Source organism: Pseudomyrmex gracilis, unplaced genomic scaffold (assembly GCF_002006095.1).
Source record: "Pseudomyrmex gracilis isolate BER0280 unplaced genomic scaffold, ASM200609v1 scaffold_117, whole genome shotgun sequence".
Taxonomy (NCBI): domain Eukaryota; kingdom Metazoa; phylum Arthropoda; class Insecta; order Hymenoptera; family Formicidae; genus Pseudomyrmex; species Pseudomyrmex gracilis.
The window spans coordinates 2,344-131,966 of NW_018020701.1; the positions used below are offsets into that span (position 1 = coordinate 2,344).

At 40.9% G+C, this 129,623-nt stretch overlaps 14 protein-coding genes across 37 annotated transcripts; 7 read left to right on the top strand and 7 right to left on the bottom strand.

Moving 5' to 3' along the window:
- Positions 1-3,434: 3,434 nt before the first annotated feature.
- Positions 3,435-6,157, bottom strand: LOC109856398 (presenilin-2). The gene is made up of 7 exons (XM_020431641.1): positions 5,738-6,157; positions 5,346-5,590; positions 5,053-5,262; positions 4,740-4,960; positions 4,390-4,662; positions 3,963-4,204; positions 3,435-3,875 (listed from the first exon to the last, which is right to left on the bottom strand). Exons 1-7 carry the CDS (start codon positions 5,873-5,875, stop codon positions 3,720-3,722), a joined length of 1,485 nt encoding a protein of 494 aa, XP_020287230.1. The 5' UTR covers positions 5,876-6,157; the 3' UTR covers positions 3,435-3,719.
- Positions 6,158-6,448: 291 nt separating this feature from the next.
- On the top strand, positions 6,449-8,548 carry LOC109856413 (ubiquitin-conjugating enzyme E2 W). Of its 2 annotated transcripts, none has more exons than XM_020431675.1 (4): positions 6,449-7,129; positions 7,705-8,055; positions 8,137-8,212; positions 8,480-8,548. In XM_020431675.1, exons 1-4 carry the CDS (start codon positions 7,106-7,108, stop codon positions 8,491-8,493), a joined length of 465 nt encoding a protein of 154 aa, XP_020287264.1. In that variant the 5' UTR covers positions 6,449-7,105; the 3' UTR covers positions 8,494-8,548. The 2 variants fall into 2 exon arrangements, with proteins under 2 accessions (XP_020287264.1, XP_020287265.1); XM_020431676.1 differs by lacking the exon at positions 6,449-7,129 and adding an exon at positions 7,136-7,316.
- A 1,883-nt stretch (positions 8,549-10,431) lies between these two features.
- Positions 10,432-16,098, top strand: LOC109856388 (peptidoglycan-recognition protein LA-like). 2 transcript variants are annotated; one of them, XM_020431627.1, is made up of 4 exons: positions 10,432-11,248; positions 13,418-13,985; positions 14,162-14,326; positions 14,715-16,098. In XM_020431627.1, exons 2-4 carry the CDS (start codon positions 13,427-13,429, stop codon positions 15,233-15,235), a joined length of 1,245 nt encoding a protein of 414 aa, XP_020287216.1. In that variant the 5' UTR covers positions 10,432-11,248; positions 13,418-13,426; the 3' UTR covers positions 15,236-16,098. The 2 variants fall into 2 exon arrangements, with proteins under 2 accessions (XP_020287216.1, XP_020287215.1); XM_020431626.1 differs by having other exon boundaries at positions 10,435-11,237.
- A 21,899-nt stretch (positions 16,099-37,997) lies between these two features.
- LOC109856392 (mediator of RNA polymerase II transcription subunit 15) lies at positions 37,998-51,183 on the bottom strand. Its single transcript, XM_020431632.1, has 6 exons — positions 50,920-51,183; positions 49,863-50,208; positions 39,873-39,992; positions 39,483-39,763; positions 38,842-39,139; positions 37,998-38,329 (listed from the first exon to the last, which is right to left on the bottom strand). The coding sequence occupies exons 1-6, from the start codon at positions 51,181-51,183 to the stop codon at positions 37,998-38,000; spliced, it is 1,641 nt and encodes a 546-aa protein (XP_020287221.1).
- On the bottom strand, positions 39,656-57,368 carry LOC109856411 (thioredoxin domain-containing protein 12-like). 5 transcript variants are annotated; one of them, XR_002250388.1, is made up of 5 exons: positions 57,029-57,368; positions 56,610-56,932; positions 56,220-56,481; positions 39,873-39,992; positions 39,656-39,763 (listed from the first exon to the last, which is right to left on the bottom strand). XR_002250388.1 is itself a non-coding variant. In XM_020431674.1 (3 exons), the coding sequence occupies exons 1-2, from the start codon at positions 57,304-57,306 to the stop codon at positions 56,638-56,640; spliced, it is 573 nt and encodes a 190-aa protein (XP_020287263.1). In that variant the 5' UTR covers positions 57,307-57,368; the 3' UTR covers positions 56,035-56,481; positions 56,610-56,637. The 5 variants fall into 5 exon arrangements, 1 of the variants encoding a protein (XP_020287263.1); XR_002250389.1 differs by lacking the exons at positions 39,656-39,763; positions 39,873-39,992 and adding an exon at positions 50,150-50,208; XR_002250390.1 differs by lacking the exons at positions 39,656-39,763; positions 39,873-39,992 and adding an exon at positions 53,715-55,875 and having other exon boundaries at positions 56,220-56,443.
- A 202-nt stretch (positions 57,369-57,570) lies between these two features.
- LOC109856395 (GPI ethanolamine phosphate transferase 3) lies at positions 57,571-61,647 on the top strand. The gene is made up of 4 exons (XM_020431636.1): positions 57,571-60,598; positions 60,688-60,858; positions 60,963-61,180; positions 61,277-61,647. Exons 1-4 carry the CDS (start codon positions 58,012-58,014, stop codon positions 61,469-61,471), a joined length of 3,171 nt encoding a protein of 1,056 aa, XP_020287225.1. The 5' UTR covers positions 57,571-58,011; the 3' UTR covers positions 61,472-61,647.
- A 743-nt stretch (positions 61,648-62,390) lies between these two features.
- On the bottom strand, positions 62,391-65,150 carry LOC109856396. Of its 2 annotated transcripts, XM_020431638.1 has the most exons (4): positions 65,014-65,150; positions 63,250-64,895; positions 62,769-62,809; positions 62,391-62,688 (listed from the first exon to the last, which is right to left on the bottom strand). In XM_020431638.1, the coding sequence occupies exons 1-4, from the start codon at positions 65,120-65,122 to the stop codon at positions 62,670-62,672; spliced, it is 1,815 nt and encodes a 604-aa protein (XP_020287227.1). In that variant the 5' UTR covers positions 65,123-65,150; the 3' UTR covers positions 62,391-62,669. The 2 variants fall into 2 exon arrangements, with proteins under 2 accessions (XP_020287227.1, XP_020287226.1); XM_020431637.1 differs by lacking the exon at positions 62,769-62,809 and having other exon boundaries at positions 65,014-65,149.
- An 825-nt stretch (positions 65,151-65,975) lies between these two features.
- Positions 65,976-71,362, top strand: LOC109856385. 8 transcript variants are annotated; one of them, XM_020431616.1, is made up of 9 exons: positions 65,976-66,156; positions 66,326-66,544; positions 66,654-66,908; positions 66,995-67,082; positions 67,200-67,587; positions 67,664-67,806; positions 67,950-68,182; positions 68,264-68,292; positions 68,418-71,362. In XM_020431616.1, the coding sequence occupies exons 1-9, from the start codon at positions 65,977-65,979 to the stop codon at positions 68,422-68,424; spliced, it is 1,542 nt and encodes a 513-aa protein (XP_020287205.1). In that variant the 5' UTR covers position 65,976; the 3' UTR covers positions 68,425-71,362. The 8 variants fall into 8 exon arrangements, with proteins under 8 accessions (XP_020287205.1, XP_020287202.1, XP_020287204.1 ...); XM_020431613.1 differs by having other exon boundaries at positions 67,950-68,292; XM_020431615.1 differs by having other exon boundaries at positions 68,264-71,362.
- On the bottom strand, positions 67,202-75,493 carry LOC109856384. Of its 5 annotated transcripts, none has more exons than XM_020431607.1 (7): positions 75,343-75,493; positions 74,381-74,724; positions 73,891-74,132; positions 73,580-73,774; positions 73,166-73,444; positions 72,291-73,091; positions 67,202-67,283 (listed from the first exon to the last, which is right to left on the bottom strand). In XM_020431607.1, the coding sequence occupies exons 2-6, from the start codon at positions 74,529-74,531 to the stop codon at positions 72,318-72,320; spliced, it is 1,641 nt and encodes a 546-aa protein (XP_020287196.1). In that variant the 5' UTR covers positions 74,532-74,724; positions 75,343-75,493; the 3' UTR covers positions 67,202-67,283; positions 72,291-72,317. The 5 variants fall into 5 exon arrangements, with proteins under 5 accessions (XP_020287196.1, XP_020287195.1, XP_020287197.1 ...); XM_020431606.1 differs by lacking the exon at positions 67,202-67,283 and adding an exon at positions 71,464-71,819; XM_020431610.1 differs by lacking the exon at positions 67,202-67,283 and having other exon boundaries at positions 72,405-72,519; positions 72,620-73,091.
- A 91-nt stretch (positions 75,494-75,584) lies between these two features.
- LOC109856383 (actin-binding protein IPP-like) lies at positions 75,585-79,516 on the top strand. Of its 2 annotated transcripts, XM_020431605.1 has the most exons (8): positions 75,585-75,952; positions 76,234-76,756; positions 76,842-77,007; positions 77,197-77,540; positions 77,663-78,009; positions 78,067-78,287; positions 78,395-78,670; positions 78,925-79,515. In XM_020431605.1, exons 1-7 carry the CDS (start codon positions 75,883-75,885, stop codon positions 78,629-78,631), a joined length of 1,908 nt encoding a protein of 635 aa, XP_020287194.1. In that variant the 5' UTR covers positions 75,585-75,882; the 3' UTR covers positions 78,632-78,670; positions 78,925-79,515. The 2 variants fall into 2 exon arrangements, with proteins under 2 accessions (XP_020287194.1, XP_020287193.1); XM_020431604.1 differs by having other exon boundaries at positions 78,395-79,516.
- A 2,899-nt stretch (positions 79,517-82,415) lies between these two features.
- LOC109856397 (SAP30-binding protein) lies at positions 82,416-85,495 on the top strand. Of its 2 annotated transcripts, XR_002250386.1 has the most exons (3): positions 82,416-82,557; positions 83,259-83,385; positions 83,460-83,552. XR_002250386.1 is itself a non-coding variant. In XM_020431640.1 (2 exons), the coding sequence occupies exon 2, from the start codon at positions 83,446-83,448 to the stop codon at positions 84,598-84,600; it is 1,155 nt and encodes a 384-aa protein (XP_020287229.1). In that variant the 5' UTR covers positions 82,416-82,557; positions 83,259-83,445; the 3' UTR covers positions 84,601-85,495. The 2 variants fall into 2 exon arrangements, 1 of the variants encoding a protein (XP_020287229.1); XM_020431640.1 differs by having other exon boundaries at positions 83,259-85,495.
- Positions 85,496-87,927: 2,432 nt separating this feature from the next.
- LOC109856414 lies at positions 87,928-95,213 on the bottom strand. Its single transcript, XM_020431678.1, has 10 exons — positions 95,087-95,213; positions 92,216-92,507; positions 91,898-92,075; positions 91,046-91,817; positions 90,647-90,903; positions 89,843-90,024; positions 89,470-89,701; positions 89,238-89,400; positions 88,743-88,971; positions 87,928-88,479 (listed from the first exon to the last, which is right to left on the bottom strand). Exons 1-10 carry the CDS (start codon positions 95,211-95,213, stop codon positions 88,215-88,217), a joined length of 2,697 nt encoding a protein of 898 aa, XP_020287267.1. The 3' UTR covers positions 87,928-88,214.
- Positions 95,214-95,388: 175 nt separating this feature from the next.
- LOC109856394 (fatty acid synthase-like) lies at positions 95,389-106,421 on the bottom strand. The gene is made up of 19 exons (XM_020431635.1): positions 106,084-106,421; positions 105,630-105,877; positions 105,315-105,549; positions 104,506-104,924; positions 104,017-104,310; positions 103,716-103,920; positions 103,470-103,633; positions 102,991-103,308; positions 102,411-102,892; positions 101,961-102,262; positions 101,479-101,883; positions 100,324-101,360; positions 99,960-100,204; positions 99,069-99,762; positions 98,171-99,005; positions 97,606-98,075; positions 97,180-97,434; positions 96,820-97,077; positions 95,389-96,729 (listed from the first exon to the last, which is right to left on the bottom strand). The coding sequence occupies exons 1-19, from the start codon at positions 106,223-106,225 to the stop codon at positions 96,547-96,549; spliced, it is 7,191 nt and encodes a 2,396-aa protein (XP_020287224.1). The 5' UTR covers positions 106,226-106,421; the 3' UTR covers positions 95,389-96,546.
- A 5,223-nt stretch (positions 106,422-111,644) lies between these two features.
- Positions 111,645-127,508, top strand: LOC109856399. 4 transcript variants are annotated; one of them, XM_020431645.1, is made up of 9 exons: positions 111,645-111,881; positions 112,066-112,503; positions 113,873-114,040; positions 116,033-116,217; positions 117,441-117,679; positions 118,038-118,316; positions 123,922-124,264; positions 124,916-125,195; positions 125,339-127,508. In XM_020431645.1, the coding sequence occupies exons 3-9, from the start codon at positions 113,879-113,881 to the stop codon at positions 125,558-125,560; spliced, it is 1,710 nt and encodes a 569-aa protein (XP_020287234.1). In that variant the 5' UTR covers positions 111,645-111,881; positions 112,066-112,503; positions 113,873-113,878; the 3' UTR covers positions 125,561-127,508. The 4 variants fall into 4 exon arrangements, with proteins under 4 accessions (XP_020287234.1, XP_020287233.1, XP_020287232.1 ...); XM_020431644.1 differs by having other exon boundaries at positions 112,066-112,303; XM_020431643.1 differs by lacking the exons at positions 111,645-111,881; positions 112,066-112,503 and adding an exon at positions 112,515-112,725.
- Positions 127,509-129,623: the final 2,115 nt, after the last annotated feature.

The window sequence follows — 129,623 nt, forward strand, 5'->3', positions numbered from 1 at the left end:
ATATATCGCTTTATGTATTAGAATAATTATTTTAAAAAATAAAGAAATTACGAAGCGGAAGACTAATAATTTATATACGCGAAATATTTAATCGCGATATACGCGGTAGATTTCCAATAACAGAATTATATAATTAATTTACGAAGAAATTCACTTATGTATGAAATTGCGTACGAACTTGTTATAATGAAAAGAAAAAATTTTTAATCGCGCACAACCCGACAACACGTCAGTTACACTTGACAGATCGACGAGATCTGAGGCTACGCGCTGCGCTGTGAATAGAGCGCACGCATGCCCCACTATGCGCAAAAACACTCGCCGGTCGGAAAAACACCTCAGTCGTTGAACATAACACGTTTATTTTTCACATTCTCTTTCGTATTAAAATTTAACATTTATTACATTTCTTAGTTCTCTTTAAAGGAAGAGAACATTTATTACATTTCTTAATTCTCTCTCTTTAAAGGAAGAGAACATTACATTTCTTAATTCTCTTTAAAGGAAGAGAACATTACATTTCTTAGTTTTCTTTAAAGGAAGAGAACATTTATTACATTTCTTAATTCTCTTTAAAGGAAGAGAACATTTATTACATGTCTTAATTCTCTTTAAATGAAGAGAATTAAGTCATGTAATAAAAGTTCTAATTCTTAAATCTCTTTAAATTCTTAATTCTCTTTAAAGGAAAAGAATAAGAAATGTAATAAATGTTCTCTTCCTTTAAAGAGAATTATAAGACATGTATTTCTTAATTCTCTTCCTTTAAAGAGAATTAAGACATGTAATAAATGTTCTCTTCCTTTAAAGAGAATTAAGAAATGTAATAAATGTTCTCTTCCTTTAAAGAGGATTAAGAAATGTAATAAATGTTAAATTTTAATACAAAAGAATGTGAAAAATAAACGTGTGGCGGATAATGAAGAGCGCATACACGAAAATGAATTTGTGGCGTTATCTGTTTACGTTTTACGTGTATCAACTACACGCGACCACCAACTCAGTAAGTAAAAATGCCATCTGTTTGATCAATTTCTGGTTCTGGTCCGTGCTATGTGCGCGTCGATTCGATATTTCGAGAATCGCAATATCGCGCGCTTCGATACATTTCGTGGGCAACATTCGTGGCGGACGCGCGACGCGGAGCAAACCTATCTGCAAATTATCCCGTGTTTGTCTGTAATTATTGTCGTCTCACGCGCAAATATCGATATTTACGTGCGTGTCGCAAAGTGTGTCGGACGTTCGCAATAACGTGTAATTAGCATCGCGCACTCGCTGGTAATGCTAATACTTTGCAATTTACAAAGAATCATTTCTGTTTTGAAACTTACACGTATTATATATATAAATTAGAACTTATTTAAAAATTTAGTAATTTCTTTCAGTCAATTTTCTATTAATTTGTTTTCTGTCTATTTGTTGGTTCAGATACGGACTTGTTTACGCAGTGAAGGGGAGCTTGCAGTGTCGAAAGAGCCGGTTCGGACGATAGAGTGCTGGCACGAAGGTATGTTGTTTTCACACAGTTATTGTTTACGCATAACTTATAACCGTCAGATATATATTCTTATAGAAACTTTCGTAAAATTGAAAAACATTTCTTATATCTAACAATAAGGAGAAAATTTTATTTTTGTTACAGAGTGTACAACAGATGGTGGCCAGCGCTCGGTGAGTAAGTTTTAGAATTATAGGAATGGTTCGAAATCAGTGCGAATCGCGTGATAGATCTTTGGTTTTATCAATTTTGAAACACATCGAGCACGGAATTTGAATATATTTTCTACTAACATATATGCAATTATTTGTTATTTTTATAAATTATTTGTTCTCGATGTTTCAATCTTCATTCAAAGCGAAAGTTTTGTTGCGTTAAAATCGACGTTTGAATTATGCCTTTTAGAATTTAAAACAAACTGCAAAGTCTTTTAGAATAGAATCGCGATTATTCCGCGGAAAATAGATTCACGGTGTTTATTATATTATTTCCGCATTTACTTTTTTCCGCGACTTCTATGGTTATATTATGTCTATATAGTTTATAAAGTTAGAGAAAGCAGAAGAAATATATCTTTAAAGATGATCCCTTTCTTTTTCATTAAAATTTTATTGTTATTTTTACGAAATTAAATTTTATCAATCACGCGAGTATATTCGAGTTTTTTCATATTTTTTTTCCGATTCGTATTCGCGATATTTTGAAGTTACACACGTATTGTACATTCGCGAACGTTTTTATTATACGATTTGCAATAATATACTATCACGTTTCGCTCGAACAAAAGACGCAATAATTTTTGCAAAACTGAATTGCGAGAAAGTCTTCGCAGTGATACACTGCGGGGCCAAATCGAGCTTTGCGTAACAATATTACGCAAATAAAAAAATCACACATCGAAATAAACCGAAACACTCGTTCCGTCATAAAACTATTTTTTATATTCGACTCTTAAATATATAAACTTTGTGATTATTAAATTAATAAAGAACAAGAAGAAGATTTCTTCGGGCTCTGAAGTCTTTTAAACTAATAAATGAAATATTTGTGATTATTATCAGAGTTTTGACAAGTTTTCATATGTCGCATTATTTTAGTAAATATTCGCGGTACTCAATTTCACATATTCGTAAATATATATTTTTATGCGAAATCAAAAAAGTTATTTTCCGGATTTACTTGTTCGAGTTTCGAGAAATTCGGTAGTTATCAAAGTGTGGACTTTACAAAAAAGTGAAAATAGACTATAGAACAATTTGAATTTCACGTGTGTGTGTACTTATATACTTATATATTTCGCGTCTTCCGCGTCGCGAGTGAAAAAAATCAAAGTGCTACGAAGTGAATTACGTGGAACAACGCAAAGGCCACTGGACCATTTCGGAGAGGGATTGTGTTGCAGAGGAAGATACTTCGATGGACGACGAAGGGACCGCATAAATATGAGTCACAAAATCACATTTTCACTTGTTCCTTTTAGCTGTAACTTTTTTAAAATTTTGATTACATATTTCATGCATATTAATATTTTATATAAATTATTAGGAGTTAAATTTATAAGAGATTTTTAAACCTATTTTGTTTCCACTTTATTTTTTTGAGAGTTTATTAATTTTATGAATATAAAAAAAATTTATGTGAAAAAAAACTTTACACGTATATTCAATACAACTGAAAGGAACAATTTTTTACATTGCACGCATAGTAGTCCGTATAAATTAATCGCACTGATTTCCGATGGCGCAAATAAAGACAATCATATGCATCGTGATATGATTTTCTTTAATCGCTGTCTTTTGTACGAACGTGGTATATGATGGAATATAAATCTTAAAAAGATCTGTTTAAAAAAATTTGTTTTATTTATAATTATAGAAATATTTTTTACATTTAAATATACAATACGTATATGTACATATATATTATACATGTGTGTGATAATATGTATTTGATATTTATACTGAGTGTGTGTAATATCACACATATTACTTGTTTGTATAATATATACGTATATATAAGAAACACATGATACAACACTCGGCAAACATGGGAGTAAAAACAAAAATGTATGTTAGCTTCCGAATCTTTGAATTTCAAAATTGCTACAGCTGAAGGGAGATGAAAATGTAAAGTAAATGGGTATTGTTTCTCTAGAATCTTTTCCGTAAATGAATTGCACTAAATCAAGAGATGAAATAATATTTGTTATAATTAAGTTTTAAATAAATACTTGTTCGCTCGCTAAACTATCCGCGAATGGCGCCACAATCACTCTTGTGGCAAAATAAAACGTTAAACCAAATGTAATGGAAATCGGTAAAGCGGGTAATGCTTTCTTGAATATAGCCAGCAACAACAACGTCAAACACAAACCCTGTAACACAAGAGAAAACAGTTTATTAGAAGATATATTCATTAATGTTCATTGTTAGTGATTGATTGATTGATTTGCAATACGCACAATGAGAATGGCAACGAAACAAGCCAGTGTAGTGTTCCAATCTCCATAACTCGACGCTTTTCCAACGAGTACGCTGTAAAATATAAAATCACCGAGACCTAATTTGACTCCTCGCTCCTCTTCGGCAACTTGTCCTTGTGCATCTCGCGGGCGATTATCTTGTCTCGCGTTGCCGCGTTGCCTCACCGTGGAAGTAGAGGTGTTTTCTTGTATTTCTTGAGAACGCCTTGCACTTCTTTCACCTGAGAATTAGAAAGTAAGAAAATAGAACAGTGCATAAAAGAACGAACCGCTCTTCTCTTCATTATCAATGCAAATCGATGCTCATTACTTGTACAACTTACATTACTTCGATTTTTTTATATTTTTATATTTTTTTTATCTCAATATGTTTCTATCAAAAATCGTGTCAATCTTTAATCCGTACCATGTGTCTCCACCCATTCAGGAGTAAAACCTCCTTCCTCAGCGTCACCGGACGCACTGCTATTTTGATTATCCACTTGACCTTGCGTAGGAGATGCCACGGTATCTCCAGAGGCCATTGTAGCAGCCTGTACATATCCGGCGTAAGTTACAGTGAACGAATATAAAATGGTGGATGAATAAATTAAAGCGGGAAAAATCGATTCGTTTCGTTCCTGAGCCGTTTCGACGAGTATTCTCAACGGACCTTTTGGCGTTAAAACCGCGATCAAATCTAAAAGTACAAATATGAAGAGTGAGTGAATTTGAGATTTTCTTGACGAGAATTCATTTTCATTGTCAAACTCTTACCCCAAATACTTATAACTCCGAGAACGACCCATGCTGTCCACTCTGGTAAATATTTAATAAACACCAGTGCCATCAAAGCGGAAATAAAAATCAAATAAGCCTGTTGAAGTTGCAATGGTCCTTGCCAATGAATACAAATCATGCCGACTACACCAAAATTCCACAAGCCTATACCTAACGTGAACACATCCATTGGAATGTTATATGCCTTCAACACTTGCCTGTAAATAGAGAAAGAAACCCACAATAGAGATATACTTGTCGCTGTAATAATTCTAATATAGTTTACACACAAAATATTTTTTATACTTACTCGCAAAACAGAAGAGAAAACATTGAAAGCAATAATAGAGAGCTTATGATCAACCAGCCGTGTATGACTTTGTAGAATCTGTATTTATAAAGAATGATAAGTATCACAGTCATAAATACAATAACACTCATAAGAATCAGCGAATTGGCAAATGCCTGCCAAACTTTGGTACTTGTATCATTGCTGTCCTCATGGAATGGGGTATAAACTCTAAAAAAGAATTATTTCAATATATATATATATATAAAAAAAAAAAAAAACACAAGATGTGTCACTGCAATAGCAAAACTTACAAGTACATTCCCTTGGTTGTGTAGAAATGTACTGAGCTAATGGTAGCTACCACAACCAGCATGCACAATGAAACAGGGACAAAGAGTTTGATCACATGTGCAGCACCATATTTCAATTCTTCTTCCTCCTCGTCGATCACACTGAGTCTGTTTTGACTGTTGTTACTAGATGTACCACGTCTGTTCCAACGACTGACACTGGTACTTGATGTTTCAACATGCATCTCAGGCATTCCATTTTCCAACTGAAACAATATATACGTTTAGTGATTCAATCAAGAAGTGACAATTTTTCTCAAGTGTCTTAAACAATGCTTTTAAGCAAGAGTCTGCTCAATATCAACAGAAGAAAAAGGATCAATAAAAAAAGAAAAATTGGTTGACAAAGTTACTTCTTCATTAGTGTTCCTGGAACGGTTCTTTCGACGATCATGATTGCCCAAAATCAAATCTTCCGTGCGCGATTCCGCAACGTGACCGTCCATCAGACTTGTGTATTCGTTTGCTGAATCGTATTCACTCTCAGACATCAAAGTTCGTATCTCCGAACAAGAGGATACAAAACTCAGATCTGGCGACTCCTTCTCAAGCAAGTCGGTGGGGTTACTCCCTACCAGTGTTTCAACGTTTCCGTGACAGATCTCACAGTTTATCTTCTCAGCGCGCGTCTTTCCCACATTTATATATTAGAAAAAAATAGCGTGGAAGCTGTCACTTAACTGTAAAATTCACATTTAACTCAAAACAACTTTTTAACATCTCGTGTAATAAAGATGAAACGAGACAGAAGATTCGATGCTATCATCGGATGAGGCATCTCATTTTGCGCGTGCGCGTATCATTTTCAACTTTCCTAAATTCAACCGATCGTCCAACACGATTGCACGATTCCAACGGAATAAACCTGTGTCCAGATCGGAATTTGTCCAATCGGAGCGAAAAGTTTCATTAAAAAGCGAGATTGGCTCGCTTTGTTCCGATTGGTCACATTCCTATTTTCATCGCTAGTTCGAATATGAATTTGAAACGTCGAAACGGTTCTTACCGACACACGTGATCGATGCCTCGCGCGTGCGCACGTAGTTCGAGATAATTTCGAGAGAGACCGTTTTGTTTGTGGTTTTGTCCCTCGAGTTACCAAACACTGTTTACATGTGCATTGTTACATGAGCGTGAAAAATCAGCTGATTCTGTGATATTGCATAACTTCAACTTTACAAATTAATTTTCTCTCCGTTTTACGTTGTTTAATTTTATCTCGTTTTGAAATTACAAGACACTCGTGCGTCAGAACGATCACAAATGACAATTGAAATCACTCTCTGATATCTCCTCTTTCTGTCTTTTTCTCGTGTATTGTAAAAAACGAAAGATTTCGCGCGCGCGCGCACACACACACATACGCACCCACCCACGTACTACGTACTCTTTATGTGTGGGTTTGTGTAAACGACAATTGTGTGCGTTGCGCTTCGTGACTGCTCGCCATCATTGCGCGAATACAGCTGTCAACGCTGTCAGATTTGGAACCGACCGCGGAACGTCATCGCCATTGATGTCTCTCTAAATTTGTTTCCTTTTCTTGCTCGTGCTAAGAAATCGCGAACAGAGTCGAGAGAAACATGTAAAACGCGCGTTTCGCGAAATCGAAATTTTGTTTCCGAATAAATAACACACGGCCAGACAAGTGAATAACGAGCGTCCGATGAGACGCTGATATGTTTTTTCGATGGAGAGCGGTTTAACTCGGTTTAACGACAATGGCGGCAACGACCCCGTCGAAGGTACGTTCGTTTCTGTATTCCATTGATATCCCGTGCGATTCGTAGGACGCGCGAGACGACGAGGAAACGTGACGTGTTCTACGGCATACGGTGTCTTTGAAAAGAGAACATATAATTCCGACGCAAAGTACTTCACAAACGGCTGAGAGCACGAGTCGTGTGCTTACACGCGCTGAAGATGTCAAATGTATGTGATTCGTATATGTTAAAAACGTTAAAATCGTGCGCGTGTTCTTCTGTGTATCGAGAATTTTATGTTTTGTTAGTGAACAACCACAAATTGCGCCTCTCTTTGGCGAGGTGACTAGAAAGTGCGGTGTAGTTGACAAAAGAATTAATTTTGTTAGTCATATATATTTTTTTTTTCAAAAAGAAAAATACACGCACAGAAACTTGAACGATTTTCTAACTTGTGTGAGAAATTTTTTTTTCATTTATATTTTCAATTAATTAGTAACATTTCGAGAGAAAACAAATTTGTTTTTGAGAAATTTTGTTGTGGATTTGGATTATCTCTTGCTACAGAATTCTTTCAAGTATTAAATGCACATATGTATGTTTCTCTAATATTTTAGAGAAGACTTCAGAAGGAGTTGATGTCCTTGATACGCGAGCCTCCACCTGGTGTACATGTAGATGGAGAACTGGCGGAACAAAATTTGACACAATGGATCGTTCATATGGAGGGTGCCAAAGGCACGCTATATGAAGGAGAGCAATTTCAGCTTCAGTTTAAATTTAGTTCCAAATATCCTTTTGACTCGCCCGAAGTTACTTTTATTGGTGGAAATATTCCAATACATCCACATGTTTATAGCAATGGTCACATATGTTTGTCAATACTAACGGAAGATTGGTCTCCTGCACTCAGTGTACAAACCATCTGTCTGAGTATTGTTTCCATGTTAAGCAGTTGTAAAGAGAAGGTATGACTTGAGCTATTTAATATATATTATTAATTTAGTCAAGAAATGTATACATCAATAATACAAATATTTTCTACACAGAAGAGGCCACCTGACAATACATTCTATGTGAAAACTTGCAATAAGAATCCAAAAAAAACAAAATGGTGGTATCACGGTAAGGGAAATCATTTTATAAATCATTTTATATTGCAATATAAGTTTCTTTTATTTTACGTGTACAATCTGTGCAATATATCCTTTGTTTTATTAAAAAAATTTTGTAATTACGTAGTTTAATAAGAATTAAATAAAAGATTTATAATTATGGAGATTTTTTATGAAATACAACTGTATGTATAACGCATATCGAATATGCTTGTAAGATAAGCACAGTTGTTTTCAAGAAGAAAATAAAACATGACACATATTTTTCTTCCACTAGATGACAGTGTCTAACAATTGAGGAATATACAAAGATCGTATCAACTTGTCAAGTGATTGTTGGATTAAGTAAAATATTATTTAAACCAGAAATCTGTTGCATATATTAAATAGAGGATTCTACATATATTATAGCAATTCTCTTTGATCCGGCAAGAAATTTAGATGAGCAACATTATGAAACAAAAAAATACAAGGCTACAACCTACTTAGCAGTACTAAAAAAATTATAGAGTTAATGTGACTTGTGTGAGTTGTTTACTTATAAATTATTGAATATATAATTATATATATATATATATAGGATATAATTAAAATAAGCAACCAAACTATATAAGAGCATATTTATCCTGAAGATGATCCAACACACACAGTCACAAAAGTTTGGCCTCTTATTTTAATTGCATTCTCTCTATATTATACTTAAATAGATTTAATCTATACTGCGTCAATAAATGTTTATATTAAAAAGCGAGAAGAAGAGGAATAGAATAGTGTGATCACATCAAGATATATTTTTCTTTTAATCTGTTGCGGTCGGAACTGTCTGTCAAAATGTATCACCCGTTGATCAGAACTTCGATTATACGCAGCAAATGCGTATATGTTCAGTTGGTTTCGGCTGTAAAAAATCTTCAAAAATACAAATCTCAAGCATTCGACAGATTTTCTTACTTAAGATTTAAATTTTGTCGGAATTTTGAAACCATATGGAATCAACACACTATCTTGATTAATATTGCAAAATGTAGCAAAAATGTGTATATCAAGTAGTAAAATGACAAAAAAGCAATAAGTGAATAATAATCTCAAAATTACAACTTTCGCTACAAAAAATGCTTACCAGACTGCGTTTGGTAGAAACATGACGCATATTTTAAGATAAAAACAAACTGACAAAGAAATTCTGTTTATTCTGTGTAATTTAAAATTTTTTTAAATGAAAGATCGATTGAAATATGCTGTACATACAGATAATTGAATCTTATGCCAGGTGTCTGCTGACAATCGATCGAAAAATTTCGTTTTTGCTGGATGTCGCCTACCTTACGACCGCAAGTAGTTTAAGATATTAATACTACTTGATCTGTTTGTTCTTAAAAAGTTGTTTAATATATTTAGAAATAAAAAAGGTGATGTGTGTTTGTTTGTGTGTATGCGCGCGCGCGTGTAGATATAACGCACATATCTATTATATTGTATTAACTGACATTGCACACATTTGCTATACATTCTGTGCTAAGATATATTTTTAGTACCTATATTGTTTTTTCACGAGAAATGTATTGTGTGATAACGTAGTTTAGTCAAAGCTCAACAATGATGATTTATTTGAATTTATACATTAGATTTTGACACACACAACACACACGATACACACTTTCTGATATATTAGTGCAATGATAACATTTGTGTTAACAACATTAAAAGAATTAGAAGCAGGAGAGACTTGTTGCGACATTGTCTTCTTTTTGAGCGAACGTTATTGCTTTGTCTCACAAGCTAGTTTTCAATGTGATATATGTAACTGCATTTACTTGTGTTTGATAGTAAATTGCTTGGAAAAAGAAAAACTACAATTAATTAGAAAATCACTTTGAAAATAATTTGATGAAAATGGAGTGAAAGAGAAGAGAGAGAGAGAGAGAGAAAGAGAGAGAGCTGAAATGATGGATGAGATATATATAAATATATAATTGTTATTATATTATTAATATATATTTTATACATTATATTATCCTGTACTCTAGATCGTTTATATAACGATGTTTATTAAGTATGTAATATTTGATTGAACGACTCGTAAGAAACGTTTGGTTATTGAAATCTCGGTGATCTGCATAATCTTAATTCTGCGGCGAAATCCCAGAATGACGGAAAACGGCTTTTTTTTTTTTTTTTTTTTTATATCGCGCACACATGCAAACCCAATCCTGTATCATTAAAAGTCACGGTCGAGAGAGAAAGAGAGTGGGGCCGATGTGATTTTCAGGCGTACTCGACAACGCAATCAACAATCCGTTCAGTCTGCCGTACGATCGGATCGAACGGAGATAATGTTGCCATTGCGTACATTCTACGGTTCATCGTATCGTTCAAAGTGAACGTTAACGTCAAGTTGCGAAAACTTTTTCTTTCGATAAAAGCGAACGTTGTGCGCGTACACGACAGAATACGTGTAAAACACAAAATTTACATGCAATCTTGTCGTTTTTTTTTTTTTTTTTCATTATAGTGACCTCCATGCAGTACACGTGACAGTGACGTGTGGTTTACGCGCAATATGGTGATCGCGGTGTAGATATTGACGGCCGTCGAAATTAACGAGAAATCATATTGCGCGAGAAGATTCTCGGTCTGTCATATCTGTGTAAAATTTTCCTCCTTTTACTTTATCCCCTCGGAAACGCACGTCCACAATTCCACCTCCAAAGGCGTCTTCGTCCTTCAGTGGCGTCATCGTTGACGCCAGTATCCGACAGTGTCATAGGATCAACGAAGATAGCAGCTTACGAGTTGAGATTTTCTGCTCGTTCTCGCGACCGCATTTTCGTCCCGCTTCGTTTCCCGCTACAATAGATGATCGAGAAACGACGCCGCTGCGAAAACTCAAGATCGATTCGGATAAAAAAAAAAAATAATAATTCTTCTCATCTCGTGCGAAGCTTTCGGCCGCGCCATGTCGTCGTAGATCGACGGTGGGTCTTGGGTGTCGGCAAAGTGATCGCCGCCTGAGCACGAGCGATGATTTGCGAAAGGTAATTTCAAGGTGTGAGTCAGGCAATTCTAATAAATTTAGCGTTACGACGAACTGTCTCTGACGACAATCGAGCCGGTCTGAAACGAGAAATCGCGAGTGGCGCGTTGTTTGGGTTGTGTGAAGCCTTGTTTGTTCTCTTTGTGTTTCGAGACAACTCCGAATGAAAATAAAGTATTGAATACACATATTTTTCTTAAATAATTTGCTGTTTGCTGAACTTCGTTTTTTACAGTTGATATTTATTATAGAAATACAGAGGAATTTGTGTTCACGTTTACGAAAAATCGCGAAAAAACTTGGATGTGTTTACATCATGATGACTCAATATAGAAATTGTTCCTCGCGATATAGATAAGCAGAACGCGTCGTTGATTAACACGCTTTTAAACGCAACTTAGTTCAAAATAATTTCAGTGTATCGCGTTGTTCGATTCCTTTAATTAACATGCGGCATATATCGATTAATTCAATCGATCGATCAATTCTGACAATTGCAAAAAGCAAATTTACGAAACTCGTCGTCGTTCTTTTAAATCAATCTTGCTGTACGTTCACGTGTTGTATATAAAAAAAAATAGGTGTCTAGACGTCCCAAAAGTTTTTATAATCTTCGATTATGACTTAATTGTCCAATTATTTTATTGGAATTCATCAATCACGTGACTGACGCTTTGATCCGACGATTAACGTAATCGAAGAGAATAAAATCTTTACAAAATCTTATTATTAAAAAAAAAAAAAAAATCAAAATTTTTCGCTGTATGAAAAATAAATCAATTGAGGGATAACGAATTTAGTTTTTTGTTGATAGGCAATTTGTATGCAAATTGATCGACCGATTGAATCGAAGTTAATCGAACTCAATCATGCATCAATTTAATAGCAAATAATATGAATGTGACTTGTATCTCTTGAAAAAGGTCAGCTCCAGAGAAATAACAAATTCAATCGCGTAACGATAGAAAACTACGCTTAAGTGTTTTTAAATTATTTTTCATGTTAGAAAAAAATACATAAATGACAGGACTGGATTTATTTTAGCGTGGAAACGCTTAATGCAACACAGATCTCTCAGTGACCGATACTACCGACAGTTGAATATCTTTTATCGACGTTTACTAACACGTGATTAATTGAAAAAATTTATTTGTTAAATTTACCTTCTCCCTACTGTCTTCATCGTTAATCATATCTAAGGAAATTTTTTGTTTGCATATAACTTTTATTAATATAACTTGTTTTTAGTAATTTATCTCGCGATTTAAGAAATAATGTTTTAATTATGTAATTTTTTTATTTGGTCTATCTGATAGAATATTTTTTTTTTTTATAGATTACTTCCAAAACTATTTTCTGTTGTAACATTTTTGCAATTTAAATTTGTATTTCTGAATACATAACGAAATCTAACTTTCATCAGCCAAATCTGATTTTAGCACGCATCATTCAATTTTCACGACTTTTTGTTTGTCAAACCTTTGTTTGACCTTTTGTTTACAATAATATTTTTGCTCATATTGCGATAAATAGCCACTTTGTTATTATTTGCAATCGCGTTGCAAGTAAATGACATTGCGGAAACGTCAGAATAATGTAGTTTGTGTTGTGGCAGGCAGCGGCAAGGACGAGAGAAAAGAGTGAGGGTATCAAATATGTGCTGCCGCGCCTAGAAGTATCTTCTAATTACATATGTGTATGAAAACAAAGTTAAAAATGCTTAAAAATAACGTACAATAATATTTAATTAATAATATTATCCATATTTATCCTTATGGTGATTATCCTTTAATAATCAATATTTGACACCAAGAGTAGGTCTTCTTTCGTTTTTCTTTTTTTTTCTTTAAATATGCCTTTCCTCTACATTCAACATAAATTCCTATACACACTGTACAAACGAAGTTCACAAATAAAAAATATTTAAAGTTACATTTCTTTCGTGATACTTATTAGATTTGTTTCTATAATTATTATCTAAATAAAACCACAAAGAACATGTATTCTTTATGTCAGTAATCATTTAATTAATTCAGTAATTATTTAATTTTTTTCTTATTAAATTTTAGTAATAAAATTTATCACGAAGGCTGCGCTCAGAGCTTGACCACTCCATAATACAAGTAGCAGCGTATTTTAAGCTATATCCGATGCAAAAATCTTTCCATTTTCCACATACAGTGCCTGGGTATGGTAACACTGATACAGCAGCAACAGCAGCAGCGGCAGACGTCCGATAGCAGCCAGAAGGAGCAAGATCAGAACGGAGCGTGTGTCGTGCCTATCGAGGGTCAATACGCGGTCAACAGGTTACAAGATACCGAGGTTGCTTGCACCACAGCGAGGGAAACCGTCGTTCCGACAAATGGCAGCGTTGCGAGTTTCTCTACGCAGTGCAGTGACATAGAGGACGACGACAATGACGAAGAAACGGACGTCGAAGAGGGCTGGATCGAGAATCTGCCGGTGCAATCGGGCATCGTCCAGCAGCAAACGGTCGCGACCACAAACGGCGATCTCGTTCTACCGAACGCCGATCCGTCGAGCTTCGGCGACGTGTGCGTGAAGAACTCGACAAACGTGCATCTGGGTAACAAGACTTTCTACAAGGGTCCGGTCACTATAAAGCAGTTCGTTTACACGAATCCCGCTCTGGTGCAAGAGCTCTCGAGCGTCAATTTGTCGACGAACAAAAGCAACGGCATCACTGACGTACCTGGTTTTCCTCAAAATCCAGAATTAGATAAAGGTAAATAATTTGATCGCAAATGCCGTACACGCGACCTCCCAGCGTTCGTCACGGATTTTTATCAATGCGATTACGTTGAATAGTTGTTTACGCAAGAATTTCAGATGCAGTTACATAGACACGTAACGTGGAAACCAATCGTTTTAACGCGGCTTTTATATAATTGTTGTTTTCAGTGACGCAGTGGCTATGGACGTGGAGATGCGCGGCTTTGCTGTGCGCTCTGGTCGTAATATTACTGGCCACGGTAGTCATCACCATTCTGTATTTAACTCGTAACACAGACTCGTCAGCCAGTTTTACGCAGCCGATCCCGGACATTCCGGACTCATCTATCACGGGTAAATTATTTAGCGAGATGTTTTTTGTGTGTGTACATATGTTGTAGCGTGAGATAAAAATGCTATCGCATCATACTCTTGAAAATTATTCCCATTTGTCTCTTATCTCTTCCGCACGCGCACACACACGCACGCACTTTGTGCATTTATTATGAGCATGTATATTAATTTGTACTATATGCATTTTTGCATCGACAGAGAAGACCGCGAGAGTTTTAAATATTTAAAAAAATTTTATAAATAAGATCGAAATGTATATTGCTACGCTTTGAACCAACAAAGTAAATTTTGAAATAGTAAGTTAAATTAACAAAGTTTCTTAGTTAGTATTTAAATGATACATGTTGAATAATTTTTTGTGTATGTTGTAAAATGTCCTGAATTTCAGGTGTAAACATAAGCTCGGTACGATTTGTCGAGCGAAACGAATGGGGCGCGCAACCGCCTTCAGGATCTATGTCGTTGTTGAAGCTGCCAGTACCTTATGTAATCATCAGCCACACCGCTACGGATTTCTGTAACACACAATCGGAGTGCACCTTTCGCGTGAGATTCGCTCAGACCTTTCACATCGAGTCAAGAAACTGGTCGGACATTGCTTACAATTTCCTTGTCGGCGGTGACGGTCTCGCGTACGTCGGTAGAAGTTGGGACTACGTCGGTGCCCATTCGTTCGGTTTTAACGACAAGAGCATCGGTATCTCTTTCATCGGTACATTCAACACCGTTTCGCCAAAACCAGAACAATTACATGCCGCGATGAAAATTATAGAAATTGGTGTCAAGACCAATAAAATTAGCCCCGACTATAAGCTGTTGGGCCATCGACAGGTTTCGAAAACTTTAAGTCCCGGAGAAGCTCTTTATGGAATAATTAAGAAGTGGCCGCACTGGTCGCCTACTCCTTAATGTGATAATGTGAATTCATAAAAAAAAAAAAAAAAAAAAATGACGGAAATATGATCCTGAAAAATTGTTGAATATATTTTTTCATTATATATGTTTGCTGTCTGTATTACTTTGGACAGACAATTTTATAATTCGATCTTATATATTTTTTTAAAACAAATTATTTTTTTAATGCAAATTATTTTTTTAATACAAATCAAACGCGCTAAGGACTGATAAAGTATTTAAAAAGAAGCCATGTAAATAAGTTCTCTATCATATAAGTAAGTTTTCTTTAGACAAGTAGCGTATGAACGCATACAGGCACCAATTAATTTAGTGCAATATCTGGCTAGTTACGTAAAATTTTTACTTTGCGAATAAAATACCAAATGGAACAATCGGTATCAAAATAGAGAGGAAAAAAGACAGAAAGAGAGAGAGACAGAGAGAGAGAGAGAGAGAGAGAAAGTAAGAAAGAAACAGCTCAACAGGAAGAAAAAATGGTAGGTTGCGGAGAATCGTAAAGGAAAAGAGAAATAAACAGAAGCGAAAGAAGTCTGGGTGGTTTCCCGAGTGCGTTTCAGTTACCTCGCGTTCGAGGGCGGTTTTCCTGTCCGCGCGACTTATTCTCCGCACTTGTTAACAGTGTGCGCGAGCCTGCTAAAGTGGTCCCGCTGCTAATTACCTGCGTTATTTTTTTACAACTCTCTCGCGTTTCCATCCATTGCCCCTTCCTCTTTCTCTCTCTCTCTCTCTCTCTCTCTCTCTCTTTTTTTCCGAGTCTTCGTTCTTCTCTTCAGCGATGGAGTTCAATATTTTCTCGTGGGTGCCGCGGTTTTATTTATCCGTGAGCTTTATGCCACGACGAAGAAAGAGAGAAAGAGAGAGAGAGAGGGGGGGAAAGAGAGATACGACTTATTCGCGAAACTCGATGATATGTGAAAATACAGCGAATTTATTAGTACACGCGTATTGACAAACTTTATTACACATGAGTTAAAAATCTGAATGTAATCTTAAATTAAGATATAGAGGTCAAACAATGCACAATAGAAGTAAGTGTATATATATATATTCACGTACTTATAAGACGATTGACAGTATATATATATATACATATATACTGTCAGTACATATATATACTGTATATATATAAGATTCCGCAACCAAAAATCTCTGAGATTACACTATTTTGTGTAATTAAAACTTCAATACAAATCTGTTATTATATTCTTTTGAAAATCCCTTCTTCCCTTGTAAAAAGTTATGTTAACATCTCATCAAATTATAAAATCGAATTAAATAATTGATAATCTCTAACAAGATTAAATATCTCAACTTAATTTTTTTTAGAGCGCGAGCGCGATAACGGCAACGCCCGATTCGGTTCGAACGACCTGATGATAGTTCGCGAGCATCGATAAAACCTTAATATCGCCGTGTCGAATCCGCGAGATCGGCGGCTGCGGCGGCGTAAGATGGAGAGACGACGACGACGGTATAGAGGTATCTCTCTGCGCCAGTGCAGACGCGGCGGCACCCCCTTCTTTTCTCCGCCACGAAAAGGCACTTGAAATAAATTGAAAATGGCTGGTATCGCTCTGGCCCCCGGATAAGTGATACCTACATCATCTACACGCACACCATCCCCCTTCGGCTTCTCTTCACCCCCGACCTGCCGTTCTTTCATGAATTCGAAACGCGACGTTCGAGTCGGATCGGAATCCGGTCGAATCGCTTCAATTAATTCAATCGGCGGTAAGACGGGGGGCAGGGGGAGGCCAGAGGAGAGAGAATAAATAGCACGTGTTACGGTCTTGGTTGAAGTTTCCGTGCGAACATCAAAAAGATATTGCAACCACCGCCGACGCGAGTGTTGCGTTGCAAAATACATGTGTATAATAATATAATTTCTGTGACACGTTACAATATTATTTAAATATTGAAATTTTTTCAAATTGTATTTACATAATTTGACACAATTTTCTCTCAATTGTACGAAATATTTTTCTTTGTCAAAAAGCGCGCACGTAAGTCACATCGCGGTTTTCTTCGCGTTTTGTATAATTGTCCTCATATTTGTTGTTTTTCTAAAAAGAAAAAAACCAAAAAAACAAAAAAATGAAATCTCACTCTCAAGTTTTCACACGAGTTTCACCGCGCTCGGGAAAACAACGTGAAATTTATTATTTCCACCCTTTTTCGTCGCAAGGAAAGAATGTCGCGACGCGGCAGCGAGTGTTCCGTGTTGCGCTCGAAAACTCGCTAGGGTTTTGCCCGGTTTTCCGCGTGTGTTGATGCGAAAACGCATAACGAGGGCGCGACACACATACTAGCGTGTATATATACACACACACACACACATATATATATATGTATATATAGTGGTGGAAAGCCAAGGCACATACGAGCGACAAGGTGTATTGAATCGACGAGTATCATGCAGCTGACAGCTAGAGCTAATTGAATCTTGACTCTATCTATCTGTCGACCCGAGACTCGCCACCAACGCCGCCGCCGCCGCCACGGATTGCATTTCCCGTTCGGCGGTATCGCTCATCCTCCCCCTAAAGAATCCTTCCTACACTTTGCTTTTTTCTTTCTTCTTTTCTTCCTTCCTTCTTTCCTTCCTTGCCTGCCTCCCTTTTCTTCGCTTCTCTTTCGTTACTTTTCCGTTCGTTGAACAAATCTCTAAATCAGTTTTACACACCGAGACACAATACGTCAAATAAACAAGAAACTACGTTTTATGTTTTCTTTGTAAAAATTTCAAATGTATTTACAACTAGTTTCTACGTGAAGTTTATAAATAAAAAAAATGTTCCCATATCCGTCACAAGTGTGTGATTCTCGTGAAAAAGAAAAACGCAGGTGAATTGTCGATTGGGTTTTGTCATCGTCTCGTTAAACAAACGTGTGGGGAGAGAAAGAAAACAATTGCATACTGCGGAATCGTTCGCACGCGTAAGGGATTACAAGATGCGCGAACTAACGCGGTTTCGTTCGGTACAGACCGCAGGTCTCTTTGCATCGTGCGGGTGGGAGGGTTACGTCTTCTTGCGTATGTACGTCGCACACATAGATACACACACACGTAAGATGTGTGAGGTGGTATAAGAGGAAAAGAGTGACGGGAGGAGAGAAGGGAGGGAGAGAAGCGCGGCCGATAGAGAGAGAATCCAATATAAGTGCACACACGTTTATAGGGTCGATGGGAATATATTGGAGCGGATATTGAAATACTTGTTGGTAGTTTGAGTTGAAGGCGAGAGATGCCTTTCTCGATGCCATCTTGATTGCGCAATCGAGGCACCGATGCGGCCCCCGCTACAGAATTTGACGATAAAGATCGCACTCAGATTATGGAAGCCCGCGGTAGAGAGGTGGTTTTACCGCTTCCTCTCCCTTCGCCTCTTTTAAACGATAATGGCGATTACTTCGCTATCTGTGCCGCGACCTCATCTCTTCTCGCGCGGATGTCTTCATAGTATTTCTCATAATTATTCGCATTCCAATTGTTGGGATCATGAGAATCAAAAAAAAAAAATCGCCGTCGGAAGTAACGTAATCTTGAGTAATAAACGTGATTTCTCAACTGACACCTCGATCCATTCCGCGTTCGTGCGTTTGAAGAAGCCGAAACAACGTGTGTGACAACACGTGTCGAGATCATTCGTGCTGCTGCTTTTGAGAGTTCTTGGAAATTTAACAAAATTACACTCTAAAAAAAAAAAAAAAAATAGTACACGAGCTCGTTCCAATTGTTAATGCTCATGGGAACGACTCGTGGAAGGATCGGTAACGGCTCCGGCGCATCGCAACGGGGCACGGACGATCGCAGATAAACATCCGTGAGCGCGCCGATTATGCGATATATCGAGACTCAACGAGCGCGCGGTATAAGATATGAAATAATTTATTGAAGCGCGATGCGAAGAGAGAGAGAGAGAGTCCCATTGCCCACCTGGGCACACATTAAAAACCGAGGGTTAAACCACAAATCCCCCTCCCCCCTCGCTCTCCACTCCAGTCTCTTTACGCTCGTTCTTTGTTGCTCGACAATCGAGACATAGACGCGGCATAATTTGGGTATAATGTAGGTCGCGACGTTTACGCATCGCGGTAGTGCATCATCGTCCGTCATCCGGAAATCGTCAAACGGTTTTTCTGGGTACGATTCTAATTCGGTCGGTCCGGAAGAAAGGTGAGGTGATATCAACGCGATTACTCGGGAAGAGTGCAAGAACTCTCATTCGTTCGCGCGTATCTGCGATTAATCTTTCCGTGCGTTTGATCGGCCTCTTCAAAACGCGAGAGAACAAGTTTTTAGATCGGGATAAAGTGATTATTTCTGCCGATTATATGCGGTCTCTTTTTATAAAAACTGTCCGGCTGTGTTGATTCAGCGATATAAATCGGATTCGGTCGAAATACTTTGAAATGAAGTATTGATCATTTTTTTCTAAGAAAACACAATGCCAGTCTTCACGTTTGATTCTCGTTAGCGAGAAGATAATGAATTTTATTTCCTCGTATTTTAACGTTCATCGTTTTACGCGATTGTAATGCTCATGTAATTAATTTATGTATTTTAATTAAAATTTTAAGCAGAAACTTCGTGGAAATAGAAGAATGAGAAGATTTGTTGTCTTATATGTTTCCTTATCCAAGTTAATGTTCGGTACTGTGACCGATTTTTTGATAATCCTTCGTAAAAGTTTGTAAAAGAAAATTCAATTGTTGTTTCCAAGAAGTACAACGTATGTATGTTATATATATAGAAAAAATTTGACACAATTTTTCTCATGCGTTCCTTGAAGAATTTAGCTAGAAAAAATTTAGAAATTCAGATAGAGAAAAATTAAAGACGAGAAAAAAATGCTATACACATAATTCTTTAAGATTTTATGTAAACAAAAGTATTTGTATCCTTTGCGTTGACTATTCTGATTCGACACCGGAACTTCATCGGTCGACAATAATCGACCGATCACGCCACACGTCTACGAAGATTGAGGGGGTGAGGAGGCGGTTATTTATTTTTAACTGCGACGCGCGCAAGATTGACGTGAGTGGTTTCCGAGGAAAGAGGTGGAATGCTCTTTGGCGACGGGGATTGTCATCCCGCGTCCTTCCAAACAATAACGTGAGGACAATGACTAGTTCGGAATTCGCGGACAAAGCGGGCACGACCAAATGGCACTTATATAGAGAAGGGCACCCCCGCGTGTGTATACCTGTGTGTATCCTCGCGTCTCACCCTATCTATCTCCTCACGAAAATATCCTACGCGATCGCGAAATCCTTTCACCGAGATCAATGATATCGGGCCGATGTTTGCGCCCCCACAAAATAATGTACACGTTGAAAGATCACGCAAAGCTACACTTCGGGCAATTTTTCAAAATAAAGTTTCGAGCACCCTCTCATTCGATGCTGCTTCTTCGAGGATTAGCCTCGACGAATTCGTTCCCGCGTCTTTGATACCGCGATAGTTCGCACGGTGATTTTCAAAGGGGGACCTTATCTTCAAACAGACACACAACAAAAAATATAAAAGAAGTTTAGATTGTAAACGCGACTTTAAGAAAAGTAGATCGTAATCGAGACTTGAATATTGCGAATCGAACGACGTAACTTGTGTAACAAAAAAAAAAAAAAGAGCAGTAGGAGTCGCGGTCGAAGGGGGACAGTCGTGTAGCAAGCGAGCGTGTAGACAAATCGGATAAAAAAAAATAAAGCTTTATTCATCTGTACCAAAAATCTTGTCTCTTTCTTTGTCTTGGCTTACAAAAAAGTGATTAAAAAACTTTAAGAATGGATATTAATTAACTCGTCAAATTTCGTTGAATAAATAAAAATTTCACAGTTAAACATCTTGTTTCCTGCTGCGCGTATTTCGTGCAAAATGAACGAACAATGAGTTACAGTGTTTTTTTTGCGCGCGCAAAAACCGCAGAATCCGATCTGTGTCAAAACGATGACAGCTAACGCCGGAAGTACGCGCGCAAGGAAGAAGAAAAAGAAAAGAGGAACGAACGTAACACTCAAACCAAAGAATCCCCGTCCGGGAGTATATTACTCGGAATTGGTGTATTAACGTTTATATCCATCGAGAGGTTGCCGTTTCTCGAATGTGCAAGACTGACGTGAGGCCGGGCGTCTCTTTTGTGCCCTTTTATACCCGTTTCTCCGTATCCTTTCTCTGTCAATCAGCGGATATTACAATGGCGGACGCGACACATTGTGTAATTCAGAATGAATGCGGAGGCCCTCCGGATAATTATTACGCGACCGCGGACAGTTCTTGTGCGTTGTGTTTTACACACACACACGCGCGCGTGCGACGTTTACACGCATATATGTGTATCAACGTATAAACACACACACATAGAGATCTACTGAGAAGAGCGGACCGTGCTCAATGGGGGGGGTCAGCGTCGTCGTCGTCGTCGTCGTCGTCGTGTGTGCCATTGGCATTCGGAAACCGCGCGATATCTCGTTACACCGTAATCGTGGTGTAATCGATCGATCGCGAAGTTTGTAGCGCAAGGCAAATTGATGGGCGTGGTGAGAACGGCGACCGGGTGGAAACTCGAGAGCCGAGAAAGACAACGGCGCGCGGCCGCACGGAACACAACGACCACCTTCGAAGGAAATCCGAGATTTTTCTTCCTTTCTCGAGATCGTCCCGTTTATTTCTCCCTGTGTCTTCGTTTATCTCTCTCTCTCTCTCTCTCTCTCTCTCTCTCTCTCTCTTTTTCTTTCTTTCGCGAACGACGCGCGCGGCTTCATCCCAGAGATTGCATTTGTCTCTCTGGTCGACTGTTGCGCTCGTCGAGAATGGATGCTGGGAACTTAATAGGGCGAAACTTACCGCGCTTCTTATGTATCTCGTCGCGAGTAACGACAGTCGGGCGAAAAAAAATATACAATATTTTGGACACGTCGTCGATTCAAAAGAAAAAATAGAAAATCGAAAAATATCGAGAACAATGGAGGAAACCAAAAATCTCGCAATTGTGTATCGCGCGGAATTCTCACGAGAAATTGACGAGCTCTTTTCTTTCTCTCTCGGACAATTTTTAATCTTCCACAATTAGTAAAAAAAAAAAAAAAAAAACGATATTTCTTCCGTGAGATAAATATCAAGGATAGAAAGAGAGGGAATGTTCCAACGAAAGGCATATCGTATTGTATTATAGCAACAATGGTTTTTAAATCTATCGGACGAACAAAAAGTTGAAAGGTCGTCTGTTTATATACCGCGGCGGTTTTATTTTATTATCACTTGTGCGATTCATTGTCGAGAGTTATTAGTAAATATATGACCGTTCGAGCGGCCATCATATAAAATCTCTTGTTATATAAACTGACACGGCCTGACGGATTATTCTAATAAATGGAGTTGTACTGTTTCCTACCTCTATCGCTGTTTTTCTCCCTCTCTTTCCCTTCTTCTCCCTCACCCTTCGTCGTTATTTCCCTCCCGATTCATGCACTCGCCTCCTCTCTTCTCTCTCCCTTCTCTCCCTTCTCTCCCTCCCTCCCTCCCTCTCCCCCTCGCCGCCGTATCTCTTTCCTTCTCGCAACAAGAGCCGGTCCTCGATCATCCTCCATATCTCGTCAATGCGTGCCCGGGGACTTTCGCGATTTCTGAATAGAAATCTCCAATGGCGGCTGACAATGCCGCGGACAATTGCATAGTCTAATGGATCCGCCTCACATCACCGTAACTTATACGTACGTGTCGTTCGTGAAAAGTGAATATCGACAACGTCCATTCTACGTGTCTTCCTACGGTCCGCGGCTAAAACGAGAGATCGACGTCCTCTATTTTGCGTGTCTTCCCGTACGTGTCATCGGACGCTCCACCGCTCCACCCTCCCTTTCTTCTTCCTTCTTGCCTCGCGTAATTCGCGTGACGTTTAACATCCCCCTTTTATACCGTGTGTACACCTGCCAGGGTGTTAAAAAAAAAAAAAAAAAAAAAAAAAAAAAAACAAAACAAAAAAAAGAAATCGACGTCAGTGCGTCGACAACAAGTCGGAGACTACCATCGCCGGTATAACTGGATTGCTCAGATAAAAGAAATTGCATGTCTTGTCGAGAGAGAGAGAAAGATTATTCGATGACGCTTGTGTAAATGACAGACTGACATCCGTTTTGTTTATTTTAATTAAATAGAAATTTGTTTCGCGAGATTTTTACTTTATTTGTTTTCGCGCAAATATATGCGCGGCTTTTGAAATGATCTCTGTTTGCGCGTTAAAACTTTTCTACTAGCAAAGAGTTTGTCTTCTTTACGGAAAGAGAGAGACAGAGAGAGAGAGAAAGAGTGACGGATGAAGGAAGAATCGCGCGTGCGGTCCCGTTGGTGTATTTCGTTGCGTTGCGCTCACCCTCGTCGTCGCTTCAACAAAAGACCGCAAGTCTCTCAACAATTTTGCGTTCTCGCGCGCACTTTACGGTTCGCGTTTTCTTGCATCGCACTCGAAGGAAAGATGGAAGAATTGTACGACACGGAGAGAAGGCGCGCAAGAAAAGAGAGAAAGAGAGAGAGAGAGAGAGAGAAAGGGTTAGAGAGATCTTAACCTTTTGGAGGTTGGGGAAGAGGAACACCAGAAGGAAGGAGGCCACGAGAGAGGAGAGATGGTCCGGGCAGTTACGGCATTATATACCTAACAGGAAGAGAGACAAAGCGAACAAAACACTGTCGGGGCGTCGCTCCGCAAACAGAACCCCCTTGGCGAGAAGAGGCGAGGCCGGTGGTGGCGAGAGGTGGTGGAAGACAGGAGACAGAGAGAGAGAGAGAACTAAAACTTGGAACAAAAGTCCTCACTTTTGTTCTCTCCAAAGTTTTTCGAATTATGGTCGTAGCGCGGCGAAAGAGAGTACCGCGTGCAAGGGGACGAAGGGGGATGGCGCGGGCGATGGCGCGAGGAAGACCTTTCTGTGATTTATATCTCGCGAAGGTTTCGGAATTATTAAACTTCCTGGCACCGAAGAGAAGAAGAAAGAGGCAAGGTGGAGGAGACGGCACGGGTGCGAAAGAAGGAGGAGGAGGGGGAAGAGCTTGTACTGTAATTAAGTCGTTTTCTAATGAAGATTGATCGGTCAATTAGCACCGGCCGCCCACCGCGTGTTTGTTCCTTTATTTAGTGCCGCCGCGTTAAGCGCGCGCGCGCGCAAGACGCAATACATTTCTCGCGATCGAGTGAGTTGACGTCTTCCTCAACTCAAGAAACACACGTTTGGCGACACACCGTGATTTGTAATTTTCTATTCTCCTTGGAGATAAATGTAAGATAAATTTCTTTCTTTTGCGCATTTTACTACGTACTACTATATTGTCACTGATTGTCGTTATAAAAATTAATCGAGATATTATTAATCAACAAAATGTCTCACATCGATGAAGAAGATGAAGTGCAAAAGTATACAGAACGCGACATGTTGTAACTTGTATTTTCTTCAGTAGACAAACGAGATTTGTCGCGAGGCGTTCGAATCGCATCCTCGAACATCTCGTTCGCTACGGTCATCGATGTATTAGGCAACGAAACACACTTGGATTGTCCATTAACAAGCAATTAAACCGCTGGTAACGAGGCACAATTCAACGGGCCGAGCCGTTGGTTATCCGTGGAAGAGATTAAAAGCTGCCACTTGTGAGTCTGGTGGAAAACCCACCCTTCTGCCCGCCGCGCGTCTCCTTTTCCCGCTCTCGCGAGGGGCTCCCTCTACTCCCCCGTCCCACTCGAAGCTTCCAGCGGCCACAATAGAGAGTGGGAAGCCTCTTTCTGAATCGCACAATGGATATAGTATATCAAACAAATTCGACCCCGCGGAATTATTTGCCGGGTTAATCCCACGTTACTGGCCGGATGGGTTTCTCCATCGACGCCAGCACGTGACCCGTCGACGGGGGGGTCGAAAGCTCAGCCGTGAAACACGTCGTGAGGACGACGATTCCGACGATTCAACCCTAACCGCAATTAATAACGTTTCGATGGCCGGACGGATTCTCCACAATTCAATTTCTCGAGCGACTCCAATCGAACGCTCGAATTCGATTCATGAATCTTGCATGAGTGTGTGTCTTTGTGTGTCAATATTATTATTCCTTTTACATAATGAATGACAAAACACATTTACAAAAATAATAAAACTAAATAAATTGTTAAATAAGCGAATGAGAGAAAAAGAGATTTGTGTTAGGTTTAAAAATGTTTTGTAATCAATTTTTTTAAACATTATTTTAACATTTCTTGCGAATAACATTTCCGTGCGAAATCTGTACGCACAAACGGACGCGAGAGAGAAAGAGAGAGAGAAAGAAAAGAAAAAAACTTAATTCGGGAATTTCCTGCATCTGTCCGGGAGATCCGCGAATTCAAATGTGATGATTACGCGCGAGCGTCGATTACGATTGATTTATTCCGCGGTTCGAAATGCGGTTACGGGCGCAATAAAGATTTCTGATGGCAAGTCCGCATGCGACACGTCCTTCATTCTGACAGGATCGAAAGCCGTAAAAATCCTTGTCGGACGAAAGGGTAGCCAGATCTAGGTACGCATGCGTTTGACAGAAGAGATATATTTCGATCATGGGATTTTGGATAGCCGGCAAGGAATTAGGGGGTACACCCTATTCGTCGTGTTTGTTGGAAACAATGGGCTTATTCGACTGATTGGACTTGGCCGGCGATGTAATGCGAAGATACAACCCTCTCGTAGAAATAGAATATATGTGTACAGTTTTTTTGTTATATCTTATTATTTATTCGGAGGTTTTCAAACAAAATCTTCGTCGTTTAAAACAAGCGCGAGGCAAAAACGAATTTTCAAAAACCCGTTTGCCTCTCAAAAACGTCAGAATTTTCGCGAGCGTCACATCGCGTTTTGTATAAAACAGGGAGAGGGATTTGATATGCTTAGATTTTTTTTTTTTTTTTTTTAAATCTAGTCCAGTTTAAGGCTTTAATTCAAAGTAGCCCGACGTGAATCTCGTGAATAAGGAGCAGCCGCGAGATAGGCGGCAAGTAGTGGGCGTAGCTGACGATAATTTGCATGGAAATTTTTATCGGCCTCGGCCGAAGAGGCAATATCCGGCAGACGCATTTAAAGATCTCGCTGGTGATAATAACAGCCGCAGAAACGGCGGCGGGGGTGGCGTAATGCGCCGCGTACCGAGATGACACGAGTATATCTAAAGACCGTGCCGTGGTTCTCCTCTATACGTACAGAAGACGCGCACATACACAAGGTTCTCGCATGTCTGTCACATCTTTTACGTTAGCTTCCACATTAGGTAATGCGCGTCGGTGGTGTGTGGCGCGAAGGGGGGTGACAGCCATGCCCACCCATATCGTGCTCGCCGCACCGAGGAGGGGAAAAAAAAATGACACCGCGCCCCCTCGCCACTAGATTATATAGATTCTTTCTTTTGCCACTCCGTTCTCGCCTTTCTTTATCGCCGTCTTATGATAATATTATTACATCCCGCGCGACACGCGCCGCCCGATCTTGTACGATTTTTTTTTCTCAAGACGGTATTTGTGACGATTTGTCAGCGTAGAAATGAGAATCCGCTCCGAACCATTAAGTCCTTGTGGCTCCCCTTCCCTCCCGTCCTCGCAATTGAGATCCGGTCTCCTCGCGAGAGTTTATGAAAAAAAAAAAAAAAAAAAAAATTGTCTGCGCTATTATTTTTCCCCCCTCGAAAAATAATAATCGATATCGAAAAGAATACCGTAAGAACGAGCGGGGCGATCGAAGAATCATAGCGATCGCGTCTTCAACCACAAATTGAAGTCTCGACTCACGAAGATCGACGAACTCTCACGGAGAGGGAGGATCCAGAAAAAAAAAATGGACGTTGTGTACGCGAGAGAGTGCGCAACTCGACGATTGTTAGTACCCTAACGGAGGAGCGAGCGATACGTCGCTCCGGCTTCTTGGCCGATCGGCCGGAAAGCCAGCGGAATGCCGCCAAGTGCCGTCTTATGAGCGACCTACCTAGGAGAAGGTCCAGGCCCGGTAAGTGCTCCGCCACTCGTGCACGGATGGTGAGCACGCAGGCACCATATTACTGTGACCGAGTACACGTATCCAGCTCTCAACTGGCTTCTGGGGAATTCCCGCTGAGTTTCTTTCTCTCCTCCCGCCATGAAAGAGTATTTAAGAGACTTTCGCGGAAATAAAAAAAAAAAAAAAAAAAAAACGAAAGAGAAACGAGGGCAGAGAAAGAGAGAAAGAGAGAGAAAGAGATGAGGAAAGAGGGAAACGCGGAGAGGGGGACACGTGTGCGTGCGCCCCGTGGCGGGCACCCCGTCGATACTTCTCGTCGTTTTCGACGAGACCCATCGAAAACAATCGGGTCACAATAGCTTCTCGAGCGTTCTTATTTATTATACTTATAATACGTGGCGCGCAGCATAAAACGCGGCGCGGTCGGATAAACGGTTTTAGAGCGCGCGGTTTCAAAGTAGAGACGTGCGAGAGCGCGTGTGCATTTTGCGCGCGGCCTCAAAAAGCGTGCGTGAAAGAACGCGCGCTTCTGTGTGAAGGGAGAGGCCCCCGAGAGAAGAGTGGTGTCTCTTGTTTTCTCTCTCTTTCTTTCTCTCAGCGCGGCCAATTGACGCGCGTTTGTTGTTGTGTACACCGAAAAATGCCACGCAAACGATATTTTACGTTTAACCATTTGTTCGTTCTATTTACTTGCGAAAACAAAAGTTTTATCTTATTTTTTTACTTCCGACAATTGATTTAGGAATTTTTCTGGCAGTAAATATAAAAAAAAAATACAATTTTTAACAATTGTATATACATTTTTTTTATAGGTTCTCTTTTTTTCTGTAGTAACACTTTCAAGCTTAATTTGAACAACTAGCAGATAGTTTAAGTTCAACACAAGCCAATGTACTGAACGTTGCAAACATAATTTTAAACGTGTAAATTAATACACTTGGAAATTCGAATTAATTTCAACTCGGAAAATTCACCTAAGATGTTTAATTTGCATCTTCGTTGTTATAAATTACTCATTTTATCTCCCAAATAATTTTTACTTGAACATTTTCGAAAAAGTGTGCACACGTCTATTTATCGAAGAGATAATAAGTTTTGATTTTAATCGAATCAGATCTCAATGTTGGCGATCTATTTTAGCGTGTTCGCGCGCGCGAGCGAAGAAATCGGTTGGACAATACATTGCAGTTCATATAACGTATGCAATGTTTTTGTCCCAACTATTCTGGGATTATTGTACGTGCTACCGATGTCGTGAAAACCGCGCTGGTGTGTACATAGAAACTCACGACGTGTATACACGCATTTCTAATGCCTCTTATGCGGGTCTTATTGTGCAACGATCTTTCTCTCTCTCTCTCTCTCTTGTTATCCGCAGCAGAATCGTTACGAGCGAAGATCCACCCTCGACTGCATGAATGCAGTCTACCTGTCGCGGTCGACTACATCACAAAACGTATTAATTCCTTGATTTTTGATCGCGCATTAAGAGTGCAGAAGCAAGCAAAAAAAAAAAACAAAAAAAGAAAGAAAAGCAATGCTCGTAATTGAGAGAAGAAAGACCCAGGCTTTTACAACAATACAATGTTAAGCCACAAAAAAAATATTTTTTCTCACAACTTTTGCAAATTTTATTCCGCGTTTTATTTCGATTCAATCGAAAGCAATTGCCGAAGTAAATGTTACTAATAAAAAAAAAAAACAAAAAAAGGCACTTTAAAACACACAAATCGTAGTTTATCGCGACGAAAATTTCCGGGGAAATTTCACATCGTCATTAATTTAACGATCAGGGGTACTTAAGACCAAAACAAAAATCTACAAAGACTAATTAACATCAATCAAAGTGATTTTGCATATAACCGCCGCTTGTGAATTAGAAAAAGGAAACGAGCGAGGCAATTTACAAACGCATTTACCCGATAATTATTACGACCGGATATATAATTCCGGAATAAAGCAAAACGGCCAGCCTGAAAAAGTAGGAAACTTCTATCGCTCTCTATCGGTGACATTATGACATCGGCTCTGAAATGAACGGTGCGAAATAATTTGTGCGCGCGTATGTACATGGTCCCCATGCTTGTACAGTATTCGAGCGCGTGTGTGTGCGTGCGTGTGTGGTTTGCTGGCCGCACGAGTGGCCGCGGAGCCGCGAGGATCGCGCTAGCCCGTTGTAATGGACGAGTCGCCGCGGGTATAATCGATGTATATCGCCGAAGTACTTATGGCAGCGCGCGTTTATGGCATACGCAACGCTCGCCGCGGCGCAGCGCGTATACCGCGCCCCCGGGGCACACAAAGCCTGGGCAGCGGCCGACATGAAATCCAGTCGAGCACCCTCGATCCACGTCACGTCTGCCACTGATTAACATTAACTTCGTTGGAAAAATTGTACCAAATAGCAGCCGCGCGCGAATTCGGCGCCGACTGACTGACCGGACGCGTGTCACTGTCGTTCCTTTTGTTTTGGATTTTTTTCTTTTTCGTCATTTCGTCAGAAACGCGCGATTGAGGAGCGCTATAACCCAGTTTCCGCTATTTGCATCGGCGCGAGATTAATCGTTGACCGTTGCTTTTATATGTACGTATATATATATAATACGTAATATATATAAAAGCGTTTATATAGTATATATATATATTGCGAGCATTTTATACTTTCGATGGCTGTTATAAAACACGCGAAGAGCACGCGGGGATGAAGTGTGTGTTAAAAATCACAATCAACCCGTCGTCGGGCGCGCATTGGCAACCCGCGCGCCACTGTCATCCCCGAATATCGAGGGCCGCTCCTCGAAAAGCGCGAAGCGCAGGGGTGCAGTTAATTCTAAAGCGATTAGACGCACGCGACGGGGCAAAGGTGTCGACCTGCAATTGACAACGACTCGAGGGTCACGAAGCCTTCGGAAGAAGAGTGAGAGAAGATCGGGGCGTGCGAGACGGCGCGTACGAAGGGGGCGAAAAATTAAATTAAATTGCCCGATCCGTGAATTGACATACTTCGTCGCATGGTCGGAGCACAATACGGGATTAATACGTATGTACACGGTGGGCACGTATAGATTCACGTGTTCACAAACCACCCGTGTTCGGTGTTTCATTGTTCGTGACAGAAAAGAAAGTAACATTTTTTTTTTAATTTTGCTTTTAAAAGATTTTTAATTTTAGTTTTCTTCCTCTTTTAGCAAAACTGCCCGTTCGACAAAGAAAAAGGATTAAAATCGGATCGAAATCGGATATTAGGGATGAACAAATAAACAAGTATAAATTTATTTTTTGTCCAAATCCACGATAAGTTTCACACGCGCAAATTTAATTTTTTACAAAATGCGAATTTATAGGGTTGAAGATCGTAGGTAGGTTCGAATCGTGACACCTGAGCGATACAGCTCTGTATACTGTGAATCAAGCTTTAAAGATGTGACTGCGAATTATTCAAGTCACTACCGTCGGCCGCCACCCTCGATTATGGAAAACAATTTTAATATCGTCGAATAATAGGGAACGGTAGAGGGTAGGTAGCAAGAGAGAGTGAGTTCTGAAAACTCGGATGGCATAAGGTCACGGCGGTGGATAAAGGCGCGGGGATCTATCACCCGATCCCGCGAGCTGGCTACGTGGCGAGCATGTGAAACGGTATTCAATATCTAATTCTTTGATACCGAGAAAAAGCGAAAGGAACAGAAGAGAGAAGAGAAAGAAAAAAAATGGCGAAGAGAAGAAATTTTTACTGTTATCGCGAAATTATTACAGACAATTTCGAGATGTCGTGCAGTTTGTAAAAGGAACAACGAAATCGACAATCTTCTTCTTTTTGCACGTTCCATCACGCGCGACATATCGACGTGACATATTGATTTATTTTCTTGCAATTTTTTCGCACGCATTGTGTTTGCACAATCGCGCGCATTCGTTCGGAAGTAAAAGAAATTGACGCGCGCTACAACATTGTGTCTCGCGCTTGTGTTGTTTGACTCTCGCGAGGAGATATCTCGCGGACTCGCGAGTGAAAAAATGCCGAAAAGCATTTTTCTCCGTCTCCGAGGCAGCACTTGAAGGCAAAGATGAAGACACCCGATGGACACACGTTGCGCCAAGAGGAATAAGGTCAACATCGCGTATACAATACACGTACGCGCGCGCACACATCGCGAGATATCCACCGCGAGGACTGTTGCAAGTACCGACGGATGAAAGAGGCGTGGGAGGCATAGAAAGAAGCTGATGGAGTGGACGCTCCTTGTTATTGTAGCCATAATGGATGGGCAAACATAGCGCGCGACACACGGTGGAAGCCGCTCGGCACGCAGGTATAAAACTCCGCGTGGCTCCGGGGCCCCACACGTGTACCTGCACCGAGTCTGATTACTCGGCAAATATTACGCATTATTTCGTTCCGCTGTTTTGTGGAACGTTACTCAACTTGTCGTGACGTGAAAAATAAGTTCTGCGCCATCGTCGCGGGCGCGCGCGCGCGGGGTGGCTTTGCAGTTCACCGTCCACTTTGTCCGACCTGTGAATAACGTGTAAATAATTAATCTTCTTCGTTGGCACGACAGAAACGACGACCCCTTGTCGCGGCCGATTTCGTGCAAATATTTATTTCATAAATTTCAATGGACGTGCGTCCGCGGGAATGAGGCTCTCTTCTTCATCGGGGTGGACATGTGACAGTAGCAACTGGCAGTCAGACGTGATACGTTTAACGTTGATACATTGATATGTATACAAGCCGGTGGTCGGAGGAGAGCACGAGAAAAGAAACTCGCGACGAGAGAAACCGATCGCAACACGAAAAACCGGTCGCAATCGCGCACACTGACTCGCTCGAAACGCGCGATATGTGATGTAATCATTTTTATCGATTGCGATTCTTTTTTAGAAGATCGTGTATTTTTCGAAACACAGCTTTTTTGCGTTCTTCTATTATTTGAACTCGCAATTTCGTGTTTATCACATTTCTGAAATCTGTTAACACTTTTACTCGCAAAGCTCGTGTTAAAACAAAAGCACAGATTTTCTCCTCCTCCTTCCTTCCCCTCCCTCCCTCCCCATTTCTCGGCGACTGTCTTTGTGATATATATCGAAATAAAGATACGTACATCTGTGAAGAGAAAGAACGGGAAAATGAATTTCGCGGGAGCTGCGTTTGAGAGTTTTCGCCATTGGAGAGTCGCGAGATTCTTCGTCAAACTTGGGTCGACTTTGGCGACTCGGTACCAACAATTGCAGGGTGCGCGTTGTATTCCGCTTACAATGCGAAACGTATTTCAATGAGCGGGCGGCGATGGAATCCGTTTGGAATTAGGGGGCGGTGACTACAGCGCGGGATCCGAGGTGGCGGTGTTCGCTGCGGAACCGCCACCGGGTATGAGGACAGGGCGAGACGATCATTGAAATGGAAATGCCATTGACGCAAAGTGAAAGTAATTAATGGAATATGTCCGAGCGATAGAGTGAATTCGATGCCTGGTGCCATTGTCGCCGTGGAGCGAGATACACGCATACTGCGCGAAACGGTGACTGCCGGAGAGGAAACGAGAGGCAACTGCTATTTTCTAGAGAACGCTGGGAAGAGAGGATGGGAACGGTGGGAAACGAAATCGCGAGAGAAAGAGAAAGAGAGAGAGAGAGAGAGAGAGAAGAAAAGCGTGGAAGAGAATGTAGTAACGATATGAAAAAAATAATAATTTATATACTTTTACTTAACACACAAAAGAGAAAATTTTTTTTTTTCAAATTATTAATATAATAATTGTTGCAAAAGTACAAATAATAACGCTAAATTAATAAAAGAAATAAATAAATAAATTTGCAAATAATTTGATTGATACACTGCAAGGTGTAAGTAATATTTATGTCATATGTGTTTTGGATAAATAAAGCAGATGAGTTTTTCAAAAGAAGGTATAATGAAGGACGGGAGAGTTATATATAAGGAGACCGAATATAATGTACGGGAAAGGATTGCTCGTTGGAGACCAGTTGCCGGCCGTCCCGTGAAAGACAGAGAAAGAGACAGAGAGAGGCGGCGAATTTTCCTAGATTTAATTAATATTTCATTTGCATGCTATTTCTCGCCTTGAGCAGCTTCGTATTGCGGCACGGAACTGTGATCCCCGCGTCTCGCGCCGCGAAGAATCACCACCCAGACGCGAGGGGAGGAGTACAGCCGCTACGTGATCTGTACTCTCCACGTGCACCTCCACGACCGACACGCGCGCGCGCATACACATGCACACACACACACACACACACACACACATACACCAAGCCAGCGCGGACGTTTATAACGGCACGGGGAGAATGCGGGGCTGTATGCGAATGTCTCGTGAAACCGCGCGCTCTGCTCGCTCTCTGTATTTCAATTTAGTACGTCCATTGTTAGATACTAATATTATTCAGTTGGGAATTGTTTCGCGACGCCTCTACCGGAGGAAAGAGGGAAATCTTGATTTTGCGCGACCTCCCCGTCTATTACTCGGTTCCACCCTCATCGTCCTTCTGAATATTTCCGCCCCGTGAAAAAGATATAGATAATAACGAATATAAGATCCGTCGTTTCTCTCGGCACGTCAGTGCCGAAAGAGAATCGGGAAGGGATTTTTTATGCGACAAAAAATTTAAAAAATTACAAAAAATTCATATGAAACAATTCGCACGCGTCATAGTCTGATTATTCGTTCTGGACTAAAGAAAAGCACGTGTCAAATGGAATATTTTATTGCGCAAAGTGAAGTTCGGCGACAAAGAAGCTTCAGCCGATCTCGCCCATGTGTCATTTCATTTTTTTTTCGTACATATTAAATCATACATCGTCCACGCGTATGTGCACACATACATACACACACACACAGGTCTGTGTGCGCACAATTCAGGTTGATGGTACCACCGGATTGCTTCCCGGGGCGAGCAAACATCGGCGCCATGTTTGCCGACGTTCGGCAACACTTTATTCTCTTCCGATCCGAGAGGAGAAGGTTAAAAAAAGATTTCACTTCGATTGGCTTCCACGCACTCATACGTTTGTATATTTAAGCGAACCGATGTGTAACCATAAAAACACGTGCGTGGATACGCGTGTGGATACGTGGAGGAGGGTGGAGAGGGAGTAAGAGAACTCGACTCGGTTCCCATGCGCGCACAGAGAAGACGAAAAGAAATAGCGAGCGAGGAAGCAAATATTGATGGAAGTCGAAAAAATGTTAAAAGCCATCCGACTAGTTATTCGGTCAGCTATATATTCGTCGAGGACGAAAAATTCGTTGTTCCGAAAAAAAAAAAAAAAAAAAAAAAAAAAAAAAAAAAAAAAGAAAAAAGTACGAGCGGTCGGACAACTAAAAATCCTCCTCGGTATTATATAACGTTATCCAATTAGGTATGTCCCGGAATATTATATGCGCAATAGCGTTTCAATGTCACGGAAAAAATAAATATTTCCATCTGACGTGTTTTCACAAGGTACTCTCGTTACTTTGGGCGAACATTCTCGAATATTGTACGCGCACTTAATTCCATCTTAAATTCACAAAAGAAACTTTCAACGCGTTTGTGATTAAAGCAAAGAAATGTAGCATTTCCGTTGTAACACGTTGCGAAAAAGTCGTGATCAAGCAGTAATTAACATTATACGAGTTAATAAAATCCGTAATTGATCTTTAGTTCTGCGACAAATTGACAAATACATTTAAAAAGTAATGACAATAATAATATAACAACAATCGGTGAAAATCGAGTGGAACACAAGGGTTTTTCAGAGCCGATCATCGACACGAACATAATTCGATGAACAATTCCGGCACCTCGATCTCTTTCGCGGGAGAGAATCTTAAATTATTCGGCTTCTATCATCCAACGCGCTCTCTCCCTTTTCTCTCCAACAACCGGATCGGTTTCCAACTCTAACAACCCCTTTCTCCACCCGATGGCTTAAATTCCTGAGTGCGCGAGAGACGCGAGTATAGAAAGAGGGGTGGTTGTTGCACTCTCTGTGACTGCGGATTAAATCCGGTTGGCGGAGGCAAGGGTCGAGGAGGGAGAAGGGGAGGAGGATGGCTATTATGCTCCATTATGAATGGTAACCAGTAGCCAAAGGAAGTAACTCCGCAGGGTGTCGATATATTGCCACCCCTGGAAAACCGGGCGACTACGCCTCGTAAATAATAACCGGGAGCATTATAATGCCGCGCCGGGCACAAATTGCTAGGTATATAACGTCGGGCGCGTGTTCAGGCATCGACCTATTGGATATGCGCCTTGTAGAGGCCAGTCGATTATAGGTATTCCATCGATATCGTGTACACCTAAGCCAGCTAATACACACCACTGGCGTAATCGTTCAGATATCGTGAAGATTTTCCTCCGTCAATCTCGTCTTTCAAAAAAACACTAATTCAATAAAAAAAAAAAAAAAAAAGAAAAAAAAGTCGCTCGCGTCGCGTCGAATGCAGAGTTTTTGATTATTTTCGGTTTCTCTTAAATACTTCAATAAGGTATAGAAAAGGAAGAGATTCAAATATATTAAAATTGAAATATTATTTACTCTCTTTTATACGCGTAAAAAATAATAAATAAAAAATTTATACATAGAGAATTTATGAAAATTTATATCATAATATAAAATTTCTATTATTTCACCAACATATTTAATTTAAACGAACAAGTTTTCACAAAGAGATATAAAAATATTTTTCAACAAAAGTAAACTGTTTTCTTAGAATATTTATCTCTAAAAACTTACTTGCGCGTGACACAACGAAGGGTTTCACTATAGGAACATGTGCGCGTTATTGTGTGGGAAATTTCGTGATGCACCTTCTGCGACTGTATATACGTAAATTGAGCGGCAGAATTGACTAGTCATCGCATTGAGATTGATTTATTGAGAGCGGGCAGTGCGATTTGAGATCGATCGACCATGAAACGAATTCAACGGCGTCACGTATCCCATTTCTTCATCTGCGAACGCGGCGCTCGTCATCCGATACCTTTTCCTTTTGGTCGCTCGAGGATCGCTGAGAGAAATTTTCGTTCAGCCGGAAGAGAAGGCCCAAAAGATCTCTCCGTTGTGTGTTCACGAAATCAGTCCTTTATCTCTCACATCTGGAGAGACTACGTGTCTTCCGGTTTTCTTTTGCCACAATCAATTACATTTATGTTGCGGACGAAACGCAACGTGTAAAGTAAAAATTGATAAAACGTTGCTGTGTGATAATTTACTTTATGCAATAAATAATATATTTATTAATATATTCGTGTAAAATGTAAATTATTGGAAAAACGCGAAATACGTACACACGAAAAATGTGAAAACTCAACATCCATCAAATTAACTGCGGGCCAAAATTATTCTATCTCGCGCGCGCGCGTGTGTGTGTGTGATAAAATTTAAAAAAAAAACTAAAATTATATTTACAGATAAAATTACATATCCATATATAGACGATTATATTTATAAGAGAGATAAGTTATATATAATTATTATAATTATTCGTAGTTGTAATTATAGGGTTTATCAGAGACGAATAGATCAACATGCGGATATGGAGTATCAATATCTCTTATTTATTGGATGTATTTCTTCGGTCTATACATTTTTTTGTCGAGTAACATGGTAACTACACGGTAAAATGATGATTTCAGTCGCTAGCGGCCAGTCTAGATATTTTGTTAGGCGTTAGTTTTTTACTTACAGGCAAACATTTATGTATATTACGTGCGGACGCAATTTCGGCACGCGGTTTTGAATATTATTTTCGGGCAAATCTCGAGATTAATGCAAGATAAAATCACTTATAGCGGATTGTATTTACAGACTCACCTCCCTCTTCTCGGCTTGAGAGTATAATACTCGTCGAACTTGTTACCTACACACATTTATTTGTTCTATATAGTTCATTATCTACACATGTATAAAGTATATTCTGGAGACGAGTCGGCCGTGAATCCGTGAATTTCAAACTTTCGCCGCCGCGTTTCCTCTCTTTCACACGGCGCGTTTACGCGTTTCACACAGCGCGATATTCATTTCAATTTTGCGAATTTTATCGTCGGCGCTTTATCCAACACAGAGATCCTGATTAACCCGAGCGTCTTTTTCCCCTTCGGTCTGAGAAATGTTTAACTATATAGATATACTGAAAAAAAAAACAGATCGTCAGATACTCATCGGGATAATCTCCCGTTGACTCTTCAACGGGGTCGCTTCCAGCGTCTTCTTCTTACGGAAGCGACGTTATATTTGTTATTTTTCCTTTATTGTCTATTCGAACAGCTTTGCGACGTTATTTGGTATTATATGTATATTGTCCCAGTTAGTGATGAGCAAACTCGAGCCTCCGATGGAATCTTGTCTCTGGAGACAATACTTCGTCGTTTCGAGTTGATGATTTTCTCCTCGTGACATAGTTCAGCAGTCATTCGTACAGTTACATTCGTGTGTAACACATATACCGAGCTCGATGTTGAATATTTGCAATATTCGTTGTAAGAAAAAAAAAAAAAAGAAACAAAGCCAAACTTTTCTATCTTGAGAAAGATATAATTTTTGGGACATTCTCAGATTCGCAAACTGTTATTTTTCTCACGCTCGTGATATGTCACACGTCGAGAGAAAATAATCGCGGCACAGTTTCTTTTCGCGTATTTCCCAAACGTGAAAATACGGGGCGATCGTCGTCGTCGTCGTCGTTTGTTGATGAGACTATTAGTGGGGATACGACCAAAAGACGTGACCTCCGTCAGGTCACTCGGAATAGCTGGTCTTGTCGCTGGCGTCGTCGGGACTGGTCTCCCGGTAAGCGTCGCCGGTTCCGTTGGCGTGCAGGCTCTGGTTGGGCGGTTTGATCACGGTGGGCAGGTAACCGGTGCCGGTGTACGGCGCGGCCAGGAAACGATGCCGCGTCGACGGTATTGGCGTGGTGCAGTACGCGGCGCGACTCGCGTAAGCCGCGGCCGAGACCGACGCGGCGGACGCCGCGGCGGCCGACGCCAGGGCGCCCGCCAGCGGCGAAAACGCCGACTTGCGTTGCAGACTCTCCTCGCAGACCAGCACCTCGATGGCGGACACCACGTCGCCTGCGACACAAATGCTCTTTCTTCGACTTCCTTCGCCAACACGTTTTCTTTACGAAAAAAACGCGCGCGCGCGCGCGTCAATCCGAATAGATATAGCGCGTCAAGTCGCCGGTAATAAAGCAATAATACGTCGAGGAAAAAATAAGCGAAAGTGTCTTTGAACAGGAGAAAGAACTTGTATCGGTCAAGAAAGTGCAATTTTTTTAAAATAAAAATTGAGAACGAGATTGTAAATGAGTGATAATTGAGACGAGCAACAAGAAACTTATGTAACGAGATTTAAAATGAGTTTTTTTTTTTCAATAAAAAAGCAGACTTTTTACAGTTCGGTCTTAAAACACGTGCGCAACAGTTTTAAGTAATTGAGAGCAATAACATGTTTCATGCAACGCGCGAGAAAAGAATCTCTTCCTTTATCAAACGAACAGATTTTAATCAAACATTTTTGTAGATACATTATAAAATCTGATAAAAAAAAAAGAAATTGTTTGAAATTGTGACGACAATCCTACCTTTGTAACGATGCAAAAGCGCTTCGACGTCGGCGCGGCGTCTTCCGGGAAACACGCGCAGCAGAAGATCCACCGAGCGTTGCTGCTGCTGTTGCTGTTGTTGTTGCTGCTGCTGTTGCTGCTGTTGAAGCTGCAACCCGCAAGTCTGCTGAATGTTTTGCATCTGCATCTGCATCTGAATCTCCCGCTGTTCGGGGATGTGATGGTGATGCTGATACAACGCCGGCGAGCAATACGCCAGCGAGGTCGCCGTCGGTCCGTAAAGCGGCGCGTAGGGAGGAAAGTGCACCGCGGTCGCCTGCGAACGAGCGATTTTCTCGGTCTTTGTACGTACGATCTGTCGCCGCAAATGCGTGATTTTACTAACTTCATTTTACGTCTGCGACTTCTTTTTTTTTAAAAAAAAGAAAAAAAATATATTTTCTAAAGAAACATTTTATTTACGCCAATTTATACAAGAAGAAATCAGATTGTAGTATACAAACTTCCGTCATGTCAATTTAGTTGAACTTTTTTAATTGAACTTTTGGTTGCAATGTAAGAAATGCAGTTTGATGAGAACTTATGTCGCCGATCTGACGAAGCAAAGATTTTTTTTACCGGGCAACGTTTAAAATCTAATAGACTGAGACGTGACTCACAGCTAGCGGGGGTAGCGGGGGACTAGGTCTAGGCTGTACCAGATCCACCGGTTGCAGGGTCTGCTGCGTCTGCGGGGGACTGCCGCTTTTGCGCAGGCTGAGGTTCTCCGGCGCCGGAGTGTCCTCTCGCTGCGGTGTCAAGGCCGGCGTCAGCGGTGGCGTGTGCGTCGGACTCTGCGAGCCCGGCTCGGGACTACCCTCCTCGGAGTCGTTCAGACTGCTGGTGCGCTTTCTCGTTGTCGTCGTCTCGGATTCCGGTATCCCCGACGACGTCGACACCACTGTAACGTATCCGTCGCTCTTGACGAGAGAGTTTCGCGAGTAAGATCGAAAAAAAAAAAAAAAAAAAAAAAAAGACGCGCAATCGAATCTGAGGAGGGACGATCTTACCCAACGAGCGATCTCGCAACTCGCCACCGGAATCGGAATCGCGATCCTCCTCGTTGGCGGTATCGCTGGTCGACAGGATCGTCGCCGTCGTGTTCTCAGACAGTCTAGATCGCTTCGATCCTGAGAAAAAAATTCCGCGATTATATCGAGCGATTAATTAAAACACTTGATTCGTCGTATCGAAAGAAAAAAAAAAATCTACTTTGGTTCCTATTTGTCGTGTTCAATAAATAATTAAATCAGCACCAACACACAGGAAGAGAAACGCGTGTTCGCTTTTGTACGACAATCTTTCAATACTTGTAGCCAAATAACCGACTTATGTACTAGCAAACTTTGCGATTCGAGATTCAATAATCTGTACACTGCTGCTTAATAACATCCGAGGCTCTTGACAGCGTCGTTATGGCACGCGCGTGGGCGTGTGCGCGGAGCACATGCACAGCAATTGAGCCGTCGGCAATGCGTGAAAGAATCCTTACTTGGGCGAGTGGTTGGTTACGATTAGGTGGTAGAAGTCTGACCGCTCGTTAAAAAGTTTAACCGTCCGTTTATTAGTAAGGGAGAGAGAGATTGATAGGTCGAGGGAAAGTATGTAGCTAGAAACGAATACGCGGATTTCTGTGTTTTCACCCTTCTTCTCTCTCTCTCTCTCTCTCCCCCTCTTATCAACCCGCCCTCTTGTGCGCGTGCACGTGCGCCCCTTCGCGTGCCGTTTAAGCACGGAAGTCTTTAATGTGCGCTTAACCACGGATTTCTCCATTCGTTGAATTACGTTCTTTGACGGCGTGAGTCGGTAAACGTAATAATTTATCGATTGTACGCGGGAAGAAAAAAAAAAAAAAAGTTTCGCTATTGTATGACCGGCGAGAAAAATTTGCCTATTGAATTTTTTTTGTGTGTGTTTCGCCAACAAAATGTTTCGCTCGCGAAACAAAAAAAAAACAATAACACAATCTTGAGAAAAAATTCTCAAAACAAATTTTTTTCCGCCAGGCAATTAATTCAATTCTTTCTTACGCGATTTTTCGAATCTTTCTAGCGTTCTAGGTATCTTCTTTTTTTCTCATGTTCATCTTTTGTTATGTATAAAATTCTCACTCTAATCGTCTCTTAATTAAATCGCAATCAATTCCACGTTAATTTGATTTTTCTGTTCTTCCGCAAAGTAATAATATCGCAACACCCTTTCAAGATGGGAGGGCGAATGACGGGAATTGTTTGCGGATTATCGAGAGGGAGAAGAAAATTTCTCGCCATAAGGATACAGCTATCTGCGTGCAGCCTTTGGTATCTAGATAATAACATTAATAATTGACATCTCCGGCCGACGTCAAAAGAAAGGAATGCAATATCGAGAGCCGCGGTGTTAATGTAGCTGCCGCACCGGAGAGAGGATTCTTTAACTCCCCTCTCTCCCTCCCGACGCGCATTCCGGAGCGTTTGTGTAAGTGTTGCACACACCGACGCCGTGTATTCACGGCTGCATGTAGGTAATCGCCGGTAGATATTACCGGCGAAGACCGTTATTAAAATATCATTCTCTCTCTCTCGCACAAGAACCCCTCTTTTTCTCTTTCTTTCTCTCTCGCGGCATCAACCCCTCCAGGCTTTCATCGTGTGTGCCACTCACGACCGCGCGCACGACGTTGAAATTCATATCCCCATGTAACCTTCATAAAGTCCCGTGGCAGCGTAACGAAGTGCACATATCTCGCCGTGTTCTTGAGGGTGTCGAGTATGTCAAACACGTACGTAGCTCTCTCTCTCTCTCTCTCTTTCTGCGCAGGCGGACTGTTCAAACACACCGTCACGATTCCGTCACGGTTTGTAACAATAGAAAAAGTTCAATTTCACGCTAAGTTCGTGTCTTCGCGCTCGACGTGCGCACTCGGAGATGTCGTGTACGGAGTTTAAGATGATCGAAGGATATTTCACATCGGACGAAAAACTTATCACATCAGTCAGTCTTGAAATGTGCGTCTTATAAAGTATATATATATATATATATATATACACCGTGCACCTTAGCGCGGTGTCCTGATCCTGGAAAGTGTCTAATCAAAGGCGGGAAAGAAAACCGAGACCATTGTGTAACGTCGCGCAACTCTCCTTTGAGCCGAGACGCAGCAACGCGGGCACAATAGGGAACACAGTATCGCAAACAGGAATCTTTTCTCCCCTCTTTTCCTCAACTTCTCTCTCGTCGGGTACTTGTCTTGTATTTCGAGAAGGGTGCGTGTGCAATTTATTGTAATCTCTCCTGTCCCGGGCACACACGAATGAGAGATCTAACTTCTCTCTCTTGGATGTCCTTCTGAAGCGGAGCCAACGCGTACACACACACATACATATACATAAGCTCGGCGTGTATTTTGAGACCCGCCTCTTCGGTGAAGTTAATAAAATTCAGTTGTGTGTTGGAGAAGAAAAGTGCCGGGAGGTACTTCGGATCGTGTCGAAACGTGCGGAATATAACGCGCAGCGGATAACGCACATACATACGTGCACATATCCTTTGCGCGACGCAAAAATAATTATCTAATCTCTTGCAAGTGTAATCGCGACGATCATATCGATCATCAACACCCGTCACAGACAAGTTCCGCCCGCCGCGTTCTTATACAACGTGTGATTCGAGCGGGACGAGAACGATGGAACGGAGAGGTGTGGCAAAGATTAATTAGACGTGTTCGGCGATGTACATTACGAGTGGAGCTCGCACAAACCGGACCTCTCTTGACCAACGATGACAAGACGCACTCGAAGCAGATACACACAATCGGCGGCGGCGGCGGCGACGGCGGCAGCGGCGGCGGTGGTGGCGGATGTTGTTGTAGGTCTACGCCCTAACCTGCGGCGGCGTGGCGTATCAGCGCACGGTGGAGACAGACGCGGACAATGGAATCATGCGAGGACAATACCGAATAATTTAGAATGGCACATAGATATCAGGAGAGGCTCCCGGCCTACGGCGGCGGCGCATAATAGAGAATAGGAGTAATAGGACACAGCCTGCGGGGCAACTGTGGAGGACACGAAACATCCCTATAAATTAGGCTTAGGCAAAACGAGCCCTAACCGCGCGTGTGCGCGTCTCCCCCGCACGCGAATACTTCTCTCGTCTGTCTTCTTATCTCGAAGACAGAAGCGGGTACGTATTTGCATTTTTTTGAAGTTCTAACGCGCGAAAGAAGGCAAACGCTTCGTTTCGATCTGATTGTCGAGAAAAAAATTCAAAAAACAACTTTCCAATTTCTTTGGAAATTGTGTATTCTTGTCTAAAAAAAAAAAAAAAAAAATCATCTCGATCGAATTGTGCCGATGTCGCGCAATTTTTACCGCGCGATACTACCTAGCGCGTGTTACTTTATTTTGCTCACACTTTTATGTGAGACGTCGCGAAAATTTCAAGTTTGCCGATTCCGTGCTTGGAAGTTTGTCGCGAGGGAGCGTCGACGGGAGAAAGAGAGAGAGAGAGAGATAGAGTATGAATTATCAGTACCTATTGTTCGAAAGATCATAAAGTAACTGGAGTGTGGTACGCGCGGCGGGACTCGGAAACGCTTTCTCTTTCTTCGGGGCCGCGCATGGCGATTGATAAACGGCCTTTGTACATGATATTAATTCCGGCGGAACTTCAATTCAATTACAGCTGGAAGTAATTTACGCCGAAAGTTTCTACCCGATATAAATCAAAATCTTACCTGTTTGTGACTTCGTGATATTAATAAATACTTACACGTACTCACAATATGTGTCTGTGTGTGTGTGTTGTGTTCTCTCTTATTTTTGGTATCTTATTATCGACGAAACGATATCTCGAACGGTATTTCGACGCGAACCATACGCGTTCCACAGAAAACACGGTGGAAACCAAGTAAAAAATTCCAAGCTCTGGAAATGATTATACCTAAAATCGATAGAACAATCGTGTCTCGTGTACGAAGCGGTCTCGCACGGTATCAATTAAATTCTATGAAAGAACGCGACTCCGGAGAGGAGGAGGAGAGGAGGAACTCTCGCGCGACTTCAACCCAGTCAGAATACGCGCGCCATACACGTTCTCTCGCTTGCAGCAGAGCTTTTAGGCTCGAGCCCGGAAACGAGATCTGAGCAACGAAGAAAAGACTCCCATTATTACGTATCGATACGCTCGGAAAATAGCAGCGCCCGATCTGCCGCGCAGAAATGACGCAGTCGATTCAAGAGTCGCGGTGCGAAAGCTCGAAGAAAAAGCAAATTCCTTGCCGGGCAACAAAGAGAGAAAGAGAGAGAGAGAGAGAGAGAGAGCGCGAGAGCGCGAGGGAGAGAGAGAAAGAGAGAAGCAGGAATGAGACAGAAGAGGAAGGAAGGGTCCTTCAGCCAGCAGCGACAGCAACAGCGAGCAACAGCCCGATCAGTCATTAAATCGTCGCGATTCCCTTTTATTTCCGCTGGTCTGTGTGTATTACACACGGTATACGTGTATACACACATACACGTGTGCGTGTATATATATATATATATATATATATATATATATCTATATATATATATCTATATACATATATATATATATATGCTGCGCGCGTGGGAGCGTTTTACAACGTCCATGTGTTTTTCGCGCTGTATGTCGCGATGAAAGGGGTGAATATAGGGCCGCGGGATGGTTGTGTGTACATACCCCGGGGATGTATGATGGATGGAGGGGGTGAGAGAAAGTCAAGAGAGAGAGAGAACGACAGAGAAGTAAAAAAAGTGAAGGGAGAGAGAGAGAGAGAGAGAGAGAGAGAGAGAGAGAGAGAAGGGAGAAAAGCGAGGACAGGGAGAGGAGAGAATGCTGGAGAGCGATCAGGCGTAACGTTTTTAATTGTTTCGCGCCCAGCCGCCTTTTGTTTTGGCGTTTATACCTCCTAAACGTTTGCCAAGCTCGCTCTTCGACGGTGGTGTACTTTCCCGGTGGGAGAGAGGGACGGACGAAGGGAACGTGATATTCGTACCTCCCTTACCATCCCCTCGGTCGTTTTCATTCCCTTCCATTCCTCCCCCCCCCCCTCACCCAACCACGAGGGTTTCTTCGAGAGTCCTTTCGCTTCGTGTCTTGCTTCTTTTTTTTTCCCGAGGAATATAACGTGATCGTTAGTTTTTTCTTTCTAACTTCCGCCCTCCCCCGCGCGCCAGTTGGTACAGCGATGGCTTTCACGCTCGGCTGGATGCTCGCCAATGCGTTACGTTCGCGAGGTTGGGCCGCCATGTTGTCGCGTGTCGGAAAAGGAAAGGTTTGTCCGCGTCCTCTCTCCCTCACGGCTCCGCTCGGCTACATAACCAGTTTGTGGCTTATTCAATTAAGCCTCCCCCTCATTACTTTTTGATTCTTTTGTCGCGTCTTTTTCTTTGAAAGTAATTAAAAATATATATTTAAGTTTTTCTACGGAGAGCGATCAGAGAAAATATTTATCTACAACTATCCGAAAAAAAGATATTCTTAATGTTTTCTCCCGTCTCGTCATCGAGTGCATTCGATACTCTTCCCGCTGAAATGTTATTAATTCATCTGGATGAGAGAGAGAGAGAGATAGTCTTTTCATGATCGTGGCGGAAACCTCCGAAGTCTCTGCCACAAAAGCAATAAAGTGTCCGATTTCCATTTCTTTTCTGTTGTCTTCGCGAAAATAACCGACACACGGCTTCCGAAAATCAGTTTCGGTCCTCGTCCCAAAACTAGGCCGTGTCTCCCGCGTGTAAAACGCGTATGAGGTGCGAAACTCGCTTCGAAGAAAAATAAAGAATTATAAACGCACGTTTAGAAAAGAATTTAGCTCGGTTCGTTCGAAATTGTCTTCTCAAAAGATTGCAATAACATAAAAAAAACAAAACAAATACAATCGCGCGTGTACTTATTTTACGCGTGTACTTATTAGACCGTGAGTTTAGTATCGAGCTATTCAAAAAAAAAAAAAAAAAAAAATCGCAAATACTGCCTGCCCGTAGACTGTATTTGTGATGGCGATGTCTTGAGAGCGCTTTTCCAGGCATTTCCATGATTTTCAAATATTTTGAAGCGCCGAATAACAACTTGACGGCTGCCCGTAGTACACTTCCATATAATTCTTTGTGCGTTGAGAGGATTCCCGCTTCTTTTACTTGCTTTACATTCACACCGAGTTACCGGCATGAAATCACGTACGTGAAGTGGTATTTAGCGACATTCCCGTGGATCTCGGGATCGATCAACAAGAGATCGGAGCTGCCAAGGTTCCCGTCATCCCGCCGTACGTATCCCCGTGCGAATCCGACGAAGCGAGGAGAAACGTACGAGAGTCAGAAACGCACGAGTTTTGTTCAAACACTCTTAGCGGACGTGCTCCTTCGGCGGCGTTGCACACGTGTATATGCATTCGATCCCGAGAGCGGGTACACCTATGCAAATAGGTAAGGTCGGTCTCGGGGTCTTACCTATCATCTGTCCGCGTTTGCGTGTTCTCCGAAGTCCCGCTGACTCTTTGCAAACAATGTTGCGAGGCACGTCGTAAGAGCGATAAGTAGCCGCGTGTCGCGATCATCCCGGACTTATCCGAATCTGATTACTCAAATTCTATTTGCGCCTTGCCGAGTTCCTGAGTCATGCGTGTGCACATGTACGTGCGTGTGCTCGTCTCCTTCGTCGAGTTTTTTTTAAAACTCGTACTCGAGTTTTACGAGTGAAACTGTTTTTGAAACATTACCAATTATTTTTTGTGTTACAACAAAATATATTCTGTATACATATCTACAGATATATATATATATATATATATATATATATATATAGACTGTGATTTCATGTCTCTTTCAGAAAGCTGTAGTTTTGACATTTTTATTTGCGGGCGTTTATGGACGACAGCGCGGTTGAGGGAACCTTTCGACAAGAGGTTCGCCATATGATCGGAATCTTTCTTGATGCCGCTTGCTTCCGCATCGAGGACACGTACGCCGCGTGAATTCACACGAGCGCAATCTAAGAGGAGCGCGCAGGGGAGCGTATTACAGCGGGGGCGAAATAATTTCCTGATGTCCTCCGCAGTCACGAAGGACGAAGAACGGAAGCGAACTGGTCTTTCACAAAGTTTCTTGGACACTTGAAGAAGCTTCTCTCTCCTGCGAGAAACTGCCGGATAATGGTCCCCCGGTAAACGGAGCGACCGGAGTGATCCTTACGGGGATAAAGGGTGTGTCGCACACGTATGAAAGACGCCCTGTACGCGTGCATGTGTGCACCACACACACACACACACCGACTCCTACAAAGCATACGTATCCCTCTCTCGCTGCTGGCTTCGCCAGCGGAGAATTTCAGCGGAAAGACCAAATCTCCACATCCTCCTTTTCGAGACGTAATGACTGTGCCCCGCGCGCGGCAGTTTCGCCCTTTGCTACCGCGAAGCACCCACCTTCGTGCACTTCAATCGCTCGTAAATGTCAGTTAGCGTGACTCAACTGCAGGCGATTTTATGACAATATTTTACGTGTACGCTATTTAAATTCTCGTTTACACGCGCATAAAAATACATACGTAGTGTTAAATTTAAGAACATTCTCTGATTAGAAAATTAATAAATCACTGAGATTTCCTCTTGGATATATTAAAAAAATTGAACATTAATTCCCGAACGTGTAAGATAAATATATTTTGCATTTTTTTTAGCGATGAAAAATTAATCTGCGTGCAAAATAGTTTCGAGCAAAATTTTTGTCATATATATACATATATGTATATGTATATATGTATATCTGAAAATGACCGAAACGTAGAATACGCGACAACGTTGTGAAAAGATCGGAATAAAAAGAACTCGAATTTTTTAGTTGAAATTTTCTTCCGCGCGTTCGAAGAAAGAGATCTCATCTTTCTGCTTTCGCAAAGTCGTGAGTGTCCATTCCCTTAGCATTAAAGAGGTGGATATCTCTTTCCCCGTTCGCGATATAATAGGGACTCGTCGAGTTTCTCTCCGCCACCAAGAGGGCACCCACCCACTTGGCAGCACAAGCAACCTCGCGATCTCACTAACTTACTCGGAAAGAGGGAGAGAGAGAAAGACAGATTTTGTGTGTGTGTATGTATGTGTGTGTGTGTATCACCGACCAACCTAGAATCCCCCGCGGTCGAAGGCACTGGCCCGAGAAATTCAATTACTGCTAAACTTCTCGACCGGAGACTCTCCCCGGTTCATCTATATACTACTGTAAGCATTCTGTTTCGAAGATCGGCCAGAGAGACATCTTACATCTCTCCCTTGTCTCGCAGGTACGCCGCGGTACATTTCGGACCGTAATTGAAACCAGGTGCGCTCGAAGGGTTTCCTCATCACGGCGAGATAGTAGTTTGTTTTTTTTTTTTCGTTCTTCTTCGCAGTTTACTTTTTTTTTTCTTTTCATTTACTGTTTCGGTGACGTCGAAGAATATCTTTGAAAAAAGAAAAAATTTCTCTAAAATTACGCGTTTTAAAAGTGAGTTTTCACGGCATTATATACGAGAAATAAAATACAAATGTTGAGGAGTTGCGAAACGGATCGCAACTTGCGCACTCTTCTGTTCCGCAAGTGGAAAACGAACGCGCGTGCAACGAAATGTGTCAGAATGTACACACACACGCCGAGTTTTATTATTTACAGCCGCGCGCGCACCAACTTTATACTCGCGACGCAACAAAATGCAATGCACCTCTTTCGAACGCGTCACTGTCAGATGATGTGTAACGATAAAATGCAACGATAGAAAAGCGCTACACACGGAGTGCGCTCGTAACAAACACACCGATAATCGAGTGCGACCGCATTGTTGCGTAAAGTGTATTTATCGGCCGGAAAAAGTTGATTTTCGTGTGACGTACAATCATAATATAATAAATGTCAGAGCGAATCTTAATACCGTGACGTTATCGAAGATTTATTTCGGTCAATGTGAGCCAACGTGCAATACGTATATATTTTTGTATTTATTTAAACGCGTAAATTAATACACAATAATTTCAACCAAATTCGAAACTCTTTATCTAGAGATGCTCAGTTTGCATCACGGGGATGAAAAATAATTTATCCCTCTATGGAAATTAAAAACAAAAAAAAAAAAAGAAAGACTTCGGCCAAGAGTCGAACTCGGACTTTTCGCGTTCCGCGTGTGACGTTATCTCATTGTTTTTTTTTTATTTTTATTTTTGATATCGTCGCACTCAAAGGGAAGATACACGAGAACAAAAATTCGGGTGTCAAATGTCGCGGCTGGACGAGCTGGCGAGTTTTAATTTTTATTGATATAGTGGAGAGGCGCGCGGTTTTCTCAGAAGAGCGCACTTGGGCTTATGTGCCAAGTCGCGTGTTTGCTCCACTTATAACATATATATATATTTTATATATATATATACGGGGTGAGAATATAAGGAAAAGAAATTCTCTACGAAAGAGGCGAGCGCGAAAGGGTCGAGGTGAGCGGGAGAGCGAACGGGAGAGAATTAAAGGCCGCCGTACTAACGAGTACGACTTTTGATTCGAGTGGTATAATAAGGGTCCGCGAGTCTACATGACTATTATTTACTTAACAATATTATAGCCCGCGGCCACTTGTCCTACTTAAAGGCGTGGTGTACGCACGTTCCTAATGGGCACTCGTCCGCAAGTCATGCGTGCACCGAACGCGCCCCCATTTCTTGTGGTCGCGTGCCGTCGATTATATTACGGACTGCGTGCATATACTATACCGCGCGCGCTTTCGCTAAATAGCGATACGCTTACTTATATTCTATCTATATTTGCCGCGCAATCGTCTTCAAACAAAATATATTGGCACCGCATTCACGCGAGGCGAAAGTTACCAACACGCAATGAACCGAAGATGAAATCCTCGAAGAAAGATGTGTTTTTGTTGCGGTTTTTTGCACATACATGGGACAATTTCTAATGCCTCTGACGGGGGGAGAGATTGCGAAAAGAAAGATCTGCGGGAGAAACTACAAGTGGCGGTGTTTCACTCACCGGCGACGACCGCGGCGTCGCTCTTCTCGATCTTCGGCTGCCGATACTCGTCCTGGGTAGACCTTTTTCGCGGCAATAGACCACATTCCGCGGGTTGTTGCTGTTGAAGCTGCGTCTGGATGTGTGCGGCAGCGGCGGCGGCGGCTGCCGCGGCCGCCGCGGGTATCGCGAGACCCGCCGGACTCGCTACGTGCGCCGGATGCGGGGGCGGACTACCGGCTGGTGTCGTACCGGCGGTTGTCGGCAGAACCGGAGCGGTGGTGCAACTGCCGGCGTTATATTGCAATTGCAGGCCCAATTCGCGCGCCTCGCTCTCCTCCTGGGCCTGTTGCCGTCTCAGCGCGACCTGACAGAACAGTTTTTTAGATCGTCGCGTTTGAAAAGAATAAACGCGTGTAAAACAGTTTACTCGAATGAAAAACACATGGTCTCTTTAACGTAAGCAATTCTGAAATGATGTAATCAATATCACAATTGCCTGAGAATATTTTATTCGCATTACATTTATATATCGCGCGCGATCAGATTTTTCTTTTCGTTACAATTTGGCGCTCGGATCAAGAGTGTATTGATTAAATAGAGAGCGCGGAAATACAAGACACACGTGAATGAGATCTCGAGTGAAACTAAACCGGGCCCATTGGATTCACAAGCTCATCACACACATGTCGATGTTTAGAACGAAATCTTAGATGTGCCTATATAGCATTACGGTCCTGAAATGTTACATGAGCTGGTAACTCTATCCGTGATTTGGCTGTTATACCGACGATCCAAATGTAAGCCCACCGAAATCGTATCGATTCCACACTCTCTGCATTCGATATATACGTACATATCCGACAAGTTCTTTAAGTAGAATCTAGCCGATGATAGAAGAGAGTTTATTTCTTTTTATAATTTTACACGCGAAAACATAAAAAAAAAAGATTCATTTTGTAAGAAATATATATTCCTCTCTACCGAGAGGACACACGCGATTCAAAAGAGTCTGTAAATGACAAATCAGCGACACGTGATTAAGCATATCGGCGACCTCGAAGAATATATATCTCACCTGAGCAGCCATAACGCGTTGCCTCTCGGCGATGAGGGTGCACTTAGCACACACGCAATCCCGCCACCGGCAATAGCGTTTGTGCCCTTTGAGCGCGGACACGACTCCATGATTACGGCATCGTGCGCACTTGGGGGTACGTTGGTATCTTTCGTTGGCGCGCAGAAAAAACGCGGCCGGCAGCACGTGATGTTGCTGCTGCTGCTGGTGCTGCATCAGTTGGCCCACGTCGACGCCGAGATCGACACCGCGGGGTAGCGACATGATGTTCGCTGTGTTTCGGCGATTGATAGCACTTGCCGACGACGATAACGACGATGACGATCAGCAGCAGCGCGATCACCGCGCGCCGCGGAAAATTCGTACCGGGCGCGAAACCGCATACTCGATTACGCTCACCCCCATGCCGGAGACGATCCTGAGAATCCCCCGGTGGTGATTTGCTTTGGTGGTGGCTGTGGTGTGGTGATGGCGATGGGCCACACAGCGGCCTTGTCACAGCCAAAACGACACGGAAGTGCGCTTCTCTCAATGCGCTCGCACTGTACGACGCGTGACACAGGATCTGACGGTACCTACGTGCACCATTCTGAAGGACGTGTTCGATCGAAAAACGTTTTTACAATGATTCGCAACAAATACGATGTGGCAATTATCTTCTCATAATTGTGAACGCGCACTTCCGTATTAAATTCCGTATAACGTGGGCCGCTATCTGTCACACGACACCCGTTTCGTTCGGCTGTCGGGGGCCGAAATGCGGAATCGCGCCCCACGACACACACTCTCTCACCCCCCCCCTTCCCTCCTCTCACTCCTTCTCGCTCGCCGACATTGTCAACAATTGCAGCATCCCGGGTGAGTCGATTCAGGTAGCGCGCGCGGATAGACGGAGAGGCGGTAGCGCGGTGCCGGTGGTGGCAGCAAAGTGGGAGCTTAAAGGGGCCGCGGCAGCAGCGACCGTTCTCTCTCTATCTCTCTCTCCCTCCCTCCCTCTTTCTCTCTCTCTCTCTTTATCGACGACAGAGGGAGGACATAGGAAAAGGAGAGAAATAGAGTGAGAATAAAGGACAGGAGATCGGGGAGGGATAGGGCAGAAACTAACGGTCCCCTCCACACTCCGCAAGCGCGAAATAAAACACTGTGCCACAGTGTTCCACCCCGGGGCCTCGGCCAAACGCGTGGCCGCGGCGCGCTGCGGCCACGCCCCCGCCCGTCGCCGATTGGCAAGTTCGCGCTGTACCAAACTGGAGATGTTAAGAGTTTATATCTGCCGCGGAATGAAAGGGGGACATACCTAGTCGCGTACCCACCTACCTATATACCTTTGCTACCCGCTCACCCCGAAGGGTGTAAGTATATGCGTCGATTGTGTGTATCTTCCATACGGCGGCGATGATGGTAGTAACGGAGATGGTAGTAACGGTGGTGGTGTTGGCGGCGGCGGCGGCGGCGGCGGTGGTGGTGGTGGTGGTGGTGGCAACGGACAAACACATTACTCTTTTATTTAAAACCCGTTCCCGCATAAAATACAATGCGGAGCGATGCTCAGACGTTTCTCCATGCTCCGCCTTTTGTTTCGACCGACTGTTCTTAACTACGCACGCCTTTCTCGTTTCTCTCTCTTGGCTCGAGGAACGTGTCCTTTCTTCCTTTTTCTCTTCTTTTTTTTTTTCCCTTCCTTCTTCGTGTCACGGGTCCTCTCTCGCTGCTCGCTACACTCCCCTACCCATTCCACCCCCTTTCCCCTCTTCTTCTTCGCTCTCTTTTCGCTGGATACGGTCTATAAACCGCAACCAACACCGTCATCGCGACGAGCCTTCTTTGAATCATATTGTACAATGAGATTTGAATGGTGTGGGGTGTGGAGAGAGAGACGGAGAGCCAGGAGCCCTATTGTCGTTTCACCAATGGCGGCCGATTTTATAGTGATCTAATGTACAGATGTTATTTACCCCGCAATGAGAATAGAATAAAAGCATTGTGCGCATTATATGATTTGGATCGCGTATCTCTCCACGTTTCTACCTACTTACCTGCCCTCTCCCCCTCTCTTTTACTTTCAATCTAAAACTAGCCCTAATAAAATCTACTTTAACTTGTACCTAAACGCCCGACGTATAGGTACGGCAATATGGATGAAAAAAAAAAAAAAACCGTTTTCTTCCAAGTAACAATTATCATTCATGCGCGTCTCATAAAAGAGTGACACTTTAAAGGGGACAGGTTTACATAAAACGAGACATATAATCCGTAAAACTGGTTCTGTCTCCCTTCCTCTCCCTCTCTCTCTCTCTCTCTCTCTCTCTCTTCGGGAATAAAGCTGATAGAGAATGTAAAACACAATCGTATTCAATTAACATCGCGCATTTTCCATATGCCTTTTTTCCGGCGAGCTGCTGCTGCTGCTATTATTATTATTATTATTATTATTATATAAATGGATAAGTACTTGATTTATGTCGCGAGTCATTGAGCGTCAAGCGCAACACACTTTGGCTAAATTATCCACATTGTAATTTAGCAATCGACAGAATTAAAATACACACACACATATATATATATACATATATACACACACGAAATGGAAAATCTGTCATCGAGAGTGTCACACAAGGGTGCGCAATAAATACAGGTAACAGCGAATGGAGAAAATCACTGTTTTCGATGACGTCCCCGCGTAGGCATTTTTCATTTGACGGGGGCGAGGCAAATTTGGAGCAATAATAAAAGTATTTCGATGGTAGTATTTGTCGCCAATATATATACATATATATATATATATATATGCCTATAGCACGGACCTTTTTTTTACTCCTCGGTCACTCAAAGCGAATGTATGCACTGATGGGGAAATCAATAAACCAATAGGTACGCCAATACATGCCCGCTTTTATAAAGTATCGCGTAATTTTTTTGCACACGATATCAAAAAACACGAAATTGAAAAAGTTTTGAAGCAGATGGAAATATCCATCACGCAATTACAGAGATTCGATAGCACTTTCTTTTTCGGGTTTAGATCGTACACGATCGAATCAATCTCTCTTCGCGAAAGTTGATGAAAACGTGACTTTTTACGTTTGTTTTTTACACATTTCATAAATTTTTCTCTCCCGTGCTACTTGAAGAGAGTACGTGTGCAAAAAATCGATCGATCTCTCTTTATCTCGCGGGTTTTCATAATTCTTGCGCTCGTGAAATGTTTCCAAAAGTATCCGATTTATCTTTGATGTCGAGTGGCTCGACGACGCCCATTGTTCGCCCACGCACTCGAGATCTCTCCCTCGAGCTGTGCGTTGTAATCTCCCTCGAGGTAAATAGAGCGATCGAGATCGCGGCAATATATCGAATTACGATGTTTGCAAACGTCGAGTTGACCCCGGAGTTGGCACCGCACACGGGCCGATTGAATTGAATCGTGTCGCGATCGGATAAGCGAGATTAGATTATAGTCGCCACGTCAAAGCCGCACAAAGAAATCACAGGTAAAGTAGGTGCTTGCACCTAACGCGGTTCCCATAGCTTTTCTTCTTCCTGCAACATCGAAGAACTCGTAGTGTAACCTGTTTGTTCAATGGCAATACAATAATCGCTCGATTGGAAGAGATTATCTCACGTAAAATCTCTCTCCCAATAGTGTTACGTGAAAATATACTTGCCTGTTGCGCGTTGCGAGATAAAATACAATGCTGTTTTACTTTGTGTTTAACACAAAGTGTATGTAAACCCCCTCATGTGGGGGTTTCTCTCTCACAATTCGAGATACGAAATTTGCTCGAGTAACTTGGGTGATCAACGGAAGGTTGTAAAATGTAAATTTTTTTGAACTACGGGAAGAAGAGAGATTGTGTTGCATGTAAAAATTACATATATAAAATATCCAAGACGATGACGATTGTCCGTTAATCTCGCACATCCTTAGATGACACTGGCACATGTCGGTGCACACACTCATGTGAATCCATATATCGCTCTACTCCATTCAAGCCCGCTTCCAGTGGGGGGAAAGGTCGGGCGCGGGGGGGAGGGAGTTGCGTTGAAGCTCGCGCGATATCTCGTCGCGATCTACCGCGCCGGTGAAATACCGTATGACTTTTTGACGTGCTTTTAACAGATTGAATTGAAAATGGCTCCCTGGCTTTTCCGATATATCTACCCGCCTAGCATATCCGAGCCGAAACGACCGACCGAACGAACGGACGAGGGAGAGACATGAGAGAGATATATAATTCTTCTTCTCTTCCTTCCTTCTCTCTCTCCCACTCTCGGCGATCTCTCGATCTCTCGACACCCCTCGTTACACCTCCCCCCTGGCGAGTCCTCTCTCTTCATTTTTGCACATTCGCTGATGCGGCACATTGCAAGCTGCGCCGGCGGAAACGACGTTGGGTGGAAACGACGGGAGGTAGAGAGGGAGAGAGTGAGAGAGAGAGAGAGAGAAAGAGATAGCGGGCGACTGGATCGGTCAGTCTGTGCCAGGAGAGTTGCGAGGAGGGGGCGAGGGCAGAAATAATGTCCCCGGCGCATTTTTTAAAGCCTGCGAATCCTGGGGTGGTGGTCAGGACTCTGCGGGGAAAAAAAAAAGTGACGGACGCGCGCGGAGATATAGATATGTGCGCGGAGAGCTGGTGCGATATTACGGGCCGCAATAGCCCCGGTCCGGTCGGTCGGTCTACGGCCGGATGTGAAACGGTCAAAGCTAAAAAGCACTCTCCGCCGAAACGGGCTATATATTATCCGCAACCCTTCAAACACAGAACCGCGTCCGCGGAGAGAGAGAGATCCATACATAACGTATAACGTGTGCGTAAGCTCTCTCCCGCTTGTCCTGCGAAATCGCTAGCGTAAAGTTATTCGCCGCCGCCGCCGCCACCGCCATCGTCGTCGTCGTTGTCGTTTCGATGCTCTTGGACCGTTAGGTGCTCGGATCGGTTTTACTTTTCGTTCAATTTTCTTTTAAGTAAAAGATATCAATATTTTTATCAATTGGTTTTAACAATGTTCTAGTTCTAAGAAATATGTCAAATTTAAAAAACAAAATTTATATATTTATTTAGAGTAACCACGTATCTTTTTATCTTTCTACCTAGGAAATTTTGTAGCATTGAAACAATTAAAATCAGCACTTAGTTAAAAGACGAAAAAGACAGATTTCTGGTCTGTCGAGATTAGAAATGCAAAACTCTTTTGCGCTACTTGATTTTACTCGCAACAGCAAGTTTTTTTTTCTTTGGCTTTTTCATTGTTTTTAGTTGTTTAAAAAAATAATGTCGATATATATAATCTCGAATACGTACATGTTGCGTATGAAGGATAATAGTCGCATGTTCCATGAACGGGAGGAACGAAATGGGCGTGGTTACGAGGGGGTTGGTTACGACGAGTTCCTCTCTGTTGCGATCTCGTCGGCCAATGCGAATCCGGTTTGCCATCTGGCAACTGTTGCAAACGCAAGCGCTGTCTAGCTTACATCTCTGCGAGCTCGCTTATAGGTCCCTGCATATTGGACGTAGCGCCGAATCTGATAATATATATCGTACATCAGCGCAGACTCAAATGCTAAGAGAAGGAAAGAGAGAGAGAGAGTGAAAGAAAGAGAAAAAGAGAGACATCTATAGTTCTGTGTGTGTCTACTCGATCGTTTTTAATTTCATATCTTAATCAAAGATATCTTGATCCCAACTTACCAAGGTTCAATTCTGTTGGTATCTGTTTTTATTCGATAAGTCGATTATCCTTTCCGGACTTTGTCAGTTTTTTCGGTTTATACAGTCCTTTGGACTCCTTGAGACGTTCCAAAGCCAAAATCATGCTATCTATTATTTGACTCGTGCTGCTGTAGAAGTACTTGTATTCATTGTCGGCTTTCGGATGACGATTGTAAACGTCCTCCATAAACTCGCCGTCCGGAGTGAAGAAGAGAATTCGCGGAACGTAAGTTCCGTCCGGTTGAAATCTCGCTTCATCTTCCGCGAGATCTTCACCTTTTCTCACATCCACCATAACGAAGCTATTCGCGCGTCAATCAAATAAATAAATGATTCTCGAGTTTGCAGAAAAGGTAGCGGAAAAAAATTGTGTGTATGTGTGTGCAAAAATTACTTACTGTTGGCTGAGATCGAGAATTCGGACGGAATTCGTGAATTTGGGCTTCAATTGCTCGCACGTGGGACAGCCCGGTCTGTGAACCAGAAGAAATATCGGCTTTCGGCTGATTTTAGCTTCTTCGAAGCCTTCTCGCGCGTTTCTCCATTTGTACAAGTGCCCGAAGCTGTGATTCGAATCGTTGACGTCGGCCGCGATTACGTTTCCGAATAAGTAACATGTCAAAGCGGCGAAGCTCCGAAATTTGGTGAACGAACTGAGACATTTGGCGTAACGCATAATTTGTAAATTTTCACGTATCGAGAATGACACTTGGTTGTACTACATGTTTAATGTCCAAATTTGAGTCTTGATAAGCGAAATATAATAATAAGCGATGCGATTTAATCTTCCGCGACTAACTTCGCGCTCTGTTTTCAAAACAAGAGCGTCATCTGTGATTTAAATCCTTGGTTAAAGAGACGCAACTTATCGGATGGAGATTTAAATGCCGCGGTTCTGAGTTTGGCTAAGATGGTTCGAATCTTCGCTAACACGTTCGGTTCTGATTCGCTCTAACTTCGGTTGAGAGAGTTTTTCTAACTTCGCTGCGAAACGCATCTTGTTTTTTTTCCGCACGCTTTACAAAAAAAATAATGTGGAAAAATGAAGAAGGACGAGAAAATATAATGCGATAAGGAGGAGCATTGAGAAGAACACGCGAGGATTCGATTGCGCGCAATATAGGACCGCGATGAGCAACCGAGAGCGATTTGAGGTTAAATCCCGTTCAAATTGCATCATGTGAGTTATATCGATTAAAATGTTCGTTCGGCATGATCAAAATACACAACACTGCATGAGCGCGTGTTTGATACGCAAATTTAACAATGGCGAGGAACAAATTGACGCGCCGTAGGTTAAGATCTCGTCGGGGTCTCTTCAACAACCTCCTCGTCAGGAAATAAATAAAATAAAATTGAGAAAACAATTTAATCGACGAAGATGAACTGGAATTACTTGGTTTTTCAAGCGTGGATGTCCTATTTGATGGCAGCTGGATTATTAGTTTTCACAAGTGGCTTCCTTCTTAATCGCGTCTCCAGACCGGAACGAGCTGAATGTGTGCGATGCACGGCGATCGACTGCGACACATCGAACATCTTCCGTGACACCGGACACGCCGCCAAATTGTGTCTTGAGCGCAAAGCACGTGTCGTGCTCTTGATCGTTGACGCTCTGAAGTACGAATTTGCGGAGTGGCACGAGGACGACGCCTCGATGTCATCATCGTATCATCGCAACAAATTGCCCGTGATACGCGAATTATTGCAGAAACATCCGTTGAATTCGCGTCTGCACAAATTCATAGCCGATCCGCCAACCACAACCATGCAACGTCTGAAGGGTCTTATGACAGGTTCGTTGCCCACTTTCGTCGAGATGGGATCGAATTTCGCATCGGATTACATACAAGAAGACAATATCATTGATCAGAATGCTGCTGGGGGTATTGTTTTCATGGGAGATGACACTTGGACCAATCTGTTTCCGCATAAATTTCTGAGACAGTTTCCGTCGCCGTCCTTCAACGTCTGGGATTTGGACAGCGTGGACAAGGATGTCAGATATCGAATTTTCTTTGAGATGAAGAAGAAAGACTGGTCGTTGCTGATAGCGCACACACTCGGAGTTGATCACTGCGGACACAAGCACGGCATGTACCATCCGGAAATGACGAGAAAACTGAACGATACGAATACGCTTATAAAGGAGATCGTGGCGTCTCTTGAAAAAGACATGATCCTCTTTGTCGTTGGGGATCACGGAATGACCGAGACCGGAGATCACGGCGGCGATAGCGCGAATGAAGTCGAAGCCGCTATGTTTGTCTACTCGACAATTCCTCTGTTGAAAAGATTTGCAATTAACAGCGACAATACCGTGAATCAAATTGATCTTGTTCCTACTCTGGCGTCGATTCTCGGCACATCGATTCCTTTTTCCAATCTTGGATCTGTAATACTCGACTGTTTGCCCGGACGAGATAACGGCGATCAGTTGTTGTATCCGTTACAGTCTCTGTGGCGAAACATTGCTCAAACAAAACAGTACGTGGAAACATATTCCGCGGACACATACTTGTTCTCGAAAGAAGAACTTCAGAATTTAGATTCTATATACAACAGTCTTTCCAAACAAGTGAAACACGTTGATAGCTTAGAAAAATTTGAAGCGTTTCTTCGGGATAGCAAAAATTATTTCAATCTATTGAAGTACGCGTGTTCCAAGGTATGGGTCCAATTTGATTCCAATCTAATGTTCCAGGGTTTACTCCTAACAAGTTGTTCCCTGTTGTTTTTTTACATCTTCATTATCGGCATCCCCGTGAGTCGTATGTGTGATATATTCAAGTCTTCGTTTCTGCAAGTTGCCATAGCGGCTAATGTGATCACAGCCGTGATCATTGAGTGTTTGTTCTTGTTGAATGTTTTGAAGGAGAAGAAAAATACCATTTTTATCGCCACCGGCGCAGTCTCGACTGGTCTGCTGGTCGTAACGATTGCTCAAAATTCGGACATCGTGTGCTGGTTCACGTCAATATGTCGATATTATCGTAGAGTTAAGCTATTGACACTTGTAGCTGTAATAGTACTTTTGTTAATAATAGGCGGGCTCTTCTCCAATAGTTACATAGTTGAGGAAGACAAGGTCCTGTCTTTCCTGATCGTCACGCTTGTTTGTTTGCTCGTATTCGATCTGAGAAAGAACGACCCTGAGAACATCACCGAGAGAAGAACGAGATTTACGCCGAAACCGTCGAAACCGAACTTCAAAACGATCGTATCGGTCATTGGACTGTTGGCGTGCGTCTCAGTGAGATTGTCTCATTACTTCTGGCGCTGCAGGGAGGAGCACATGCAACGGGAATGCTCCATGTTCATCACCGGCAAAGACACCTGGTCCACGATGCCGAACAATTGGGAGCGCGCCCTACTGACCGTCTTGTTCGCCCTGGTCGTTCTGGCGTCGTACGTGATAACGATCAGAATGTGGCTGCAAAGTTGCGGAAATCTCACGGGCTTCGCTCCCAGCGTGATGGCGGGCCAATACTGTCCGGTCATCGCGAGCGTTTTCATGGGTTGCTATTGGATTCTGCAGAAGCTTCCGAACTTTATCAAGCCGAAGTTCATATTATCGTGGCAGATCAACATGCTGTCCGGCGTGGTTTACTTCTTCTGCCTGCTCGGGATTCTCGTTCTCTACTGTTGTCCGCTCAGCATATACCTGCTGCCGAAGAAGAGGGAGACCATCGACGTTTATCAAGACGAGAACATAGTACCTCGATTGTTCGAAAAGATAAAAGACTCGATGTCACGCAAACAAGCGGACGATCCGCCGCCGCCGGTTATTTACGGTTTCGGAACTGCCTACAGCGCTGCGTTTATTTCGTTAAGCGTGTTCCTCACACTTTTGTACTCGTTGTTGCTGGGAGAATCTCTCTCGCCGAGTACCGTTTTGATATTCGTCACGTGCGTCTGCGTGCTGGGATTGTCCGCGATAGAGAGATACAAAAATGCCAATAATGTTTGTGAGTACCGTTTATTTGCAACATTTCTTTCTGTATACACACAAGTTTTCTCAATTTTTCTCTTACGTGTTTTGCATCTTCTCTCACAGCTGAACTTCTCAACGTGTCGATGCCCGTGCTACTCTGTTGGTTTCTGCTGGCTGAATATTTTTTCTACGGAACCGGTCATCAGGCGTCATTTCCCACCATTCACTGGCATGCCGCCTTCGTAGGAACCGGCGGCCATTTTTATGGAAACTTCGTTTCGACAATTCTAATCGGTAGAGATACAGACAATCTCTCTTTCTCCTGCCTTCCCCCCCCCCCCACAGCCCTCAGTTAAAATTTCTCTCTAAGTGTAAAACTGATCAAAAATGTGTTGCAGGTTTCAATACATTCGGATCGCACATTATACTTGGCGCGACATTACCGCTGTTGGTGATCGTGCCGTTTGCGTTGCATCGATTGTTTCCCAAGTTTCTCAAAGCGAAGTTTTTCGATGACATAAAGAGAGGTGAACTCCTGTTGTTCGAGCAAGATTCTGCTTTTCACGCTGCTATTTTCTCAGTTGCGGGAAAATATACGTTGCTTCACGGAATCCGAGTATGGCATTTAGTTTAACAAGATTAATATCGAAACACACACACACACACATACAACAAACCGTGTGTTTCTTAACGCAAATTGTCTCTTTTCTAGACTTTCGGCATCATGCTCGCGGCAACTATACACTGTCGACATTTGATGGTCTGGAAGATATTCGCACCTAAACTAATATTCGAAGGATTGGGATTTCTGGTAACATTAGGTAGCGTGTTAGCATCGTTTTACATGGTGTTTCGCATCGACCAACAAATGGAACATCTTATTAACAGAGTCACGAAAGACAGATGATACATGCAAGTCTAAAAGACGTCTGAAAAAACGTCCTTATTTTAGATGTCTTTTAGACTTCGTTAAAAGACGTCTTTGAAATGAAGGATTGTCTTTTAATGCTAATTTGCAAGACGTTTTTTTTTTTTTTAAAACACCAAAACGGAGATCATTTATAGTTGACTCGTCCTTATATATAAGACTGTGTATAGTACAACCGATAGCAAAATACTAAAGTTGTAAGAACTATTTTCACTTTGGAGATGAATTCGAAAGTGATTCGCACTTATTATGCAATACGAAACGAGCAACGCAAAACCTCTTATCACGATACTGCCAATATATATACATACAAATGTTTCCATAATTTTGTATAAAAATAGTAACTATATATATATATAAAGAGAAGGTAAAATGAAGTGAAATACATCTGGCGAGTGTTACAAAAGGCATGTTTGTATCAAACAAATACAAAAAAACTTGTGTCTCTTCCCAACCTCCTCGAGTTATAGTTAGATCGAAAGTTCGCCTCCTATGGGACGCTTTACTACGTCCCGTAACCGAACTGTGATGCTTCCTAACACACTAACGCTACCCTGCGTGCAATGCATTGCTGATTGATGACGAACAAAGCAACGCACTTGATGCAGGATTGCGTCCGTGTGCCGCGGTCTGTCTGCGCGACTGATGGACACAGCGTGTGAGTCATCGCGGAGTGTGATTTATAAAAAAAAGCAAGATTAAATAGCAATAGCTAAAATATATATCCTTTCAGAAAATCCGTTCAGAAAAAAATATCGTGTATATTTCTCGCGATTGAGATGATATAACAATAAACTCGACATTTCAACGACATGATTCTTCATGTGCCAATTTTTTTTTTTTTTCATTATCGCAGACATTAGCAGATGATTCCGTAACACACATTAACATTTTTACCTTCTTTTTTAGCGAATATATTTTTTATTGGAGAAACAAAACGATTATAATCGTACACGTTTATATGGTTTCGGATAACAACATTCTTCTTTCAAGAGTTTTTTCGTTAAAAAATAATCGTGCAAATGTATATATGTAATTTGTGTGACGAGAAAGAAATACTCCTGCTGGCTGAGAGAGAGAGAGAGAGAGGGAGAGAGAGTGGCCTAATGGTGATTATGATGATGCCTGTGATCTTGATAGTCGTTCTTGTGATACTGCACCCAGTCGGCCCACTTGTTTAAGTCTCCGTTAGGTCCCTGCGACAGATGTCCGCGATATTTCATTATTTTTCAGACATTGCACGTATTTATTATAAGTGTAAATTAATTACTCTTACAAGCCCGGTGCTTGAGAGTTAGGCAATTTAGGCATTTGAATCTGAAAACAGATGAGGTTATCACATTTTGTAGCATTTCGTTGTGAACGTCTCAAAAGATGCTGGATTTTTTATTAGACAAAATGTCGAGCGATAACATTCCGGTTTTTGTTTGCGAGATTTTCAAAAAATTTTATATATGTTGTATGTATTGGCTTTCCGGAGGTGTTGTAGCACGTTGTTTTACGAGAGCACAAAAATTTTATGTATGCGCACATTTGTCTTTCATTAAAACTTTATTGTCGAATAATTAATTTAATGTTGTTATAATTCGTTAAGAAAAATAATATACATATATATATATATATACACATATATTTAAAAAATCGTTTCTGATATACAAACATTTGTTCTTTTTTACCAGCGTTTAAAGAGAGATTGTTTTAGTTTTTACTAAAACACATCGTAGATTAGAAGAAAATAATGAAAATCACATTCATACCAATAATTTGATTCCGCCTCCTTGATGACCCGGAGTGGAACCTCCTCCAGCTTGCACGGACTCCACCGATCCCGCGGGCAGACTCTGATATCCCTGATGCATCTGCATTTTCACGCCTCTCGTATACGGTCTGTGGTCGCGCTGACGATCGTCGTTCTCGTATCCCAGAAACGGCAGCAAGTCCGCTTGTCGCTTCGCACGGGACAATGGATTCTCCGGATAAGACACCCAAATGGACGTCGGCTCCTTCGACAGAGCTCTACTTGCAATCGGATTCTCTTTGATGAAATCGGACGGGTAAGAAGCAGAAGTTGCGGTATCGATGGCAGATAATTTCTTCAAAATGGCGCTCAAGAGAGTGTTGTTTATCGATGAAGCACCAGCCAATGGAGCGTTCGGCAATTCCGGATTATTTGAAGCGTCGACGTTGTTACTCGTCGCGCTCTTCGCGGCCGTGGTGATGTTCTTCTGCAGGTCCGTCAGCATGTCGAATACTTGACTGAGCACGGTCATTCTCTGTTTGAAGGGCAACGTCGGATCCAAAGTTGGTTTCGCAAAAGGAAACCCGGAGAAGGGAGAAGGTTTGAAGGGTTTCTTCGACGCAGCTGCGGCGACCGCCGAGGCCTTCTCGTACGCGATCAGGTCGTTTAGGGTCGCGATCATGTCGCCCTTCAGATCACCGAGCTCTGACATTATCGCGTCGACAATCGCATCCTTAGCGGCCACGACGGATGACGCATCGTCCAGTGATCTCTTGTCTACTGAAAGTTCTTCGGGTTTCAAAGACCTCATAAATTTGGCGCCGTCGCTTGCGTCCGAAGTTGCGTTCAACTTCAAACTGTCAAACAATTTGTCCAAGAAGTCCGACACTTTCGACGTGTACTCGCCTGGACCCGGGATCACGGAGGACGGTAACCAGAAACTGGCTGGCACGATGGTGCTCATCGGCTCTTCCGTCGTTGTCGCCGGAGTGCTAGTGGCGAGATTCTTGAAGAGCGAATCCAAAAATGTCGACTTCTTTCCTATGAACATGCTCGGATCCACCGCCGGCCCGAAAGGTCCGCCGAACGGACCGCCCGGTCCGAACATCCCCGGTAAATATTCCTTCGGCGCGCTGTCTGCTTTCGTCGCCGACATACTTTCTATCACGTGCGGACCCGAGACGGAATTGTCGTCCGTGGAGAAAAGCGATTCTACGCTTCTTTTCTTGCGAAAGTACGGTGTCTGTATGGCATCCGGCGACGAGAACGGTGAGAATGACGAGGAGAACGGCGACGTAGGTCCGAATTTCGGTCCCATCGGACCGAACTTGGGGAACGGACCTAACATACCGCGTTTGGACACACCGCTACTGTCGATCGCTTCACCGCTCGCTGGTGGTGCGTCTCTTTTGGTGCTGTATAACAGATTTGCCGTCTCAGCGCTGTCCAAGGATGATCCGCTCGAGCCATACGGTACGATCGGCTTGGTGTCTGTCACGGTAGTCTGGACCGGTCCTAAACCGCCGAACAAGTTGCTCAGCATGTCCGTTTTCTTAGAAATGAACATCTTCGGATCGACGAACTTCGGAAAGAACGGCGATTTCGGCACATAGGGCACGGATATCGTGTCTATTCCCGATGGAGGTCCGAGAGCCCTCGAATAAACTACAAATGTTTCGTTACGGTAATTAAAATAACGCTCTCTTTCTATATTTCTCCGTATACATTTTGTTCAATTGATTTGGTGAAATAATATAACGGAGAGAAAAAAAATTTATATTACCAGGTGAGGAACTCGAAGACCATGTTGCTCCGGGTGGAAGCGCCAGAGTCAGACTGGCGGTGCACGCCAGCAGGCAGGTTGAGAGTAAAAGTCCTTTCTGTCGGAGCATGTTGCTCTAAGTGATGCGGTTCATACCGCGTGAGCGTGTTTTTATAATAATCATCGATTGATAATCCTTTGCAAAGTCTCCCGGGATTAGACGCAAAACTCGGGAATGCTACATCTCCGAGTTCTGCCGGAGCCTCATTAAAATTAATCCAGCAAACGCATATGCGCGAGGATAGCTCGCAGTTGCGTACTTTAATTAACCAACGCGTCGGAGGGAAAAAGAGAGAGAAAGAGACAGAGAGAGAGAGAGAGAGTATTTAGAGAAATGCAATTTCCTTCTTAATAGCGCATTGACGTGTGTGCGTACGTGGGTGTGAGTCCATCATCTATTTTTAACAGAGCGAAAATACGATTGTAACGCAATTTTTTTTTGTCATCGCGTATGTTGTTTTCACGGCGTTTTTGCGATCGGATTTTAATTGCACCTTTAAAAACAAACGAGCCACCTGTATTACGCTCGTCGACTGTTTCCAATAATGCGAAAAAAATGCGAGCTACTTCAATTATTTCACAGATACCTTACTTTTTTTTTCCTGACTCGGCGAGAATTTGAGATATCCAGGAGATCGTTTGGTGTCCAATATCTGGTCTCTTCTCAATCTCGAAGCTCGTTACACGAGGCAGGGACGATTTTCTGAGCAACGTAAGTAAGGCAACTATAGTTGTTTAGCTCGCGCAAAAAAAAAAAAAAAAATGAGAACATTAATGACCACGTCTTGAAGAAATTTCTTCGCACAATTACAGATTTGATCAAACTTGATCTCCGAAAAAAGTAAATTTCTTCTTTTTTCTTATACATCGAATTACTCGTGTAATTAATCGTGTTTTGATCGCTGTTTAAATTTTAGCAGCAATATGTACCAAAATATATACTACATCAAAAATACGAACGGAACGACGACGAACAGTGGTGTTTCGCCATCGCAGCAATGTTTCTTGTACGATAAGAATGCGCCGAGTTTTAAATCGTCCCTTTCGGAAGGTTTTCCTTTCCGCGGTTTTCCCGAAAGCGAAACCTCCACGCTTCAATGTCAAGTAAAAATGCATAAACGCACAATGTTTCCGTGTAGAGAAATCAAAGAGGAAACATATAAATAGAAAATAGAAATAAAAAATTAATTACATCACAGTAGACATGTATAAGATATAGAATACGATTTGTTTTCGTTCAACAAAAATTCCAGTCGATGTTCAAAAATTCTAGCTGTGCAATCCAAATTCTGTATCGTATATTAACCTTCAGCAGCGGCAGTTCGATTTCTCGAATCGCCAATTAGGCAACAACTCACAAAAGTGGCTAGATAATTACAACAGCGGCCAAATGTCTCATCGGCAGTATATGCTTAATAAGAAATGTGCACCTGTGCGAATCAATACCGATAATGAATCACATCTTTGTTATTCGTCTCGAACAGTGTATCAGGTTCGTAACGTTCAAGAAAACGCAAGTAAAAGAATTAAATAGATAATGTAACAATAATTTCAAAAAATCCATCAATCCTGTTTAAATTACACGATCGATCGATTTGCAGGATACGTGCAACCGTACCGATACGTCAACCAATTTGTGGGACAATAAGATTTTCTCACTGTTGAACAACACCGTTAAAGAGAATTGTAAAGAAATATATCTCGACGACACGAATGTTATTTCTGATAAAAATAAAAAATTTGACATTTTGCGAACGATACTCGATAATCGTCAAAATGCGACAGTTAAACAAATTAGCGACGACATACGTAAGATGGACGTGTGCGGGGACGGTGATCAAGATGTTGTTGTGGATGTACTGTGAAGATGTTAGATGTTCGTTTAAATTGACAATATATATGTGTGTATTTGATTAAAATTTGTTTTTATAACATTCTGCAGGCGGACGATCTCTTGGCGACGGCAGATGACAAGCTCAAAACGAGCTTGAAGAACTTTTTGAAACGGGCCCAAGAGGGTATATCCATTGGTAACGCCGCACAATTTTCATTACATGTCTATTTATTTATCATATATTAATCACAGATACATACAAAATTAGAAAAGGTAAATTTTTTTTTTTTTTTCATGTGTTACACATGTACAGAACAGCCGGCCTTTCCCCGTACCAAGATGTATCCGCAAGCGGGTTCCTTGAATCTGATATATTTTACATCGAAAGACCGGAAACCTGAAATTGCGAAACGCGAGGTGATTTTAGACAGAGATCTCACATCTGATGCGTCGCGCGGCGAAGCTGCGAATTCGATGAGATCGCGAAACATTATCTCAGAAATGAAGCGAAGAATATCGAACGAAAGAACGAAACAAGAAGCGTACGCTCGCGCCAACAAGTTGCAAACAAAATGCGATTCGCAAAAATTCAGTCGAACGAATGAATTACAGCGAAATATCGTAGATTACGTTACGGGCAACGAAGCGGTTGAAAATAAACTGGAGCGTAAAGGAAGTAACGCGGAAGAATCAATGCACAGGTATTGCGAATCGTTTCACAAGTGAATAACGCGAGATATGTGAATGTGTTAATATGTATCTAATATAACAAAACAGTTTCTCGTTCAGATACAAAATAATGGGATCGAGTTTGAACAACGTGATAAATCCAGAGAACACCTTTCAAGCTCTGTCCACGTCTCAGTTAGTCGCGTACAAGAAACAATACTACGACACACTGAACGTTCAACGGGCTAAAGGTTTATTAAAATTATTGATTTTTTTTTTTTTTTTTTTGTGTTGCGTACAATTTTTACCGAGTAATCCTTCAGATATGGTTCGCTGATACCTCGTGTGGAACATAAATGTGAATTACTTTCATTGCTTAAAAATTCTGTCACAGTCGCAGTAACGAATTCCCTAGCGTCTTCGGACAATCTGACGGTTTGCGACAACGCGTATTGCTCGAATTACAAGTGTCGACGGCAACATCTGCTTCATCAGCAGCGTCGCTTCGCGACGAGACCTCCGTATCCGACGTCGCTATCTGGATTGTCGGATCTGCGCAGCAATCAGTACAGTTGGGCGAGATCTGACTGTAAATATTTATTACTGAAGCAATTGCGACTTCAACAGGTGAGAAGAGCAAATAATTTTACTTTTTTTTTTGTAGATCATACTTATTTTTACTCACCCCGTATAATGTAATCGTTACAGACTTCGCCGTTATATTCCCGAAATCGAAGGTACGTTTTTCATCTCAACTGAGAGCTAAATATTACGATCCTCTTTTTTTAACACACTTGATTCTCTCGAATCAAGTATTCGTGATCATCACCGTGACATTATTTTGGTTTCTTTGGTTTTCAAGCGACTAGATTTGTCGCTGCGTCAAATCCGCACAATATTTCCGGTTCTTTCATACCAAACAGAAGATGTCAAACGACGCACTGGTCGTGTGAGTTTAGAAGACACAATCGAAAAACTGAAGAAATGCAGCAGTTTGTTGTTTCGCACTGGTTCGTTCAGAGAAGTTCCGTTGAACGGCAATTGAGAATTTAGTGTGCACGCGTGAATATTATATATACAATAGTTCCTTTTGTAATTTCTGTCTGACATTTGTTTGGATATCGAGATGAAGAGGACTGCGACTTAATGCAACGATAATACATTTTGATCACCAAAAAAGCGATAACCGGCTGTCCTTGCGTTAAGTCACAGAGTTAATACAACAGTAACTGTAGGAAAAACTCATATCATATGTATTGATAAAATATTTGGATAAACACACACATGATGTGTATATATATTTACACACATACTTATATATATATATATATATGTTTATATATATAAGCTCGACGTGAATCTCATTATAAAATGTTCACATTTCTCATCGCATTGAAAATAGTGTTGCTTATCGACTTGAAAAAACATTATACCGTGTCCTAGCTATTTGTGTTAGATTTCTCGTTAAGCGTTCTAATATTACGTGAGATATGATTCTTGTGAAATTCAACGCCCAACGGTTTTTGTTTTACTTATGATTGTGTTTACGTTTGCGTGACAACAGCTCTCCAATGACGTATATATATATATATATATATGGAACAACATATTGCAATTATCGTATTTAACACCATTTACAAACTGTTTCTTCTGTCCAAGTGAAGTTACACACAAGATTCACTCTAGTGACTAGATGTAATTCGTGTGATATTTTGTCGTTAATAACACAATTAGACGGTCACACACATACGCAAAAATCCACACGATCAACATATATATATATAATACTCGTCGTTCATTTATTCCTAAATGTACAAAATGAAGAGATTACGGGAGAACACTCACACTTGGGTGTTACATGACTCACATCGATCATTTATTGTCCGGATCGTCGTTCGATCGCTATCAGCACGACAGATTACCAAGATGTTCTGTCGACAGATAAATTGCTTAGTAATCCGTTCGGCTCGGTCTACTATTCATTCGTATTTACTTCAGCGAACACATTCAGTTGGCCGAATTTACCTAAAAGACTTTGTCTGTTTATAAATAACGTGTCGCTACAATTTGATGTCCACTCTAAGTATTGGCATCACATCACACTGTTCACTCACATGTAACTAAATATATGACGCTCTATCTCAATGTCCAAAATACATCCATAAATATCCAATAAAACACATTCAAAAAACACTCGAACAAGACGAACACTCTTACTTGTCTATTATTCAGCGAATGAAAATTTAGGCCAATTGAATCATCCCGTCGGGAGAGACGCACAAGTTGACAGGAATTTACACAAATTCTGCAAACTTCAATTTCTCAATTTTTTTTGAAACCTTTGTAAAGAACGCGTTTCATACAAATTTAGCACAAACTGATGTTAGACACTGGCGTCTGATTTCCTGTCAATTTGTTTGTCGGTTCGCTCGAGATTTCGAGAGGATATATCAGATCATGTACAGGCTTGGATTGTCAGGTCATAAAAATTGGATAACATCATTAACATTACAGGTCACTTGATCGAGTTAAGTATGTAAAGAAAACTTTACCACTTCTATTTAATACAGTAATTAAAATTTATTGCCTGAATATAATAAATATTTATTTTCATACAAACTCTACTAGCAAAAACAGTGCTTCAAATATATATCACAAACCATACAACTATTTTATTAACTTCGTTGAAGCAAATAATTTTTGTAAATGTTAAAGTGAAACACGTGGCAGCTTACGTTTTTAATTGCAGCAACAATTAATGATTTCAATCAAGTTAATTCGATTTTTTACACGATGGTATTTGACATGACATATCAATATAAACTACAATGAGCTATATTGTTTTTTTTTTTCTGGCAGTGTCTGTACATTTATTTTTAATTTTAATCCAAACTAATTTATATCTCTTACCCATAACGCATTTTATTCACGATTAATTGCTCTAAAATATTTATTTTGAAACACTTTCAAATTTTCCAGCGTGCTATAATGATGAGCGATATATATATATAAAACAAAAAATTACGTCACATTTCTGATATTACACATCCAGTAGAACAAGTTTATGACACTATTAATATTTGCCACAACGAAGCTGCATTTATACGTTGGTATTGTTCCTTACGACTCTGTACGTGAACACACACATTATTCTTACATTAATTTAATTTACTTAAAATCGACACATCAACTTTCGATAAATGTGTTTCCCGTGTGCCTGTTCGCGAGATTTGTGTTTGTTTACATTATTCGCGCTTTGTTGTATAAAAAAGATCTGAGTTGCTTTTTTTTTTTTTTTTTGGTATCGTGGTCGTGGAACATTGAACAATGGAGAAACGAGGTATCAGAGAAATTCATTCCGAGGATTGATATGATGCCATTGCATCATCAGAGAAAGAGCTTGAAACGATCGATCAAGAGAAACAAGCTCTCAACAATTGTTCTAGAATAAATTGTACTTCTAATGTATATATAATAATATACGCGATATGTATAATACTAAAAAATATCTTGTTCTTTAATATTAAGGAGACATATACTTGTACAAAAAAGACTAGAGTTTAACGGAACATTTGCATTGAACTATTAAGTTAACGATGGAATGTGTAAGTTCTATCATCTTTTCTTAAACAATATTATAATGAAGAAAACAAACAGAGTTGAAAAAAAAGCAAAAAATTGTTTTTGTGTGTTTCATAGGAATTTGTTGTTACACATATGCAAATTTGAAAATAAATAGATGAGGTATGATTGCGCGGGCAGCAGTTAGAATCGCCATTTTTAAAAGATCGGTCTAGCTACTGCGTGAGTGTACGTGTGCATTTATACCTTTAAATTTTTCTAAATGGACTTCAATATTCACACGTTTGTTTTGTTGCATCTCTCAAACGATACTTGTGATTTCTCTACACGTGTGAAAAATTTCTTTTTTTTTTTTTGTTTTTTCACGTATGCTTCAAAATACGTTGGCATCAAAATACAATAGAAATGACTAGTTAAACATATATACACATACCGATGTGCTATATAGTGATCTTATGTACTTACAAACTCTCGTTTCAAAACTTACTTAAAATTATTTGGTACATGATTGGAATAAAATGGCGTTGTTATTTGCTTATCAAAGTTGGGCAGTCTTGGTTTTGTATGATGCAAAACGTCAGGACCCCGACTAAAGAAAATCTATCTTCTTGGCAGCGAAATGTACAAGGCAGCAATAACTTTATACAGGATCTTAAATCTTTGGATAGTATTTTGTTTTGTCCTGCAAAATTTGATAAGGACAAAAATTTGATAAATCTCATAACAATTCGACTATGATCTTTTTTTTTTGTTCATCTCTGTTTGATGTTATATGAGGTGCTAACAGAATATATTATATGTATATATATATATATATTTACAGTTTTTTTAAATCACATCTGGTTTCACGCACGGTTGAAAACAGATGCAAAATGTAAAACCGAAATACAGTTTTTCTATTGATCGCTGTGCAATGTGTAACACAAAATGTGTTCGAAATCAAAATTTGTACATGCACAAACAGAAAAAAAAAAAAAAAGATTTGCAATTATATGATATAAGTGTCAGAGAGTAATACTTTAATTATAATTGTAGTTTAATAGAAAAAATTGTTTACTAAATATATATATGGATATACTTGATTTATAAAAAATTTATTACGTTACTGTTACGCGAAAACAGTTGAACAAGTTTGTTTCTTTTTAGTTTTTACCTAACGTGTGTGCTTCTTATTTCAAGATCAGGCAAAGCTATAAGGATCGATGGTTTTGCTAGAGCAAGGTTGAACATCATCTGGTGGTGGGTGCCACTGTCCGGCTGGTTTTGCGAACATGGTATTACGAACTGCCACGTTCACGTCAGCAGCCTCTTCTACGCCGTTGCTAGACGTACATTCTGTCTCCCAGTTTCGAAGACCATTTCGAGTCACTCGATTGACCGATCTAGTCTCGTTTACAATCACAACATTTACATCACAACAGTTCTGTGCGTCATTGTTTTGTATTACTGACATTTGCTTAGTTTTATTACTAATTTGCGTACTATTATTTCTATTTTCGGCGTCGGACCACGATTGAGGTTGCGCCATTGTGGATTGTTGTAAAGGTAATTTTCGGGGTACCCGCCTAGTTTTAGTCTCATCCACACTACCGCGACTAGCGTCAATCTTACTGCTACTCAGCGTATTTCCATCAACGGTTGAACTACTGTCACCCTCTTTTCTCCGTTTTCTTCGTCTCCTCTCGATCTCACTGTCATTGGGTCTCCTTGTTAATCGCATCTCGTCCTCCTGTTGGGACTCCTCATTATTCGTATGTGTGTCTAAAATATGCTGTTTGGCCGTAGCCCAGTGGTCCTTTCTGTTGGCGCCCTGCTTGAATCTTTCATGATTACTACCGCGATGGCCGCCGTTACTCGTATTCGTATCACTGTCCGTATTACGTTTTTTCGATTGTTGCTGGTTCTTTACAGCCCACGAGGCAGGTCTCTTGGGACTGCGTTCCTTCAAAGTGACCTGCGTTTTAGATCGCAATTTACGCTCTCAACTAAAAAGCGATATTTGCGCTATGAAACACTCTGGTTACTTACCCCAGAGGAAGAAGAATCAACAGGCTTGTAAAGCTGCGTCGGTGTGTTACTACGAGAATCCTGATCCTTACTGGAACTGTTGCGACATTGTATCCAAGAAAGTAAAAATGCGAAGAGAGCACATGAAAGTCCTAACCCTGCCGCAGCAGACAATTGCAAACGTGTGCTTTTCGGTACCTCTTGGTGCCAGCCACCGCTGTGATATTCCCATACTGTACATGCTAGTAATGCGCTACTCGCGGTAAACGACAAGCCTATACCAGTGAATACTATAGCGTTCTATAAGAAGCAATAAATTCTATGTACATCAACAGTATCAACCACAGATTGAGTGTATGCGTATGTGCTGTAATATATCTAGTAATACAAATAATTATCATATTTCTGAGTCGTCCAATAGCCAGTATCACTTACCAGCTTAGCCCAATTCAAAGGAAGGATGTAAATAACGTGCGAAATATCAAGGAAGAGTAGAACTGCAGTGATCAACAAACAGAAAACAGCTACAAAGATCATGACCCGTAAACGGCCTGCTAAAGGCAGCATGAAAAGGCTGACCTTGGTGGTGCCAGAAGTGCATAAAGTTGCCAAACAAGCTGCAGAGGATATCTACGAAATATACTCATTAATTTATTCAATGAAAAAAAAAACATCTTACTCACTTAAGCATATAATTTATATTACTTCACAAAAATGGACTTTCTTTTATATATGTGTACACTTACAAGTAACAAAAGTCTAACAACTCCCGTAGCTGTCTTAAGATGCCCCCGTATGTCACAGTAAATAACCACATGAGCGCGGGACCAAGGCAGAGCATTGGATGAAGAGCCAGGCCTGTGATCACTATTACCATAGTGACCATGATAGTTAGCATGTGAGTCCCAAGAATGGACAGTTGAATGGACCCCCGGCGAATCCAGCTCCGATGATTGGGAGCTGATTCGCCCCCCTGTCCTACTGCCTGCTATTGATACAATATCCAAACCATGTACACATTCTTATGTGCGTAAAATTACATAGGGTAATCTAATTGTTAAATAAAGTGAACAAGACAGGCAGTTAGTCAGAGATTGTGTTCGCAATTACATATTATCTTGAGATGAGCAGTTCCAGAAGAGCAACCATAAAGTAATTATCAACTCAGTCCAAAACGTTACGAACGAAACTGTGCACCTAGATTTACGCAAACATTAATTAAACTGCAGTGATTACCAATCTCGAAGTCTTGAATGTCTTCGGGTTTAGAATATATGGCGGGTGGTGGTTCCAGGTCGCGTATCTCTTCTAACAGAAGCACCTCTATCTCGTCGGCTGCGTATAAGTCCGAGACCGAGCGAATAGGATAATGCCGAGTCTCGCTCATTACTTAGGTGCGCTCGCTCATTTACTCCTTCCTGCCTCCTGTCGTATCTGTCTGTTTGACCTGTTAGTGACCACCATTCATTGTTTAGTCGATTGGATAACAGGTCCATCCGTACATAAGCCATCGCCTGCACATACTGCACGTCATTTCTTTCTTTGCAGGCAACAGTATTTCTCCTGCCTTCTGGCCACACCTGTTGAAAAGAAATTAGTTATACAACAAAACTGTTCATAAAGTTAAATATATACTGGATACATATTGCGGCTATGACATTTACACATATGCTTCTTTTTATTAATTACATTTTTTTTATTTTGCATATATAAATTTGCGGTCAAAAGTTTCTTTTTGGTTTTGTTCAAAATATTATATATTTTTTTTTTTTTGTTAGAAACGTAAATGTCAGATTTTTACAGGTACGTTACCGCGACGAGAGAGAGAGAGAGAGAGAAAGCACATAACACTCGTTTAAAACAAACACAGAACGTGTTCTCATCGTGTGTCAATAAGTGCCGTATGTATATATAGGAGATTAAAAGTGCAAATGAGCAATGGCAGTTTCTTAGATCGTCATGCGATTGAAAAATTACATGACTTGACGCGCACGATGCGAGGGTTCAGCGGCAATGTGAGATGTTTTTTTTTTTCAGGCTGTTTGTAACAAATCATGTTTTTCTATAATTGAATTATTTCCGTCGCTGCGAGATCCACATGTGGTTGCCAAAGTGCATTTTCATCGCGGAATCCCATGCGCGCAGCCGTCCCGGAAAGATCCGCGCTACGTCAACGAGGGAGAATTCGCGAAACATACCTCGGATTTACGTTCCTCGATTGCGATTAGATCACATTTTTCTGAAATTTTTCACGATGAGCTTACTGACTATCCAACGGGTAGTCGCCATTGCCTTTTTATTGTTTTTGCCCATGATCCGCGTTCGTCACGATAATCTAAAAATAATAGATGGTATTTTCCGATGGTTACGACCAGCAGAGAGAAAGCCTGAGAGCGGTCATAGTCGCGAATTTGACGATCTTCCCGTTCACGAGCGCCTCGATGTCCACGTTCCGTGCACACGAACTACGTCAATAACAAGCCAAACCGTTTTGACCACTCTCACATTCTTCTCCCTGCCAGCCGTTTTTTTCTTATGTCAAATCGCAGCTACTTTCACGCATATATGTATACATAGGTTATTTGACGTGTTGTGTCACACACAACTTGTGAAAAATTTATTTAATTTGAGTGAAAGGAAGCCTAACGCAGCACACATTATCTTAAGGAAGGATCTGTCTGCGTGCGAGTTAAGGGTGTTTAAAACGATTGGAATTGGCCGAAAATGTGGTGCTAGTGATGCGTCTCAAAGGAAAAAATAACACAAAGTCATTTAACAGAGTTTACAGGGTGTTTTCTCGTTTATGCCGTGAGTATTTCCCGAAGCAATGTTTTGCTAATTGAATCGCAAGTGAAATTGATAAAAAGTGTATTCTATCGGTACAATTATAGCATAAAATGCTATATAAGAGTAAAGCATAAAATTTGTTATTTTGTTTTTACATTCTATAAAATTCTGAAAAAATATGTCACAAATATATTTTCAACAAATTTAAATGTTCAAAAGTTATAAAAATATAAAGCACATAGTATTAAATGTATTAAGTATATATTAGTGAACTGGTACAAATTTGGTGGATTTTTCCACAGGATCTGTTGATAAATCACAACTAGATGGTTTGATGGCGGATAGTGTGGCACCAACACTGAAGAATGGCCACAACTCAAATATGGGTTTCAGTCAGTCGGTGAAACAACCCTCGGACATGTCCAGTGTTGTTTATGCTGTGGGTCATTATCCACCAAAGCTTTTACACAATCTCAATGCACAGAGGCTAAAGGATAAATTTAGTGATGTGGGATTGGTGGCTGGTGGCAGAGTCATCAGAGCTCATAGATCAGTTCTGGCTGCTGGTAGTGCCTACTTCAATGCCATGTTTACAGTCGGCCTGGTTGAGGAACAACAAGAGCTTGTGGAGATCCATTCAATCTCTCCTCACATTCTCTCACAGCTGGTGGATTTTATCTACAGTGGCAACGTGGACATCACTCAGGATAATGTACAGGAGCTATTTGCTGCCGCAGACATGCTGGAATTAGATGATGTAGTAGCAGGATGTATTGATTATCTCAAACAGCAGCTGCATTATTCTAATGCTCTTGGAATTTACAGGTGAGATTTAAATTATTTAGAAGATATTTATATTAATAACAGGATGTGTGTGAAAGTGTACAATGTAAAAATTTTATTGTTGCAGATTTGCAGAAGCTCATAACAGAGTGGATCTTTTGGAAACTGCCCTACGTTTTATAGAAGTCAATTTTCCTCAAGTCTGTCAGGAAGAAGAATTTCTGGATCTGCCCAAAGAATATCTCGTTCAGTTTCTCAGTAGTGATTACATTCACATTGACACTGAATGTCAGGTATATTTTAAATGTCAATTTTAAACACAATCCTGCATTAATACAAATTTTTCAGATTTAAAAATACAAAACAATTATATATAAAAAAAAATCAGAAGAGAAAGATGTACAAAAAACATGTACATAATTTACATATATATATAAAACAACAAAAACAAAATATAACAATTTTTTAAAACTTTCACTTAGGTCTTCCAAGCTGCGTATAATTGGATTGTTCATGACATCCCCGCGCGTAGATGTTACGTATTTGAGATTCTTAGCTACATACGCTTGCGATTGTGTTCATTAGCAAGGCTAGAGCGCATTATCTTGGAATGCAAAGATGCGAGTCTCATTGTTGCACTGCGCTCGATACAGAAAGATTTAGTCTCAAATAAAGGTTGTCTAGTGCCTCTACATGCTCAACCTCGTGTTTGCGCCAGAAAGAACATCCTGGTGATCGGTGGATCTAAACGAGAGCAATCCAATAGCTGGGGCAGAACTTTTGAGAGCACTTACGAAACTATTGAGAAATACGACATATTCACTAGGTAGGACAACAATATTTTATTTCTCTCGCCAAACAGCTTTTGATTACTAGATAGAATCGTGACATAAAAGGTACCTCACACATAAGGCTTCTTTTTAGTGTAATTAATCAATATTTCTCTAGAGAGTGGAGCGAAGTGGCTCCAATTAGTATAGGACGCATTTTACCTGGAGTGGCTCTGTTAGACGGCAAGGTTTACGTTGTCGGCGGTGAACTAGAATCTTGCATAATCGCCAACTGCGAATGTTACGATCCCCGTGACAACGTATGGACTCCGATAGCGTGCATGGAAGAGCCTAGATGCGATTTCGGTCTTTGTGCTTTGGACAACTGCTTATACGCATTTGGTGGATGGGTAGGCGAGGACATAGGTGGCTCTATTGAGATATATGATCCAATCACTAATACTTGGACTCTCGACGGTTATCTCCCAGAACCACGGTTTAGCATGGGTGTTGTTGCATATGAAGGTAGTAATTGTTGGCATATAAATCCGTTAAAGAAAGTTACGCCGAAAATTTTTACAGGATTAATTTACATCGTGGGTGGCTGTACTCATAACAGTCGACATCGTCAGGATGTGATGAGCTATAACCCTGTGACGAGGGAATGGAATTATTTAGCTCCGATGCTCACACCGCGTTCACAAATGGGAATCACGATTCTCGACGGGTACATGTATGTCGTCGGCGGCACTAGTAAAAATCAGGAAGTCTTGACGTCTGTTGAAAGATACTCTTTCGAGAAGGTAATTTATTTCTTGTTTTTAAAATAAATAAAATCGTGCTTTTATTGGTTTTTTTGTTTCTGTGTATTTTTTTTATATACGTATATTTTGCAACATTTGTATTTTAGAATAAATGGAATGCCGTCGCTTCTATGAGTATGGGTAGATTTTATCCGGCTGTTGCGGCAGCCGACAGTCGGCTCTACGTCATAGGCGGTGACCAATCACAGGAAATAAATTTTTACCGCACGCAGATCACTATTTCCACTGTCGAATGTTACGATCCACACACGAACAAATGGCATGAATGCGCCTCCTTGCCATCGAGCAGAGGCGAGGCGACGGCGATTGTTGCACCTTTCTGATCGATATTTTGCAACGTCTCGTTCCGTTCATCATACCAGGTTATCTCCTCTCATTTTTTCAACTTACTAAAATTTTCCTTTTTTTAGTTTCTTTTCCATATTATCTGAGAGCATTGTATCTATTTGTTAGATAGATTCTTGTGAACACGCTAAGAATTGTAGTTCTGTTCAGTAATATTTTAGATTTTAAATACTTAAAAAATTTATATACACGAACGTCAACAAAAATTTTTCTGTATTGTTTATTCATTTAATTGGAAAGTTTAGTACTCAAACAATACTTCTGATTTCAGATCATATCTGTAACACTATATATCTCGTTGCAAAATATAAAGTCTGAGAAAGCATGTACTACGCATATGCGCAGAAAGACGATAACATTCAAAGACACATTTAACATTCGATTTAACACTCGAATAAAAACAGAAACTATTTTTCTCTTTTAAAAGTGTTTCGTTCCTCTTACACGTGGGAAAGGAACTACAATTCGATCGGCATTCGAGAAGTATACAATATAATTCGATAAAAACAATCCCAAAGAAAGTAAAATTTATTGGAATTTTTGAAGAGTTACATAAAAAGTTACGAACTCTGTCTTAATACATTAATTTAATCTTATGAGCACATGTAACAAGTGAATTAAACAAAATGATTGTAATTAGAAATTGTATAGCAGAATTATTGTACGTTTTGTTTTGCTATTTATGTTACATAGATCGGATTTTAAAACGTGCGAATGGATTTGAAAACAACAAATATGATTGTAATAATACCATATACAGTTTACACAAGTACTCAATACTTTTATTAATTAACGATAAGTATTAATCACGTGCGTTAGAAAGGACTGAGCCTCTTTATATATAATATAATAATAATAATTATATATATATATATATATACATTATATATATACATATACATAATGTCACAAATAAATATTGATATATAATTAATTATATATATATATATATATAACCAAAGTTATAATATTTTTAATTCCTTACAAGTTAACAAATTTTCATTAAACATAATATGTATGTGTGTAAAACTGATATAAGATGATTCCAAAGATGCAATATTTATATAATTCCGAAACTTATAATGTGGTCTAAAAAACATAAGACACATACAAAAAGAACAGTTTAAGCATTTAACGGAAAAAAACCAAATCAGATTTGAATCCAAGAGTTAAAATCCGTAAAATAATTAGACTAAAATTGAAAAGTTCTAGTGTCTTTTAAATGTAAAAATTCACATAAGTTCTTTTAAAACTTTGAACTTAAAAGAAAGAAAATTAATTTATTTCAGCAACTATAGAAACATTACGTAAACATTAATCTAAGAATCATAAGGTACATATTTACATTGAGAAAAAGTTGATTGAAAATTTTTACGATCTTTAACTCTTGATATCTGGTGTTTTCAGATCGAAGAATTCAAAATTTTCAGAACATACTGTAATAAAATATAATGGCGGTTCTTATATATAATTAAAGTATGAAATGTTGCGCACTCTGTGAATGTTTTGTAATATTTAAAAACACTTATACATTTTGTAAAATTGTTCCAAAAATATCTCTTTCTCTCTTAAAGAAAATCGATTGTTCATCTCGGTAATCTAAATTCAAGTATTATAATTAGTATATTATCTATAGAACAGATAGTCGATTAGATTCTTCATTGTTTTGTCATACATAGAAAGAGTACGAGAGAGGAAGAGGCAGAGGGGTAAATATGACTGAGATGATCTTGTTGGACAATTGATCTACGAGTGTTCTCCGCGATTTAAGATTAGGTTTTTTCGACTTATCGTCTCAACAATTTGCTTATTGTAGGATAAAATGAGATACAAATGCGATTACAAATTAGTCTATGAGATTATATTAGTCTTTCGTTATATGTGTGGTTCTAATTTATAAAACATAATATATATTAAATAAATATTAAAAGCTAATTGTGAGAGTATACATGAAACTAATGTAGAGAATATACATGAAAAACTTGTGATGTAAATCCTTAGATTGAGCTGAATCAATCATCTCTGCGAAGCCACGGGAAAACGTGCAAAAAAAAAACTTGAAGCAATGAGATTTAAGGAATTCAATCAGGAATTGTGGACGTTTTTGAACGTATATTTACATTTGAAAGAATGATGATCTGTAATTGATTGATGTGCAATTGATTTGCTTAAAATTGCAAGTTTCTGGCTTGTTAGAAAGATCGAACAATGAAATTAAAAAAAAAAAAAAAAAAAAAACCAACAATCTATGGATTTATACGTATTTACGAATACAACGATATATATATGTGTATATGCAAATATATAAAGCTAAGTTTTTAAATTAATTTTTATAATTGTTAAAAACTCTCTGATCTTCAAAAACTGCTAAGATTTATAAGACAATTGAGAAACCACAGGCATCTAGCATGTTTATCCTTCTTACAAAAAATAAATTATTAACACAGGTTTAGAGAAATCACGAGATGATAAATATATACAACAATACGTATATGTGTATATTTGTGATCAATTAATAAAAAAAAAACACTTCTAATACATATCGAAGTAATTCACATCTGCTATTATATACATGTTTTGAAGAATATATATTCGTTATTAGATGTGTAAATCAATTTGGTGCCTTTTCTGACAAAATTCAAACTTGATTTATGGATCACGTAGTACATACATTAATTGTCAAATTTAGTGATCAAAATAACGCTTCTTTTATCCGCCAATTAAGGTTGCTTTTCAGCAAAGAAACAAATAGGTACGTGCGGCTGTATGTATACGGCATAAGACCGTCCCGACCAATGAGCATTTAGAACAGCTTTAGGTTTTGATCTGAAAAGTGGCAACTGCATTCAGCAGAACAAACCGCTCTGTATCAATTGAATGTGAATTGGCTCTTGCTTTTAGAACCAATTGATCAACGTCGAGTGTTGACAAGACGACAACTCGGCAAGTGTTCTGCTGAACGCGCGCATCATGTTACATAGATGCTCATTGGCCAAGTCGATGCACATCAGCAGCAGGTTGGATTGCATCAGCCGTATCGGTTGGGTGTGCGTAGTTACGCTGTGGATATTTTTGGACAATTGTCGGTGTTTTACATCACATTTTCGGTGTTTTACACCATTTACTTTATTATTATCTGTTAATTTAAACGAATATACAACTCCCCGTGGCTTGGCGTCAGGAACCCAATCCACGGTTTTAAACTCATCATCAAAAATACGTAGAATGGCGTATGGACTAGGCTGTGTTCAGTTAAGCAAGATGGAACAAACTAATGCAGGAAATGAAGGAAATACAGGAATTCATTAGTTCCAATTCCTGTATTTCCTGCATTTCCTCCATTAGTTCGTTCCATCTTGCTTAACTGAACACAGCCCTAGCTTTATAGGTCCACTGAGCCAAGAGCACCAAACCAAATCGCACATCAGCCAGCGCGGTCTGGGTGGAAGGTGGAGGGACTGCGAGACATGGAAGTCCCGAGTTTGAATCCGCTCAACATCCTAGGATTTTTTTCCGGGCCGGTTCCTTTCAATCGAGTTTATCGTTTGAAAAAGCGAACTAAATCGAGCTTCCAAGCACTCACATGTACGAATCGGAGAAAAATATAGACTTAGAATAACTTACTGCACACACAAATCAGAAAAAATATAAGACTTAGAATGGCGTATGGACTAGCTCTTAAAAAGTCCCTTGAGCCATAAATGCACCAAACCAAAAAAACTAGCACATCAGCAGCACATGTAGCTGTGTATGCCATTTTGTGTACAACTGCCACAGTGCTGTGGCGGATTACACATTCTGCGGATTCTCTTATAGCTCTGGGCTGTCTCAGTCTTTTCTATATTATACGTCTATGTGATAAATTGAGACCGAACGCGGTGTTCGTGGATGTTGAAAGACTGAGGTTAGTGACGTTTAAGTTTTATTGTTAATCAAATTTGTTATCCCCAGTTTGAATCCTAACCTTACATGTCGGTTGTCAGCTTGACCTCGTGGAAAGAAATTAATTTTCATGTATCTTTAAATGCTATTTTTCATTCTTTTTTTTTAACGATATCGCTACTTATCAAGTTTACGAGCTCTTGATTGTAACCTGGACGATTTTATAAATAACAAAAGTAGTTTGAAGCAACTTTTATTGACCTTTAGAGAGAGAGAGAGAGAAGGAGAAGGAGAAGGAGAAAGAGCTTAAATTAACTCTAATGTGTCTATTGGAAAATATAAAACATAAAGAATTTATAAATAAAACATCTTTTAATAAGATGTTACAATGGCAGTGTGGGCTTTTTATGTAATAATGTAAATATTTAATTTCAGAATTTTATGAGATAAAAAGCATGATCAATAAAAATTACTGTAAGAATTATTGTCAATTTTAATCAAGTTGAGTTGTTTATTTAGTGATATTGATGATAAATACTAACTTAGATTATTAATTTAAAATATAGACAGGAATTGTTGCCAATACAAATAATCTTTATTTTATATCTTTCTTTTTTTTTCTTGCATAGAACAGCAAGATTCAAAGCCAGCATTGACACTGAGCTGCACTTTACTCATATTAATAAATATAAAATGTTTAATAAGAAAACTTTATATTTTTAGGTTCGTACTAAAAGCAAGCAAAACTCAACACGCCCATCAGGCCTATTAAATCTCCCTGTCCCTGCGCCTAAAGCCCTGACGTGGCTCACGAGCTGGGCGCTGGGCCAGGCTACACAACGCCAGACTGGTGAGTTCCCACACACAATATCGCTTGGTAGCACGGAGGACACTCAAAATTCAACTAACAATGTCTGTACAAAGTGTTGCTCTGGCCTCTCTCACGGCAACGTATACCGACTCGGAGGGCGAGGACGGGGTAGAAGACGAACGCCCACAGGAGGAGAAATCGACCCCACAGGGGGCTGCCCCGCATAATGCCCAAGTCGGTCGTCAATCCCAGGCCCGATTTGGCACCAGTCCCATATCTGGAGGCCGTTCAGCCTCGCATAGTCCCGCTGTCAGCAAGTTCGCGTCCGGTACTAGCGACTTGCCTGATACGACCACAAAGGTGCAGCGATTGGTCTCTTATTTTGATGATTCGGTAGTCTCCGATGACGAGGGGGCGGTCGTTATTGCGCCAACGGCGTCTTCGCTGTCGTCGTCGTCGTTGACGACGGCAAGTGCAGTAAATGCTTCGACGGTCGTGGAACTTCCCGAGGAAAATGGTATCTTACCCACGGCCACCACTGGCGCTGTTACTGCTACCACTGCCGCTGCCGCCGTCGTCACCGCCGACGGCGTTGAGCGCCGATCGCCCTCCTCGCGTCTTGGAGATTTGCTTTCAGATAATAGCGGCGAGGCGGATCCTAACGATGTGACAATACCGCCGGAGCCGCCGGGTCAATGTCCTGCCGAGTTACAAGACAAAATTACGAGGCTATATCGCAGGATGGAGAGTGGAGGACTGGATATGAATATGTTAATTCAGCAACGCAAGGAATTTCGAAATCCTTCGATTTACGAGAAACTCATTCAGTTTTGTAATATCAACGAGCTGGGTACAAACTATCCGCCAGACAGGTTTGATCCGTTCAAATGGGGTAAGGACTCGTACTACGAGCAGCTAGCTATGGTACAAAAAACTGAAATGGACAAACTCGAGAAAGCTCGCAAAGAAAAGACGAAAATCGAGATCGTATCGGGAACTGCGAAACGACCCAACAATTCCTCCGGTGGTGTCGAGGATGTCGATGCCAAAAAACGAAAAAGTAAGTGGGATCAGGTGGCAACCGGCGGTGTTGCTGCTGCTGCTGCAGTTGCAGCCGCCGCTGCTGCCGCCGCGACAGCGAAACCCACGGTACTTCTTACGCAACCAACGTTGACGACCCTCGCGTCGTCCACCACCGGCGCCAAACCTACCGTTATATCAGCTTTCGGCTCACTGCCGAAAAAGAGATTGTAACATATCTGTAATAAATGCGTGCTCTGTAAATAATGTCGATTGTTGAGGAAATGATGTTTTCTTCGTTAGACAATTACGAGACTACGAAAAGAAACGCGATTCTGTTTCTAAGGATTTAGATCTTGATTTAGATGATTTTAGATTTGTTGCAATTACTATTTATGTTTGAGCAATATTTTTGATATTTTGTGATGTTGAAGTTAAATATTTATAATGTAATTAAAACGCAAACTTAAACACAAAGATGCAAAAGTAAAAATTACATAAAAATTTTAGTGTTGTTAAAAAGTTAAGCATTTAAACTAGATAAAATTTCTAGATTCTTGATTCTATTTCTTGATTCTTGATTCTGAGATCTAGATTCTTGCGCACACTTTTCAATTGTAAAAAAATTCGACATTTGTGTTTGTACATTTATTTAGATCCTTAGATTCGCATACAAGCTCTTGAACTGTAAGATACATACAACGTTTTTTATCGAATACGTATGAAAATAACATTGTTCACCGACACGAAGCAAGCGATCTTCTGGAACGATTTATAAATCCGAGAATGTGCAAGAATCTAAGAATCGTAGAATCGTAGCTCGTATATCTAACTATAGAAGACCCCAGTAATCGTAGATTAAAACTAAATGTATTGTAAATAATGTCACAGTTTATATAATATAACTTAGGAATTCAAATGATTACAATATTCATTAATCGAAAAAATTCGAAGATATAAATAATTCCAAAGACTCAATATGATCAAAGAAGAGAGAATTTAGAAAAACGATGTAAGAAAAGAGGCGTACGGAGACGTTGATGTAAATTAAAGACACATTTTAATAAATTGTGCGCACTTCTACATATATATTTATACAAAAAAACGTATACGTACGAAGTATATACATACATATAAACATACACACACATACATACACCTACATAAAAATATATATATGTATACATATATGTATATTTAATTTATACAAATATACATATATGAAAAATAAAGTCTAAACAAATGGGAAATGTTTCCGGAACAACTGCCGCTCGAATCTCAATAACAGAAATCATTACCATTTTTTATCTTGGTTACTTGACTTTTGTATACTTTGAAATAATATATTGCATAATGACATATATATTTTGTACATTCGATATATATTATTATAGTACATGTAGGAATAGTGCATTTTTAAAAGCGCACACTTTGCCAAATCAATGTCGAGAGAAATATGTTACGTAAAAATTCTAACTATCAACCACCGGGTTTTTATATCTTGTTTAGACTTCTCTCTCTCTGCGGATTTCTGTGTGTGTGTATGTGTGTGCGCACGCGCGCTTCACAAGACTCTTAAATTATTTTTTTTTTTTTTCATTTACGATAATTTGTTATTCTATTTTTTATTATACAAACGAAACATCACACGCAACATGAAGGCCAAATTATTAATCAATCTTTCGATTCAATATTTATGTGTGCGTTAGATGCAAAAAAGAAAATATCTTGAGTGTTGCCACACTTAATCTGTTTTCTTTTTTCTTTCTCGGTGATTAAGATGTAATTGCTTTTTATATGAGATTAAAAAAAAAAAACTTTAACATTATTAAGGCTCCTCAATACTCGTTGCAACTGCATATTAAAATTGTGACAAAATGAAAAATTTATATGAATTTTTGTCCCGCAGTTTGTACAAAACTGAACTGATAGTTCTAAATATGCCGTCGCCGATATTCGAAAGCGTAAATTGGTGAAATCTGCCAAAAAAAAAAAAAAACAATCTACTCTTTTTTGTGTGAGTACGATTCAATCTGTAGCGTATAAATTTTTCAACCAAAATTACGCTTTCGAGTATCGTGTATAAAAATAAGTTTATTTCGAAGTTTAATGCGACAAAACTTTGTATAATTTCTCATCTCCAACGGCATAATTCAATACAATCGGAACGAGTATTCCGGAACAACAAATTTTACAGTGATGTAATAAAAAATTGATTTTGTTTTACGCAACTCTTCCATCGCTGAAACAGAAAAAACGATTGGACAAACTTTTTGATGAATTCAATATATGCGTACTTATTACATGTACATACGTGTGCGCTAGAAACAATAATATCAAATTCAACGCGTTATATATGTGTATGTATAATTGATTTTTTCACGCAGGACCACATTCTACAGCAGACTCATTGATGTAACAAATAAAATTATCAAATCTCAACGTTTGAGATAGACAAAATAAAGAATTTATGTATGTGTTAAAAAAGAAACAGAACACACACAAAAAAAAACTCAATGTAAGACGCAATGTAAGTTTAAGAAGAATTCATTTTTTTATATGAGGAAGCAATGAAATTCTCTTTCACAAAAGACTTTGTATATACACGCTCATGTCACATAGAGTATGGAATATACAATATACAACTCAGTAACTGAATACTTTTTTTTGTTATTGATTAATAACAAATGTATGATGTAATGTTTTTTCCCTGTCATATCCGAAGTTGCCGCTGTTGATACCGGCGCGCGGTGTTGAGCGTAACTATTGTACCAATAATTTTGATAGATAACAAAAAAAACGACCAATATCTGAATTACTTTTTTTTTCATTTTCATCGCAGCGACCACTTTGGATCTTCCCAAACTAGTCACACGAGATCGTCCTTGACAGTGGAGTGTAGTACGGATTTGTTCGATAACGTAGTACTGCGCGTGCGTATAGCGAATTTTTAGTCGTAGACATTTGATTTCTCGTCAAAGATAGCGAAAAACAAAAATTTTCAACAAGACCATAAACATTAAAAAGTAACTATTCGAACGCAAACGTGTCAAAGGTATGTTTTATTGCATTCTGTACGTGTGTGTTTTATAATGTAATGATACATGTACACAATGTGATGACCGATAAGGGTGTCGTTTTTATTGTGGCACATTTTGATTTTTTTTTTTAACAACAAACTTATATAGAATTTTAATCAAAGTAACAATATATGGCAAATAAATAATATGCAATGATATAAGCGCGCGATATTAATTTTCAAGGATATAAATTACACAAGTGTGATAATTCAAATTAAATTTAATTTAAAAAAAATCTCATATCTCGGCTTGTATTGTTATTATTTTACAATTTGCAGATACATAAAGATCCTCGAGAGTTGATTTTTTTTACATGCATAATGTCAGTGTTAGGAAAGAGAGCAACTATAATTTATACAAACCTGTAAATTAAAAGTAAAAATTTTCAAATCTATAATATTATTATTATCTATAATATTATAATATTATTATATTACTAATTAATATTTACAAAAATAATATACAACGTAGTGTCTCTTATTTTCCTTTCTCTCTTTCCATGAAAAAAAATTTGTGATTTGTTTTTTTTTTATAAATTATAAATTTGTGTTTCCGCGTGAGATATGCGTGAAAAAAACGTTCTAGGCGTATGTTTCGCTACATCGGTTATTTACTTTCGTCAGAAGTTCGACGTACAAAATTTTGTGGAAAAGTTATAGCGCGTAGTATATTTACACTGTTCCGCGTATTTTTTTATGGCTAGTACATCATTTTGCAAGAGAGTAAATTTACATTAATATTGCATCTTATTATTTGTTTATTCCTATTTTATGAGAACTTTTCGAGTTCTTTCTTGATCGACGCGATCAAAGGCACCGCGGGATCATCCGGAGGAAGTTTGCCCTCCGTCAATATACGCCTGGTGTCCACTTCCGGTCTGTGGAACGGACCTGCGCTGAGCGGCCTCGAACCCCAGGCACCGCGAGGATGAAGTCCAGCCTGGCCTGTTTCCGGAATATCCTCTCTGAGAGCTCCGTGTGGTAATGATGTGCGGGGTCGTGTACTTATTTCCATCGTAGACTTCGTTATCGGGCTGTAATGTTATTACAAATAAAAATGTTAAAACGTTATATATATAATGTACATCTTTCATAAGCTCTCCTTCGTTATATATATATATATATATCATTTTCTCTTCTTTCTCCTCTTTTTTCTTTCATAGGAACTATATTCTAAATAATAAAAAAGTAACACTTGTATTTTTTCATTAGTAACAATCTAGCAAATTAGAATAAACTTCAATTACCTGTCAGAAGAGGAAGAAGAAGAAGAAGAAGAAGAAGCATAAGTATGTACCTGACGTGAGCGGATTTGCCTCTGATCTCCGAAAGTGGTGCCGTACGTGTGACGGAAGTCGACGGTTGCGACGTTGTTTGTGGCGATTCTTTGATCCTGATGTGATCTCTGCTACCGAAGAGGCTGAAGGAGTCCTCGAGGAGCTCGTGAAGCCTTCGTCTGGCACGACCCACGGGTCTCGATGGTAAATGATACATTCCACCGACGTCCGTTTCGGACGTATCGTTACCTTCAGACAAGTCGAGTCTTTCGAGAGATTGTGTGAAGACACAAATGTACTTAATAAATAAATAAATGACTGCGAACGAATAAGCGAACGTTTTGAAATTCTTGAAATAAAATTATTTAGAAACAAAACAAAATATATACATATATTGTACACTTACACATATATTTATTCGTTCGTAATCGAGGTGAGATAAACAAAGATTGTCAATTTAAAATAATTAATTAATATTAATATTGTGAACTCTTGAACACACGCGATATATTTACCTTCCGTGGAAAACATTTGTTTGTTGAGATTCCAAACGATCGGTCCGATCGTTCCGGGATCCTTCGAGACACTCGATGACCTCGCGAGGAACAGCGTGTCGTCGCCATTGTCGTCTTTATCGTGACGCATCAGTTCTGGAGAATCCATGTCCAAGTGCTTGACCTGAGAAACATCTTACCGTCATCTTGCGAACGCGATCGGATCGAACGTAATGTTTTTGAAATAAATTACCATGACGGGTTCCAACACTCTTGACAATGGTTCCACGCTACGCATACTGGGAAACTGCTTGCACGAGAGCATCGACAAGTAAGATCGCGGCGAAGCGGTCGATTCTTCCCGTTTCACGTAACTGTTCTCCAACGATTCCAGTGTCTCCGTACGATCGATTGCCGAGTCCATCGAGTCCGGCGTTCTTAGTTGGTCTCGCGCGGTCGTTCTCGCCATTCTTACATGCGACGTTCTGTATTCCGTCACAAGTGTGTTATAATTATTTGTATATATTTTAGTTTATTTTTATTATTTTTGTTCAAACTTTAAACCAGAACCATTAACTCGTCTCTTGGTTTAACTCTGTATCAAAGTTGATTACTTCGTTAATTACTTTGTTCTTTTAGTTGGATGCTCCTGAATACTCCAGGATGGAGATCCACGTGTCTTCTTTAGTTCCTCGTCGTTGTCACTGGAAATTTCGTGAACATCCAATTCCATGCTGTCGGGCGTGTCCGGGGTGATGGGGGTTCTGGATAAAGTTCGCGGAGTTTGTCGCTGACTGGTACCATCGGTCTGCGAACGTGGAAAAGTTGCGTAAGAAGGGAAGATTCACGAAGGAAAGAGAAAGAGGGGGAGAGAGAAAGAGAGAGAGAGAGAGAGAGAGAGAGAGAGAGAGAGAGATGCAAATAGCAACAATTTGCCTACCGAAATAAAGGACTAATATTTGTTAGAATCGATATCTCGTTCTGACATCAAGTAGAATCTCCCCTCGTAATTTTTGACATTGTAAGTTGATCGTTCGCGTGTCGCGATGTATACGACGATTCGAGCTTGTGCTTTCTTATGGTACCCCGTAATCTTTATCACGCAAGAAGGAAGCTTTAAAAATTATAAAACTCTTTGTTGATTTATGAGATATAAGCATGTATATCTATCACACAAGATTTTGTGTGTTTGTGTGTGTGTGTGTGTGTGTGCAACAATTTAGCAATTTATTTTATTCGATTATTGTACAAATTAGTTTTTGCTCAAAAATTAATATGAATTACTCTGTTTAAAGGTAAACATATCGTTTATACTTGTTAAATATACGTAAAAAAAGAGTTACTCGAAATGAAATTTTGTTGTATTATTTTTTTTACAACATATACAATTTGCCAAATTTGTTATAATATTATGTTATAATATCACATACCTTGATCTCGGTTTCAGATGTTGAAAAGGCAGCGTTGTCGAAGCCAGGTGTCGCAGTTGCAAATTCACGTTCCTTTTTCAGAATACTTTTGTTCGGTGGCGCGACGATAGCGCTGTGTGCCCTCTTCCTCTTGGCAACCAGAAGCAATCCAGCTAGTATCAGGATCAGGAGAACGATACCCGCGCTCGCCGCGCTGATCAACAGCCATATGTCCCTTTTTCTCGACAAGGCCAATGGTCGACTCTCCTTTAGATAAGCTGGAAGATGGAGAGATAAAATTTTCTCTCTTCAATATTTTATAAAACTTTCTTCTTAATAAAAAAAAATTAATAATACGATTATTTGAATCGAAAAAGAGAACATGTACCGCGCGCGCGCGCGCGCACGCGAATTACTCACGTTCGCTCTGAATAATCACCGGTGCCCCGAGTTCAAGAGCGACTTCCTGGGGCGAAAGAAGCGCCATGTCTCTCGCGGCAGTTTCCGCGGGAACGGGTTTGTCATCGAGATGAACCGAGTAGATCAGCCTCGTCGCGCCACTCTCGATGACACTTGTGTTCTGCATCCTGACCTTCACCACCCCCGGAATCGCGTTGTCCGCTAAACGTAACTTCGAGCGCACATCTTCGTTGTTGCTCGATCGATTTTTGAAAACTACATCATCGCTCGGCTTCGATTCGGACGAATCCAGTAATTTTGACGTCAATTCACTCTTCGGAAGTTGCTCGTTCGAATCGGTCACTGTGTTGAGATCATAACGCGACGTTGTAGACTGAGAATCGACTTTGATCGTAGATCCATCGACGATTTCTTTCTCCGAAGACACGTGTTTCGTATCATCTTTCAACTTTTTTATAATCTTTTGTGTCAGAGTTTCCTTCGTAGGTTTCTCGTGACCGATCGTTGTGTCGAGATCAAACGTCGGAAGCATCTTCGGTCTGGGAATTTCAATCATACTCATCGATGACTTGATTGGCGAAACGTTCGAGAAGTACGATTTGTCGTCGTGTAAATTTGAAACGCTAGCTTCGGTTTCCGCTCGCGAAGAAGAAGACCTTTCTGTGGTGTCATCGGGCGAATCTGGCGATTCAACTGTGGTTCTACTCGCGGCAGTCTCTTCTCGAGGTGCGACGTTCTCCTGGGACGAAGTTCCGAAACGTTTTGGTACGCTCTACGCATGTTAAGAAAAGAAGAAAACAAAAATGACAACATCATATCTGTATTTCTCTTTTTGAAACGTATATATTTTACCTTCCGGCCGATTAAAGCACGCGACAACGCATTTCTTCGAGATCGCAGATCCGTCGACAACAGGCCGAGATGCCGTTGTTGCTGTCTGGAGAACGCGGTCCGATACAGACGAGCCAAACGGAGCTCGATTTTGGGCGGCACGGCTTCACCTGGCCGTAGAACCGTCAACAACCAGTATCTGTTAACGTACGATTTGATTTGTTTCACATACACTAGTTATTTTTCACGGTTTCCCATGGCCTTGCTATTTTTTTTTTCACATCCACACTTTTTAATTTTAAACTCATTCGTCTTCTACCGTAAATCAATTAGGATTACCTTGGACCTGGATCCTCTCCGATGAGGACGCCGATGCTCTGATCGTCATCGTCGTCTAATCTAGGAGTCGGTTGTATACATGTGACGCATTCCGGGTGGTAATTGTCCGACGGTTCCTGTTCGCCAGGCGGACTGTAAACTGTGACTGTGTGAACAACCGTTTTCGTCTCGTGAATAGTCAAACCCTGATTGGGATCCACCCATGGTGGCGCATCTTCCAGACCGGTCCAGAAGAAATCCTGAAGATGAACTCGTCGTCCTGGCAGATGCTCGATCAGAATGATTTCGTCTTCTGCGTGAGAAAAAATAAAAATTTGATTTTCTGTTGTTTTCTTCTTTTTTTCAATTTTCGAGCGTGATAAAAATTGCGAGATGCGCGCGTAACAAATTATCTTCTCAATTTATGCGCGCGTAACAAATTTATCTTCCCAATACGATAAATAAATAAAATAAACTACGTGACGTATTGCTGAGATTTTTAATAAAAGAACGCGAGATTTTTCAATAAAAAACTATAACAAAAAGGAAGTTCTAATAATAAAACAAATTTGCTGCTTTGTAAACTTTGAAGTTTCAGCACTTCGCGTTTTGTTGATAAAAAGTTATATACATATATATATATAGCGAAGAGAAAAAAGGGAGATAGACAAGAGCAGTAGTACAGAAGCGCCGAGTTTTCCTACGGATACTCTTCATCGATGGGGCCAACGACCGACCGTCATGCGAGTTATTGGCGACGTCACGATATCGCTGAGAACAAACCGATCGTAATAAATGTGAGAATAAAGAGACAGAGGACAAACAGAAGAAAATTTCTTATCACGCGATCACGTGACGGTGGCTCGTAAAAGTTGTGGAATTCATTCATGCGTGAGCAAGACTATTTTGGACGAGAGAATATAATCGCTGCTGTTCGTTATGTCATTCCACAAGCAGTTTGGTAATTAGAGAGTATTGCCCTCTCGAGCTTTTAACGTTAATTGCTCTCTGTGGTATCGCGAAATGTGCAAAAGTACAAACCACGTTACGTTCGAAACGAACAGTACGTACGAAACAGTTTCAAAGAAAGAGAGAGAGAGAGAGCAAAGCTGACTGCACAGATGCAGCACTTGATTAGATAAATCCGCGCAATTATAGCGGCGCATCGCTCGAACTGTCGATCGATTATGACACTAACACGTGGAACACGTTCGCGATCTATTCTTCTCAAACGCGTTTTTTTTTTTCACGTTGTTGTTACGACGACCTAGTTTCACGGTTCGCTTGACTTTCCGGTGCGTAGAAATATTTGCGCATTCGTTTGTGTTTTTGTAGGTTTTTTAAATTTTCCGCGTCCAGAAAGTGAATTGATCTTCCTGCCCTCACACAGATTTAACTTCAGTAATTGAGTAGCAATCAATCACGAAATTTATGTGTTATCTCATGTTCTCTCTCTCCCTCTCTCTCTCCCTCTCTTTCTCTCTCTTTCTCTATATATAAAGATATTCTTTCTTCGTCTCATTCGGCAGATTCTGTACTTACGTACAGTTTATAGTCACGCAGCATGTATCTCAGATATTTTTAGTACGCGATGGTAGTGTTAAATCGATAGAAAACCGAGTTCCTATGGTGAGAATGAGCTGATGTGCGATCGCTATTAAAATCCCCCGTGCAAATCAACGTTGCACATTCCGTCACATTATTCTCTCGTTGACGTTCTCGTAAATTTAACGAACGTTGCGCCGACGATATACTTCACGCTATGTTGTATCGCAATACAAATTGCTTGTTGTGTTCGCGAAACAGTTTTTTTTAAAGAAAACTTTTCTCGCTTTTAATAATAAAAAAATAGATTAATTATTGATAATATATGAAGAAAGCTCTCGATTATAAATTTGTAATTCCATTCGCACACGTGCGTGTGCCGTCTTAATTCGCAATAGCGGCAACGTGTTTGCACGTATACTAACATGCCAATAATAATATCGATTACCTGGCGCACACCTGCATGAGAGCGCTGAATTACTTAAGCTATGTCGTACGAGACTGGCGCCTACGGTTCTTCTCAATTTCAACTTGGACGCTAACACAGACGACAATATAAAGGTCACGGAAGAACGCATCTTTTGCGGAAATGAGATCACGGAACGCGATCACGACAGCACCGCTGTCTGTATATTTTTCACGTGCACGTGTATCACGATGTGTGGAAAGAGAATCGATCGAGCACGTGGAGCCACGTATGCGCGACCCGCCGTTGAGAAAACTTATTCGCTCCGTGCGTAAAAAAAAATGTTACGCGAGAAATGTCAAAATGACATGAATCAATAAAAAACGACACACAACGCGATATAAGAGAGAGCTTTTTTGCTCGTGTAATATAATAATTTTGAGCAAGTGCAAAAGAACGATTAGAAAAAGTCAGATTGAGTTTTTTTTTGTAAAGTAACAACTTCGATGATGAGAGATAAGACAAGAGATTTGTGACGTGATATTTTCTGATAATATCGCAAAGAAGAGAGTTTAAGGTGTATGTTAGTGTTAGCGAAAGAGCTTGATTTTATAACTTGAATTAAAAAAAACAAAAAAAGATCTCACTTTCAACTGAAAGTGAGAAGATCTCGAACTAAAAGCACTGGGTCACACATCAGTTTTTGTAAATACATAATTGAAAGAAAGAATGATCATTATCATTTTTTGGACGCAGTTCTGCGTCTGTGTTTTATATCTGAAATATTTAAGAAGCGTATTGTACTATCGCTGAAAAAAGATGTATCTCCTGTGTATCGAGAAACACATTTGTCACTCTTTTAATATAAAAATTATAATTCGCGCGTGTAATATCTACGATAATATTATGTAAATATTTAAAAATTGCACCAAGTCACTAACCGGCTCCCGGTGGCATCGAAGCGATCACTCTCGAGATGTTGGAATTCTGCAATAAAAAGATCGCAATTTGCACGACAGTGCCGAGAGAGGCGGACAACGCTACGCGTAGTATACTGCATAGTACCATCGCGTAAAACGCGCTCTGATGTACTGAATCACCAAGGGGTGTTCTACATGGATGGATGGATACAACAGAGTGTTCGGAGTAGGGTGGAGAGTCTGCGCACAGGTTGAACAAAAAACGAAGTAGACGTGGGAATAACACATTTCTACGAAAAAAAAAAAAAAAAAAACATTGACAATTATTTATTGTATCAAGTATATTTCTCTTCTGCATTCTTTATTTGTTAGTTTAGCGATGTTACATGTAACTAATGTGTTATTGATTTCGACGAGGTCGTGTGAGTTTATGTATAGATTTTAAATGCGATTCTCGTCGTCGTCGGTTCTCTTTTCATCTATTGATGTCCCACGTATGACGCACGTGAATAGGATCTTGCACGTGTGCGTGTAACATCAGCAGGTAAAAAGGGAATTCTTGTGCAAAGACATATATTGGTACGTTTAGTTACATGGAGTTCTATAGACTATTTTTTTTTTTTTTTAATACATAATAATGCATCGTACGGTATAGTTTTAGGCAAAATATTTTAAATAAAATAAAAAAATTTATTAACTGCTCTTTTAGAAAGCTTAATGTCGTAATTAAATATGTTCATCTTAACACAAACATATAAATAAGTGTATTAAGCTTTCTAAAAAGAGCAGTAAAAAATAAATTTTTTATTTTATTTAAAATATTTTGCCTAAAACTATACCGTACGATGCATTATTATGTATTAAAAAAAAAAAAAATAGTTTATATTGTAGAACTCCATATAACTAAACGTACTAATATATTGTTATAAGTCACGTATTGTATTTATATTATGTGTTATGTATTATGGTATTATGTAATATATACTAATTAATGATAGAGTATCGTTTAAAGTGGGTTTTAAGTTACTAGGTGTAGTTGTGTTAAAAGGAAAACTGGAATCAAGGACGCACCGATCGAAGGTCGCACATGCAGCCGAAAAGATGCAATGGTCTGCATTGCACTTTTCGAGAACCGGATGTCGTCTGATTTTCCTCGGTCAATCACAAAGTGATTAGCTCGAGAATAAGACCCGGTGTCCGGGCAGGTGCGGGCAGAATCGTTCAGAATAGTGTCGCGGCCGGAGAGGCTCTGCCCGTCAGAGCATCGCTCGTAGAACTTGAAATATCGCGAGTGAGTGAGAATTTATTCTTAACTGTGGTTTTTATATTCTCACTCACTCGCGATTCTGTTCGCACCTGCCCGGACCCCGGGTCTTATTCTCGAGCTAATCACTTTGTGATTGGCCGAGGAAAATCAGACGACATCCGGTTCTCGAAAAGTTTGTATTTTATTGAAAAAAAAAAAAAAAAAAAAATCGCTCTTAAGATCTAGTTCGATCATCTTGAACAGATAACATTTCATTATCGCTTATTATATCTGTCCGCAAGAATCTTTTGATATTTTCGATGTGTTCCCCGTTAATCGCCGCTATTACGTTGTCACTATCTAATATTGTTAGATGATTTCCATCAACGTAGTGTATGTCTATGTCTCCTTCAGTAATCTGAAAGCCGATTTCAATCAAATAAATCTAACAATAAGTCACAGTAGATATTTTTTTATACATATATAAACACGTCACGTGTGCAAATACCTTTTGCAAGCCGTAATCTTCCTCATCAATTGCCGCAGATGCTAATGTGGGCTTCAAGAGTATTACAGGCGATTTTATTTTTGGTGTTTGCGTCAAATCGTAATCGTAAAGAGCAAACATACGATTGTAGAACGTTGAACACAAGGCCTCTTGATATTCAATCGAATACGATTCTTTTTCTTTTTTTTCAGGAATTGACGTGATAAAAGCGGTCAGTTTTTCGTCCCAGTTCTTGCATTTATTCAGTTCCAACAAGAGCTATGAGGATCAAGTTACTTGAATAATTTTTATCCAGAAATGCGCGCACCCCTCAACAATATACAATATACACATAAACTTATCCTACTAATGACCGCTCACCTTGCCACTAAGTGTCGGCTGTAAAGAATCCATTATGGCCAGAAGAACATTATTTTGAAATTCATCCATTGTTGTGAATGGAAGATGATGATTTCCCAATATTTTCATGTGTTTGGGTGCACCGTCAATTAGTACGATTCGGCCATCAAAATTTGCTTTCTCGAATCTGTGAGCTAGTTCAATCGCGATAATCGATCCGTACGAATAACCAACAAGTACGAAATTTGATCTCACTTTATCTTTGCTCAAAAGTTCCTGAAAATAAAACACACAAAAACATATATAAATTTATATACATATATAATTTTACGATATATCGATGTTATTTTCAACTTGTACGCAAAAAATAGATTAATTAATTAATTAATTAATTTTTTCCACGGTTTTTACTCAAGCACAATCATCGTAATAATAATCAATTCATACTTCAAAGAGACAGTCGGCGATATCACTTATTGGGCGATACTTCGCGCCTATGTTAAAGTCGCTGTACTGCAAGATTGTTGCTGAACCTTCGATTTTCGATATCAGTGGATCGAACACGCTCGCTTTACCTTCCACGCCCGGTAACAAAAATATGTGACCTTTCTTCGTCTTACTTTCCTTCGTTAAAAGATTTACGCAGATATCGGGGTGCAGAGTTTTGGTGCCTATCATGCGGACGAGCATTTTCAAACCTATCAAATCGTCCTTGTCGATCGTGTTAGCGGCTGTTTGCTCTTTTACGTTAAATATATCGAAGAGTTTGGCAAATGTCATATTGCGCATATCCTGCGCGGAAAGCAAAATGTCGTATTCTCTTTCCAGCGTTTGCCTCATTTCAACCGCCATCATCGAGTCCATCCCGAGCTCGGACAACGGTGTGTGACGCGCCACAGTTTTCAAATCCTTTAAATCTATCGATTATATATATATATATATATCTCTCTTTTTTATTCAAACATTCTCTAAAAAAAATAAATTATTTATAATAAAATTGACATAAACTCACTCATAATATTAGCCACGGTCTCGATGATGTTAGTTCCTCCTAAAACGTTCGAGCGTTTCTCGGCCACAACCATGCTCGCCACAACGGGATGCTCTTGCAACATAAATTTCTCAAGATTTTCGATACACGATAAGATTCTTTGTTGCAACGTACCGCCGATCACCATTTCCTTGTCGTTGTCCTGCATGTCGGCTACCAGACCGACGTCGCCCACCGCGCCCCACTGGATCGCCAATCCGTGCAATCCTTCTCGCCTTCGTCTCTCGCAGATTCTTTCCATGATTGAGTTTGCCATACCGTAGTTACTCTGTCCGGGATTGCCTCTGCCGCAAGAGACCGAAGAAAAGACAACGAAGTGTCGAAGCCGAGGACATAACTTTCTCGACAGTTGATCCAGATGCTTCGTCGCCCAAGCTTTTCCTCTGAACGGCTCTTGGAACGTCTGCACGTTGTGATTCGGGAATAGCTTGTCGTTTAGCGCTACAGCGAGATTGAATATAGCGTCTACCGGCGCCAAATTTTCCGCTGTTCTCAATATGGACTCGCAATCGTCGACGTTCGACGCGTCGAGGTTCGACACAATGGACACTTTTGTTTTGTAAGATTTCCACAGCTCGACCTTCATTTGCTGATAACCGTTTTTGATTCCGGCGCGCGAGACCAACACGAGATTTTGCGCTCCCCGCATCACCAACCAATCGGCCAATTCAAGTCCGAAACCGCCAAGACCGCCTAAAATGATGTACGACCTGTCCGCCCGGCAGTAGTAACGCGGAAGCGCGAGCATAGGTTGGTTGGGCACAAATGGGTCATCCTCCTGGACTTTAATAATTACCTGAAATCGTAATAATAAACTTCGTTTGCGCCTTCTCTTCGATCGATCACGCGGTCTACTTACTTTTCCCATGTGCTTGCCAGCCGCCATGTATCTAAACGCATTCTCCACGTCGTCTTTCGAAAAAACTTTCCTGCTGATCGGCTTGACGACTCTGTTCTCTATTTCGTTACTTATTTTCGACCATATTACGCTTTTTTCTTTTTTCGACATTCTAAATACATTGTCCAACATAATACTATGAAAATGAATTCCTTTCTCCAAGATCGACATGTTCAGTGTGCTGTTGGCCAAAAAGTCGAATTTTCCGATTTCTAAAAACCGTCCGTTTCTCGCGAGACATCGGATCGAAGCTTGAAGCTTCTCCTCGGCCAGTGAATTCAGCACGACGTCTACACCGCGGCCTTTGGTTTGTTCGAATATCATCTGCTCGAAACTGGTGTCGCGTGAATTTCCGATGTGGTCGTCCGGGATGTTCGGGAAGGTGTCTCTTATGAACTTCCGTTTGTCCGGAGTTCCGACAGTAACGAATATTTCGCATCCGGAGTGAAGCGCGACGTTAATCGCCGCTTGTCCCACGGCGCCGGTACCCGAATGAATCAGAATCTTTTCTCCAAACTTCAGATTTCCACTGACCAGCAACGCGTAGTAAACTGTGGCGTAAGCGCACGGAATCGTCGCGGCCTCCTCCAGAGTCAAATGGTCGGGAATGTACAAGCACGTTTCTCTTTCGATTACGCGCAAATTTGTGAAACATCTAAAACGATTTTTTAAATCAAAGATATAATAAAAATAAAATTTTTTAATAAATTACTAAGAGAAGTAAAATAAAATATAACTGATTATTTTATTTTAGAAACTTTTTTGCTTTTAAGAAAACTCTTCTATGAGTTTTATTTATTTATTATCATTTGTTTATCCTATATAAGCAACTTGGAAAAGTGCGCGACGTACCTATTTTCAGAAATTCCCATAATTCGGCGCCCGGTGTTGTGCTCGATTCCTGCGTATTCCAAACCGATGTAACAGTCCTCGAGTCGTCCGCGCGAAGCCATAAAGTCCAGAATAATTTTTCCTGTGGTTAACATGACATCCTTAAAGTTGATTGGCGCGTAAATCACATGAACTAAATCTTTGTCATGGCAATCCGGAGTAAGTTCATCCTCTAACCAGGCAAATGAATTCAGATCACCGCGAACCTAAGAGATAAATAAAACACTTTTCACACTGACATTGAAGAAAACTAAAAGAAGACATGTTTTTCTGTGTCTATATTCGAATATTGGTGACGTATATGTAATATAGTTCCAGTACATACCATTTGATTGAGGAAAGCGTTGTGTACCAGCTTCGGCACGAGAGGCGCCAAAGGAAGATGGCGATACGATCCCCATATTTTTCCCGGATAAAGAATGTTAATGGGAAGATCGAGTTTGAGTTGATCCGCGTACAGCGGATCGTGCAGAGAGAACTTCGGCGCGTTTTTGTCCTCAATGAACACTCCCTTAAACGCCTCACCTCCCGGTTCTCTTCTCAAACAGTTCAACAGACCTAACAAACCGCTTTCCGAATCCGCTTGTGCAACTAGAATGATTTGAGCGACGTTAATCGATCGGGTCTGCGCGTTCATAATCAACTGGAGTCTTTCAATCCACGAGAGCTCGTAATTGTCCACGTAAACAACTTCCGTTTTTCTCGTTGATTTTATTTGCTTCCTCAAGAGCGTAATGTGCTCTTTCGACGTGCGTTTTTCAAGAATCACTTTCAAACCGAGCGTCTCGGCCTTTGTGACGTCGTTTTTCGTGAGGGATTTTCCTCGTGTCATCAAAAATCCACCGTCTTTCAATGCCGACAATATTTCATTCAACGTTGCGTTCTTGTTTTCACTCAACAAATCAAATCCCGCGATTATTATCGCGTTGTCTTCCTTCGTCAACGTTTTCGATTCCGACACCGCGATGGCCGGAGGAAGGGTGTTGATATTGTTGAAACGGTCGCATCTGGATACGAACGTGATGTTGGGTTGAATCAACGGCAGGTTGCCCAACGTTTCTAAGAACATCGGCGACAGTAATTCCTCCGCCGTTACCTCGTCACCGTCCTCAACCAATTCCGTAATTGTTATTTTTGTCATTGGAAGACACTCGAGAGCGATGTGCGTCGATAAAATCACAGCATTTTGCAAGGAAATCTCGGCACGGTCGCTATAAGCAACGAATCTGTACTCTTCGAGGACGGGAATCGCCGTTGATTTTCGACGAAATATAGCGTTTGCCGTGATGCCGCGAATCTCTACACCACCGGCTACCACCGCGTCTAGGTAATCGTACACGCGGACGGGAAACACAGAGTAAACTACGGAAATATTTGAAATTGACAATTTTTGCAGTTCATTTCGTTATTTTTTATTTATTTATTTTTTTTATCGTAACACGTTTATCTCTAAAATAAGTTTACAAATGTTAGTACTTACCTTTGTCTACGGTTTCCGGATTCTCGCGTATCATTTGCATGTGAAGCTGCGGATCGATGACCAGTTTGTCAATTCGCGTAGGAACGTAAAGACTTCTCGAGTCGATTGTGAGAATTTTCATCTGTAACATGCAATCCATGAAAGTCACCCAATTTGCCTGCCAATTGATGTGACCACGTTTTCCGTCAGTGGACGCGGATTTTATTCCTCGGAACAAACCCGAGTATTGATAGCCGCGTAATCTGAGCTCTTTGTAGATGTCCTTCGATGTCATCACCTCCTTCTTATCGTCGTCGTCTCGCAGAAAACGCTTTTGCAGTTTTTCCTTCTCAATATCTTGCGTTATATTAACTACCCCGGTAACGACGATGTTATTCCCTTCAAGAATTTCAAATTTTCCGCTACCTGTAATATTTTATCTCATTTATTTCGCAAGTGCAATAACATTTATGTAATTTTAGCTTTCCGCAAGTATCCATCACCTTTCTGCAACATTACTGTGAGTTCCACGTCTTGTTTCGCAAGTTGCGTCGCCCGAACAAATTTAACGTCTTTGAACACAATTGGCATCTCGATAAGCACGCGACCCGTTAACATGCCGATTGTTTCCCAAACAAGTAAAATGTAACTCGTGGCCGGAACCAAGGTTCTCCCGTCGATCACGTGACCCTTTGTGTATTCGTAATCTTCGTCGGTCAATACAATATCGACAATTCTCTCTCCCAAATTTAACTTCTTCTGAGTTTGAAAATTCGTGACGTACCAGTCGTCGGAATGATCCCACCTTTGAAAAATTCGTCAGATCAACAAAGGAAAAAAAAAAAGGAAAAAAAAAATCAAAGGAAAGAAATATTTGTGTACCTAACTCGGCGAGAGATAAAATAAGTACGCGCGCGTCAAATTTCAGTTCAGCTCTGTTCCGTTCAACTTACTTGATTAAGGAGGATATCATCGGCGTACCGCGACTAACAGGAAATTGCACCGCCGGATACAAGTTGGCTAGTTGCGGCTGCGAGCCGCAGTTGTATAACTGTCCGATTCCTCGCAGAAACACTTTGATATTGTCCTCGTGATTTTGCTGAAGTAACGCGACGCTTGTATCGAATCGTTCCGCTGTGACGTCCCGAAGAATCCCATCGGGCGCGATTTCGAGAGCCACGGCGTTCTCGGGAATCGATCGCGCGATTTCGTTAAAGAGCACGGGCGTTAACAAATTGTGAGTAAAATATTCGGCGCAGGATGTTTGCATCAATGTCGCGTGGTAAACCGAATTTCGCCAAATCTCATTCGGCGTTACTGTTTCGGGAATTATTCGTTTCAAGTACGTCAGAATCGCGGATTTCGCGGGAGCGAGATGACGAGTGTGAAATGGAATGTTACTGCAGTTAATTTCCTTAGCAGAGACGTTGTTAACCTGCTGACATATATATATATATATATATAAATAATTAACATATTTCAATCTTCATAATAAACAAAAAAATATTTTTAATCAAGAAAAATGATCAAGACCTGTAACTTCGTTACAAATGCTTTCACTGATTCTTTCGGTCCGCTTATGGAGCAACTATTCCGACTGTTGCTGCCGATTATTTCGACATCCGGAGGACATATGTTCCTCACGTTTTCACAATCGAGACCGATTTCCGCCATGGCGCCGTTAACAATTTTCGTTTCGCTCAGCGCCAGTCCTATGTAATACGCCGATAAAATCACTTGTTCAATTGTGAAGTTACCGGTCACGTAGCCGCAACAAAGTTCGCCGATTGAATAACCAATTACGTAATCCGGCTTGATATTTATAGACATTAAGAGATCGACTAGTCCAATCTGAAAGAGAATGACAACTCTTGTACAAGCTCCCTTCAATGTTGTTTCAAAAACTTGCGCACTCAAATAACTTGATAAAGAAAATAAATTAGTGCAAAATAAGCAAAATGTACAAAAAAAAAAAAAAAAATCAAAACTACTGTAATTATTTAATGCATCACCTGCATCACAGTAATGCCCACGAGCGAGTTCAATATATTGTCGAAGACAGCTTCGTCCATTTTACTTATCAATATGTCAGTGACGCTTATTCCGTGTGTTCTCAAAATCGTGTCGCACTTTTCCACGGTTTTACGAAACACGGGAAATTCCAGCAGAGCCTGACCTATATAATAAATCTTCAATTTCATAAACGAGTCGTCATTTTGTTTTCTAATGCGCAACAAACAAAAACAAAAACAACATACCCATCCCGAGCCATTGCGATCCGACTCCGGAAAAAACGAAACAAATTGGTTTTGTGTCCGAATAATATTTTATTTCCTGTATCGTCTCGTTCGACATCTCCGATTCGATAATCACGTATCCTCTATAGGGATGATTCCTCATGGCGCTAGCGTAAAGATCGTGCAACAGCCGAACGAATTCAACATCGATCGGTCGGTTCTTGATCTAAAAAAAAAAAAAAAAGAACACACGCAAGTACAATTTATACATTTTGTATGACACCGTTTTGATTATCTCCGATATACAAGAAGTTTCAAATACCTCATCTAGAAACGACGCAACAGCTTCTTCGGTACGACCGGATATGGCAACGAGTCTGGGCAATTTGTCACTTGGTGCGCCTCCGTTGACCTTACATTTTGTGTGAGGTCGTAGCAAGATGTGACAATTCGCGCCGCCGAAACCAAACGAATTTATGCCAACTAATCCTGGATTCCACGGTGTTACCTCATTCACCACTCTTATTTTCTTTTCCGCGAAAGCCTTGATGTCTTTTCGTGGCCGTTTGAAGTTCGAGTTTGGCAGAAGCGTGCCGGTTTCCATCATTATTATCACCTTGTGAATAAAGAAGAATAATGTATAATGTGTAATAAGTTAAGAATTTTGTCTTTTTTATATTATTGTCAATTAACAAAATCAATAATAGAATGTATGAAAAGAGACATGCAATTTGTAATATAAAATTAAACAGATTTATAGTCGACGATAGCAAATGTTTACGTGTTAACTCTTAACAGAATTGCACATTACTTTGCCAATTTGACACATGCTGCTGCTGGGTTCGGAGTGACCCAGGTTCGATTTAACGGAGCCAATGAGTAGCGGTTTGCTTCGGTTCTTACAAAACACATGCTCAATCGCACTGACTTCTTCCGGATCGCCGACTTTGGTCCCAGTTCCATGAGCTTCTACATACTTCACGCTTGTCGGCGATATACCGCATTCCTGGTAAAACTCTTTAAACAAGTTTGCCTGCATCTCGGCTGACGGATAAGTGATACCTTGTTCTTTGTAGCCGTCGCAATTTACTTTTGCATAAATAAACGTTGAGTAAATTCTCTTGGCGACCTTTGCTTTTTGCAAAAACGCAACCGCGATTGTCTCACTACGCATATATCCTTTCGTATCCTCATCGAAGGGCGCACAACTTCCGTCGGGCGAGAGAACTCCTAAAATTTTGAGAGTCTTGTATATATTGTACATGATAAGTTGCCTTCTCTAAGGCGCTTTTAAACCTTAACTTACAATTAGACCATAGGATAACGACGCGTTGGAAACTCTATGTTTGTTAATAAAGAATGCTCGTCTTATATTTTTTCTATCATACCGCAAAAAATCCGCATTTATTTCATCTTTTATACATATATATATACATATATATATAACTATATAATATATATTATAATATAATATAATATATATTATACGGATATACATATATATATANATATATATATATATATATATATATATATATATATAAATTTCTAATATTTTCTAAATATAAATATACTATACCCTATACTATTTAAATTCTTGAGTTTGAGCTAAATATCTACCGAGCCTGGCAAATTGCAGAGTCATGAAATGATGCAAACAAAGATTGGCGCCGGCGACGAAAGCGGAGTCGCATTCTCCTGATTTGATGCTCTTATAAGCTAATGCCATGGTAAACAAGCTGGAAGAACAAGCCGAGTCTATTGTATAAGACTGTCCTTTTAAATTGTAAAAGTTCGAAACGACATTGGCTAATCCGGATCGGCTACAACCAATAAGCCCGTAACCATCGTCTATCTGGAGAAGTGTGTGATAAGAGATTTAGATACGCTATTTTTAAGCGCAAAATGTATTTATTTTTATCTAATATTTTCTACTTTTCTTTCGTTGATCCAAGTATTTTCAGATTCGGAATAGCATGTGGTAGCAAACACTCCGGTTTTCGTTCCGTCTAAATCCTTTGGATTAACTCCAGCGTCGACAATAGCTTCGTAAACATGCTCCAAAAGCGAGCGCAACATAGGATCATACTGATGCGCCTGATTGGCGGGAACGTCAAAATAATTCGCATCGAATTTACTTAAATTTTTAGTTCTCCCAATGCGTTGCGGTACATCTGGATAATCTGCATTGATTACACATGAAATATTTTATTCTTGTTTAAAACACACAATACTTCTCACTCCTTTCATGAGGAAATAATTATGTCAACATACATGTATACATGGATTTTAATATCAATTGCACAAGTTAGAGATATAATCTCATAATAGAGAAAAAAAGATAAAATTATACGTAACTTTTTTATGAATAAAATTATATGTACATTACCGTGAATCCATTCTCGTTTGTCAACCGTTCCAAGATCTGCTTTAGTAAACAAAGCTTTCTCAAGATCTCTAATATTTTCACACGCCGGAAATCTACCGGCGAAACCTGAAATAACGATATCATCTTCGGACTCGACGAACATAGTTTTCTCGTCACAATTCGAAATTTTAATGACAACGAATTTCCCGCGAAACTGCTACTCTTTCTTTTCACTTCGCGTTCTCGACCTTGTCGCGCGATATCTCGAGCTTGTAAGATCACACTGTTTAATGCGCGATTTTGCAACAAGTATATCGTGACGTTCTGATCGCGGACAGAGGATTATCGCTTGTACGAGACTTACTTTTATATGCCGAGCATTTTCTCGTTATTATGACCATAGACATTCTTGGATGTGTGTGTTACACGAATTTATTTATAAAATCAATTTACATATGCCGTGTGCAACACGCACACGGTCTGCAATTTATCGAAACAATTTAAATAAAAGAGGTGAACAACTTTCAAAATATTACACAGTATGCGCGGGCATTGGCGTAATTTACACGTGAGGTTGACCCTTTCGTTGGTTATTCGCGAGGCATTACCGACGCAATTTCTTTTGATGTAAAAACATTTGCGCCACTGTCTGTCATGTATGACATGTAAATTGAAAACTTTGAAGTTTGTAATTAAATTACTGATGATTCGTTAACAGTATAACGAATGGATTTCTCTTATTAAAAGAAAGACAATAGACTTTCACACTCACGTATGCCGTATTTCATCAATAAACATTTAATTACAATACACAAAGTGTTCAAAGTTTCAACGAGCATAAAAAATAAATTCTCGATGCTATCTGCATTTTCAAATATTACATGTTCTTGTCGATAGATATGCGATTGTGTCAAGATGTTACATTTATTATCACATTTATTATCGGATTTTGATCTCTCTTAGCAAATGTGACATTTAAGCTTTTACTTGTTTCTTACATTACGTGTATTATATGTACTATATATGATGCACAGTATGATATGTACTTCTCGTTTCATGAGCATTTTGTTCAAGTAAACAAAAACAAAAAAAAAATCAAAGTAAGATTTAGATTTTGGAATCTAAAAAATTTATTCTCTTCGATTTTCTCATTTTTAAGACTAATTTTCGCGCAACCGCTTATCGGTTTCGAATATTTTATATTTTTGGAAAATATTTACATGCTTATATTATTTATATTATTTATATATTTTTTAAATAAAACTCTTTTTTGTTTATATCTATGTCATATACGCACAAATATATTTTGAAGTTTTTCTCTTCTTCTTATAGAATACATTGACATAGTTTGACCTTTACTTGAAACATTGTATAACTTAATACATTTTACATGTGATATATTTGACATTCGTCTTTTGTTAAATAATGTAATCAATGATCTATAGGATTAAGAATCACGAGTAGCCAATAGGTCGCGGTACCTAATTGTTAGTCACGATTATATTTGCGTAATTTCGAAGGTGACATAGCAACTTAAAAAAAATCGCACTTCTGACACCAGCAATAACTCAATTTCTGACAAGTTTTAAAGATCGATTTGCGACCTTTAAACACTTTTTTTTCGACTTTGAAATGTTGAAGCTGGCACAGCAGTTTCAAAAAATCACATTTCTCGCACCAGCTCTGTGCACACGTGCACATGCAGGTATATTAAAATTATTATTCAGAAAAGAAAGATGTTTTTTGGTAAACAAAAGAAAACGGCAGAGTAAAGAAAGAAAAAGAAAGAGAGAAAAAATTTTTTTTTAAATTTTTTTATTGAAAGTAAAGTGCAGCCTTTAAGAAGAAGACACAATTAAACGGCTACGACAATCGGTCTTAAAACTAAAGAAGCTTAACAATTATTAGGGAGAGAGAAAATTTTTTTTTTTTTTTTTTTTTTTATTGACATAAAAGGCGGCCTTTAAGAGCAGAGCTTAAATGGCCCTGGAGAGAGAAAATGACATGTATTTGTACAGTGGTGCAATCTGTCACTGAACCGTCGAATCTATTTGAAAAGCAACTTTGTACACATCTTTATTTCGTATGATAACATTCGTTTATTTCATAAAGTAACAGTCGATGCACGATAATGAAGTTTACTCGAGAATTTCGAGAACAAGTATTTTTCCAATCCTATAGAAAAAAAAGGGCATTTGGACCGAGAAGTGCGCGTTTTGGAGCCGAATGTATCGCATCTATTGTTGCCTCTTTTCCGCGTTGCCGATTGGTTGGTTGGTTGATCGAGTCGAATCGAATCGGTAAGATCGAGAGAGTAAATAATAAAAGCGATTTTGAGACAGTTTTTTCGTCGTATATGTAGAGAAAATTAAAAACGTAACTAAAATCACGTGACAGGAAAGAGTAGAAAAACAACACGTAAAAATAACGTGACTGTAATTTATATTATATATAACATTAAATAATACATATTATATATATAAATTATTATATATTTATAATATTATACTTTATATTGTATTATATGTATTATATACATACTACAGAGTAATGTCACTGACCTCGACCGCGCGGCCTTGACGGGGTCATTGACCTCAGCCGCGCGGCCTTGGCGGGGTCACTGACCTCGGCCGCGCGGCCTTGGTGAGGGAGGGTCACTGACCGCGGGCGCGCGGCCTTGGCGAAGGGGGGTCACTGACCTCGGTCGCGCGACCGCGGCGGGGTCAATGACCTCGGTCGCGCGACTGCGGTGAAGTCACTGACCTCAGCCGCGCGACCGCGGCGGTGTTACTGACTTTGGTCATGTGATTACGGTATATATATATATATATATACACATATATGCGTATGTGTGTGTATTATATATAGATATAAAATATTACATATAATATATATAATAGTCTCTTTTTTACCCTTTTCCCTGACTTTAGTCACGTGTTGTTTTTCCACTTCTCTCTCTCACTATTTTTTGAGTTTGATTTTCATGCGTTATTTTTGACATTTCTCATATGTGTATTATATATATGGTTTATAAGACGTATATACTATCTGTCATCGCGGTGACAGGTTGTGTTCACTGACAACACGTTAAATAAAAATAACAATAGCGTGCGCGTAGCGCGCGACTGTGTTGTGCTTGTAGACAGAAATTATGTGCGTTTGTAATACACCAAACAATCATGTTTCTTTTTTATTATTTCAGTGCTTAGCCAAAATGTCAGCATCTTCGCTCGCGTTTCTGATTTCTTTTCAAATCTATTTTTGTTTTTTTTTTAACACTGCGGAATACAATTATATCTAATCTAGTTTTTTTGTAACGGCTATTACATACTAAGGGAAAGTAAAATAAGAAATTTATGTCGTAGGTGTGTTAACAGGAATAATGCAAAGTCAAACTGGTGATCTCGCACGAGCGGCAAAATGTCAGGGCTGAGGGTGAGTCTTAATGTTACTTATGCGACATTACTTTCTTGAGTTTGCAATTCAATAGCAAACCTGTCACAGGTATTCTACCAGATTCCACATGCGTTTGACAAACGCGCGCGCGCATATTATTTATAACATTTTTACAAAATAATTCTACAAATTGATATTTTGATTTTGAGCATCGTGCTCCAGAATTGTGTTGCTAATTCGTGTTCTACTTAAAAACAGAGCCAAAATATTATTTCGGAATAATATATATATATAAAAAAAACAACGTTACCTTGTATCCTCAATACATCTCGCTAATGGTATTCAATAATTTTGCATTACGTCACAACGCAACTTTCTATACGCGGTGCTCGGTTCGTCGCGACGCGATAGAAAAATTTCAATCCACATTTAATCACGCAGGAGGAATTCTCAAGGTTTATAATTCAGGCTTGACTAATACCACTCCCCACTATTATCCGCGCTGCGTAAGATCGAAAATTGAGTTCCGCTCTGCACGCAAATCGCAGTGAAACAACATCGACATCGGTAATTTTATTGTTTGACAGTGACGTATTATTTCCGTTATTCCCACAAAAAAGCAGCTCTGTATTCTCTCTCTACAAGAGATATAATACGCAACGAGCGCATTATAGTCGCGTTATTGCAATTTGTTTTTCTGCAATAGTCAGTCATAAGCTCGTTCGACGAATCTTTAAACGCATATAGTGATTTTTTGTGAGAACAACGTTTGACTTTCAATTAGAACTCACTTCCAAAAAGAAATCGTGTAATTTTAAGAGATGTTATTATTATTACGTCGCGTACACACCGAGCTAGCGATTATTTCGTTCGTTCGCCGCGCGCGAATTCCATTTTCGACGACGATGCACTTTCTCGCGACGTTTAACAATATCGCCGCGCTAATTTCTTCCGGTATATACGCCGCCGGTATCTTTCTTGTCATATAGTCTCGCGATTAAGCACACTCTTTCCCCCCCCCCCCGCCGGGATAATTTATGTTAAGTTAGTGCAAATTCATTTCCCCACACGAGTCTCTCTTATTGTCCGGCAAATCTCCGCAAGCCGTTACTTTGATTAGATTGAACTTCCCTCGGTGACGCGAGCGTCGCGTCGCTTCGAGAGATAGCAAACTTCCTGTTTCGAGGAAGAGTAAAAAATTCGTTTTACGACGAGTTTTTTTTTTTACGTGTGCACTGGGAGATCGTAGAATTTTTTGCAACTGTTGTTGCTTTCTTGCATAGTCGAAGAAATGTAAAAGAAAAGAGAGATTTTTCTATGAACAGATTGTTACGACCACGAAACAATCGTTGAAACATTGCGGAAAACATTATTTTGCAAGATTGGAACATGTTGTATGCGCAATACAATTTTATTCATTGTGGAGAAAAGAGGCAACCAGTCTGCTTGAAAATCATTAATCGTAACACCCTGTAGAGAAGTTACAGCATCGGACGAGCTTCATACACAAACGGTGTCCACATACGAACTTCATACAAGTGGCGTTTAAATACGAACGCAAGATGTAGAGGAAGGAAACAATCTCTGTCTTTTTTTCCCTGTGAGTTTTTTGGTGGAGGCGCAGCGACGAAAGCAAAACAAAAAAAAAAAAAAAAAAGAGGAAAACGAGAAGTGGACAAGATTTTGAAGACGAGAAGATTAAGACAATATATACTCGATAAAATATTGCTATATATATATTTTGCTGGTATATATTGATGCGACGAAGAGAGGCCCAAAGAGAGGCCAGGTGGAATAAAACATGTGCGGAAAAAAAACATGAGATAGACGCAGGCAGGTAGATAAACCCGTCGGGAGGGACGTCGTCGGAAGGTTTACATTAGAAAGAGGGAAAGGAGTGGGCGAGAGGAAGAGAGAAGGAAAGACCCGTTCCTCTCTCTTTTAGAAACGGAGAGAGAGAGATGATAGGGGCCCGAGATACAAATTCAGGACGGGATCTGTCCGCTGGACGCTGGTTAGAAAAGTCTCTCGCGCTGAGCCTCTCTCTTTCTCTTTTCGAGCCGCGGAACGCGCAAGTTACCGAGTCGATCTCGAGAAGTCGATCCTCGAGAAGGTGTGGCGGTCGGATAGAGAAAGAGGGAAACGGGGAAAGGGAGATAAAAGAGAAGCGGAGGAGAAAGGGCAAAGAAGATCGTCGGAGGCCTTCGGAGCAAGCGTGAGAGGTCGCCATAAAGGCCTCCGTAAGGCCCCCGCGGCTGAATCTCCGATCATTACTCCCTCTCTTCGTTGTTCTCCTCAGTGTTTTTCTCTTTCTTTTTCCCTCTCGCGTTCTTTTTCTCTCTCTCTCTCTCTCTCTCTCTCTATCTCGTGCGCGATCATCTTGTGGAATTCGGCATATCGATACACGCACAAAATGACTTTCGGTGCGTTCTCGGTGCGCACAGGGAACAGCGTTAACAGTTTTGGCTTTCTTACAGCATGCCGAAGGGGTGGAAGGGATGCGCACAACAGCAGCGAGTTCATGAAGTTAGAACTCGTTGCTGTTGTGCGCATTCCCTCCATTGCTTTAACATGTTGTAAGAGAGCCAAAACTGTGAACACTGGCAGGGAGTCGGCGAGCTGAGCCGAGAGGCCTCGGAGAAGACCGATTTCGCATCTCGAGCCAAGCCGAGGGCCCCGCTCTGCCGGGGCCGTAAGTCCCCTCCCCCGTTCCGTTCCGTTCCGTTCCCGGTGTTCAGATCAGCGAGCGTCACTCCTCAGAACGGAGCAACGATTACTCTACGGGGCCCGTGCGTGGAAAAGTGGTTAGGTTCCCGCAGCTGTCAGACGGGGCCGCGAGTTACAGGTGTGCATATCGTGTTCGCGTACGCGCGCGCGCGCGGTTCAGTGTGCATGTGACGAGGTGCGCGGGACGCCACGGTTTTGCGAGAAACCGAAAAATCGCGTCGGTATTTCGCGGAGTTTCGTCAAGGATAGCTGCGAAAGACGCGAGGCAAGGACCTCCGACATATATATATATATATATATACATATATATATATACAGGTAAAGCGGCGATACACATAGCATAGAGCCCCCCCAGTGTTTCCCCGTAGCAGGGACTGCTAAGGTCTTCGGTAGGGCTACCAACTTTCAACCGATCCTTGGCGACGGAGTATCCTTAAATATCTCGATATTATAGCGAGCGAAATACAGTATTTTTTTTTTTTTTTTTTTTCACTTCTCTCAAGTGAAACGGGAATTCTTCTCAGCTGAGAAACAATGACAGTAAGAAATAAAAATATGCTCTCTGTATGCATATATCGATGCAACATGTATTGTGCATGTCAGTGTGAAAATTAATTTATTATGTTTTTTTTTTTTTATCGTAGAGGAATTTAAACAATATCTCATCCCTTTCGCGTCGATTGACTTGTTGTGTTTTCTGAGATAATGTAATCGCTCGTATGAAAATCGATATTTAAAATTCGACGCGCGCAAGTCAAGTGGATGAAGAACGTGCGATGATCGCGGACGCGTAATTAAAAACAATCAGATAAGCGCAATTTGAATTTGAAAAACGCAGCGGCGAACAAATTGCTCCGATAATACAAAACACCTCTTGCGGTCTCGTTTTGGGAACCGCGCGCGCGGTTAATCGTTACTGATTTATTCGCGACAGATCGGCATACGCGCTTTCATTCTCTCGTCTCGGATATTTTTGTTGTAAAACATCGTCGTCGTCGTCGTCGTCGTTCAGATATCAGTGGGAAACGATTCGCCGCGAGATGGATAACGTTAAAACGGGTTTAAGCGTGAAAGTAATTGAGGAAGTGGATGAACCGACAAGCGCTTGCTCGCGCGCTCCTCCTCGCGCGCGCACAAGACACGGTAAAAGTCTGCATCACGGAAAATCGACGTTATTTTTTTTTTTTTTTTTTTTTTTTGCGTACGACGGAGTGTATGATTAAGTAAAAATCATACAGGAAATAGTATCTGTTTGCGTTCCCGTGCGGTCGTAACACTATCCGGCAAGTTCCGCTGTTACGACGGACACTTCCGCGCGCGCGAACACATTATCGCTAACTATTTGTTTCGATGTTTTATCTTTTGGAATTGCCGCGACTTTCACGGCGCATTAGAGAAACCTCACCACTCGAGACTTCTCTCTCACGTTCGTCGCTCGAAAACGTTTTTATCATTCACGGTGTTAACGTAAGCGCGTCATCAAGCGTTCATCTAACGAGCGTCGATTAAATGTCAAAGACATCTATACAATAACGGATCGTCCAGCGTCCCGGCGTGCGCGCGCGCGCGCATTCACCGCTCCTCGACCGTTCTTTAACCCGTTTTCATCGCGACGAGTCCTTAACCGAGATAATGGAATAATAAAAAAATTCGTTCGTTGTTTTTTGTTATGTTTCGTGAAACACAGCGAGTGATGGCCTTACGCCTGAGGAGCGGCAAGGATGTCAAGAAGAGTTTCTATTACGTCTGGTATCTCGGCGCACGAGAGGCCAAAGGGGTGGACGCGATGCCCAGTGCCATAGCTTACCTGCTGGAGCGGGAGCGACTTCAAGAGCCTTTCAAGGTCACGCTGCAGGTGAGCGGTACCATCAGGCGGAGAAATCCGGTTTCGACGGTGCGCGCCGAAAATGTTGCGGAAACGAATTAAGCCGCAACCGGCCAATCGGACCTTTCGCGCCGACGTGTATATAACATCATAGTTTTTTCTTTTTCTCTCTCTTTCTCTTATCTTTCTCTTGTTTTTTACATGTTCGCCAAAAAGCGGGGCGAGGCGATCATTGGAGAAAAAAACGTAAAGATGGAGAAATTACGACCTTTATTCGGTCGCAAATTCCGACTCGCCCTTGCTACCACCAGTTTTCAAAATGATTATCTCGTATTTTATTCCGATCGGGGTTTGCGGCGAAACGAGCGAGTTGTGACGAGCGATTTGGAGACGTTTTAGCGCATTTTGAGGACGTGAGAATTTTCGGTAATCGTGGAACCTCAAGAGAGAGAGAGAGAGAGAGAGAGAAAGAGAGAGAAATGCATTAACCTCGATGGAACGCGCGTTCGCGATACATCTCGCGGAGGAAGAGCAACGTGTTCTCACGCGCCTCGTGTGTTAATCCGCATAATGCGTTTTAAGACGTGAACCATTTCTTCGTCGAAGACTAGCGCGCGGGAAAAAATGTTTCGATTGTATTTCGATTGTATTTTCGATTCGCATTAATTGCTCGAATAATATATATTATTTCGTTGACCCGAATAATTTGTTTTCACATGCTAATAGGATTTATCTCATTGACCCGAATCGTGCGAAGAAACGAGCGCGCGGCGCGCGGTTTTAATCGATACGCTTGTTCGATAGGGAAAAGAGAAAATAAAATTTACAATGCCAAAACTGTTTCGCGACCGTTAAACGGAGCACGTGGCGCGTTGTAGTTGCCGCCGCATATCAAGTGGCGTCTGAAAATGGATATCCTTTGCTCGTGAAGGAAATCGCATTTTGTTGTCGCAGTGTACGTGCGTGATGCAATAATAAGTCACGTTGAACTCTCGAGCGTTCTAACGCTAAAACAATACGAGAAAATTGATTGAATCGCAACTGTGTCAAATGAGAGGTTCTTTGCGAATTATTGGCGATTTTTTTTTTTTTTTTTTTTTATTAGCTTCGTCCTTTTAAAACACCAAATCGACGTTGTTCGGTGAACGGAAGATTTTGCATAGAGAACAAACTTGCGACAATCGAGCAAATTTTAATTTTCTCAATTGTGAATCCGCACGGAATTCGCGAACTTCTGTGTTGCAGGTGTGCACCTCTCGTGTAAATCGAATATATAAAAAATTAAAACATTTCGCTCACCCGTCTTTTAGTTTTTACACGCTCTCATAATTTTTGCCGCGTGCCGAAAATAAAAAAAAAAAAAAACGCGTTACGAAATGAGGACCGCTCAATCAATTTATATAATTGCTGGCGTAACAACGCAACGATGTGCGGGAAAGACACGTACGTGGGTGGAAGATATCCATAACCGGTCTCTCGTGAGTTTCAGCGATTCGAATCGTCGCGATGATCGACAGCGCCGGTAATTAAGTGTTTTCGCCAAGTGGAACACATTGTAGGGAGAAGGAAAACACATCTTACGAGAATAAGAAGACGCGCACGCCTTCTCGCGTATATCTGTTGCTCGCGCACGGTATTACTCTCTTACGTTACAAGGACGAAGCGTGTGCGCGCCGGGATGTGTGTGCGAGATAAAGAACAAGGCAATCGAGAGAGTTAAAATTTTAATGAGTCAAGAAAAAATATGCAAATTTAATTAGCACTTGTGACGTGCGAACGTCGCTGTTTGCTTGCACATTGATGAGATTCCAAAAAGCAGTAAATTTTATTTTATCTCGTGACACACGTGCACACACACACACACACACGTGACGCGTATCTATGTTTTACCTCATTTACTTTACGTCGATTCCAACGATAGAACGCGCGCATTCTCGCGCATTCGCGAGAGAATATGGAAACAAAGTCGCGATTTGCGCAAAGAAACGCTCAGCGAACAAAGTGTGGTCTTGTGTTTGATAGGTGAGCAACAAAGGTCTGAAGATTATACAGACGGTTCACCCGGGCGGCTCGACGAGATCGGCGGTGAAACACTTGGTGCCGGGTCACGCGGTGCTCGCGGCCGTGCAACGAGAGGACATCGTGGCCGCGACTCTGCTCCTGCCGAATCCGGCCACCAACAATCCCGTGCACGTGCACGCGTACAGGTCAGTGTGGCGTAACACGATGAAGTTCACTCAGTAATTATTTATTGATCTAATAAGAAAGATGCAGAATTTTCAAAGTGCGACGCAACAGAAAGTGACTGCGAAACACACCAGTCCGGCTGTTTGTAAATTAGAAAAAGCCCGGGAAATTGGGAAGCTTGGGAAAATCGGTAAAATTGAGCGTCTGTTCGGCTCGATCTCACCCGATCTCGCGACTTGCTTCTTTTTTTTTTTTTTTTAATTAACCGCTTTAACAACGGATCGCTAATGATCTTCAATAATCCCGCGGCTGACGATATGCGTTCGCATATCGGCCGTTATATCGTCGCGAGCGATACAAAGCATTCGGAGCAACCTTGTCATTAAATTGCAAATTATCGAGGCTATTAGTTCAACGATCTACTCCACAATGGTATGATAATTGGCACGCGCGTTTCGAGAAGCAACAGTTTCCGAAGCTTACAAGAGGTCTCTCTCTCTCTCTCTCTCTCTCTCTCTCTCTCTCTCTCTCTCTTTCTATGGGGTTGAGGTCTACTTCGTGCGCGAGGCCCGCGGAGAGAAAGACGACGAGGATTTTTATGAACGCGTGTTCTCTGTACGCGAGGATCGACACCGGGCGCGATTGTTTTCAACAAGAAGAAAACGCGAAGGCGCGCGCGATCTCTCTGGTATGCTCAATGAGTCCCGTTAAAGAATATTTTGTAGTATAGAAAGTTCGAGAGAGAGAGAGAGAGAGAGATGAATATTACAATTACATTCTCCTTCCCTCTTCCCTCCCCTTCCCTCCGCGGTGAACTTTGCTACTGACGACCTAAATGAAGAAGAATCGGCCGGGATATTTTTCTCACAGGAATTATGCTTATCGCGAGTTTACATCGGCGTGCGATACATTTATACTACGTGCCACGTGATGATTTTCGCAAATGAGATCCGTCCGATCTCGCACGTCTCTCGTGTTACGCGCGGAAATTGTACAACGTACGATGTATCTCGAATTTGTTCATTTATATTTATGATTTTAATTGTTTACACGTTGAATTTGTTTACACATGATCTATTCTGCATCGTACGGGGATGATTTGTGAAAGATTATTTTGTTTTAGATGCAACGCGAAGCTGGATCTCATCTTTAGTATGGTTTTGTTGTTTTTTTTTTGTCTGAGAATTGAAGAAGAACAATAATATCGTCTCTATTTTTCCTCTTGACTTTCGTTTATTTTCAGATGTGATTCGGTCGAGACCGCCGAATTGTTGGGCGGCCAGTTGAAAGCGCTGGCGTCACACACCGACAATTTGGCCAGGGTCACGGCGAACGAAAGCAGAATCCGCAGCAATCTAGGCAGCGACGGCCGGAGTACCAGAGAATCCGAATCCTCCGAAGGCAGCGGCGAGCTCAGACACGATCCGGTCCAAACCACGTCGATTTACGAGTCTCTGGCCGCCGAGCTGCGGGCGAAATTAGGTGAATGTCTTCTTCAGTATCTCGTTTAATCCTTCGCTGCGTGAGATATATTTATGCGCGTCGAGAAAAGCGACGAAAATAATATTCGAAACAAAAAACAGCACAATAACATTCCAAAAGAAAATGACACATCGAGTTAAAAAAAATATATAAAAAATATAAAAAATAAACATAAGAAAAAAAAACGAACTACAGAAACTTGGAATCTCTGCAGATTTTTTTTTATTTGTCGTCCACACGCCGTTCTCTCGCTAATTTTAGTTTCCTCGCGCGAGAAAACAAGCGCTTTAAACGTCCACATTATTAGCGAAAACGTGTCAAGGCAGCGTAAAGATACGAGCGGACAATTATGTTTCAGGCAGAGGTAATTCCGGTGCGAATGACGTAGGTCCGATATTGTTGCCGCCGCGCGACTACGACACCGTGCACAGACATCGCGGCAATTTGGCCGGCATCGAGTTCAGACGTTGCCTGAACGAGACGATCGTGGGTGGCAGTTCGCTCGTAGACAGGGGTGGCACGAGGAGCGCGGCCAGCAGCGGCATCGGTTCCGACAGCGCGGCAACACCACCGCCTTATCAGTCACATCATCCTCTCGGCCCAAGACCGTCCAGACCGTCCAGAGACTCCTCTTCCGGTGAGCAATTTCCGTCACAGTTTGGAAATCTCTTTAAACAATTTTCACTGTAATCAAATCTGTTTTTGTAAGAATTAACATTTTAGATCATTACAATTTATTATAAAACTCTATTTTTAGAATATGCAATTTTGCTACGTCATCAACAATTATAATATTAATTTTTTTCTGTCTTTTTTTTTAATTCAATTATCAAATCTTTATTTTATGTTTGATATATAAAAAACAAAAAAAAAAACTATAACTCACTACATGTACAAATAAACATATATAAATTATATAAAAAAAATATATAAATTTAATATATTTTAATTAAGTAAATATAAAAAAAATATAAATAATATGAAGTAATTTAATATGTAAATTCTTAATAATAAATAATTTTAGATAACAATTAAAAAATAATTGTTATCTAAATATCAAATCTCGTTCGAGAAGAAAAAAAAAGTAATCAAATTTATCTCTCTGTGCGACGCGTCTGCAAATTTACATTGGCGCTAGACAACAAGCACGTGTATGAAATTGGGCGTTAGGAAGTGGGTCGTTGCAACGTGAAATCCGAGAGTGGTATTTTCGCGGCTCAGTCAGTTGCGTCAATGTTACGATGCAACATCCCATTTCAGACAAGAAAGTCTCTCCTCCGTTCTGCGAAGAGCGTGCGTAAAATTGTTTGCAAGCGTGACAATTGCATCCAAGCGAGTGTGAAACTCGCCGCCGAGTATTACGTTCTCGCGTGCGGCTCATAGAAATTCTGCGTATTATTATTGGCCAATATCTCGTGGAACTCGTACAACATCGTGTTGCGTGGGTTATTACATGGGCGCGAAAATGGGTTTCCAGGACGTAAACATGGATTATCTCGAAACTTCTAATTCGCTCGCGATAGAGTTATAATGACACACTTGTCACAAGGTTATCGTTGAATTTGCATACGTAAGTGTGTGTGTATGTGGTTAATTAAATTTATTCAAAAGTACGGCTTGTGTTAAACGTGATAGCTGTAATATCCTGAAAGTTGAACAACTTGTTTAATTCGTGCCGCAAGACAGTCCCTTGCGCATCGTAAAATCTTGGACGTTGACAATCAGAGAGATAGAGAGATAGATAGATAGATAAATAGATAGATAGATAGAAAGAGAGAGAGAGAGAGAGAGAGAAAGAGAGAGAAATTGATCGAAAAAGAAAAAGATTGGAATTGCGTAAACGCGTCGCTTTTTTTTTCAACAATTGCGCTTGAAAAAAAATATCGCACCGTTGTTACGTAATGCTCCGCGGATGCACTTGCAAAATAGAAAGTTTTTATAGAGAATAATCTCGCGCGGCGTTATTGACTGGACGCATCATTACGCCGGTTAAGCGATAACGCAAGCCGATGCTGGGCGCCGCATGAAAGTGAAAGTCTCTTCGCTGCTTCTTCTTCTTCTTTTCGCGGAGTCCGTCTCAGGAAACGATCGCGCGCTCAATAATCATTTTTTTCCGAGCGAGTAGGGGCGTATTGATGAATATCCGAAACAACTCAATAGATGAGAGACTTGTCGTTGACAGAGTTTCATGGGTAGACCAAATGTCGAACGCCGGCTCGTTATCGGCACGTTTGAGCGACAGCTCGTCAAAGTGCAGCCACTTGCGGCATCGATGGCTCCAATGTTGCTCGAAAATTTCCTTTCCGCCGTCGGTCATATTTGTCGCAGAAATAAATCGCAACGAATTTATCTGGCGAGTGCCGAGCAGCAGTTGAGGTGAAGCGAGATGATCGCGTGGGATACCGTACTTCTGAAAAATGAAATGAAACTTGTCAACGCGACAACAGCAATGTGATGCTATCCGGACGCGTCGCGTTTTCGGACGCTTATCAATATCACGTACCCTACATATATCGAGATCGGGCGAAATCGATTTTGACGAATCGCTTTGTTAATTGAGTGAAAACGTGTGTGGAAAAACGTGTGCCGTATTCTCGGAGATAACGATACTCCAACCGAGCTGTTCGTTTCTCGCATTCCGATGGCACGAAAGCGGAAATGATTCTCCGCGAGCGGAGATTTATGTCGGTACTTGTGTCGGTGCGACAACAAAAATTTGGGCGCTTTCTACTCGCACGCAGGTGGCCGTGCGTGCCGCGCGCGGCTCGAATCTTATCGGCTCTCGTAGAAAACTGGGCAGTGACGGACACACCGAGCGACCTCGTAACCCAGTTGCCGGTATAGTAACTACGAAAAATCGTTGTCGTCTTCGGATCGCGTTCGCATAAGCGCGCTCGCTTTTTTTCCCCCCCTTCTTATTCTTTTCACCCCGCGTCAAAAAAACACGTGTCGCGCCGAATGCGGAATCGAGAATCTGATTTGTCGTGGATAGGCGCGCGGATAGGAATTCCTCTTCGCGAATAAAAGTCACATCCACCTCACTTTCGCCAGCCGTTCAATCCTCGCGAAAATCTCTCCGCGCGTTTGTTTCGCGCGATTCAATCGGCTCGCGCGACGCGCGCGCGTCCGTGCGAGAGGAAAAACAACGCGAAATCATCAAACATTGTTGTCGAAAGTTAAAAAAAAAAATATCCAGCGCGGAAAAGCCGCAGATCGCGTCACGCTGAAAAAAAAAAAAAAATCACGTCTCGCAAATCAACGAGGCTCACGGTCGTTTTCTCCGCGCGCAATTGTACATCCCTTCTGTGTCTGTATATAAGCTTTCATTCACGATTCTGCACCGTCGAAATAATCTGCGGTCTGAAACTGTCCGTAGAAACGGACCGCAGACACACAACCGTAACCGCCGATAATCGACGAAGAGATTTCTAAACGCAACCATACTCGCAAGTTCAATTAGAGGAAATTTATATTTGCGATAGAATTTTTTCTGATTGGTTTTTCTTTTTTTTTTTTAATGTCTCGAAAAGGAGGCCGCAATAATAGAGAAACACAACGTTCGGCACGAATGCTCTATTAGCGCTCGAGATTCTTTTTTTTTTTTTTTTTCGAACGCGAAAATTCATCCTACTTATCTTTCGTACAAAGCGGCGTTCCGATAAAGCAACAGACGGAGCGCAACGATGCGTATTAAGTGTATGCACGCACGCGATGCGTATTATACGATATTATACGCGGACCATCGAATCGTCGAGGAGGAACTCGAGCGATCCTCTTCGTCTCTTCTGGGGCGTGCCTTGCGAGAAACGTGTTTTTTTTAACGGACGACTGACCCATATAGCGTAGCTGAATAAATTTCGAGAGATGAAAGAGGAGAGGAGAAAAAAAAAAGAAGATACGACACACACCTCCGTCGCATATCACTCCGCCGCGTGGTGAATATGTGCTCCCGGGCTTCTTCGGCGCTTCTCGCACGCGAGAGAGACTGTATCAAGCACCTGTTACAGTGGAAGAGAAATATACCGTTAGGACACGTCGCCGTGTCAGCGGCAGGTACCACGTCGGTCTACGACCGAGGACATACGTGTATCTCAGCTGGTGTGTGTCCTCCTCACACACAGCCGCAAAAAAACCAGCTGATTTGTCGCTCGGCAACCAGATTTCGTACGGAAGTTAAAACCGCGTTTGCCCGCTATTATCTACCATTATCTACTCGTAAACTCAACTCAGATTGGTGGATAAAAAAAAATTTGCGTCTTACTTTTTGTTGAGACTTGAATCTTGATGCGAGAGTATGAACAGAGAGTATACCTCGTTATCCTTTCAGCCGTTAATTCAATTATTTCTTTGATTATTACTTGTATGCAAATAGAAAAGGAAATAATGAGTTAGTTACTCGGTATCAAGTGTGTGTGTGTTTTTTTTTATCAAATTTTATCGATTGACCGGGATAAAAAGTCGAGATGCGGGACACACGGAAATCCTCCTTCTGTCACGTTTATATGTTGCGTGCAATTAAAGAAGACGTAACAGATGTTGGACCGCGACGATTTTTCCACTTCTATATCGCGCGCGCGCGTGTGTGTGTGTGTGTGAACGGCGCCTCATTAGATTCCTACCAGGAATCTCGTGCAAATCGACGTGACACTTGAGCGTTTTTGCGTGTTTTATCTTCACACTTCCTCATTTCTGTATTTTTTTTTTTTACGTGGGGGAAATCCTCATGGACACCCTCAGTCCCGGAGGAGAGCCGAGGATAGTGCCGGACTCGTACCGGCTAAAACCCTCACGGTGTGCCTTCCATGCGCGTTTCGGGGAGAGCTCCGCGAACTCTCCCCCGCGCTTGCTTCGATTGGGGAACCAATTAGACTCTTCAATCCGCCCGATACCGACGACAGGGCACACACTGTCCCGCCGTCCCTTCGAAGGTCGCGTGCAGGACGACGGGTCAGAGCCTTCGCTCCGACTCGTGACGTACGAGGGATGATAAGTCTCTCGAAGCGGAGAGATAAGCAATTTATCGGATTGAAATATTTTTTCTTATTAGTGTCTTCGGCGAGCTGTCGCACAAACCAATAACGAGCCAGCGTTTGCTTTTCCAAAAGAGATAAAAAACTTGCAAACGACAACAACAATGTGACACTACTGTCGCTATTTGTGCGCGTAGTTTCGTGTATTTATCAATCAATCGTATTTCGCGCGGAACTGCGCTATCGTTTATTAGATAAAGATAATCTCGGTTTATCTATCGGTGTTTATCTATCACCTAGATTACAGCGCCAATCAATTACGCGGTCAACGATGCTTTATTGTGCGCGGGTTTTTTTTTTTTTTTTTTTTTCAACATCTCGACGAAGTACCGTTACGTACGTCGCTGAGTCGCGAAAATTATCGGTATCGTGAAAATGCGATAGACAAGAATCTAGAACCGGTTGCAGAAAATTAATACGCATACGCGATAAACGTAACATGCGCACGCTTTTAATTGACCAACAGTTATAATTGCACATTGTGTCGTATCGTGGCGGTTTGAAAACTGGCCGGCAAGCGAGTGACGTAAAATTTAGCGACGACACCAAAAAAGGGGGGATTCCCCCCCCCCCCCGTCTTCCCGGCTCGATTGACTTCACCCTTCGATTCTTGCCTAATACAGTAACGATGATACCACTATCCGCCTCCGTCGTTTTACGGCGGATTGTTGTTGCGCAAAAGACGCAACGTGTCTTCTGCGTTTCCGCGTTTCGGGCCACGAGAGAACGTCGCTCCTCGTGTGTCGTCGTTGTTTTACGGATAATGACAGTCGTGCGGACGACGACGATGATGATGAGAGATGGAAAGAGAGACGGCGACCGAATCACGTAAATTCGTGCGTGAGTCGACCTCGTGGGAGGCCGCTTGTACGTGCGGAATAAAGTTCCGCATTCTCGGCCCACAGCCCGAGGCGACCTCTCAGCCTCTCGTGTCTCCTTCGAGAGAAGTCTCTCATCTGCGCTCCCCCTTCTCGCCGCCCTCTCGCTGTCCGCTACTGCTCTTTAAATCTCCCTGACCTCATCATCGGGGATACCAGATTTCGCGAGACTTAACTTGCCGACCGATTTTCCATCCTCGCTCGAAAGATGTTTATATCGCGAAGGCGAAATAAAATTGTTAATTGACGGGAAGATGAAAGAAACAACGTAATTCTATATAGATAAGCGCAATTAGCGATTAACTTAACACGGGATTTTTTTTATTGTTTATAGACGACGATTGGGGTGTGCCGAACGAGGAGAACGACTATCTGCCCGATGTGGAAACGGCCACGTCGAGTCTTACGTTGCCGCGATTACCGCGTAGCCCCGAACGACTGCCCAATCAAGCGAACAGAGGCGTTTCGCCGAGCTGCAACAGGAATCGACGAGCCGCGGAATTTAGACAGCGATCGCCGAGTCCTCAATACCAACCTAGGGTCAATCCCAACGAGGTGACCAGTCCCAGAGAAAGGTTCCAAGATGCAAAGGAGATGTTTAGGGCAATGGAGAGGGAGGCCATCGCCAGACCCGTTCTTTCACGGCAGAAAGACATCGAGCATCATTCTGTTCACAGGTACTACTTTCGCGGATGCTACTTTCGACTGTTTAGAAATTTGAGGAACGTACCGACTGACTTCTCTTCGGATAATGTTCAAATATGTGTTTCGGCGAAAGGACAACGCGGTTGGAGAGATTTAAGTCTTTCGATAAAAAAAAGAAACTCTTGTTGCGTTTTTCCGTATTTGTTCGCGGTATTCAATCCGATCGCGTTCTAGTTCACGTGTGCTCGCGCGAATCGATTGCGAGTAAAAGTCAGAATGTCGAGTCGATGTCGAGAGTATCAGCCCAGGGGGGGGATCTGAACGTGAGACATCGATCGTTGTCGCGCGCTTTTCGCGCGCTTTATTTATTTTTTTTTTTTTTTCTATATTCGCTTTGCACGTACATGGTTTCGCTCAGCTTTCCACGCTCGAACGGGTTTCGAATATTTTCACCGATCAACCGCGTTCCCGCGAGAGAGATTTATGAAGGTACAAAGATACGTTTGGTTATTCGTGGAAGTCGCAGTTAGCATCGATATCTCGCGTGCTCACTCACGGAAGTGGTTTTTTTAACAGAAAGTTTTTCTGTTTCTTCAAATATTGTGTTCTCGCAGTCTTATCAGAAGAAATCTCAATTTAATATTAAGCAAATTAAATCAGATTTTTTGTTTTACATTTTACAGAGCGGAGTCCGCCAGACAAATTCAGGATGATCGATCCGGTCGCCATTACTCAACGGGGATGAACCCGATGTCCTCGCACGACGTGATCAGACGCAATCAGTCCGACGCGATGGATCGTGAAAACGTCTACAAGGGCAAACCGCGACCCAGAACTGACAATTACGTGATCAAGCGTTTACCCGAACCGGAGACATCGCGGCCACGACCGAGAAGCTTCTACGAGAATCCGGCGACCGGCAGGGATTTCAGAGAGCAGAAGAATCCCGTCGATCAGAGAGACGTAAGCGCCCGTTTGAATGTCTTTCACGCTCAAAAAACACAAATATATAAAAAAAAAAAATCTACAAATGCGAATATATAAAATACATAAACTTATCACGATCTGCGTGTGTGTGTGTGTGTGTGTTTGTGTTCGTCAAACAGGTGCGAGAGTTTCGAGAACGCACGCAGCATTCGCGGGAACTGCGGGAGAAGCTGCGAACGAGAAGCACGACCTATCAGGAGTTGTCCGAGCACGAGAGATATCCCGGATTAGATCGCGAAAGTGCCAGACCGCCGTTGGAGATGATCCCGACACCCGGTAGATATCGTCACAGCTACGCCGAGCCGCCGAGATTAGGTCTAGCCGCGCTTCATCCCTACTGATGCATGAGTAGCGATGCGTTAGTAGCTTGTTAACTGATGAATTATTTAATTAACTGACACACATATCGCGTTATATCGTATTATTCATACCTCCGTCGTCGCCTTGACCGTTCAGTGTGTTTCACGATTAACGGTCTTTATTCCGCCTTCGTGTAATATAACGAGGGAAGAGAAAGGAGAGATCGAGGAGTGCGATATGTATTTTTTTTTCTCTTTTCTTTCTTTTTTTTTTTTTTTTTTGACTCGAGAACGCTAACGGGAAAAAGCATTTTTTAATTGACGTTAATATTGTTACATCCTGGCCCATAGATACGGGCTATGGGTGACACGCAACAGCTGGACGTATTTGTACGATGCTTGGCACAGAGAAAACGGGAATCCAGCTGTGTGCGAGAGTCGAGCGAGATTGTTTATATTCACGGACGGGTCAACGGCACGCGCCGATGTTATTCAGTCCCATGAAGCCTCACTCGATGTGGTCTCCTTTTTAAGTCTGAAGCGTTTGCTCTACGGACTAAGGACGGGACCTTAGTGAGGATCGTTGAGAATGGGAATGTGAAAAGTTGATGTCCTTTGAAGAAGAGTTAGTTACGAAAAATATTTATTCGCGCGTTAAAATTAGTTAATATACATATTTTAGTTGACGTTCGTGGTGGCTGAGAGAGAGTGTCACGTGGGACGCGAAATTTACAAAGACGGCGGGTCATCACTTAAAGACCGGAAAAGATGTATGTATGTATGTGTGGGTGTGTACGTGTTTAGAGCCTCTGATGGTCCTTGGCAGATGAATGTGTCGACGTACGTGTGTGTGTGTGTGTGTGACCGACTCGTGGCAAAAAAAGGCTAAATCCAGAGAATTTTTGATTGTGAGTCAAAATTCAGTGTCTTGCGAGAGCTCGCATCCTTCGTTTCTTTGTTCTAAAAACTTCTCTTCCGGAGATAAGAAGATTTATTAGTTTTACTTATCAATTTCCTGGCACATGTGAATTGTTAGTCCATATGCCTGGCATTTGTACGTTCGGCATCGAGGCTTGTCTCGAATATAATTGTTTCCCCGGCTCGTTATTTCACTGATACGCGCGGCTTTTAGTTTCGTGTGCGGACGATTTCCAGCATCGCGTGGTTTCGTCGGATTGATCTTCTGCTCTCCGTCAGAGAATTTTCTTTTGTCGACATCTTATCTGTTCGCTACATTGCGTTGCATAAAGAAGAAAATCGTCGCAGGGAGTCGCAGGACAACGTAACAATATATTATTTTCTTTTGGCTGCTCGCGTGCAAAAAGTTTGCTGCGACGTGCAACTTGACCGTTATTGAAAAATACGATATCACTTGCAACAGAGTTACTGAAATTGTTTGTTCACTCTCCTTTCTTTCCGTCCGTGGCGCGTTTTGATTGAAAGAAAATTCATTGTTGATAGATGTGCAATGATATAATTACACGGATGATTTTATTCACCCACACATTGTGCCACTGAACAGTCAATGTCGATCAATAGAAGAGTGTACATGTATGTAATGTGAAAGAAGCTTTGTATGTGTATCGCATTTTCGATGAATTTTCACTTACATATGACTTTTGCGTATCGTTGTTATCGAGTGTTACGAACTGGAACTTGACCTCGTTGACGAGATATGATACTGATGAAGAAGAAACAAATCGAATTTTTTAACGATATTCCGATTACTATAATTGTTATGCGTCAGATGCCAGACTAACAATACAATAATAATAATAATGATAATAACAATAATATCGATAATATAACAGTATCGTAATAATAATTGTAACAACAAGTTCTCGTACTTTTTATTTGTTCCCTGTGTAACACGTGGCGGAGAATATACAATGTTAATTGAGAATAGATTAAAAAAAAAAATAAATAAATTTAGAAATGAAATTTATCCAAGAAGGCATTGTATTTCACTGACTATATGTGCTTTTGTTCAAATTTGTATATATTCAAACTATGCAGATTTGTTAATATTTATATAAAAAAATTGTTTCGCTCGTTTTACACCAATAGAAATATTATCCTCAATAAATCGCGCTGTGAAAATCATGTCGTTTTGATCAAATAACGTTATTTGTTAAATGGCAAAAAACACTTTTTACACAATACAAAAAAAGAATTAAATTAAATTTCTCTCTCTCTCTCTCTATAGTATTTTTCTCTCTCATCTTATGTGGTAAGATAATACATTCTCATTTCTCGTCATGTAAATTGTTCTTGTTTCGCAAGCCAACGTGTGCGCGCATAAAATTAAGAATCTCCGTTTAATTCATTTCGCGACCACACTCTCGCGGCAATATTAGCGGTTGCATAACTAAGCGAGAAATTTCAGTTACGCGGTAATAAGATGAATTCCGGATAATCTTGCGACGAGCGCGGCGCGCGCTTATACAAGACCGAGATGTGCGTGGTGAAAACCAGACGGGTAGTACCTGTCACACGCGAGCATGGCGCAAGGACCGATCTCTCTCCGGGTTTCGAGGAAGAGGCCTCAGGCCTCGTGTTACATTTCGTCGGACTGTTCCCCGCAGCACGTCGGTTGCGCAGAACGCAACGCAAATTTACATCGGCAACGATGTTGAAAAATCCGAAGTATATATACGCGAACAAAAATCGTTGCACACGGATAATAATAATTTTGTACAAAACAATTAAACACTGAAAGAATTTTCGGCAGACATGGACGAATTAATTGAGATAATTCCAAATGCGTTTGAAACGTTTATCGAAGAGATCAATTGACAGATCGCATCGAGAGAGCGTTTATCGAGATGAGAAATACCGGTACTTCACTCAAGCTTAGAAAGATGTATTTTTCACACACGACTGATCGGTATAATAAATTACTTTCACGGATTAGAACACGGAACACGAAGCGGACAGTGTTTTTTTTTTTTTTTTAGTTTTGTTTCAATATTTGCGATTCTTTAACGAGCAACAAATGAATAGAAAGCTATAAAACGAATTGAAATCACCGGTCTAAGATCTATAATTCTTCGTCGTAAGATTATATACGGAGGACACACCAGCAATTTGTAAGTATGATTAATCATTGTTTCGTCTAATTTAATACACACGTATATAATAAGAGTAAAATAAAATATTTGAAATTTTATATTATTTATCGTCTTTCAGATAGTTGCTAACTGGCGCAAATACAATTTCAATCGCGTTCGTCCCTTTCTAATAACATTTTTGATCGATGAGACGACATGGAAAACAAATTGACAGACGATATACAACTAGATACACGCGTATCGACTTTCAGTGGTGGCGTTAAAAGGAGAAATTGCTCGAATGCAGTGCGAAGTGAATAGAATAAATTAATAATACACATCGCGGAGAAAATTGCAACAGGTGCTTGCAGAGGTGTTTGTAATTTCGTGAAAGTCTTTTCTTCTCGCAAGATATACGCAAAATATTGAAAAAAAAAAAAAAAACAATATTTAAGTAAAATTCCCAAATTGTGTCTCGTCTCTGTTCTTCATCGCTTTTTCCATTAGTCCGTACATCACAACCTAAGAACGCGCAATTTTCCCTCGTCGTAAGAATGAAGTTTCGCAAGCCGTAATCTCGGTTGCAGTTTCGCAAAGGTATAAGACCCGAGATTAAGACGCGTGGAATTGTCGCTGTCTCGTTTTTCCCACTTGATGAGCTCCGCGATCGCGCGGAACGCTGCTCTATCCCTGGAGAGGAGCAACGTATACCGGGTGAGACGGTCCAAGAATCTGAGTGCGTCGTCTTTTCTCGCGCGACGGGATATTCACACGCGCCGCGTAATGTAATTCAGAAATTCGATTACCGTTGCGTTGCCGCACTTTCTACGTTCAGAGACGCGAGTTACTGCTCAGAGGGGGACACACCTCGCGTCCGTTGGATAAAACAAAAAAAAAAAAAAAAACTACAATAGGAAAAGAACACGGGAATATATCTTCAGAATTCGCTCCTACGGAATTGCTGCATAAATATACGTGAGGATAAATTATTCATCTTCTACTTGAGACAGAGAGAGAGAGAGAGAGAGAGAGAGAGAGAGAGAGAGAGAGAGAGA

What these genes read in the sequence shown, in the direction of transcription:
- LOC109856398 (XM_020431641.1), bottom strand. Translation starts at nt 5,875, where the DNA reads ATGTCTGAGAGTGAATACGATTCAGCAAACGAATACACAAGTCTGATG. An exon ending in CCAGGAACACTAATGAAGAA is followed by an intron (nt 5,591 to 5,737) that starts GTAACTTTGTCA and finishes ATATTGTTTCAG; the next exon opens with TTGGAAAATGGAATGCCTGA. An exon ending in TGAATGGGTGGAGACACATG is followed by an intron (nt 4,205 to 4,389) that starts GTACGGATTAAA and finishes TCTAATTCTCAG; the next exon opens with GTGAAAGAAGTGCAAGGCGT.
- LOC109856413 (XM_020431675.1), top strand. Translation starts at nt 7,106, where the DNA reads ATGGCGGCAACGACCCCGTCGAAG. An exon ending in CGGCAACGACCCCGTCGAAG is followed by an intron (nt 7,130 to 7,704) that starts GTACGTTCGTTT and finishes CTAATATTTTAG; the next exon opens with AGAAGACTTCAGAAGGAGTT. An exon ending in TAAGCAGTTGTAAAGAGAAG is followed by an intron (nt 8,056 to 8,136) that starts GTATGACTTGAG and finishes TTTTCTACACAG; the next exon opens with AAGAGGCCACCTGACAATAC.
- LOC109856388 (XM_020431627.1), top strand. Translation starts at nt 13,427, where the DNA reads ATGGTAACACTGATACAGCAGCAACAGCAGCAGCGGCAGACGTCCGAT. An exon ending in AAATCCAGAATTAGATAAAG is followed by an intron (nt 13,986 to 14,161) that starts GTAAATAATTTG and finishes TGTTGTTTTCAG; the next exon opens with TGACGCAGTGGCTATGGACG. An exon ending in TCCGGACTCATCTATCACGG is followed by an intron (nt 14,327 to 14,714) that starts GTAAATTATTTA and finishes CCTGAATTTCAG; the next exon opens with GTGTAAACATAAGCTCGGTA.
- LOC109856392 (XM_020431632.1), bottom strand. Translation starts at nt 51,183, where the DNA reads ATGTCGCTACCCCGCGGTGTCGATCTCGGCGTCGACGTGGGCCAACTG. An exon ending in AACGCGTTATGGCTGCTCAG is followed by an intron (nt 50,209 to 50,919) that starts GTGAGATATATA and finishes CTGTTCTGTCAG; the next exon opens with GTCGCGCTGAGACGGCAACA. An exon ending in GCTTTTGCATCGTTACAAAG is followed by an intron (nt 38,330 to 38,841) that starts GTAGGATTGTCG and finishes TTTGTGTCGCAG; the next exon opens with GCGACGTGGTGTCCGCCATC.
- LOC109856411 (XM_020431674.1), bottom strand. Translation starts at nt 57,306, where the DNA reads ATGCGTTACGCCAAATGTCTCAGTTCGTTCACCAAATTTCGGAGCTTC. An exon ending in ATTCTCGATCTCAGCCAACA is followed by an intron (nt 56,933 to 57,028) that starts GTAAGTAATTTT and finishes ACGCGCGAATAG; the next exon opens with CTTCGTTATGGTGGATGTGA.
- LOC109856395 (XM_020431636.1), top strand. Translation starts at nt 58,012, where the DNA reads ATGAACTGGAATTACTTGGTTTTTCAAGCGTGGATGTCCTATTTGATG. An exon ending in CGTTTCGACAATTCTAATCG is followed by an intron (nt 60,859 to 60,962) that starts GTAGAGATACAG and finishes AATGTGTTGCAG; the next exon opens with GTTTCAATACATTCGGATCG. An exon ending in CGTTGCTTCACGGAATCCGA is followed by an intron (nt 61,181 to 61,276) that starts GTATGGCATTTA and finishes TCTCTTTTCTAG; the next exon opens with ACTTTCGGCATCATGCTCGC.
- LOC109856396 (XM_020431637.1), bottom strand. Translation starts at nt 65,122, where the DNA reads ATGCTCCGACAGAAAGGACTTTTACTCTCAACCTGCCTGCTGGCGTGC. An exon ending in GTCTTCGAGTTCCTCACCTG is followed by an intron (nt 64,896 to 65,013) that starts GTAATATAAATT and finishes AAACATTTGTAG; the next exon opens with TTTATTCGAGGGCTCTCGGA. An exon ending in GAGGCGGAATCAAATTATTG is followed by an intron (nt 62,689 to 63,249) that starts GTATGAATGTGA and finishes CATCTGTCGCAG; the next exon opens with GGACCTAACGGAGACTTAAA.
- LOC109856385 (XM_020431612.1), top strand. Translation starts at nt 65,977, where the DNA reads ATGTACCAAAATATATACTACATCAAAAATACGAACGGAACGACGACG. An exon ending in CCTCCACGCTTCAATGTCAA is followed by an intron (nt 66,157 to 66,325) that starts GTAAAAATGCAT and finishes CAAAAATTCTAG; the next exon opens with CTGTGCAATCCAAATTCTGT. An exon ending in GAACGTTCAACGGGCTAAAG is followed by an intron (nt 67,807 to 67,949) that starts GTTTATTAAAAT and finishes ATTCTGTCACAG; the next exon opens with TCGCAGTAACGAATTCCCTA.
- LOC109856384 (XM_020431607.1), bottom strand. Translation starts at nt 74,531, where the DNA reads ATGAGCGAGACTCGGCATTATCCTATTCGCTCGGTCTCGGACTTATAC. An exon ending in CTTTGAATTGGGCTAAGCTG is followed by an intron (nt 73,445 to 73,579) that starts GTAAGTGATACT and finishes TGCTTCTTATAG; the next exon opens with AACGCTATAGTATTCACTGG. An exon ending in TTGATTCTTCTTCCTCTGGG is followed by an intron (nt 73,092 to 73,165) that starts GTAAGTAACCAG and finishes TCTAAAACGCAG; the next exon opens with GTCACTTTGAAGGAACGCAG.
- LOC109856383 (XM_020431604.1), top strand. Translation starts at nt 75,883, where the DNA reads ATGCGTCTCAAAGGAAAAAATAACACAAAGTCATTTAACAGAGTTTAC. An exon ending in GGTGTTTTCTCGTTTATGCC is followed by an intron (nt 75,953 to 76,233) that starts GTGAGTATTTCC and finishes ATTTTTCCACAG; the next exon opens with GATCTGTTGATAAATCACAA. An exon ending in ACATTGACACTGAATGTCAG is followed by an intron (nt 77,008 to 77,196) that starts GTATATTTTAAA and finishes ACTTTCACTTAG; the next exon opens with GTCTTCCAAGCTGCGTATAA.
- LOC109856397 (XM_020431640.1), top strand. Translation starts at nt 83,446, where the DNA reads ATGTCTGTACAAAGTGTTGCTCTGGCCTCTCTCACGGCAACGTATACC.
- LOC109856414 (XM_020431678.1), bottom strand. Translation starts at nt 95,213, where the DNA reads ATGGTACTATGCAGTATACTACGCGTAGCGTTGTCCGCCTCTCTCGGC. An exon ending in CATCCAACTAAAAGAACAAA is followed by an intron (nt 89,702 to 89,842) that starts GTAATTAACGAA and finishes GACGGAATACAG; the next exon opens with AACGTCGCATGTAAGAATGG. An exon ending in ACAAATGTTTTCCACGGAAG is followed by an intron (nt 88,972 to 89,237) that starts GTAAATATATCG and finishes ACTTGTCTGAAG; the next exon opens with GTAACGATACGTCCGAAACG.
- LOC109856394 (XM_020431635.1), bottom strand. Translation starts at nt 106,225, where the DNA reads ATGTTCGTCGAGTCCGAAGATGATATCGTTATTTCAGGTTTCGCCGGT. An exon ending in CAAACGAGAATGGATTCACG is followed by an intron (nt 105,878 to 106,083) that starts GTAATGTACATA and finishes TAATCAATGCAG; the next exon opens with ATTATCCAGATGTACCGCAA. An exon ending in GCATGTGTCAAATTGGCAAA is followed by an intron (nt 104,311 to 104,505) that starts GTAATGTGCAAT and finishes TTTATTCACAAG; the next exon opens with GTGATAATAATGATGGAAAC.
- LOC109856399 (XM_020431642.1), top strand. Translation starts at nt 113,855, where the DNA reads ATGTTTCGTGAAACACAGCGAGTGATGGCCTTACGCCTGAGGAGCGGC. An exon ending in GAGCATCATTCTGTTCACAG is followed by an intron (nt 124,265 to 124,915) that starts GTACTACTTTCG and finishes TACATTTTACAG; the next exon opens with AGCGGAGTCCGCCAGACAAA. An exon ending in ATCCCGTCGATCAGAGAGAC is followed by an intron (nt 125,196 to 125,338) that starts GTAAGCGCCCGT and finishes TTCGTCAAACAG; the next exon opens with GTGCGAGAGTTTCGAGAACG.